This window comes from Corylus avellana, chromosome 2, assembly GCF_965113065.1.
Source record: "Corylus avellana chromosome 2, dhCorAvel1.hap1.2, whole genome shotgun sequence".
In the NCBI taxonomy this organism is placed as follows: Eukaryota; Viridiplantae; Streptophyta; class Magnoliopsida; order Fagales; family Betulaceae; genus Corylus; species Corylus avellana.
In genome coordinates this window covers 5514106-5619549 of record NC_142491.1, presented here as the reverse complement: position 1 = coordinate 5619549, position 105444 = coordinate 5514106, and the positions used below count along the sequence as shown (strand labels likewise).

At 36.6% G+C, this 105444-nt stretch overlaps 11 protein-coding genes, 1 long non-coding RNA gene and 1 pseudogene across 15 annotated transcripts; 5 read left to right on the top strand and 8 right to left on the bottom strand.

Moving 5' to 3' along the window:
- The first annotated feature begins 1087 nt into the window (after nucleotides 1–1087).
- LOC132180372 (protein RETICULATA-RELATED 4, chloroplastic) lies at nucleotides 1088–17774 on the top strand. Of its 2 annotated transcripts, none has more exons than XM_088513928.1 (8): nucleotides 1088–1785; nucleotides 2553–2621; nucleotides 3189–3320; nucleotides 3442–3495; nucleotides 3596–3640; nucleotides 16727–16866; nucleotides 17171–17296; nucleotides 17388–17774. In XM_088513928.1, the coding sequence occupies exons 1-8, from the start codon at nucleotides 1249–1251 to the stop codon at nucleotides 17434–17436; spliced, it is 1152 nt and encodes a 383-aa protein (XP_088370054.1). In that variant the 5' UTR covers nucleotides 1088–1248; the 3' UTR covers nucleotides 17437–17774. The 2 variants fall into 2 exon arrangements, with proteins under 2 accessions (XP_088370054.1, XP_088370055.1); XM_088513929.1 differs by lacking the exons at nucleotides 16727–16866; nucleotides 17171–17296; nucleotides 17388–17774 and adding exons at nucleotides 4250–4389; nucleotides 4506–4631; nucleotides 4723–4777.
- Nucleotides 7659–11996, bottom strand: LOC148587243 (putative disease resistance RPP13-like protein 1). The gene is made up of 2 exons (XM_088513715.1): nucleotides 8586–11996; nucleotides 7659–8510 (listed from the first exon to the last, which is right to left on the bottom strand). The coding sequence occupies exons 1-2, from the start codon at nucleotides 11994–11996 to the stop codon at nucleotides 7794–7796; spliced, it is 4128 nt and encodes a 1375-aa protein (XP_088369841.1). The 3' UTR covers nucleotides 7659–7793.
- An 866-nt stretch (nucleotides 17775–18640) lies between the features above and the next one.
- On the bottom strand, nucleotides 18641–21216 carry LOC132167776 (uncharacterized). The gene is made up of 3 exons (XR_015911582.1): nucleotides 20806–21216; nucleotides 20423–20651; nucleotides 18641–19207 (listed from the first exon to the last, which is right to left on the bottom strand). It is a non-coding gene; the product is annotated as an uncharacterized LOC132167776 (long non-coding RNA).
- A 154-nt stretch (nucleotides 21217–21370) lies between these two features.
- Nucleotides 21371–26828, bottom strand: LOC132185333 (putative disease resistance RPP13-like protein 1). Its single transcript, XM_088513927.1, has 5 exons — nucleotides 22570–26828; nucleotides 22373–22431; nucleotides 21982–22259; nucleotides 21604–21804; nucleotides 21371–21492 (listed from the first exon to the last, which is right to left on the bottom strand). The coding sequence occupies exon 1, from the start codon at nucleotides 26826–26828 to the stop codon at nucleotides 22698–22700; it is 4131 nt and encodes a 1376-aa protein (XP_088370053.1). The 3' UTR covers nucleotides 21371–21492; nucleotides 21604–21804; nucleotides 21982–22259; nucleotides 22373–22431; nucleotides 22570–22697.
- A 4530-nt stretch (nucleotides 26829–31358) lies between these two features.
- LOC132173486 (protein RETICULATA-RELATED 4, chloroplastic-like) lies at nucleotides 31359–34053 on the top strand (annotated as a pseudogene). The gene is made up of 7 exons (XR_015911581.1): nucleotides 31359–31520; nucleotides 32030–32161; nucleotides 32282–32335; nucleotides 32421–32465; nucleotides 33018–33157; nucleotides 33451–33576; nucleotides 33668–34053. The product of XR_015911581.1 is annotated as a protein RETICULATA-RELATED 4, chloroplastic-like (transcript).
- Nucleotides 34054–35181: 1128 nt separating this feature from the next.
- LOC132167106 (putative disease resistance RPP13-like protein 1) lies at nucleotides 35182–42277 on the bottom strand. The gene is made up of 5 exons (XM_059578003.2): nucleotides 37628–42277; nucleotides 37447–37505; nucleotides 37012–37274; nucleotides 36634–36860; nucleotides 35182–35580 (listed from the first exon to the last, which is right to left on the bottom strand). Exon 1 carries the CDS (start codon nucleotides 42154–42156, stop codon nucleotides 37858–37860), a length of 4299 nt encoding a protein of 1432 aa, XP_059433986.2. The 5' UTR covers nucleotides 42157–42277; the 3' UTR covers nucleotides 35182–35580; nucleotides 36634–36860; nucleotides 37012–37274; nucleotides 37447–37505; nucleotides 37628–37857.
- A 1333-nt stretch (nucleotides 42278–43610) lies between these two features.
- LOC132166860 (2,3-bisphosphoglycerate-dependent phosphoglycerate mutase) lies at nucleotides 43611–45432 on the top strand. Its single transcript, XM_059577695.2, has 3 exons — nucleotides 43611–43739; nucleotides 43857–43909; nucleotides 45040–45432. The coding sequence occupies exons 1-3, from the start codon at nucleotides 43649–43651 to the stop codon at nucleotides 45166–45168; spliced, it is 273 nt and encodes a 90-aa protein (XP_059433678.1). The 5' UTR covers nucleotides 43611–43648; the 3' UTR covers nucleotides 45169–45432.
- Nucleotides 45433–48800: 3368 nt separating this feature from the next.
- Nucleotides 48801–52642, top strand: LOC132166891 (Plasma-membrane choline transporter family protein). 2 transcript variants are annotated; one of them, XM_059577742.2, is made up of 5 exons: nucleotides 48801–48922; nucleotides 49033–49365; nucleotides 49779–50693; nucleotides 51695–51928; nucleotides 52059–52642. In XM_059577742.2, exons 1-5 carry the CDS (start codon nucleotides 48905–48907, stop codon nucleotides 52236–52238), a joined length of 1680 nt encoding a protein of 559 aa, XP_059433725.2. In that variant the 5' UTR covers nucleotides 48801–48904; the 3' UTR covers nucleotides 52239–52642. The 2 variants fall into 2 exon arrangements, with proteins under 2 accessions (XP_059433725.2, XP_059433726.2); XM_059577743.2 differs by having other exon boundaries at nucleotides 48802–48922; nucleotides 49782–50693.
- An 8265-nt stretch (nucleotides 52643–60907) lies between these two features.
- Nucleotides 60908–61910, bottom strand: LOC132191263 (Acyl-CoA N-acyltransferases (NAT) superfamily protein). The gene has a single exon (XM_059606208.2). The coding sequence runs from the start codon at nucleotides 61763–61765 to the stop codon at nucleotides 61136–61138; it is 630 nt and encodes a 209-aa protein (XP_059462191.2). The 5' UTR covers nucleotides 61766–61910; the 3' UTR covers nucleotides 60908–61135.
- Nucleotides 61911–63728: 1818 nt separating this feature from the next.
- LOC132167039 (F-box family protein with WD40/YVTN repeat doamin) lies at nucleotides 63729–72514 on the bottom strand. The gene is made up of 9 exons (XM_059577934.2): nucleotides 72215–72514; nucleotides 71503–71703; nucleotides 69417–69471; nucleotides 68148–68246; nucleotides 67518–67621; nucleotides 66209–66298; nucleotides 65015–65154; nucleotides 64770–64854; nucleotides 63729–64390 (listed from the first exon to the last, which is right to left on the bottom strand). Exons 1-9 carry the CDS (start codon nucleotides 72379–72381, stop codon nucleotides 64030–64032), a joined length of 1302 nt encoding a protein of 433 aa, XP_059433917.2. The 5' UTR covers nucleotides 72382–72514; the 3' UTR covers nucleotides 63729–64029.
- Nucleotides 72515–79066: 6552 nt separating this feature from the next.
- LOC132167202 (serine carboxypeptidase-like 40) lies at nucleotides 79067–85150 on the bottom strand. The gene is made up of 7 exons (XM_059578110.2): nucleotides 84681–85150; nucleotides 82635–82742; nucleotides 82276–82550; nucleotides 80612–80872; nucleotides 80251–80462; nucleotides 79560–79665; nucleotides 79067–79331 (listed from the first exon to the last, which is right to left on the bottom strand). The coding sequence occupies exons 1-7, from the start codon at nucleotides 85063–85065 to the stop codon at nucleotides 79173–79175; spliced, it is 1506 nt and encodes a 501-aa protein (XP_059434093.2). The 5' UTR covers nucleotides 85066–85150; the 3' UTR covers nucleotides 79067–79172.
- A 7895-nt stretch (nucleotides 85151–93045) lies between these two features.
- On the top strand, nucleotides 93046–94281 carry LOC132173513 (UPF0496 protein 4-like). Its single transcript, XM_059585030.2, has one exon. The coding sequence runs from the start codon at nucleotides 93090–93092 to the stop codon at nucleotides 94014–94016; it is 927 nt and encodes a 308-aa protein (XP_059441013.2). The 5' UTR covers nucleotides 93046–93089; the 3' UTR covers nucleotides 94017–94281.
- Nucleotides 94282–96952: 2671 nt separating this feature from the next.
- AGL15 (AGAMOUS-like 15) lies at nucleotides 96953–103566 on the bottom strand. The gene is made up of 8 exons (XM_059573090.2): nucleotides 103157–103566; nucleotides 101250–101325; nucleotides 99877–99941; nucleotides 99584–99683; nucleotides 99399–99440; nucleotides 98811–98852; nucleotides 98551–98723; nucleotides 96953–97552 (listed from the first exon to the last, which is right to left on the bottom strand). The coding sequence occupies exons 1-8, from the start codon at nucleotides 103336–103338 to the stop codon at nucleotides 97465–97467; spliced, it is 768 nt and encodes a 255-aa protein (XP_059429073.1). The 5' UTR covers nucleotides 103339–103566; the 3' UTR covers nucleotides 96953–97464.
- Between the last annotated feature and the right edge of the window lie 1878 nt (nucleotides 103567–105444).

The following is a 105444-nucleotide window of genomic DNA, read 5'->3' as shown; positions in this document are numbered from 1 at the left end:
GGTGGTTTCTCTATTTCACTTAAAGTAGAGCATCAACTATTTTATAATATAAACTAGATTTCACAGCATCTAACGACAAACATAATTTGCAATATCTCTCCGAACTATCATAGGAGTTGCAATATCCCTCTTTCCTTTATTTATTTTTTTATTTTTTTTAAAGATGCTGTTTCCTTCAGTTAAACTCCAAATAAAAAGGCAAACTTCTTCAGCTGGGAATGGACCCATGTTTTGTCATGCAGCGTATGACTTGACTATAAGATAAATGGCCCTTAATTTTCTGCCAATTTTTCTGGCTTCAATTGCATGAGGGAGTGCAAAGTCATTCACATATATGCAACTTGTATTCTGAGATTTTTCTTTGTATCTTTTTCACTGTCTCTAATCTTATCTGCAGTTTGGTACAGTTTTTGTTAATCAAATAATCTTTTTAATAATCTGCAATGACTACTATTGCAAATTAATTGAATAATAGGGAGGTAAAAATAGTGGGATTTCAGTTCCAACAAAGATTGAAAAATAATTTCCCCTACCAAAAATACCAGTGATTGGATTGGAGTTGCATGAGCCTATCAATTTAGATTGGATTGTAAGACTTTGTATGAATCTCTATTTAGTGTTCATTTAGTTTAGTAATTTTAAAATGTTCAATTTGATATAATAGATTTTTCAAATGCAATTAAGCGTTCAATAAAATTTATTAAAAAAGCGTTTAAAAACGTAATTCGACCATTAAAATCGTATTTTCTTCTTTCAAAAATACACTCTTTTATATGTCGTGCAAGAATATGTAAATTTTTTTTTAATGTTTTCAAATCATACTTTTGAAGAGTATATTAGATTGTGTGTAACGTCCTACACCGCTTGAGTATAGAGATGAAGATGTGCTTATATATATACTTACACCCTTCTTGATATCAACGTGTTTTAAAGCGGTGATGGTTATAATTCCATTAGAACTTGCCTGTTAAACGATAAACGGTAATTTTAAAATTATAATTAAAAAATTAATAAAATTACAATTTAAATTGATTAAAAATGCACCGACCTACTCTGAATATGATTGCATAAGGTAAGACCACGTAGATGGAGCTGGCAGTGAGTGTCTGGTAGTCATCACTCACCAGACGCCATCTACTTTCTCCACCACCAAACAAACTCCCCACCACCCTCCAACTCTATCACTCTCTCGGAGCTCCACCACCAAACTCCTCTACCAATCTCTCTGTTTCTCTTTCTCTTTCTCTAATGGCAATCACCTTCTCCAACTTCTCTCTTCCCTCACCAGCCCACCGCAACCACAACCACGCCTCACCCCAAACCTTCAACATCATCACCCGCCGCTTCTCCACCGCCGCCACTTCCAATTTCTTCACCCCCTCTCTTACCTGCACTACTACCACCTATTCCAAGCCGACCGTCATCTACTCCACCGGAAATGGAAACGGAGGAGGCAGAGGAGGTGGAGGAGGGGGAGGAGGAGGTGGTGGTGGTGGTGGTGGTGGTGGTGATGATGAGGCGGAGGACCGTGAAAAGAACAGAGAAGAGGCGCTGATGGCGTTGGGAGAGGCGGGGAGGTCGGTGGAGAGCGTGGACAAGGAGTTGGCGGCTGCTATACAGGCGGGAAGAGTGCCGGGGTCGATTGTGAAGAGGTACTTTGAGCTGGAGAAGTCGGCGGTCTTCAGGTGGCTGCTTCAGTTTGGAGGGTTCAAGGAGCGGTTGCTAGCCGATGATCTTTTCTTGACCAAGGTTGGCATTGAGTGTGGCGTTGGGATCTTCACCAAGGTCTGGTGTTACCATTCTTGCCTATATTTTCATAGTACTATTAGATTTTAAATTTAAGTATTGTGGGAGATTTTTTTTTTTTTTTTTTTTTTTTGAGAGGTGGGAGAGATTGTTAACACTCCCTAGGTGTGGATCAGAAAACGTGTGAAATATTTAATTAAAATGGAGATAAGGTTAAATTCAAGATCTTATTCAGAAATGTTAAGCTAATAGGAAAGAGTGCATTAAATGATTTAATTAATATTTTACCAAAGATAAAAAAATTTTCAGTGGCTGACATGTTTCCAATCACACACAAAAGTTGTAAAATAGTTATATGTTAGTAGTATTATTCAAAATATTTTTAGTGGCCGATATGACTCCAATCACATGACATGTGTTTAGCAAGTTGTAAAAGTTGTAGGCTGACTTGTCAATTTAATTAATTAGTGACTAATTTGTTAACTATACACTCTTAATTAGTTTACGAAGAGAAATACTAGACCTATAACTCTTCTACCATTACTTTACAACTTGTTGGCACGTGTGATCATGTGATTGGAGGGTGTTAAAAAAAATAGTAGTTGACATATCTTTAATCACATAGTAACATGTGTCAACAAGTTGTAAAATAGTTGTAGATGTAGCATTACCCTTTCCCAAATTACGGACTACCATATTAGTTTGTACGGAAATTAAACTACGAAAATTGTAGTACTAAACAAAAATGTTCAGACAATACTTCTGTGCACATACATGGAATACTACAACATTTATTTACTTTTCAGACTGCAGCTGAGTTGGAGCGGCGTAGAGAAAAGTTCTCGAAGGAACTGGATTTTGTCTTTGCTGATGTGGTACTTTCTTCTTGATTACCTGAATAGTTTGTTAATCTCACAATAATCTGTTTCTCTTAAGTTATATGTGATTTTCTTCAGGATCTTAGGTAGAAAGTTAATAGGACTGGTCACTCAACAGTGTGTATGCACGTTTGGGCTATAGCATAACCCTGTGACAGAGTTAAGTAGAGCTATCATGACCCCAGGTTCATCAGACATGTGGCCCTAGATAGCAGATAGCAGAAAATTGATACTTTTATTACTCTAGCAGATTTCAGGTGCTTTGACAGTAAGGTTTTGTTGAATGTAGTTGAGTTAGAATATGGGATCTAATTTGTTCTTGTCCAATTAAATTTTTTCCTATGCTACCCTTAACCCAATAAATAAATAGAAGATAAGAAAAAGAAAAGTTCTCACATGCTACATATGTATTTAGTCATTCCTCCCAGGATGTCGCAGGATTGCAAAGTTTCTGGTTAGGTTCTTCACTCTTTTTTGTTCTTAACTTGATATTACTTGGTTTCTTATTATTTCATTTCACCAATCAATAGATTTGGCATCTTTCTGATTTAGTTTTGATCTTAGGTGATGGCCATTATAGCAGATTTTATGCTTGTCTGGCTTCCTGCTCCTACTGTTTCTCTCCGTCCACCTCTTGCTGTCAGTGCCGGATCTGTTGCTAAGTTTTTCTACGGCTGTCCTGATAATGCATTTCAGGTTATTCTTTATATCAGTATTCAGTTATTTGTTGGGTGTTTCAGGTTGTAGTTTTGACACTCAACTGTAACATCACATGAACCTAATAGTCAATTATTTGCTTTTGATATCCTGTCTGCAGGTGGCTTTGGCTGGAACATCTTATTCATTATTACAGAGAATAGGTGCAATAGTGGTATGTTTAACATGATTTTTTTTTTTTTTTTTTTTAAAAAAAGAGCTTTACTTTACAATAAATCAGAAATTCTTATGGTACATATCAATCTCTTATGCAGCGTAATGGAGCCAAACTATTTGCAGTTGGGACCGGTGCATCTCTGGTTAGTCAAAAACTTACATGTTTTGAAATGCCTCATATTTAGTTTTCTACAACTTTTAGGTGTATTATCTTTTGAATTTGGCTGTGAGACTTTTTTGTGCTATTATTGGTGCTTTCCAGAGCATATTTATTTATTCTATCAAAACTATCTCTATTTTTGGAGTATGTTCCCATACTTGTTCACAATTAGATACACCAAAGTTTCTGGTTTGAAAACTGGAAACCTAGTGCGCCAAGGCTATCTCAGATTTTATTTACTGTCTTATAGGTTTTGAATTTGATGGCAGTTGACAAATAGAACTGCAGTTATCAAAAATTTCTATTATACAAATATTGAAACTTCTATGACTCAAATACTCAGAACTTCTGTTATAGAGGAAAAGAAAAAATGCATAAGAGAATCATCTATTCTATGAGGTATTGTCATAATCAAGATATTGGATCAACAATTAAGGACTTTAGAGATTTTTTTAATGCATAAAATGCAGTTGATAAATCGTTTGCTGGTGAAGCAGCAGATATTAAAGTTCCACTTGTCTGAAATTTTGGTATATGATTGATGATATCACTATCTATTTGGTGTCATATGACTGATTGAAGCATTTTTCAGATTGGTACAGGTATAACAAATGCATTGATTAATGCACGAAAAGCTCTTGATAAATCGTTTGCTGGCGAAGCAGAGGATGTGCCTATATTATCAACCAGTGTTGCCTATGGTGTCTATATGGCAGTTTCTAGCAACCTAAGGTATGTGGTTTAATACAAATAAGTATCTCTAATTTGCCTCAGCTTCTACTATCAGATCATCATCTCAATGTACAGCTATTTTGGAGGACAAATTATATGCTTTCTTTGTTCAACAGGTACCAAGTGCTTGCCGGGGTAATTGAACAACGAATCCTGGAACCCTTGTTGCACCAGCACAAGCTTATACTGAGTGCTATTTGCTTCGTTGTCCGAACTGGCAACACATTCCTGGGGTCATTGATGTAAGATTTGATCTCTCCTAGGATGACATTCTATTAGGTTATTGTACTTTCTCTTTACACTTCTCATTGCCTGTATATCTTTTGCAAACAGGTGGGTGGATTACGCGCGCTGGACTGGAATCCAAAAGATTCGGGACTAGAGCATAGTCTGGAAAAACTTAGGTGCATCATTATTATAAGTAAAATTTATATTTGAATGGATATCATTTTTTTTGTGGAATCGCAGAGGATGATGGCAGATCAATTTGGTTGCTTTGGTCTTATATATTCTGTGGCAAAATTCTGGCTGTAAGTTGTCATAGTTGATGTTATAGGCAGCTAGGATTTCCTTGTGTATTCCTGAATGTCAGAAAAATTGAACTATAGTAACAAGTAGATGTCACAATGTATATAGAGTTGTATTGTATGAACTATACAGATTGAAGATTTAATATTATTTGTTAGATTTGTGGTGTTCGAAGATTGCGATCCAATGTTTACTTTGGTGAAATGGAGGCATAGTAGGGTAACATCTTTGTCAATATTAAGTTTTCAATTATTAGGAAGTGTAAGCCTTTTTCATAGTTATGTCGTACATTTATGCAGAGAAACACAGAAAAATCACACACTAAGAACAAATCACCCATCCCAGTTCACCAGGAAAATAGAAAGTATTCTTTTGTACATAAATGCATCCTTTTTTTGGCCTAGGAACCAATACAAAAAGGAAGAGAATGAAAAAACAGTGGAAAAACAAAGCTAAATTGGCAACCAATATCGCAAAATAAAGTTGCACACCTCCAATAAGATTGCCCATTTCGTATGTTGTTTACAAGCACACACTCTTACAAGAAAAGGAAAAGAACATTTGCTAACTGCAGGGCTCTTATCTTCCATGAAAAACAACACAACAATTGCTAACTCCTTTGCCTCTTGCTGCAACCTTCAGTACATCATGCTTGCCACAAAATAAGGATGATCTTCTACTCCAAGATAATCCAGTAAACCAGTCTAATAGTTTCCAACGTCAGCATCTTGTCATCTCTTTACCCTCTGTACCCTATTTTCCAATCAATAGACTGGTGCAAATATAGAGGAAACAAAAACCACAAATGTCAGCTGACCAAAAAAAAAAAAAAAAAAAAGAGTATGATAAACACATGTGCCTTGCATGCAACCAAGACTAAAATCTATCCCTATATCTAGGCATACAGGCATCACAATCTACATTACCAGCTCTCTTGCTTGATCCATGCTACTTCTTTATTAACTAAGGTACCAACAATCTGGAGATAACAACAACATTCTGCAGTTCACAAGGGAACCTTGCCAAACCTGAATAATTTCATAACTTAGAACAATGCCATAACTTGTTGCCATTCACGTTTTAATAATAAATTGTAAAACATAGTTATAGAATCCCACAGAAGTCAATTAATTGAGGCTTTTGGTGAGCCAGTACAGTGTCTTTGTCACTGAATACATCAATGTGTACTCGATCTTTTTTTCTTTTTTTTTAAAATGTATTAAAAGAATATGTTTATTGATCAGTTTTTCATCTTTGTGACTTTATTTTTAATACATCTTTAATAGATTCTCATAATCAAATGCCCCTCTTTTGACATTTTTTTGGTATAATGAAATTAGAAAATCTGTTACTGGTTTTAAAAAAGTCTCATGTACAGCATAGTTTACAGAAATATTACGATCATCAATTTGTTGACAGGGAACTTCTGACTCTCCAAAAGATGGAAAAAAGGAAAAAGAAAAAAATCAAACCACAGAGAGACTAATCAACATGCTTATAATTAACTGTATTCTCAAACCACTAAAAAAGATGCTTCGTAAAAAGAGTATAATTATTTCATAGCACAATCCTAATGCTGCATTAGGATAATCGCTTCCCCTTCCTCATCCTTACCTATGTTGTTCCAAAGGTAATGATATAAATGTAACTACAAGAGTACAGATATTTCATAGCAATAAAATTAATTACCATTTTCTAAAATGAAAAGATCATAAAAAGGAGGAAATATTACCATCAATATCCTCTTCGGCTTCCACCTACAAGGGTGTGATGACAAATCATTGGACAAAATGTATCTGGTTTGGTGTTTAGGCCAGGAGTGTTGAACTTGGAGGTTTCAGGTTTCTTCTTCTTCCTTCTTTGTGAAGCCCCCAGAGGCACTCAATGTCTTCACAATTAGACACTGCAAAATTGTTTGAGGATAACTGCCAAAAAATAATTAATAATAAGGTACCGCAAAATTAATCTTGTCAATCCATTTATTGAATATGATAGCCATTATAAAATGTCCATAATATGGCAAAGATCACTATGCAGATGCCAACACTATCAGAGGATCAAAACTTAGTTACATACCTCGTTTAGGGGGTACCAATGATTTGTTGAATCGGTAATGGCTAGCAATAGGCCAATTGGTAACGATAAACTCAAATGTTCAAAGGCCTTCTCTCCCTGCTTGGTGACTGGGGCATTAGAACAAACACTCATGATGCCATTATGAAAGCCGTACAAGAATAGCAAACCCCAACAGCAAACCAACAAGTCTGGCAGCAAGAAATAGGAGCAACAGGATCTCTCCAATGCATGCCAACATTCAGATGACAACCAAGAAAGCCTCCCATATCTACGCAGCATTGATGACAAGTATAAAATTCCCAAACATGAGAATTAACAATACAACCGATGCAAGTCCAAGTTCCAAAACACCCAAATTGTTTCTTAGGCAAACATAAACTATATTTAATCATTAATTTAACTTCTAGAGATTGAAAGCAAATTTATGTAGGATGATGGATTACTAACCAAGCATGTTCTCCTGCTGCTGCTGATAGTTCAGAGGCTTCCTGAAAAATATGATTGAAGTTTGTTTAGCTAATTTCTTGAGAGTATCAAATACGCATATCAGTTTACTAACATTTCAAAAAATGTGAACAAAAAAAATCAGAAGCTCTAATTACTTACTTCAGAGAGGAGCCGCTTCTTGGGAAGCAGTTTCACCACTTCCAGGACGAAGCCCCGAGTCTCCCACGATGGAAATTGAAGAAGAGGTAGAAGCAAAAGAACTGGCGGGGCAATAAATTGACCTTTGGATATATCTCTTGAAACTTCTGTCGCATCTAAACAAAAGTGGGATCAAATGGGAGAAGGGGAGCCTTTCACTGATTCTCGTCTTCTGGGTCGTAGATGAACCTCCGGTCAATTTCAACGCGAGGGATGTGGGTTATCTTGGACCACTCTCGTCCTTGATCTTTCTTGCAGTGTTCTTTCAGCAGAGGACATTTTATTATATAAAGTCTCAAGAGTGAGGGAGGCAAGCCATCCTCTGGAAATGATGTGAGATTTTCACACTCTATGATATGCAGTTCTTCAAGAGAGGTGAGGCTTTGAAGGGAAGACATGTATTTCAGATTGTGGAAGTGTGAGATGAAGAGGGTAGTAAGAGACGCAGGCAGCTTCTTCTCTGGAAAGGACTCCACATTCGGACCTCCGATATAAAGATGTTTAAGAGAGGTAAGGCTGTGCAGCCCCCATTCAAGCAAGGCCTCAGTGAAGTTGCAATCCCATATTGTAAGTGATGTTAGGTTGGCGGGAAAACCCTCTTCCAGATTGCAAGGCCCCACGCTTGAACTTTGAAGTGAGGTGAGGTTGTGAATGCAGTTAGGTAGAGCCACATTACCAATCGATAACTCTCTAAGGTTGCCAGGGAGCAACCCTCCGTCTGGGAAGGAAGCAAGAGCTGGACAACCACGAATAGCAATCTTGTCTAGATGGCTAAGGGTGTGTATGCCCGTTGGTAAGTATTTAAGGTTTTTACATTCCCCAATAAAAATGTCTTTAAGAGACGAGTTGTGGTGGAAGCTCTTTGCTATTGACTCCAGATGTCCACATTTCCAAATATAAAGGTGTTGAAGTGTTGCAGGTAATCCTTCACTTTTCGCTATCGACACCAGCTTTCCACAATTTTCAATATGGAGGTGTTGAAGTGTTGCCGGTAATTCTATGCTAGATGTTAAGAATTTGAGGGATGGACACCTATAAATCTTCAAGAATTCAAGAAGAGATGTGCTAGTACTGCAACGGTTGACATCATCCTCATCAAGCAAAATTAGCATATTCTTGCAATTATGTATTTGTAGCCGCTTAAGTGTTGGAGGTAGCTGGCCTCTTGCAATGTGCGTCAGCGAATCACATCCATCGATGTTAATATGCTCAAGACACATGTTGTTGTACATGATTTCCTTGGGTAGACATTCCATGCCATTGGTTGGTTGCTCTTTTACTTCTTCTGCCAAAGAAACTCGTTTCTGATCATTCTGAATCTTCAGAACACGAAGACTTGGGAGGGATTGTAATAATCCCGCATCATTTGACCACAAAGGTGTCAGCTCCTCACAATTTTCAATATTTAGATATTCTACCTGCGTTAGTCCTTCGAGAATAATACCTTCTATTGGATATGTGAATTCTGAAATAGTTGAAAAAGACTTGGAATTTAGTGAGTTGAAGACAACCTTATTTTCACGCATCACCCATTCGGATCCTCCAATTTGTAGTCTGCAAAGCTCACGAAAGCTTGAAATTGAAACCACCAATCTTGGACAGTCTTGTACCAAAACTTTTTCTAGTAAAGGAAAATGGTTAGGTAACTTCCCCAACAACTTGGGACAATTTTTAATGGAAAGCTCACGCAAGTGTCTGAACTCTCGATTAGAGCTCCAGTTCTCCCATTCTTCCATATTCATGAAATTCAAAGTTTCTAAGGATTCAAAAGGTTGTGAGCAACTAACCCCGTAAAACTCATGACCGACATTCTTCACACTGGCCATGCCTTCAATGAAAAGGTGTTTGAGTGATGGTAGTTCGCCCACTGGTGGCAATGACGTGCACTTTTTACAATTTTCAATCCTTAAAAGCACCATATGAGAAAATGAATGACCTCTTAACCAAGTTGGAAATTCCACACCACCATAACACTTGATAGTGAGCTCTTTCAAAGCCTTGTGAGGCTTTAGCATGCTAAGTACCTCAAATTCACTTGTTCTTCCGTGTGACTCATCCAATTTGTTACTCCATTCCAAGCACAACACAGTAAGGTTGGGCTTTTCAATTAACTTAGCGTCTCTTGCATATGTGGGTTCAATGGCATTCTCCAATCGTGAGATGATGAGCATCCCTCGAAGATGCAACAAAGAACCTAGCTCTCTTAACGCGAAACAACTGCCTTTTCCCACAATTAGATTAGACAATGTTTGGAGATGAGTTAATTTACCTATTTGAGGAGGCATTCTTTCCAGCTTATATGCATGGAGAATGTTGAGGTGGCGCAAGTTGACCAAGTTGCCCAAATTTGAAGGCAATTTCTTTAGATAAGAACATCCCTCTAGAATCATTGTATGTAAGTTGCATAGAGTGGTTGTTGATTCAGGCAAACCTCTAATCCGAGTGTAAGAAAGGTCAAGGTACCGTAGATGCTTCAAATCACCAATTGAATCCGGTAACTCAACGATGCAGTACCCACTCAACGAGAGCGCTCTTAAACTTTTTAATTCCGACAACAATTGAAGAGGAAGACTATGGGTCAAATAACATCCCCTAAGGTGTGGAAGAGGGAGGAAGGTATGTAGACATTTGAGTTCAGAAAAAGGCTCAAACTTTTTAGCAATATCGTATCGGCCGCGCAAGTAAGAAGAGTGCCGAGCCTTTTTAGGAAGTCTCCTTCTATTACTACCCCCAATTTGGTCTTCTATTCTGAAGCATATATCTCCTGCGACCCTTTGGGCCAAATCCTTGATCAGATCATGCATCACAAATCGTAGTTTCTTCATGCTTGAATGGTCTAAAGAATTCCACCATGGCATCTGATATCGTAATTTCTTCGTGCTTGATTGTTGGAAAAAGGACCTTGACAACAAATCTTGAAAATACTCTCTACCCAGATCTTCCATTTGCTTATCCCCTTCTGGTGGTTGAATTAGACCTTCTGCCATCCACAACAGAACCAACTGCTGCTCTTCAAATTCATAGTCCTCTGGGAGTATTGAACAATACATAAAGCACCTTTTTAAATGTGAAGGGAGATGGTGGTAGCTCAACATAAGGGCTGGAACAATTCCACTTGTAGCCTCTGGTATATCCCATATCTTGCTCTTAAGTACATCTTCCCACTCATTACGTTCCTCCTTTTTAGTGCGCAAGAGGCCTCCGAGAGTCCTTGCCGCCAAAGGCAATCCTTTACACCTTTCAACGAATTTTTCGCCAATATCTTGAAGGTTTGAATGTGCACTGAAGTTGCTTGCCCCCAATGCATGTTGGGTAAATACAGACAAACAGTCATTATTTGACAACAGTGGCAAGCAATGGGCTTGAACAGTACCTGTCATTGATGAAACTTTCAAATTGCGAGTTGTGATGATAATCTTACTTCCCGGAGCCCCAACTAGAAATGGAGCACGTAGGATAATCCAATTATTGTAGTCACCGTTCCAAAGATCATCCAAAACGGCTAGAAACTTCTTGCCTTGCAGTATCTCCTTGAGTTTGACTTGCAACCAATTTCGATCCTTGCCATCACAATTATTAGAAATGAGGGACTGTAAAATTGTTTTTGTGACTCTGTCAACATCGAAATCTTGAGAAACACAAGCCCATGCTTTCAAAGCAAAAGAGTTTTGTACTGCTTCATCGTTGTACACCAACTGGGCAAGAGTTGTCTTTCCTATACCCCCCATACCTAGTATAGGAATCACAGAGACTTGAGCATCACTACAATATTTTTCACCCACCAACAATTCAACTAAATCCTCTTTATCTTTGTCCCTGCCATAAACATGAGGTTCAGTTTCAGTTAGTACAGAAGTTGATGCCGGAACTTGTGTTTTCCCATATGACCTCCCATCAGCAGTTTCCTTCAAATTCAGTTGATCTTTTCGGGTCACGATTTCATTGAAGCGATCCGTGACCTCCTTTATCTTTAACTGCAGCGTACTATCAATCTTATGAGTGGACGAAGCACATGGGATGTTGAGTTTGCGTACCTTAGTTGGGCGAGCCTGATTTTCAGCTAGGAATGCATCAGTTGCGAGCTCATCCACTATATCATCCACATCGTAAACCAAGTGTTTGAGATCATCCAGCCACTGCTTCACAGCCCTGTCAGTATATTGCTTCTGCTCCGCATCATCAAGCATGTTCTGAATATCTTGCAGCTTTTGTCTCCACTTGTCCAGGTTTGCTTGAAGTCCCTTTCCCTCTCCACCTATGAAGTCCCAAAACTTGGGAACCGCCAATAGATCATACAGCGACTCAAATAATTTAGAGAGAGCGAACTCTCCTACTTTGGAAAGAATGAACTCAGTCATGGTTTTCTTGCTAGGAAGGAAGGAAGGAAGGAATGAAAGAAGAAACGATGCAAATTAAGAGATTGGAATCTTGTGTGAAAGCTTGGGCACTCACAAAACTTGTTATTGCTTTGAGGATTCAAAACTGCATGATTTACAATAAAAAAGAAGAAGAGAGATAGTAGTAGTTGAGCGCGCACTACACAGTAAATCCTCAGTACACGAGAGTTTGTCACGTGGATATTATATTTTATGTAGTAGTTGAGCACTACACAGTAAATTAAGAGCAAGAGCAACTTGCCTATTACTATATATTACTATTACATTGCTGTTTACGTGTGGCATGTTCTCTGTTTCTTTTCAGAAGCAAAGTCCGAATTTACCATCTATTACTATAACATTTTATGTTGTCCTGGATAACGACTTGACAACCACCCAAAATGTTGACGTTGACGAAGACTTAAAGCGAAATTAAGAAATAGTGTAGAAATTAAGAGTTTTGTTTTTGTTTTTAGGTTAAACTAGTATATGATCCGCGCTATGCTATGCATGGGATTTTTAATTATATTTTAATTTTAAAATTTAAAAGCATCTTCATCCTACTTTTTATGTAGGATAAAAAAAGTTGGGGCTCTTTCAATAAAAATACATAATAAATGTCATATAATTATGAACATTTGAAAATAAACAAAATATTTTTTATGAATACAAAAATAAAAGATTAAGATTTAATGCAATCAAATAAATCATTTCACATCAAATTCTATACTTAATTATTGCTTTGGTGTGTTGAAAGTGTTTTTATATGAAAAATGCTTCCAAAAGCAAAAACAAAAACAGAAAGAAGGTTAATACATTGTCAAATGTATTGGGTGCTGAATTTATTATCGATTTGTCTTTTATTGCTTAAAAACAAAAAAAAAGGCTTCAAAAATGTTTCAAATGAATTAAAGCATAAGATCTTTAATTTTAGTTTAATTCATATAAATTTTAATATGTTAAAATCTTTGTGACCATAGGTATAGTTTAAAATGAAAAGTATATATATATAAAGTAAATTCTAATATAAAAATAGAGAGAAACCGTTTGACTTTTGTTGCATAGCCTAAAAAAGCTTTACATATTTATGTATTTTTTTTGTGTGTAATTGTGCAATAATTATCGGATATGGGGTTTTGATGGAATTATCGGCAAAATCGACTTTATATGCGATTTTGCCGAGAAAGAACATAGAAAATCTGGGGTGGATTGGCCTAAAGAGGCCTAAATTCACTAATGAGAGTTGCCCTTCATGACCACATTGTGCTCTCATTTTCTTGATAATTTATACAATACTAATGACCCCTAAATGCACATATTTTAATATGGAAAATAAATCAAACCTAATATGGAAAACACACACATATGGATATTGCTTTCTTTAACTTAAACAATTCTCAATGGAAAGTGTCACATTCTACAATTAGAAATTCAAAAACAAAAGTTATCAATACATAAGAACAATGGTTTGAGCAGATCAACTATATTCTGAATCAGGACACCAAACTATGATAGAAGCGGTGCATGTACTTCACTACAAAAATTTCCGTTGTTTAAAAAAATGAAAAGCACATAGCAACCATAAGATATCATTTTAATTCCCAATTCCCAGCTCTAACGTCTCAAAGAACATCCATCCTCAACCAATCTGAAGTTTAAAAATATCACTATTATTTTTACTTCTACTTACAACAAAAAAAAGAAGAATTTTTAGTTCTCTCATCAGAGTTCTATATTATGAGCCAAAGAATATACTATCAGAAACAATAACAGATTTCAATCATGCATGCAACTCTCCAATCAATAGCTGCCGTAAAAAAATATTGAAATAAAAGTTGAATGTGAAAACTATGTGTTTACTTAGGACGGCAGAGATAGCGACGGCAACGATTGGCGGTGAAGTAATTTTTTCCTTTAATACTCATCCGAATTCTCATTAATCATTAGAAAAACAGAGTAAGAGCATGTATTTAAGAATATGTGCTGTGAATTTAGACAATCAAATAACTATCACTTTTTTTTTTTTTTTTTTTTTTCTAATAAATAAGTATCTCTTTAGTTTGAGCTTTTAATGGCTTTTGACAGCCATTTCATTGAAGCTCTTTTCTTCTTCGGTGCACAAATTTAATATTATTTTTTACTATTATTTTTATTCTTTACTTCGATGTAAAATGGTTTCCGTTAGAAAATATTTTCAGGAAAGCATTTACTGCGCACACTTTAGGGCGTTTACTGCGCACACGAAAAATGTTTACTGCACACACTTTAGGGCGTTTACTGCGCACACGAAAAATAATATTTTTTTTCCAATAAGGTCCCTGCCGAGACCTGCACAGGACTTGTTCGGGATCCCGCAGGGACCTGCCCGAGACGTCCCCGGGACTTGGCCGGGACTTGCTTGGGACTTCGCCAGAACTTGATCGGGACCCGCCCAGGACTTGCCCGGGAGCTGCTCTAGACTTGACCGGGACCTGCTCTGGACTTGATTGGGACTTTGCCGGGACTTGACCGGGACCCGCCCGAGACCCTCTCGGGACTTGCCCGGGACCCTCCCGGGACTTGACCGGGACCCCACCAGGCCTTGACCGGGACTTGCTCGGGACCCCGCTGGGACCCGCCCTGGACTTGATCGGGACCCACTCGGGACTTGACCGAACCTGCCCAAGACCCGCCCGGGACTTGCCCGGTCGGGTCCTGGTCAAGTCCCGGGCTGGTCCCGACGGGGTCTCAAGCAAGTCTCGGTGGGTCCCGGTCAAGTCCCGGCGGGTCTCGGCCAAGTCCCGGGCAGGTCCCGGCAATGTCCTGGACAAGTCCCGGGCGGGTCCCGGGCAAGTTCCGGACATGTCTCGGTCAAGTCCAGGGCAAGTCCCAGGCGGGTCCCAGGCAAGTCCCGAGCGGGTCCCGATCAAGTCCTGGTGGCATTCTGGTCAAGTCTCAGGCAGGTCTCGGCGGTGTCCCGGGCAAGTCCCAGGCGGGTCCCCGACAGGTCCAAGTCAAGTCCTAGGTAGGTCCCAAGCAAGTCCCGGGCGAGTCCCAGTCAAGTCCCGGGCAGGTCCCGGTCAAGTCCTAGGCAAGTCTTGGTCAAGTCCTGAGCAAGTCTCGGTCAAGTCCTGGGCAGGTCCCGGTCAGGTCTTGGGCGGGTCCAGGACAAGTCTGGTCAAGTCCCATGGGGTCCCAGGCAAGTCCCGTGCGGGTCCCAGTCAAGTCCTAGTCAGGTCCTGGGCGAGTCCTAGTCAGGTCTTGGGCGGGTCCCGGGTGGGTCCCGAGCGGGTCTTGGGCAGGTCTGGGAGGGTTCTGTTCAAGTCCGGTCAGGCCCTAGGCAAGTCCTGGCGCGGTCCTGAGAGGGGCCTGGGCGAGTTCCAGTCAAGTCCCGGCGAGATTCTGGGCGAGTCTTGGTAAGGTCCATCAATTTAAGAATGAGATACTCGCAGTCGGAAAATGGTTTACGGTTTTCAAAACCGTAAACTATTTTTCGAAAATTAAAGAAGAATTTTCGGTCAAAAGGAAAATATTTTCCGTTGGCCACTATATTACGTCGAAGTAAACACTATAAAATGCGAAAATTATTTTCTGCAAACTATTTTACGTCGAAGTAAACGGAGCCTCAAAGTGAACACAAATTTAATAGAATTTCCATGCCAAAAGCACAAATTTAATATCCCTCACAAAGAAAAGAGTGGGTACATTAAAGTGAGAGGTGATTCAGCTTTTATATATATATATATATATATATATATATGATACTGCAGCAAACATTACAGTTTGTTAATGAACTCTGGTGTAGCCACTTGGAGGATGCTCATGCTCTGTTGCTACCAAAACTTTCTCATAAGAAAAACAAAAATGGACCGGAGCAAACAAATTGGCATTCGAAATCGCACTCTGTAAAACATGTTCTAAAAGTTGTATTCATGAGCATAGCAGTACTGTCGGGCTCTGATATTATTTGATGAATCAGGCCTTTGATCATTTTATATGAAAATTAATTGGTGTTCAATGAAAAAAGTCAAAGCTTTTATAGACATTCAAAATCACACGCCGCAAGGCATGTTTTAAGAGCCAACTTGAAATTAATCTCTTTCTTGAAATCAATCTCCTGCGCATGACCAAAACAGAGTAGTACTCTTAACTCTTGACAAATCAGAATCACGGCACTTCTGTTATAAACAGGTAGTTGGTAGTTAAGCTTCTGCATCATCTTCTATTTTCGGTTACGTGAGATATTATTATTAAGGCACAAGACACAAGGAGAGCATGCAAGACTAGAAGACAAAAAAACGGCTAGTGAACAGTATCACCACTTGTATAAATAAACCCTCATTTGTAATGAAATGCAATCAAGGGAAAAAAATATAGTCCCTAATATTTCTCAGTCTCTTCCTCTCTCCCTACTTACCTTCTTCAATATTTTCAATATTCTACAAACTTTCATATGGTATCAGAGCCTACTGACTCAAATACTCAGAACTTCTCTTATAGAGGAAAAGAAAAATGCATAAGAGAGTCACTATTCTATGAGCTATTTTCGTAATCAAGATATTGGATCAACAATTAAGGACTTTAGAGATTCTTTTAATGCATAAAATGCTGTTGATAAATCATTTGCCGGTGAAGCAGTAGATATCAAAGTTCCACTTGTCCGAAATTTTGGTATATGATTGATGATATCACTATCTATTTGGTGTCATAGGACTGATTGAAGCATTTTTCAGATTGGTACAGGCATAACAAATGCATTGATTAATGCACGAAAAGCTCTTGATAAAGAGTTTGCTGGCGAAGCAGAGGATGTGCCTATATTATCCACCAGTGTTGCATATGGTGTGTATATGGCAGTTTCTAGCAACCTAAGGTAAGTGGTTTAATACAAATAAGTATCTATACTTTGCCTCAGATTCTAGGAATTTTCTATTTTCATCACAAATCTAATACTATGGATTATAAATCAACCCAACCCTCCCGAACGAAAAAAAAAATAAAAAAAATCGATGTCTAATATTTACCATGTACATGAGAGAGTAGGATGTATTTGGCAACCATACCAAGATATATTATGTCCTTATGAGTAATGAATAGGTGAGGCTAGTTCTATCAGATCATCATCTCAATGTACAGCTATTTTGGAGGACAAATCATATGCTTTCTTTGTTCAATAGGTACCAAGTACTTGCCGGTGTAATTGAACAACGAATCCTGGAACCCTTGCTGCACCAGCAAAAGCTTATACTGAGTGCTATTTGCTTCGTTGTCCGAACTGGCAACACATTCCTAGGGTCATTGATGTAAGATTTGATCTCTCCTAGGATGACATTCTATTAGGTTATTGTACTTCCTCTTTACACTTCTCATTGTCTGTATATGTTCTGCAAACAGGTGGGTGGATTACGCGCGCTGGATTGGAATCCAAAAGATTCGGGACTAGAGCATAGTCTGGAAAAACTTAGTTGCATCATTATTAGAAGTGAAATTTATATTTGAATGGATATCATTTTTTGTGGAATCGCCGAGGACAATGGCAGATCAATTTGGGTGCTTTGGTTTTGTATATTCTGTGGCAAAATTCTGGCTGTAAGTTGTCTTAGCTGATGTTATTGGCAGCTAGGATTTCCTTGTATTCCTGAATGTCACAGTTGCTGGGGACAACTTCAGAAAAAATTCAACTATAGTAATAAGTAGATGTCACATTGTATATAGAGTTGTATTGTATGAACTATGCAGATAGAAGGTTTAATATTATTTGTTAGATTTGTGGTGTTCGAAGATTGCAATCTAATGTTTGCTTTGGTGAATTGGAGGCAAAGTAGGGTAACATCTTTGTCAATATTAAATTCACCAGGAAAATATAAAGCATTCTTTTTGTACATAAATGCATCCTTTTTTGGCTGAGGAACCAATTCAACAAAAAGGAAGAGAACGAAAAAAACAGTGGAAAAACAAAGAAAAAGGCTACCAATATGGTAAAATAAAGTTGCATACCATATTTTACCAATATGGTAAAATAAATCCTATCTTGAACTTTTTTATTTCTTGGGCTTGTAACCAACTTAATTGTTTAAGAAATTAGATTGAACTTGTATCAGTTTAATCATGAGCAAGAGATTAGAGTTTTGCAGGCAGTTTGCTTGACTTTTTAACCCCTCGCCGTTATCAGTTTCAACCTTGGATTTGAGGAAGATCATTGATTTCAATACCTTTTGCTTGCAAATATGTTTCATGAACAAGTGCTTGTTAAAGAAGTTTGATCAATCCATACTAGGAAAAGAGCAATGCCTTGACAATACGATTGAATTCCAATGGGATACAGTTAGTACCAAGGATAAACAAATAATTCATCAATCCCCACTTAGATTATCTCCCAAAATGAATGTAATTTGAAGTAATAGAATATAGCTGACAACAACAATCTTTGGTTAAAAGTGAGGAAATTCTTAAATAAATGCGGGAATAAGATAAAAACAGAAATAAAATAAAATAGACAAAGGGATTTTACGTGGTTCGGTCTATGACCTACGTCCACATGATAAAGCCCGAAAGGGCTACATTTGCTCTTATTCACTTTATGATTTTACAATACAAAAGATCGATCCCTATTTATAGGGATGTGGAGAAAATACAAAAAGATATGATTGATAAAATCAAATCAGTATTGAATGTCTCTGATTTGATTTTATCAATTACAATCAATACAAATATATTATCATAATATCGAATCTCACACAATATATTCTAACAAAAAGGAAATTTTACAGATAGAAATTGCACACTCACTTACAAGAAAAGGAAAAGAACATTGGCTAATTGCAGGGCTCCGTCTTACATGAAAAACAACAGAGCATTTGCTAACTCCTCTGCCTCTTGTTGTAGAGTAATTCTAAAAGGCCTATTTGTGTCATACGTGTGTCATACTAAGAATGATATGATTATTAAAATTATCCTTTGATCAAAATTCAATAATTATCAATCACAAGGCAAATGGTGATTTTAATAGTCACATCATTTTTAGTAGGACACAAGTAAGATACAAGTAGGCCTTCTAGAATTACTCCTTGTTGTAACCTCCAGTACGTCATGCTTGCCACAAAATAAGGATGATCTTCTAGTTCAAGATAATCCAGTAAACTGATTTAATAGTTTCCAACTTCAGCATCCTGTCATCTCTTTACCCTCTGTACCCTAATTTCCAATCAAATAGGCTGGGGCAAATATAGAGGAAACAAAAACCATAAAATGTCAGCTGACCACTCGCACACTATTCGGATACTATACACACACACATGTTTGTATCTATATGTTCTTGGGTTGTACCCCTTGTGCTTTTCAATGAAATTGTTATTCCTCATAGTCACATATATTACTTCTGCAAAGGATTTGCTAGATGCCAATACTGTCTAACCAGAAAGAAAAAAAAAAAAGAGCATGATAAACATATGTGCCTTGCATGCAACCAAAACTAAAATCTATCCCTATATCTAGGCACACAGGCATCACAATCTACAATACCAACTCTCTTGCTTGATCCATGCTACTTCTTTATTAACTTGAATCGTTATAAAATGAAGGTACCAAACAATACGGACATGACAAAAACATACTGCACTTCACAAGGGAAACTTGCCAAACCTGAATAATTTCATAACTTAGAACAATGCCATAACTTGTTGCCATTCACATAATAAATTGTATAACATAATTATAGAATCCCACAGAAGTCAACTAATTGAGGCTTTTGGTGAGCCAGTACAGTGTCTTTTTCACTGATTCTACATCCGTGTGTACTCAAATCCTTTTTTTTTTTTTTTAAGTATTAAAAGATATGTTTATTGATCAGTTTTTTCATCTTTGTGCCTTTATTTTCGATACTTCTTAAATAGATTCTCATAATCAAATGCCCCTCTATTGACGAAGCATTGTTTAGTGTAATTTATTATAGAATTTTTAAAAATTTCCGGTGCTTTGTTAGCTTGATATTGACATTTAACGGCGAGACAAGCCCGCATTTTGTATAATGAAATTAGAAAATTTGTCACTAGTTTTAGAAAAGTCTCATGTACAGTATTGTTTACAGAAATATTACGATCATCAATTTGTTGACAAGAGAACTTCTGACTCTCCGAAAGATGGAAAAAAGGACAAAGAAAAAAATCGAACCACAGATAGACTAATCAACATGCTTATAATTAACTGTATTCTCAAACCACTAAAAAAGATGCTTCGTCAAAAGAGTATAAATATTTCATAGCACAATCCTAATGCTGCATTAGGATAATCGCTTCACCTTCTTCATCCGTACCTATGTTGTTTCAAAGGTAATGATATAAATGTAACTACAAGAGTATAGATATTTCATAACAATAAAATTAATTACCATTTTCTAAAACGAAAAGATCATAAAAAGGAGGAACTATTACCATCAATATCCTCTTCAGGATCAACATTTTCATCATTGAAAACTTCGGTTTCCACCTACAAGGGTGTGATGACAAATCAATGGACAAAATGTATCTGGTTTGGTGTCTAGCCCAGGAATGTTGAACTTGGAGGTTTCAGGTTTCTTCTTCTTCCTTCTTTGTGAAGCCCCCAAAGGCACTGTCTTCACAATTAGATACTGCAAAATTGTTTGAGGATAACCATTGTAAACTGCCAAAAAAAAAAAATTAATAATAAGATACTGCAAAATTAATCTTGTCAATCCATTTATTAAATATGATAGCCATTATAAAATGTCCATAATATGGCTAAGATCACTATGCAGATGCCAACACCATCAGAGGATCAAAATTCAGTTACATACCTCTTTTAGGGGGTACCAATGATTTGTTGAATCGGTAATGGGTAGCAATTGGCCAATTGGTAACGATAAACTCAAATGTTCAATGGTATTCTCTCCCTGCTTGGTGACTGGGGCATTAGAACAAACACTCATGATGCCATCATGAAAGCCGAACAAGAACAGCAAACCAACAAGAATGGCAGCAAGAAATAGGAGCAACAGGATCTCTCCAATGCCAACATTCAGATGACAACCAAAAAAACCTCCCATATCTACGCAGCATTGATGACAAGAATAAAATTCCCAAAAATGAGAATTAACAATACAACCGATGCAAACCCAAGTTCCAAACCACCCAAATTGTTTCTCAGGCAAACATAAACTATATTTAATCATTCATTTAACTTCAGCTGGGCATGGTTATCCTGATGCTGCTGATAGTTCAGAGGCCTCCTGAAAAATATGATTGAAATTTGTTCAGCTAATTTCTTGAGAGTATTAAATGCGCACATCAGTTTACTAACATTTCAAAAAACGTGAACAAAAATAACAGAACCTCTAATTACTTACATCAGAGAGGAGCCGCTTCTTGGGAAGCAGTTTCGCCCTGAGTCTCCCACGATGGATATTGAAGAAGAGGCAGAAGCAAAAGAACTGGCAGGTCAATAAATTGAGCTTTGGATATATCTCTTGAAACTTCTGTCGCATCTAAATAAAAGTGGGGTCAAATGGGAGAAGGGGAGCCATTAAAATTTCATAGGATTAAAATTAATTGCCATTTAAAAAAAAAAAAAAAACACACAGAGAAGGATATATTACCATCAATATCCTCTCCAGGATCTACATTTTCATAATTGACAACTTCGACTTTCACCTACATGGTTGTGATGACATGCAAATCATTGTACAAAATATATCTGGTTTTGTGTTTAGGCCAGGAGTGTTGAACTTGCAGGTTTCAGGTTTCTTCTTCTTCCTTCTTTGTCAAGCCCCCAAAGGCACTGTGTTCACAATTAGATGCTGCAAAATTGTTTGATGATAGCCATTATAAACTGCCCCCCAACAAAAAAAGATACTGAAAAATGAATATTATCAATTCATTTTTGAATACGATAGCCATTATAAACAGTCCATAATATGGCTAAGATCACTGTGCAGATGCCAACGTTATCAAAGGATCAAAATTCAGTTACATACCTCTTTTGGGGGGTTCCAAAGATTTGTTTAATCGGTATGGCCAGCAACAGGCCAATTGGTAATGAAAAAACTCAAATGTTCAGAGGCCTTCTCTCCCTGCTTGGTGACTTGGGCATTAGAACAAATATCCATGGTGCTGTTATGCAAGCCGAACAAGAATAGCAAACCCCAACAGCAAACCAACAAGAATGGCAACAAGAAATAGGAGCAACAGGATCTCTCCATTAATGCCAACATTCAGAAGACAACCAAAACAGCCGATGACAAGTATAAAATACCTAAACATGAGAATTAACAAATGGTCTCTTAGGCAAACATAAACTCTATGTAATCATTCATTTAACTTCTAGAGATTAAAAGAAAAATTTCTGTAGGACAATGGATTACTAACCAAGCATGTCCTGCTGATTCTGGTTCTCCTGTTGCTGCTGTAGTTTAGAGGGTGGCCTCCTGAAAAATATGATTGCAGTTTGTTCAGTTAATTTCTTGAGAGCATCAAGACACAAAGAATAGAAAATCAAATACACATATCAGTTTTACTAACATTTCAAAGAATGTGAAAAAATATCAGAACCTCTAATTACTTACTTCAGAGAGGAGTCTCTTCTTGGGAAGCAAAAGAACTGAGGGGGCAATAAATTGACCTTTGGATATATTTCTTGAAACTTCTCTTGCATCTAAATAAAGCTGGGATCAAATGGGAGAACGGAAGCCTTTCACTGATTCTCCTCGGCCGGGTCATAGATGAATATATCATCAATTTCAACACGAGGGATGTGGGCTATCTTGAACCACTCTCTTCCTTGATCTTTCTTGCAGTGTTCTTTCAGCAGAGAACAGTTTCGAATATAAAGTTGCTGGAGTGAGGGAGGCAAGCCATCCTTTGGAAAGGACGTAAGCTTTTCGCACCAATGGATTCTCAGCGTTTCAAGAGAATCTAGGGATTGAAAGCCTTCGGAAGACAAGTATTTTAGATTCGGGAAGTGTTGGATGGAAAGGAATTGCAGAGACGCAGGAAGCATCATTTCTGGAAAGGACACCAGATGCGGACATCCACCTCCAATTTCAAGAATTCGAAGAGAGGTAAGCTTGTGCAACCCCCAGTCAAGCAAGGCCTCAGTGATGTTGTAATCCATGATTTCAAGTGTTCTTAGGTTGGCAGGAAAACCTTCTTCCGGAAAGGAAACATTGAATGGACATTTTTCTATCTTCAATTCTTGAAGAAAGGTGATGTTGTGTATGCAATTGGGTAGGGCCTCTATTCGCTCATAATTCCAATAGGAGAAAAAGGAAACGAGAGTGGGGCAACTCTTAATATAAAACTGGCGTAGATGGCTGAGGGTGTGTATGCCCATGGGTAAGGATTTAAGGTTTTCACACGCCTCGATATGAATTGTTTCTAAAGACGAGTTGTGATGAAAGCTCTTCGCCACTGACTCTAGCTTTTCACATTTGAGAATATTGAGGCTTTTAAGTGTTGCAGGTAATTCTCCGCTTGCTGTTATGGATTTGAAAGAAGGACAACCGCTAATTTCCAAGGACTCAAGAAGACATGTGCTGCTACTGCAATTGTTGGTATCATCCTCGTCCACCAAAATCACCATATTCTTGCAACACTCTATCCTAAGCCGCTTTACAGTTGGAGGTAGCGTGCCTATTGCAAAGTGCTTCAGCGAATCACATACCCTAATAATAATAGACTCAAGACACGTGTTGTTGTACATCACTGCATTGGGTAAAGATTCTAGGGCATTGCAATAAGAGAAACAAATTTGTCTCAATGAGAAAGGAAAACCCAATTGCTGCTTTCTTACTTCTTCTGCCATTAAAGAAACTAGATTCTCACAATGAGAAAACGATAGACAAAGAAGACATTGGAGGGTTTGTAGGAACCTCACATAGTTTGACCCCAAATGCGTTAGCTCCTCACAATTTCTAAAAACTAAATTCCTTGCATGTGCTATTTTTTCGATATTATACCCTTGTATTCGACATGTGAATTCTGAATTTCTTGAAAGAGGTGGTCTGAATTCAACCTTGTAAATTTGCGCCAGGTCTTCCGATCCATCAGTTTTTAGTTCGCAGAGCTTGAGAAAGCTTGCGTCTGAAACCACCAATCTCTGACAGTTGTCTACCAATAATTTTTTCAGTAAAGGAAGGTGCTTAGGTAACGCTCCCAATAGCTTGGGACAATTTTCAATAGAAAGCTCACGCAGTTGTGGAAACTCTCCATTAGGGCTCCAATCCTCCCATTCTTCCATATTCTTAAAACACAAAGTTTCCAAGGATTCAAAAGGTTGTGAACAACTATCCCCATAAATCTCAACACCAATATTCTTCACACTAGCCATGCCTTCAATGAAAAGGTGTTTGAGCGACGATAGTTGGCCGACTGGTGGCAATGATGCGCACTTTCTACAGTTTTCAATTCTTAGCAGCACTATATGAGGAAATGAATGACCTATTAACCAAGTTGGAAATTTTGTACCACCATAGTGCATGATAGTAAGCTCTTTCAAAGCCTTGTTTGGTTGTAGCATGTTAAGTACCTCTGATTCGCTTGTTCTGTCTTGTGACCCATCCACATCAACACTCCATTCTAAGCACAATGCAATAAGATCAGTCTTTTCAATTAACTTAGCGTCCCTTGCTTCCCTGGGTTCAATGACATTCTCCAATCGTGAGATGATAAGTGTCCCTTGAAGATGCAACAAATAGCCTAGCTCTTTTAATGCGAAGCAATTGCCTTTTCCAACAATTAGATTAGACAATGTTTGGAGACTAGTTAATTTACCAATTTGAGGAGGCATTCCTTTCAGCTTATTTGCATGTAGAATGTTGAGGTGGCGCAAGTTGACTAGGTTCCCCAACTTCGAAGGCAATTCCTTTAGATAAGGACATTTCTTCAATATTAATGTTTGTAAGTTGTAAAGAGTGGTTGTTGATTCAGGTAGACCTCTAATTCGAGTATAAGAAAGGTCAAGGTACCGTAGATGTTTTAAATCACCAATTGAATCCGGTAGCTCAACTATGCAGTACCCATTGAAAGAGAGCACCCTCAAGCATCGTAATTTTGGCAACAACTGAAGAGGAACATTATGAGTCAAATAACATTGACTAGGACTTGGAAGCATAAGAGGTAGGAAGGTACGTAAACACATGAGTTCATAAAAAACCTCAAACTTTCTAGTACTATCGTATTGGTCACCCAAGTAAGATGAATGCCGAGTCTTTTTAGGAAGTCTCTTTCCATTACTACCCCCAATTTTATCCTCCATTCTAAAGCATGTATCTGCTGCAACCCATTGAGCCAAATCGTTGATGAGATCATGCATCACAAATCGTGATTTCTCCGTGCTTGATTGTTGGAAAAAGGACCTCGACAACAAATTGCGAAAATGCTTTCTACCTAAATCTTCCATTTTCTTATCCCCTTCTAGTGGATGAATTAGACCTTCTGCCATCCATAGCAGAACCAATTGCTCCTCCTCAAATTCATAGTCCTTGGGAAATATTGAACAATACGCAAAACACCTCTTTAAATGTGAAGGCAAATGACTGTAGCTCAACAAAAGAGCTGGAACAATTCTACTTCTCCCTTCTGGTATATCCCATATCTTGCTCTTCAATACATCTTCCCACTCATCATGGTCTTCCGTAGTGCGCAAGAGGCCTCCGAGAGTTTTTGCCGCCAAAGGCAAGCCTTTACATCGTTTGACGATTTTTTCACCAATATCTTGAAGGTTTGGATGTGCACTGAAGTTGCTTTCCCCCAAAGCATTTTGAGTAAAAATAGACAAACAAGTATCATTTGACAACAATTGCAAACGGTAGGCTGGAATGGTACCTGTCATTGAAGAAACTCTCTGGTTGCGAGTTGTGATGACAATTGTACTTCCTGAAGCCCCTCCTAGGAAAGGAGCACGTAGGATAGTCCAATCATGGTATTTCTCATTCCAAAGATCATCCAGAACGACTAGAAACTTCTTGCCTTGCAGTTTCTCCTTGAGTTTGACTTGCAACCAATTTTGATCCTTGCCATCACAATTATTAGAAGTGAGGGACTGTAAAATTGTTCTTGTGACTCTGTCAGCATCGAAATCTTGAGAGACACATGCCCATGCTTTCAGTTCAAATGAGCTTTGCACTGTTTTATCATTGTATACAAGTTGAGCAAGAGTTGTCTTTCCTATACCTCCCATGCCAAGTATAGGAATCACAGATACTCCAGCATCACTACATTTTTCACCCAGCAACAATTGAAGTATAGCCTCTTTTTCTTTTTCCCTACCATAAACATGAGCATCAGTCATTACAGAAGTTGGCTCCAGTGTGCCTCTTATTCTGTATGACCTCCCATTTGGTGCAGTTTCATTCAAATTCAGTTGACCTTTCCGAGTCACGATATCATTGAATCGATCCGTGACCTCTTTTATCTTTAACGCCAGCCTACTATTGATCTTAAAATGACTTGAAGTCGAAGGAGTAAACCAAGCAGATGGGGAGAGTTTCTGTACCTTACTTGGGCGAGCCTGATTTTCAGCAGCCGTGGATGCATCAGTGGCGAGCTCATCCACAATGTCGTCCACATCGTAAGCCAAGTCTTTGAGATCATCCAGCCACTCTTTCACAACCCTCTCAGTATATTGCTTCTCCTCCACATCATCAAGCATTGCCTGAATTGTTGACAGCGTTTTCCTCCACTTTTCCAGATTTTCTTGAAGTCCCGCTCCGCCTAAGAAGTCCAGAAACTCGGGAACCACCAATCGATCACACAGAGACTGAATGAAGGAAGAGACAAGGAGCTCTCCCACTTTCTTGACTGAAGAAACAATCAACTCTTTCATGGTTTTCTTGCTAGGAAGGAATGAAACAGGAAACGATGCAAATTAAGAGATAGCCAAAGCACTCAAATGCACAAGTGATAATTGGAATCTTGTGTGAAAGCTTGGGCAAGGATTCAAAACTGCATGCTTTGAGCAAGTACAGGAGAGTTTGTCGCGTGCTTGCTCAATTTGCATATTCTATTCTGTTTTTTTTTTTTTTTTTTTTTACTATAATGATTATCCTCCCACTCACCCACTTGCACTCATTACTATAATTAGCGGGAAAATAAAGGTGTCGTTCGATAAAAAAAATTTTGTTGAGGTATTTTTTGTGTTTTGGTAAACGCACCTTACTCTCAGAATTCATTATAAAAAAACACTGGAGATGTTAAAATTGATTTCTGCAGTTTAGATGGTTAAGATTGTTTGATCATGTATTAGGTGGTTGGTTTTATCTGGTTAAGGTTGATTGAGGCATCCAAATTAAGGTACTCATTCTCATACTCAAGATTATCTATGCAGTAGTTGTGCACTACACAATAAATTAAGAGCAACTTGCCTATCACTATTATAATGCTGTTTATGTCTGGCTTTTTCTCTGTTTTCTTCTTTGAGAAGCAAAGTCCGAATTTACCATCTATTACTACAATAATATTTTATGTTTGTCCTTGATAACGACTTGACAACTTACCAAAATGTTGACGTTGACGAAGATTTAAAGCGAAATTAAGAAATAGTGTAGAAATTAAGAGTTTTGTTTTTGTTTTTGGGCTAAATACTGCCGCAAACATTACAGTTTGTTGTTAATGAACTCTGGTGTAGCCATTTGGAGGATGCTCATGCTCTGTTGCTTCCAAAACTTTTTCACGAGAAAAACAAAAATGACTTGAGCGAACCAATTGGCGTTCGAAATCGCACTCCGCAAAGCATATTTTGAAAGTTGTATTCGTGAGCAGAGCAGCACTGTCGGGCTCTCTGATATCATTTGATGAATCGGGCCTTTGATCACCTCATTTGAAAATTAATTGGTGTCGAGAAAAGTCAAAGCCTTTTATGACATTCAGAATCAGACCTTGCAAGGCGTGTTTTAAGAGCCGATCTGAACTTAATCTCTTTCTTGAAATCAATCCCATGTGCATGACCAAAACAGAGTAGAACTCCGACTCTTGACAAATCAGCAATCACGGCAGTTCTGTGATAAACAGGTAGTTGGTAGTTAAACTTCTGCACTGGTCCTGTATCATCTTCTATTTTCGGTTCCATGAGATATTATTTGGAGCTAACAGTGTCATTCGACTTGTCTTCCCACTCTGCTAAGTATTCTTTGGAGGAGAGGATGTGATTTGTCAATTAGAGAAATCCCCTGATTAATGCTGACATACATAAGGTGCCCTACAACATAAGGTACCTTCGTTTATCTAAAGTGCCTTACAACACAAGGCATGATTGTAAGAGTTGACTATACAATAAACAAACAATACAGCTCATAAGAGTTAACTATACAATAAACAATACAGCTCATAAGAGTTGACTATACAATAAACAATACAGCTCATAACAACCTATTAACAGGTAGTTATGAGCTGTATTGTTTATTGTATAGTAAACTCTTATAATAGCAAGTTACTATTAATTTATTTACATAGCTAGGTAGTCTTGAGTACGAGGGTAAGTACTTAACTTACATACTTCTATGTATCTAACAACCTTAATCAGCTAAAACTAACCACCAAAAACATGATCAAACCATCTCAACCATCCAAAATCCAAACATCAGTTTCAATGCCCATAGTATTTCGTACGTAGTGGAGGAAGATCCCTGCAAGCACACCAGAAACAGACCCTACTTACTCAAAAGCAGTTTGAATTCTTGCAATAACAACTTTTGAGATTGCAATCGATCACGTATTTACTCTGACTCTGCACACTTGTATCTCCCTCTTGGTTTTCTTTAAAAAAAGAAAAAAAAGAAAAGAAAAAGAAAGTTGAAGCCAAAGTGAGCAGAATAAAGGAAAAATTACAAAATAAGGCTTTTTGTTTGCTTGCCACAGTCCTTGAGCAGAAATAACTGAAGCAAAGTTGAAGATAATAAAAACTAATGGTGAAAAGAAATATAATTAAATAAACTGAACAAACAATTAGTTAGAGCTGCTACAACCAATCACATGAGGACCATTTTCTTTCAACCAATTAGTGGAGTATAATTTATGTTAGAGTATATTATGAGATTTGATTTCAGAAATTTGATTGTAGTCTCCTATAATCAAACTGTCAAATTTGATTAATTTGATTACCATACTTATCTATCTCAATTCTCCTAAGTTTAAAAGTCTTTTGTATTGCAAATCAAGTGAATAAGAGCAAAACGTAGCACTTATGGTTTTATCATGTGGAGATAGGTTATTGACTGAACCATATAAAATATTTGTGTTTTCTCTTTCTTTACTCCCTTATTAATTTCCTTTTACATTATGTTTTTCTTCAATTTCACCATCAGAGAGTCGGGTGTGCAGTCAAACACACAAAAGCATTGGATGAGCACCTCTCCTTCACAAACATATGGCCTTCCCCACATGTTTCAGACAGACACCAAGGAGATAAATTTGTCAAAGTTATACTTGCAAAGACATTCATACAGACATTTAAAAGACAGGGATTCTAAATTGTTTTCATCACAGCATTAACATTTGTCTCCCAAGCACCTATGAAAACAACAATCAAGATAAAACCAGTGGCTTCCATGAGCCCATTGCCCATTTCCTCACGGTGTTTACAAGCACATGATAGAATGAGCACACTCTCTTACAAGAAAGGGAAATAAAAAAAAAAAAAAAAAAAATTGTTAACTGCAGGGGCTCTCTCTTACATGAAAAACAACAGAGCATTTCCTAACTCCTCTGCCTCTTGCCGCAACCTCCAGTAAATCATGCTTGCCACAATATAAGGATGATATTCTAGTTCAACATAATCCAGTAAACCAGATTAATAGTTTACCACGTCAGCATCTTGTCATCTCTTTACCCTTTTTACCTTGAGAGAGTGAAAACAAGTTTTGTAGGAGTTGGAGCATACTGAACCTCATAAGTTGCCATAAATATGCTGCAGGTGGGACAGGAGGCAAGGAGTTTAGTGTTTCTCAACAGTGGAGCAATTTCTACAAATTAAATTCTCTTAAATAGAAAATCTTATTAAAGAGGAAAAGAACCATAAAAGTTTATATAAACTATTTCTGAAACTATTTAGAAGGAAGACGATTAATTGAAAGATTAGGCAATTAGAGAAATCCCCTGATTAATGCTGAAATACAGAGCTTCGTTTATCTAAAGTTCCTTACAACATAAGGCATGATTGTTTATTAGAGCCATTCCAATCCAATTGCCAATCAAATACACTGGTGCAAATATAGAGGAAGCAAAAACCACAAAATGTTAGCTCACCACTCACACACTCCTCCCATACTACACACACACATGTTTGAATATATATGTATATGTATATATGTAGATATTTACAATAAACATCCAAAACTTTTGCATGGAAAATGATCATTCCCCGTAACTGAATTGAAAAACCCCATTTAAGACTTCTAGATGATTTAGCTTTGTACTCTACTATTTTTTGTATCTATATATTTATTTATTTACGTAAGTTTGGACCGCCACACAAAAAATCATGGTTTTGTCCCTGCTTGCATGCTACCAAAACTAAAATCTAATCCCTTTATCTAGGCACACAGATATCACAATCTACAATATCAACTCTCTTGCTTGATCCATGCTACTTCTTTATTGACTTGACTGGTTATAAAACTAAGGTACTAACAATCTGGACATGACAACTACATTGTGCGCTTCACAAGTGAACCTTTCAAAAAACCAGCATAATTTCACAACTTAGAACAATGCCATAACTTATTTCCATTCACATTTTGCACGCATCCCAATAATATTGCCATATGAAATCCATCATATGGCACCTATTAACTTATTGAGCTAGCAAGAAACAACATAAATAGAAAACATTTCGATCAGCTTACATACTTCAATTTGCAAAGAACAAAAAGAACTAAATCACTGGTATCATGACTGTGTGTGATATAATAATGGGAAGAAAAAGGATGCTAAATTTTCATAGTGCCTATATTTTCATAGTGCTATTAGATTCTAAATTTAAGTATTGTGGGTGGAATGTTTTTTTTTTTTTTGAGGTAGGTGAGAGAGATTGTTAACACTCCCTAAGGTGTGGACCAGAAAATGTGTGAAATATTTAATTAAAATGGAGATAAGGTTAAATTCAAGATCTTTACTCTAATACTAAGCTTATTTCCAAAGGTTAAGCTCATAGGAAAGAGTGCATTAAATGATTTAATTAATGCTTTACCAACGTTAAAAAAAAAAAAACATGTCTTTAATCACATACTAACATGTGTTAACAAGTTGTAAAATAGTTGTAGATGTAGTATTACTGGTTATTTCTGTGTACGAAAATTGAAGTCCTACTGCTAACAAAAATTTCCTAAATTACGGATTGCCACATTAGTTTGTACGAAAATTGTAGTAAAAGGCAAAGTCCTACTGCTAACAAAAATGTTCAGAGAATATTTCTGTGCACATGGAATACTACAACATTTATTTACTTTCCAGACTGCAGCTGAGTTGGAACGGCGTAGAGAAAAGGTTCACCAAGGAACTGGATTTTGTCTTTGCTGATGTGGTACGTTCTTCTTGATTACCTGAATAGTTTGTTAATCTCACAAGAATCTGTTTCTCTTAAGTTATATATGATTTTCTTCAGGATCTTAGGTAGAAAGTTAACAGGACTGGTCACTCAACAGTGTGTATGCACGATTGGGCTATAGCAGAACCCTGTTACAGCGTTAAGTAGAGTTATCACTTATCATGACCCCAGGTTCATCAGACATTTGGCCCTAGATAGCAGAAAATTGATACTTTTATTACTCTAGCAGATTTCAGGTGCTTTGACAGTAAGGCTTTCTTGAATTTAGTTGAGTTAGAATATGGGATCTAATTTGTTCTTGTCCAATTAAAAATTTTCCTATGCTACCCTTAACCCAATAAATAAATAAAAGAAAAAAGAAAAGTTCTCACATGGTACATAAGTATTTAGTCATTCCTCCTAGTATGTTGCAGGATTGCAAAGTTTCTGGTTATATTCGTCACTCTTATAGATTTGGTATCTTTCTGATTTAGTTTTTATCTTAGGTGATGGCCATTATAGCAGATTTTGTGCTCGTCTGGCTTCCTGCTCCTACTGTTTCTCTCCGTCCACCTCTTGCAGTCAGTGCCGGATCTGTTGCTAAGTTTTTCTAGGGCTGTCCTGATAAAGCATTTCAGGTTATTCTTTGTATCAGTATTCAGTTATTTGTTGGGTGTTCAGGTTGTAGTTTTGACATTCAACTGTAACATCAGATGAACCTAATAGCCAATTATTTGCTATTGATATCCTGTCTGCAGGTGGCTTTAGCTGGAACATCTTATTAATTGTTACAGAGAATAGGTGGAATAGTGGTATGTTTAGCATGATTACAAAAAAAAAAAGCTGTACTTCCAATAAATCAGAAATTCTTATTGTATATATCAATCTCTTATGCAGCGTAATGGAGCCAAACTATTTGCAGTTGGGACCGGTGCATCTCTGGTTAGTGAAAAACTTACATGTTTTGAAATGCCCCATATGTAGTTTTCTACAACTTTTAGGTGTATTATCTTTTGAATTTGGCTGTGAGACTTTTTTGTGCTATTATTGGTGCTTTTCCAGAGCATATTTATTTGTTCAGTCAAAACTATCTCTACTTTTGGAGTATTTTCCCATGCTTATCACAATTAGATACACCAAAGTTTCTGGTTTGAAAACTGGAAACATATGGCAGTTGACAATTTGAAGTGTAGTTATAAAAAATTTCTATTATACGAGTATTCAAACTTGTATGACTCAAATACTCATAACTTCTGTGATAGAGGAAAAGAAAAATGCATAAGAGAATCATGTATTCTATGAGGTATTTTCGTACTCAAGATATTGGATCACCAATTAAGGACTTTAGAGATTCTTTAATGCATAAAATGCTGTTGATAAATCGTTTGCTGGCGAAGCAGCAGATATAAAAGTTCCATTGTCCGAAATTTTGGTATATGATTGATGATATCACTATCTATTTGGTGTCATAGGACTGACTGAAGCATTTTTCAGATTGGTACAGGGATAACAAATGCATTGATTAATGCACGAAAAGCTCTTGATAAATCATTTGCTGGCGAAGCAGAGGATGTGCCTATATTATTGACCAGTGTTGCATATGGTGTCTATATGGCAGTTTCTAGCAACATAAGGTATGTGGTTTAATACAAATAAGTATCTATAATTAGCCTCAGCTTCTAAGAATTTTTTATGTTCATCACAAATCTAATATCATGGATTATAAATCAACCCCCCATTCCCAAAGGAAAAAAAATCGATGTCTATTATTTACCATGTACATGAGAGAGTAGGAAGTATTTGGCAACCATATCATTATATATTATGTCCTTGCGAGTAATGAATAGGTGAGGCTAGTTCTTTCAGATCATCATCTCAATGTACAGCTATTTTGGAGGACAAATGATATGCTTTCTTTGTTCAACAGGTACCAAGTACTTGCCGGTGTAATTGAACAACGAATCCTGGAACCCTTGCTGCACCAGCACAAGCTTATACTGAGTGCTATATGCTTCGTTGTCCGAGCTGGCAACACATTCCTGGGGTCATTGATGTAAGATTTGATCTCTCCTAGGATAACATTCTATTAGGTTATTGTACTTCCTCTTTACACTTCTCATTGTCTGTACGTGTTCTGCAAACAGGTGGGTGGATTACGCGCGCTGGACTGGAATCCAAAAGATTCGGGACTAGAGTATAGTCTGGAAAAACTTAGTTGCATCATTATTATAAGTGAAATTTATATTTGAATGGATAACATATTTTGTGGAATCGCAGAGGATGATGGCAGATCAATTTGGGTGCTTTGGTTTTGTATATTCTGTGGCTAAATTCTGGATGTAAGTTGTCATGGTTGATGTTATAGGCAGCTAGGATTTCCTTGTATTCCTGAAAGTCACAGTCGCCGGGGACAATTGCAGAAAAATTCAACTATAGTAACAAGTAGATGTCACATTGTATATAGAGTTGTATTGTATGAACTATGCAGATTGAAGGTTTAATATTATTTGTTAGATTTGTGGTGTTGGAAGATTGCAATCTAATGTTTGCTTTGGTGAATTGGAGGCCAAGTAGGGTAACATCTTTGTCAATATTAAATTCACCAGGAAAATATAAAGCATTCTTTTTGTACATAAATGCATCCTTTTTTGGCTGAGGAACCAATTCAACAAAAAGGAAGAGAATGAAAAAACAGTGGAAAAACAAAGCAAAAGGCAACCAATATGGTAAAATAAAGTTGCATGCCTCTAAATATTTAGAACACAGATTGCCCATTTAATGATTACCGAGTTCTTTCTGAACAAGCCATCTCCAATATCTTATTAGAAACCACAACAACACACTTTTAACATGCATAAATATGTCTTTCCTTTTTGTTCAATTTTATCAATAATCAGCAAAGTAGAAAAAAGTCATGACCACTCTAGGCAAAGACAGTAAAGAAAATAGCCGCAAGAGAAAAATAACAGTACTCCAACACACATTATTCAGACAACACTTGAAAGTTCTAACTTGCAATTTTTGTACTATCTGCAAGCTCTAAAGAAATATTTATCAGAGATGTATCTGTAATACTCCTCTGCAACAAAAAAAAAAAAAAAAAAAAAAAAAAAATTGGTTTCAAAAAACAGAAAGTAAATTTCCAATTTTTTTTCTGACAAATTTTTTCGAGAATTTAAAAGAATAACAAGAAATTTGTGTAGATTTATAGTTGGAAACAGGCTATTTTCATTATCAAAACTAAGAAATCTTGTATTAGATGTTATTTTCATTCTTCATGCTTTTTCACCATTTCGACAAACTTTCTACATAACAACTAAATCCTATCTCCTTGTATTAAATCCTATCTGAAGCTTTTTGTATTTCTTGGGATTGTAACCAACTTAATTGTTTCAGAAATTAGATTAAACTTGTATCAGTTTAATCATGACCAACAGTTTAGAGTTTTGCAGGCAGTTTACTTGACTTTTTAACCCCTCGCCGTTATCAGTTTCAACCTTGGATTTTAGGAATATCATTGATTTCAATACAGAACAAGTGCTTGTTAAAGAAGTTTGCTCAATCCAGACTTCGAAAAGAGCAATGCCATGCCAATTAATACCAGAAAGGATAAATGCAATACGATTGAATTCCAATGGGATACAGTTAATACCAAGGATAAACAAATAATTCATCAATCCCCACTTAGATTATCTCCCAAAATGAATGAAATTTGAAGTAATAGAATATACCTGACAACAACAATCTTTGGTTAAAAGGAAATTTTAAAGGAAACCCCTTCTTTTTCGTATGTTGTTTACAAGCACGTGATAGAAAGAGCACACTCTCTTACAAGAAAAGGAAAAGAACATTTGCTAACTGCAGGGCTGTATCTTACATGAAAAACAACAGAGCATTTGCTAACTCCTCTGCCTATTGCTGCAACCTCCAGTAAATCATGCTTGCCACAAAATAAGGATGATCTTCTACTTCAAGATAATCCAGTAAACCGGTTTAATAGTTTTAAACGTCAGCATCTTGTCATCACTTTACCCTCTGTACCCTAATAATCAATAGACTGGTGCAAATATAGAGGAAACAAAAACCAAAAAATGTCAGGTAACCAGAAAAAGAAAAAAATAAAATAAAATAAGAGAGCATTATAAACACATGTGCCTTGCATGCAAGCAAAACTAAAATCTATCCCTATATCTAGGCACATAGGCATCACAATCTACAATACCAACTCTCTTGCTTGATCCATGCTACTTCTTTATTAACTTGACTCGTTATAAAACTAAGGTACCAACAATCCAGACATAACAACAACATTCTGCACTTCACAAGAGAACCTTGCCAAACCTGAATAATTTCATAACTTAGAACAATGCCATAACTTATTGCCATTCACATGTTTTAATATTAAATTGTATAACATACTTATAGAATCCCACAGAAGTCAATTAATTGAGGCTTTTGGTGAGCCAGTACAGTGCCTTTGTCACTGAATCCACATCTGTGTGTACTCAATCATTTTTTTTAAGAGTATTAAGAGGATATGTTTATTGATCAGTTTTTCACCTTTGTGACTTTATTTTTGATACTTCTTAAATAGATTCTCATAATCAAGTGCCCCTCTTTTGACGAAGCATTGTTTTAGTGTAATTTATTATAGAATTTTTTTAAATTTCAGGTGCTTTGTTAGCTTGATATTAACATTTAACAGCGAGACAAGCCCGCATTTGGTACAATTAAATTAGAAAATCTGTCACTGGTTTGGGAAAAGTCTCCTGTACAGCATTGTTCAATTTGTTGACGAGAACTTCTGACTCTCCAAAAGATGGAAAAAAAAAAAAAAAAAAAAATCAAACCACAGAACGATTAATCAACATGCTTATAATTAAGTGTATTCTCAAACCACTAAAACAGATGCTTCGTCAAAAGAGAATAAATATTTCATAGCACAATCCTAATGCTGCATTAGAATAATTGCTTCCCCTTCTTCATCCTTACCTATGTTGTTCCAAAGGTAATGATATAAATGTAACTACAAGAGTATAGATATATCATAGCAATCAAATTAATTACCATTTTCTAAAATGAAAAGATCATAAAAAGGAGGAAATATTACCATCAATATCCTCTTCAGGATCAACATTTTCATCATTGAAAACGCCGGCTTCCACCTACAAGGGTGTGATGACAAATCATAGGAAAAAATGCATCTGGTTTGGTGTTTAGGCCAGGAGTGTTGAACTTGGAGGTTTCAGGTTTCTTCTTCTTTTCCTTCTTTGTGAAGCCCCCAAAGGCACTGTCTTCACAATTAGATACAAATTGTTTGAGGATAACCATTGTAAACTGCCAAAAAAAAATTAATAATAAGATACCGCAAAATTAATCTTGTCAATCCATTTATTGAATATGATAGCCATTATAAAATGTCCATAATATGGCTAAGATCACTATGCAGATGCCAACACCATCAGAGGATCAAAATTCAGTTACATACCTCTTTTAGGGGGTACCAATGATCTGTTGAATCGGTAATGGCTAGCAATAGGCCAATTGGTAACGATAAACTCAAATGTTCAAAGCCCTTCTCTCCCTGCTTGGGACTGGGGCATTAGAACAAACACTCATGATGCCATTATGAGAGCCGAACAAGACTAGCAAACCCCAACAGTAAACCAACAAGAATGGCAGCAGGAAATAGGAGCAACAGGATCTCTCCAATGCCAACATTCAGATGACAACCAAAAAAGCCTCCCATATCTGCAGCATTGATGACAAGAATAAAATTCCCAAACATGAGAATTAAGAATACAACCGATGCAAACCCAAGTTCCAAAACAGCCAAATTGTTTCTTAGGCAAACATAAACTATATTTAATCATTCACTTCTAGAAATTAAAAGCAAATTTATGTAGGATGATGGATTACTAACCAAGCATGTTCAGCTGGGCCTGGTTCTCTTGCTGCTGCTGCTGATAGTTCAGAGGCCTCCTGAAAAATATGATTGAAGTTTGTTCAGCTAATTTCTTGAGAGTATCAAATACGCATATCAGTTTACTAACATTTCAAAAAATGTGAAAAACAAAAAAAAAACAGAAGCTCTAATTACTTACTTCAGAGAGGAGCCGCTTCTTGGGAAGCAGTGTCGCCACTTCCAGGAGGAATCCCCGAGTCTCCCATGATGGAAATTGAAGAAGAGGCAGAAGCAAAAGAACTGATGGGGCAATAAATTGACCTTTGGATATATCTCTTGAAACTTCTGTCGCATCTAAATAAAACTTGGATCAAATGGTAGAAGGGAAGCCTTTCACTGATTCTTGTCTTCTGGGTTGAAGATGAACCTCTAGTCAATCTCAACGCAAGGGATGTGGGCTATCTTGGACCACTCTCGTCCTTGATCTTTCTTGCAGTGTTCTTTCAGCAGAGGACAGTTGTTGATACAAAGTCGCTGGAGTGAGGGAGGAAAGCCATCCTCTGGAAAGGATGTGAGATTTTCACAACAACTGACCGAAAGTTCTTGAAGAGAGGCGAGGTCTCGAAGGGAAGACAGGTATTTCAGATTGGGGAAGCTTTGGAGGAAGAGGGTAGTAAGGGACGCGGGCAGCATCTTCTCTGGAAATGACTCCACATTCGGACATCCACCTTTAATGTTAAGATGTTGAAGAGAGGTAAGCCTGTGCAGCCCCCATTCAAGCAAGGCCTCAGTGAAGTTGCAATCCCATATTGTAAGTGATGTTAGGTTGGCGGGAAAACCCTCTTTCGGAATGGATGATACCACACTTGGACTCCTCCTCGAAATCTTTAAAATTTGAAGTGAGGTGATGTTGTGAATGCAGTTAGGTAGGGCCATATCATTATCAAAAATCGTTAACTCTCTAAGGTTGCTAGGGAGCAACCCTCCGTCTGGGAAGGAAACAAGAGTTGGACAATTATAAATATCAATCGTGTCTAGATGGCTGAGGGTGTGTATGCCCGTGGGTAAGGATTTAAGTTTTTCACACCTCCAAATTTTAATCTTTTCAAGAGACGAGTTGTGATGGAAGCTCTTCGCTATTGACTCCAGCTGTCTACAATATTTAATATTGAGCTGTTGAAGTGTTGCAGGCAATTCTTCACTTTTCGCTATTGACTCCAGCTGTCCACAATTCCAAATTGTAAGGTGTTGAAGTGTTGCAGGTAATTCTTCACTTTTCGCTATTGACACCAGCTTTCCACAATCTTTAACATCGAGGTGTTTAAGTGTTGCCAATAATTCTACGCTAGATGTTAAGAATTTGAGGGATGGACACTTCCAAATCTCCAAGAACTCAAGAAGAGATGTGCTAGTATTGCAACTATTGGCATCATCCTCATCAAGTAAAATTATCATACTCTTGCAATTCTGTATGCATAGCCGCTTAAGTGTTGGAGGTAGCTGGCCTATTGCAAAGTGCTTCAGTGAATCACATCCACTAATCTCAATGCGCTCAATACACGTGTTGTTGTACATGATTTCCTTGGGTAAAAATTCCATGCCATTGTGGGTGGATGGCATACCCTGTTTTGGTTGCTCTTTTGCTTCATCTACCAAATGATATAGTTTCTGATAATTGCCAATCTTCAAGTAACGAAGACGTGGAAGGGATTGTAATAATCCCACATCATTTGACCACAAATGTGTCAACTCCTCACAATTTTCAATATTTAGATATTCTACATGTGCTAGTCCTTTGAGAATAAGCCCTTCTATTGGAGATTTGAATTCTGAAATTGTTGAAAAAGACTTGGAATTTAGTGAGTTGAAGACAACCTTATTTTCACGCATCACCCCTTCAGATCCTCCAATTTGTAGACTGCAACGCTTAGGAAAGTTTGAAATGGAAACCACCAACCTCGGACAGTCTTGTACCAAAACTTTTTTAAGTAAAGGAAAATGGTTAGGTAACTTCCCCAACAACTTGGGACAATTTGTAATGGAAAGCTCACGCAGGTTTCTAAACTCTTCATTAGGGATCCAGTTCTCCCATTCTTCCATATTCGTGAATTTCAAAGTTTCCAAGGATTCAAAAGGTTGTGAGCAACTAACCCCATAAAACTCATGACCGACATTCTTCACACTCACCATGCCTTCAATGAAAAGGTGTTTGAGTGATGGTAGTTGGCCCACTAGTGGCAATGACGTGCACATTTTACAATTTTCAATCCTTAAAAGCACCATATGAGAAAATGAATGACCTCTTAGCCAAGTCGGAAATTCCATACCACCATAACACCTGATAGTGAGCTCTTTCAAAGCCCTGTGAGGCTGTAGCATGTTAAGTACCTCAAATTCACTTGTTCTGTCGAGTGACTCATCCAATTTGTTACTCCATTCCAAGCACAACACAGTAAGATTGGGCTTTCCAATTAACTTAGCGTCCCTTGCATATGTGGGTTCAATGGCATTCTCCAATTGTGAGATGATGAGTGTCCCTCGAAGATGCAATAAAGAACCTAGCTCTCTTAATGCGAAGCAACTGCCTTTTCCCACAATTAGATTAGACAATGTTTGGAGATGAGTTAATTTACCTATTTGAGGAGGCATTCCTTCCAGCTTATTTGCATGGAGAATGTTGAGGTGGCGCAAGTTGACCAAGTTGCCCAAATTTGAAGGCAATTTCTTTAGATAAGAACATCTCTCTAGAATCATTGTCTGTAAGTTGCATAGACTGGTTGTTGATTCAGGCAAACATCTAATCTCAGTGCGAGAAAGGTCAAGGTACCGTAGATGCTTCAAATCACCAATCGAATCTGGTAACTCAGCTATGTAATACCCTTGCAAAGAGAGCACTCTTAAACTTTTTAATTCTGGCAACAATTGAAGAGGAACATTACGAGTCAAATAACAGTAACTATGACGTGGAAGGGGGAGGAAGGTACGTAGACATTTGAGTTCAAAGAAAGGCTCAAACTTGTTATCAATATCGTATTGGCCACCCAAGTAAGAAGAGTGCCGAGCCTTTTTAGAAAGTCTCCTTCCATTACCAACCCAAATTCCATCCTCTATTCTGAAGCATATATCTCCTGCAACCCTTTGTGCCAAATCCTTGATGAGGTCATGCATTACAAATTGTTGTTTCACTTTGCTTGAATGGTTGAAAGAGAACCGCCATGGCATCTCATACCGAAATTTCTTCGTGCTTGATTGTTGGAAAAAGGACCTTGACAACAAATCTTGAAAATACTCGCTACCTAGATCTTCCATTTGCTTATCCCCTTTCTGTGGTTGAATTAGACCTCCTGCCATCCACAACAAAACCAACTCCTCCTCTTCAAATTCATAGTCCTCTGGGAGTATTGAACAATACATAAAGCACCTTTTTAAATGTGAAGGAAGATGGTGGTAGCTCAACATAAGGGCTGGAACAATTCCACTTCTCTCCAGGTCTGATATATCCCATATCTTGCTCTTAAGTACATCTTCCCACTCATCACGTTCCTCCTTTTTAGTGCGCAAGAGGCCTCCGAGAGTCCTTGCTGCCAAAGGCAAGCCTTTACACCTTTCAACGAATTTTGCGCCAATATCTTGAAGGTCTGGATGTTCACTGAAGTTGCTTGCCCCCAATGCATGTTGGGTAAATACAGACAAACAATCATTATCTGACAACAGTGGCAAGCTGTGGGCTTGAACGGTACCAGTCATTGATGAAACTTTTGAATTGCGAGTTGTGATGATAATCTTACTTCCCGGAGCCCCAACTAGAAAAGGAGCACGTAGGATAATCCAATTATCGTAGTCATCATTCCAAAGATCATCCAGAACGACTAGAAACTTCTTGCCTTTCAGTTCCTCCTTGAGTTTGACTTGCAACCAATTTCGATCCTTGCCATCACAATTATCAGAAATATTGAGGGACTGTAAAATTGTTTTTGTGACTCTGTCAACATCGAAGTCTTGAGAAACACAAGCCCATGTTTTCAAATCAAAAGATTTTTGTACTGCTTCATCATTGTACACCAACTGGGCAAGAGTTGTCTTCCCTATGCCCCCCATACCAAGAATAGGAATCACAGAGAGTTGAGCATCACTACAATATTTTTCACCCACCAACAATTCAACTACAGCCTCTTTATCTTTGCCCCTGCCATAAACATGAGGTTCCGGTTCAGTCAGTACCGAAGTTGGCGCCGGAACTCCTGTTTTCCTATGAGACCTCCCATCAGCGGTTTCCTTCAAATTCAGTTGATCTTTCCGGGTCACGATTTCATTAAAACGATCTGTGATCTCCTTTATCTTTAACTGCAGCGTACTATCAATCTTATGAGCAGACGAAGCACCTGCGATGTTGAGTTTGCGTACCTTACTTGGGCGAGCCTGATTTTCAGCTAGGAATGCATCAGTGGCAAGCTCATCCACTATGTCATCCACATCGTAAACCAAGTGTTTGAGATCATCCAGCCAGAGCTTCACAGCCGTGTCAGAATATTGCTTCTCCTCCGCATCATCAAGCATGTTCTGAATTTCTTGTAGCTTTTGTCTCCACTTGTCCAGGTTTGCTTGAAGTCCCTTTCCCTCTCCACCTATGAAGTCCCGAAACTTGGGAACTGCCAATAGATCATACAGCGACTCAAATAATTTAGAGAGAACGAACTCTCCCACTTTTGTAATAATGAACTCTGTCATGATGTTCTTGGTAGGAAGGAAGGAATGAAAGAGGAAACGATGCAAATTAAGATAGCCAAAGCACTCAAATGCACAAGTGATAATTGGAATCTTGGGCAAGGATTCACAACTGCATGTTGCGAGGAAGTACACGAGAGTTTGCTGGGATATTCTTTCTCAATTTGCATATTCTATTTTCCGTTTTTGTTTTCCTATCATGATTATCCTCCCACCGACCCCACCCGCCCACTTGCACCCATAATTATTATTACGTCTGGATTTGTCTCTGTTTTTTCCCCGAAGCAACGTCCGAAATTACCATCGATTACGACTTGACAACTACCCAAAATGTTGACGTTGACGAAGACTTAAAAGCGAAATTAAATACTGCACCAAACATTACAGTTAGTTAGCTCAGCCACTTGGAGGATGCTCATGCTCTGTTGCTACCATAACTTTTCCACGAGAAAAACAAAAATGGACCGGAGCAAACCAATTGGCCGATTGAAATCGCAATTCGCAACGCATATTCTAAAAATCAAATTCGGGCATTCGAAATCACACTGCATGTTCTCAAAATCAAATTCGTGAAAATAGCAACATTGTCGGACTCTGATATCATTTGATGAATCAGGCCTATTATCATTTCATATGAAAGTTTAAAAGACCAAGAAGATAAATTTGCCAAAGTTTTACTTGAAAAGACCTTCATGCAGGCTTTTAAAAGGAGAACATTTGTCTTCCAAGCACCTATGAAAACAACAATACAAGATAAAACCAGCGGCTTCCATGAGCCCATTGCCCATTTCCTTCGGTGTTTACAAGCACATGATACAATGAAAAACAACAGGGCATTTGTTAGTGAAGAGCATTATCTACAAATTAAATTTTCTTATATAGAAAGTCTTATTAAAGAGGAAATCAACCAAAAGTAAATATCAACTATTGCTGAAACTATGTAGAAGGAAAGAAGATTAATTGAAGAACCGAGTTTTTTTTTTTTTTTTTTTTTTTTAATTGGGTTAAAAAAAAAGTCATTTAACTTATTTTATAAAAATAACATGTTTCATGTGAAAAATACAAAATTTTTTTAAATAACATGTGAGAACCACATATTTTTTGAATAATTCTTTTTTTCAACTTTGTCTTTGTAACTAAAAAAAATATGTGTTTTTCACAAATAAATTATACATAACATTTGGTTTGGAGAAAAACTCTGTCTATAATTTATTCGAGCATATGAGTCCCCGTTGGTCGGGCAGTAAAATTTCCCAATCCCATTTTTCACATTCTCTATTAAAATGAACTTGATACATTAAAGCCTGGAAACAAACAAATGGGACCAATAAGAGCAAGTTCGGCCTTTGAAGAGCGTTGGGGCCAATACACGGCCTGGGGTCTAGCAAAACGTTGAATGGGCCGCATTCTAGCCCATTTGGTCCATCAAAATAAACCCTAACCCTAGCAAAAACCCCCAACACAGAATCAGAGAGAGAGAGAGAGAGAGAGAGAGATGACACAGAAAGCAAAGCTATTCAAAGGCCAGCAGAAGAAGAAATCAATCCCGCCAAGCCGTCATGGCAAACTCCCTCAAACCCGCAAAGGTACCCACCTCTCTCTCTCTCTCTCTCTCTCTCTCTCTCTCTCTACGTGTGTATGTGTGTGTTTTTCACTTTGGAATTCTTGTAATTGGCGGGTTTTTTTTTTTTTTTTTTTGGCAGGGAAGAGAATTGTGAAGCCGTCAAAGATGACCAAGGAGATGGATGCTGATCGGGTATGTCCCATTTCGGCCTCTCACTTCCCAAAGAATTTTCCTTTACATTCTTTTTTTTTCCCTCTGCTTTTTTCTTTGGTACGTTAGGTTTGTTGTGGTATAGGTTAATGGGTTCTGTGATGTGAAAGTACTAATGGGACAAGCTTAATTTTCTTACTGTTGATGATTCTGAAGTGGGTTTAAGCAAATAGCTGTTAATCTCTGGTTTTTATGATATATATATATATATATATATATATATATATATATATATATATATATATATATATATATATATGCTCAATTTGAGTTGCTTAGTAAGCTCTTCAGATGAATTTTATGAACAAGATGAGCAAATTATGTTTGATACTTTTCTTATTTCAGCTGTGATGAGGATCCTGGGCTGGTTTTGTTTCGTTTTCAGCATTTTAGTGAAGGTCTGAAATGTAAATAGCTAACATCTCGTGGTAGTAATGGCAGAGTTGTATTTTGAGACAGGATTTGAAAGGAATGCCAATTTTTTCATTATCTTTAGGTCCTTCTGCAGACAGTGGTCTTAATGGGTAGTTTTTGTGGGGTATCTAGGGTGGTCTGGGTTGTAGGCTGAAAGTGGTCCTTTTGCTGTTGGTCTCAGATAGCCAATGTGCTCTCGTGGCTTGTTGGCAGATTCCTAATTATGCTTTGAATATCAATAAATATATAGGGTCACTGGTGAATTGTGGGATAACGTATTGAATTCAGTTTGAAACTTGGGTTTTGGGTGCTATTTGCATGGTGACTATGGAGAAGCCTTGACACAAATTGGAATCTTTAGGTATGCTTTTTGGGTATAAGATGTTGTGGAGATGCATTGTTTCTCTTGTTCATTTCTGCAAGCACGGTACAAGGGTGTCACCTTCAACTTAGAGAGGATTTGAGGGGAACCTTATATGTTTTTTTTAAAAAAAGGATATTCTTTTTATCTGGAAGCATTAACATTTATTTTTCATGCTTTAAAAATCAAAATCCATTTCAGTTTCTGAGTTGCAAGATGATTATTTGTGGAACTTTGATCGATCTCTCTATGTTTTTCTGTTTATTTCATAAACCCCAAAAGAATTTATTTATTTAAATCAGTGATGAAGGTTTCCTTTTTGATTTGATTAAACCAGGAGCTTAGCAAGTTCATTAATCACTGCAATGAGGTGAAAGCAGCCACTGCTGCTAACAAGGACGGTGGCCAACTGAGTATTGTCAAACCACCGCCACCGCCAGAGTCGACTTCTGGTGAGAAGAAATAGTAAATTATGGATGTAAAGAGTGATAGATTGTTTTGAAAGGTGATGTTAATCAGCCTTCATGTTGCAATATCATTTTTCATGTTGCGGTTCATGTTGCTTGTATCATAAGAGGAATGTCTAGAATGAAAATGTTAATTTGCTTATGTTGCAGAATCTTTGTTTTTTGTTTTTTGGTTTTCTGCTTTTATTTCATTTTGCAGATCCATGGACAGAGGTGGTGAAAAATATTATTAGAAATTCAGAGGGTTTACAGTTTTTGAGATTGATCCATATCTTGTGATTGAAATCATTAAGGAAATCTAAGCACAGTTTACATGCTCGACTTGTGACATCTGAGTGTGCATTTTCTGCTATAATGACCAGTAGCCAATGCACAATGGACTTGCCAATTGGAACCTCAAACCTCCAATTTGTTGATAAAAAGGAAAAGTGGAAGTACTTTCTAGTTCCCATTCAGACACCAGCCTCTCTCTCTCTCTCTCTCTCTCTCTCAAGAATATTCAGCCAACACCTCTCGGCTCTCACCTAATCTATGTCGTTCCAGTGACTATTTAAAATTTTTTTTTTATTCCAGTAGGCTTGGATTAGAAACCCCCTTTGTCAACCACAGTAATTTGAGATTGTTAGTATTGATACTAAAGTGATTTATATTGAACTAAGCTCTTTAACCAAAAAAAAAAAAAAATGAAATGCTATGGATACCAAATATTTTACCAAGAAAGATTTACCAAACTAATATGTAGCTCATTCATTGGAGATGATCAAAATAATTCATCAAGAGAAATGTAACAGGTTCTAATGAATGAGCTTCACATAATTTTGAAGTTCTTCTCGTGGTAAAAGATTTAGTACCTCTAGCATTTCTCTATATGTAATAAAACAAAATCATATAGTAAAATAGATCATATTAATCTACTGGTGTAAGTTTTTAGATTATATTGAATATCCAACTTATCGTATCAATTTTCATGACATGACTTCATTTCACGACATGACTTCACAAACAATGAAACAAGTATTTGATGTGAATGTATGTGCTCTAATATACTTTGATTGTTTAGGAAAGAGATGTGTTTGGTATCATTTTCTTATATATTTTTTGTCCATTTTTTTTAAAAAAAAATTATCACTGAATCTGTAGAACTTATATATGAGTTTCACATATTTAATAGTGTATTTGCACATCTCTTGTATTGAGATAGACAAGAGATGTGTAGGAGAATGAAACTAATTTCTCTTTAGAAAATAAATAATGCCAAAAGTTAAATTTTTATCGTACAATTATTTCGCAATGTTGATGCATCAGTCCTAATTAATATGGATCAGTTTTTGTTAATATATATATATATATATATATATATATATATATATAAGAGCTAGTTGGCAGAGTTATATGGGTTATAATAATAACATTTATTCGTTTAATATGGTGGAGTGAAAGCACTCTAAAAATGAGCATTTGACTTGGTTGCCAAAGGAAGATCTGAGATGAAGGGCGAAGAGGGGGATAACCCACACGTCCCACCATGAGGATGTCCACTTCATAACCTTTTGCCCAATACGATAAACAGAAAGAGATGAGACTGACAGGTACCATCAGACAAGATGAGGTGGATTCCAGTCATCCCATCTGACGGTTCAGGCCCACCCTCCCTCTTGTCACTCTCTTCTCACGTCACACGAGGACAGTAACATTAACATTTGCTCCCATTTATCTGGACTTTACCACGTCACAAAATTTAATGCCCAAATGTAGATCTCTCTAATTCCATGTTTGGGTCCTTGCAACTTGCTTGTGTAGAGGGGACCAACATTCCTTTTTTCAATGATAAATCATATTGAGTCATTCCATTTTAATTTTTCTCTTATTTTAAATATGCTTTCCTATCAATTTACCATTCAATTGGTTAACGATATGTCACATTATTAGATTAATCAATTAATACCATACGGTTCTAGTTTGATGCATTATGTGTCAACTGTATGATATTCCCGAATAATAGTAGTCTCTATGTGAATTTTTACCCGACCAAGCCAGACTGAAGAATTTACTTCAACCAATTTAGGGTACATTTTTAATTTAAAGTAATTGTATCGTATGATATTTTAAATGAAAACCACGTGATATTAATTGATTGGTCTGACATGACATGTAGATCGAGGACTCGACTACTATGTAATATTTCTCTTTGTTGCAATATTTAACAGATTCATTTCACAAAAATTGCATGAACTTATGGGTTTAATTATACAATTTTATTCAGTATTATTGACATCCTACATAAACATTTATATTTTATTATCATGAACTTAATATATTAATTGTTCCTTTGAAAAAATGGAGCTGCGATCTGTTATTTTATTTTATTATTTTTTTTTTCTTTCGTCAAGACTCCAATGGTTTCTATTGTTCTATACCCAAGAAAAACAATAAGAAAGTATTCTAACATAGTTGTTAGGAAGCCAGCTAATTAACTTTATTGAGTTTTCTTCTAAATTAAAAGCATATAGAACATGTTTATATAGAATAAAATTCCATAATTGACGTATCAAGAAAAAAAATATCACATTTTAGAATAAGAAGTCATTTTCATTTGTTTCCATTTTTATACTTTTTTGATAAATAAGATTGCATTAATAAAAAAAAAAAATTACAAAAGAAGGAAGTGAGGCACCATAGAAAAAGACCCCAATACAAACATCACAACAACATAAGAACAAAATTTAAAGAAACTAAGAATGAGTTAAATAAATAGTTACGATACACCTAGATTTCACCCGCCGTTCCAAGCGTTGATCAGCCAGACCCAAACAAGCCCATCAATCTTATTTTGACAGTTGGAGGAGGATTTTAATAGGTTACGTAACGCCCAATCTTTCTTTTTACCTAAGAAGGAGGCAACTCACAACGTGTCAAAAACTACTACATTTTACCACGTCAGTATAATAAAATAAAATTGAAGTAAAAATATTGTGTATAACATTTCTCATAACACCAACAGCAACAACAATAATCGGAGGCAAAAACGACATTAAAAAATGCTTTTATTTTGGTAAAGTAAAAACCGTCGATTTAGCAAAATTATACACAAACTAATTAGCACTAGGATGAACTTTTTGGAAACGATTGGAGTAAAATAAGATTAAAAAACGGCTAGCTTTAAAGATAATAACTTGTAACATCCACATTAACGGCATTATAAATTGCTTTGCTTTAAGTTTCTCTTTTTCTTTTTCTTTTTTTCTTTTTTCCTGTTAAGTTTGTAGTGATAAGGTGGAGACATGGTTTACCTCTGTCCGTTTTTCACACGAGTCAAAGTCATCAGCCATCATAGTCATCATCTACAATCTCAGCCGTCCAATTCCTACCATACCACCCACCTCATACACAATATACAACATAAAGTTTTGACGTGCTCAGTCCCATATCTGTGCGTGTATATATACATGTATATACATATACATATATACACATTATTTATTTAATGACGCCCTCCAATTGGTGCGTGTGGGAGACTTGCTGTGGTTTCGGCACGTTTATGTTTCATCCATCAATGGCGTCCCACGTGTTCTGATACTCCGAGCCTGAGGTAAGGTGTTAAAGTTGGGTGAAAAATACAGGATATCAAATACGAAAGAATATCTCCGACCAAAAAAAAAAACAGCAACATCATCTAGACATTCACCACAGAACATAACATTTCAGACACCAACAGCTCAGCCGCAGCCGCCATTGATGGGTGCTACAGAGCTTGTAAGATGCATACATCAGTTTCTTTTTTTGTTTATTTATGATTTTGTTTTTGTGGGTGTTGTGTTTATGTGCTAAGAGTTTGAAATGTTGGTGTGTGGCGGCGGTGTTAGGTGGAGGAGAGAGAGAGTGATGGGGGTGAAGAGAGAGATGAGAATGAGAAGAAAGAAGAACAGGAAGTGAAGGATGTGGAGAAAGGTGAGGTGGGTTTTCAAGAGGAGGTGGTTGGGAGCCATGGCCATGGAGATTTTCATGTTTCGAGGATGCAGAGGCTGAATCCCTCAAACCCTTTGAGGATTGTCATTAACAGCGCCACTAGAGTTGGAACTCCCTCTCCTCCTCAACCTCCTCGTCCTGCTCGTCCTGCTCATCCTGCTCATCCTGCTCATCGTGCTCAGCCTCGCTCTGCACCAACTCCAACACCAACACAAACACCAACCCCACAAGTAAGTTACCATAAGTTTGCACAAAAATATTTTGAATCTGATGCCTTTACAAGTTTTCATTTCTGAAATTTGCCAGTTTGCTCCTAAAAAATGCACGATTTTGTTCTAAATTTTCCGTTTGTATTCTTCAAGCCATAGCTGAATCTGAAATTTGCAATTATTGTTTTAAGGACTACAAAAGGTCAGATTTTTTAACGTTTTTTCTAGTCAGTTATCTTAGAATTACTATTCTATTTTTGATGGGTAAAATCAGAAGTCAGTTTTTTCATAAGATTTTGAAATTTTATTGTTCACAAATTAAAATTTTGAATTTTTATTGTTCTCTCTCTCAAGTAATTTGAATGTTAAATTTCTGATAATTTTTCAAGTAAAGTATATGAGATTTTCTGGGTTTTGTCTTTCTCTTTGCAAAGCAGCCGTCACTGACGACTCTGAATTCAAGAGCTTACACCAATAGAATATCTCTGTTTGTGTTCCTTCTGCACACGGTTGTGGCTGTTGGGGTAGTTGGTTTTCTTGTATTCAAGGGAATTCAAGGGTTAATTGGAGGAGCTGAATCTATCAAAAGAAAAGAGAAAAAGGTGTTAATGCATTATCTGCCGCAAGTTGAAGCGGCATCTCTTTTAAGCATTACTCTTGCATTTACATGGCAAAAGGCTGTCAGGGAATGGCCAACAATCATGCTTCATTTTATACTATGGAGCTCTTTTCTTGTGACGCTATCTGCCGGAATTCTCCTTATTTGCTTCCAAAAGCCTCCCACCGATGGTGTCGGAGTCTGTTTTATTGCCTTCGCAATAGGCATTGGATTATACGCTTGTTGGGTCACGCAGCGAATCGGGTTTTGCTGTAAGGTCTTGATTAAATCGCTTGAACCTGTTTCAAAATTCCCTGATTTGAATCAACCTATTTATTGGATGCTTGGGGCTGGATTCTTGTGGATGTCCCTGTGGATTTTAGCTGTGATTGGAGCCTTGAATTTTTACTTTCCCCCATTGGTCATAATTGCATTGGGTTTGAGCTTGGCTTGGACTGCTGAAGTAATGAGAAACATTGCTAATTTAACTGTAAGTAGGGTCATTGCTCTGTATTATCTCAGGGGAATGCAATCTAATACTCAGTTCTGCTTCCAAAGAGCGTTGACTCGGAATCTTGGAAGTGCTTGTCTAGCCTCTCTCTTTGTGCCTGCAATTGAGGCCCTGAGAATTGTTGCTCGGGGTTTAAATTTGCTCGAGGGAGAAGATGAGTTCATGTTTTCTTGTGCACATTGCTGTCTCAGAGTCATGGAGTCCATCTTCAGATATGGAAATGGCTGGGCCTTTGTGCAGGTTTGTTACTCAAAAGCATTGTGCTTGTGAATTTTCTTCATTTTAGTGCCCTTCATGTAGTAAAGTAGAGGAAAAATCAAAGACTACTTTTAATTTGTGGTAGATAGTTCACCAGTAAAAATAAAAAAGCTCTATTTGAAGGAAAAATAAAAATTATGCACTGCAATTAAAAGTAGTTTCACTAATTGATCACTAATTTAGAGGTATTTGATGATTTACTGCTACTTGAAAATTGACTATGATAATAATTGAATTTTGGGTGGTGATTGGGATGGTCCTTATTCTAACAAAAAGCTTGAGAATTTCATTTTGAGTTGAACTTTATTTAGTTAGGAAATAATATTTCATGGGTCATTCTCGAGATTGCGTAGTGTAGAATGGTTCTCAAGTTTTTCACTTCTTCTGGATTAATTCTAGAAGAACAATGATATGGCTTTTGTTTTTGCAAGTCATCGTTCTCAACTCACAATATTTTATTGAATGCTGAATCATTATAGTCAATGCAGTCCATCTAAATTATTCACAAACTGCATTTTTTGGTCTATTGTTTAGGACTTAGAGATGTTATTTTGATATAAACCTTGAGTATAACTCATCCTTGAAAACCAGCTTACAAGAGAAAGGTATCCAAGAGCGTATATACACGGTTGAGTTTGCACTTAAGCCATGTTGGACACTTAGGATCGTAATAAATCATCACACTCTGCAGCCATCGTCTTCAGCAGTCATCTCTATCGACGCTAACCCAATGGTAGTCTTTTCTCTTTTGACTGCTCCACTCATCTGTCATTATTCAATGACTTAATACTATGCCCATATATAGTCGACGTGGTGATTTGCTTTAATACAAAATGATGCAAATTTTGAGTAAAACTCGTCTCTGAAAACTGGCTTATAATGGGAGGGTGCCCAAAAGCTTATCTATACATGGTTAAAATTGCACTTAAGTCATGTGGGACACTTGTGATCGCAACATATTTACCTATCTTTTCAACCTGCAGATAGCATCATATGGAAAAGGTTTCGTGAAGGCTTCACAAGACACTTGGGAGCTCTTTGAGAAGGAAGAAATGGAACCAATTGTTGACTCTGACATAACCAGCTCAATTTGCTTCTTAACGGGGGTCTGCAGTGGCTCTATCTGTGTCATAGTTGTGGCTGCTTGGACAGCCAGAGTACACCAAAGTTTCACAGCCACCATTTCACTCCTTGCTTTCTTCATTGGATACCTCATGGTAGGCAGCCTTCATTGACCAATCCTACTTTATTTGATTCGTCCTCTGTACATTCAAATCATGTGATCAACTTGGCCATTATTTAATTGTTATTAGCTTAACTTAATCAATTATTGTTATGATATACCAGACGAGGATTGCCATGGCAGTACCGCACGCCTGCGTGAGTTGTTATTATGTTTGCTATGCGGAGAATCCCGAGAACAGGCTGTTCGATAAAATGATAAAAGATCGTCTCAACATGATGAAGTCTGGCCGCGATGTGGTTGTGCCTACACCCCGAGTGCCCCGCCAGTTTGCAGCAACATAGCCCGGGCTCAGCTCCTCCCATGAAGGTATATGCAAATTATGTGGGCATCATTGTGGTCATAATATCAAGATGTACCATACTTTGATTGCACCCAACTGGGGTTTGAGACTTGAACCAACCCAACTGAACTCAAGCTAAATGATACACAATGGTTGAGGTGGTGGTGGCCATGACAATGATTTGAATGTGAAAGTTCAAACATTATTGGATGTTTTGGTATTGGAAGGAAAAGTGGAGAGCCCACTGAGATTCCAATTAACAAGAAGGCTACAAAACAAAGTGCCTTTTGGTCATGTCTTTGTATATTGCATATACTTTTGGGATATTCCTTTGTAAAAAAGACCCTCCATTATTTTATCTCTCTTTTATCTTTACTAGTAAAACCCATCATCCATTTTTTTATTCGTTCAACTTTCTCTGATCTTGTAATGATCTTCATGAGTTGTTCATGAAACTTAGGTTTATATAGAAGCCTTAAAAAATTACGAATGAGTTTATTTTAAACTTGAGCTTTCTATTTTTATTTACTAGATGACTTTATCAAAGAATTAAACAGCACCTTCTGGTTTTTCTTCAAGTGCCCTTAAAGAATTAAGTCCATTTAAAAAATAAATAATAATAAATAAATAAATAAAAATTATTTCAAAAGAAGAGATGGCCTTTTGAGAATCTAATTACTCTTTTATATCATTTATCTGATTATAAAATTTACATATTTAAATATTAATTAAATTATTAAATTAATTATTTTTGGTTAAATCCATAACAGTCACGTCTCTTTCAAACTTTCAATCATGGTCTATTTTTATTTGCCTTGCATCCTTGAACATCCAACTCCAAGAATATTTTTCTCTTGCATATCTATCCAATTTGATATTTCATACAATAAGACAAGAGTTTTCACTTTAATTGTTTTGTAATATGCGAAGATGATGATGTCGAAGAGGTAACGTTATTAATAATAAAAAAGTAATACTATTTAGTAGATTATTGTATAACTGTCATACAACTGGAATGATATAATAATCATTTGTTTTTTTTTTATAAGAGCTAATTTTTACTGCTACATGATCAAGTTGTATGACAGTCGTATAACATAATAACAATTTACAAAATAACATTGCTCATAATAAAATGTAAAAAATTAAATCAAGTAAATTGTGTAATTTGTTTTAAACTTTTTAAATTAAGATTCATGAGTCTTAAAACTTATTTAGCGTTTTGTTGATGGTCAATATGTTTCATTAGATTGACTTAATACAAAATTGTAACTTGATTTTAGATTTGGGATTATATATTTGTTGTGTTATTTAGGGATTTAGGGTGTGAGAGCACAAAGGTTAACACCAAAATATTAGGATTTTTTGTTGACATCATTTTTTGAAACGACTCACAAAAAACGCTAGCTGTATATGCGCTATCATTCTAAAAATGACTACTTACATTGCAATTGAAATTCTATAAAATCACTTATAAATCTTAATTTCACTGAATATTATACATTTCTTCGTATGAAAGTTTTCCCTTGTTCACTATACATATAAATTGCGTATCGTAAGGAACAAAAAAAACTTTAGGTGCATGTCAATCAAGTCAAAAGGTATTATATGATTCATAAGACTATTCCCTTATTGCTCTCTTTTGCTTTATAGGCCTTTGAAAAGGATCTCAAAAAGACCCTTTGATTAAATAGTAACACCACTTTTATGAGATTTATACATGGTACAAAGGCAATGTGGCACTTTATGTGAAAAACATGCTTAATGGACGCACTTACCATCCCTTCAATATAGTTTATATTAGCTTCTTAAGGGAATCATCTCTATGACTCATCATGCAAATCCCCATTAATTATATCCATACATGCAATGAACTCCTCCTTTAAAAACACAATCTCAGGCTCTCTTTGTAAATAGATCTTTGCTTGTAGGGTCCAAATCTTATATTTTCTCAAATACTTTACCCATCCATAACACATAAAAAGCCTTTTCTCTCACTAATTATTTTCACGTGTGGCATAAGTACTTAATTGATAAGGTTAATTATTAAATCTTCACTAGCAATGCTCAAGCTGGAGTTTTTCTTTTTTGGTATAAACCATTCTTAATTTGTCTACTTTTGCTGGAATCCTTACAATAAAATCACTTTTCATTGGAATAAAGACTTTAGGAAAATTTGCTAAATTGATCCAAGGAGTTTAACTTGTGATAAATAAATTCATGTGGTTTCAAAATGAACATATAAATTTTTGTTGTATGCCTTGTAACAAAATGTCCATTCGTACAATTTTCGATTATTTTTTCAATATATTCCTTATGAAATTACAAATTTATCTCAGATAATTTTCAAAACTAACCGATTGAGAATGACCAACCACTCTTAAGCTATAGGGTGGTCTTGGATGTGGTCAGCCAGCTTTATAATCGACAGTTGAAAGTGGCCGAACCATCCTCAGCTACCCCCAAAACTGACTGTTGGGAGTAGTTCAATCAGCTTTAAGACTATGGAGATGGTTCGGCTACCCACAAAATCAGCCAAAAGAGGCAGCCAAACATCTCATAAGGATGATGGGGACTATGGGGTAGTTGGCCGCCCCAAAGCTGGTTAGAGGAAGTGGCCGGCCACCTCCAAACCATTTTTTTTTTCTTTTTAAATAATTTTGAAATTGAAGATGAAAGTGTAATTTTATAAGGCCATTATTAAAAAAAAAAGAAAAAGAAAAAGAAACTATACGTGTAACGAACGTCAAAAGGGTGTATGTTTGAAATGTGACAGCCACCAACTATGGCATTATACTTTCAAATTATTGATTATTCCACCCAACATTTAAAGGAACAAAAGACTTTATTGACTTCTAACATGCCCATGCATTATCCCTACATAATTCCATATCTCCATAACTTCCTGCCAACCCTACAATATGCCTATGCAAATAATAGTGGACCAAACAGAAAACAGGGGCTTCAAAAATTTAATGGCTAAAAATAAAATCCTACCTATAATAATTGACAATTCTTCTATTATGTGTCAACATCGTGAGATGGATAGGATGTGTATAATATGTTTTCTAATCATTTAATTAAGGGTCCATTTAGTTTAGTGGTTTTAATTACATTTGGCTCATAAAATTGAGCGTTTTTAAAAATGCACTCTTTATCTGCAATTTGAAAATATTAATATTTTTGTGTTTTCAAACTACTAATTTTTTTAAACATACTTCGAAACAGGATACTTTTAGCGATTTTGTTGAAGAACGTACTTTTGGCTAGCAAAACCGTAGGGCCAACGAACTCTAAACCATGTTATATGCTTTTCTAGCAAGAAAATAAAACAAATCAAACTCAAAAACTGTCTCAGTTGGAAGTATACTTGTGTTTAGTAAGCAACAAAACTATATGTTGAAGAAGAAATAATAAGAAACTACAATGGCCCATTGATGTAGATCGTTTGGACGGATGCAATGCAAGTAATTATCGAGATGTAATTTGTTAACCATTAATTGGTGGAAGTCAACCTGGATTTTTGATGATAACAAGAGAATTCTAACTGCGTGCAGTGGGATCTAGTCTAGTTCATTTCCTAATTTTTGTAAATTTTCTTTTCTGATTATGAATGGTGTTGAGCTTAATGGCCCGATACCCGGTATATTAACCAGTCAATCCTAAATACAATTATAAAATGCCACATCAAATCCCTTCCTTTAACATGTCAGTAATGGTTCTCGTAATCCTAATATGAAGTAATCGTTTGCAGGGTTTCAATTAGGGCGTCCCGCGTTGACTTAAGCGTCATATCTATTCCTCTTCGGCCTGTTCCGACAAGTTCTTATACCTTCTTTTTTTTTCTTCTATTTTTTTTATCCCTCTTCGGCCCGTTCCGACAAGTTCTTGTACCTTCTTTTCTTTCTTTTCTTTTCTTTTTTTTTTTTTTTTTTTTTCAGGTAATTAACAGATGGTGGTTGAAGTCGTCTACCATTAAGGTCCAACCTGCCATTCAGCTTGAACCAGACATTCAATTCAATTTAAAATGATTTGTTAAGAATTTTCTCTACTTTTCTGAAAGATTCTAGAAATCCCATATGAAATCAATGCCACTTGAAAATTCAACGACAACGTACATGAATTTTACCTCACGTGTGAGGTAAAATTCATTTCTCTAGTGGAAATATGAGCTCATTTGGCTGCCCCACTCCTTAAGGTTTCAGTCCACCTTGTGCCATCGACTTTGAAGCCAGGCAGCGTTTTGAAGAGCTGCATGTGTGAAAGCCTACCTTAGTCCAACCCGCTCGTACCGGTAACCTGAAAAAGTAAAGCGGGTATTTATACAGCCCGAACAGATCCAACTTGCATGCGGTAGCCCAAAACGCGGTTGTTTTGGAGAGTAATGGGGGCATCAAACAAAAAACTAATGTATTATATGCTTTCCTCTATCCTCATTTTAAAAAATAATATATAATACATTAAATATTAAATATTAAAATAATTAATAATTTAAAAATAAAAATATTAAAAAATTAAAACTATTAAAAAAATCAAATAAAAAAAAAAAAAATCAAAATAGAAAATCAAACGGGTGGCTCCAGCCACCCCCATGGCCAGTATGGGGGGTGGACAAACCACCCCATGGCCTTTGGGGTTGGTCTGACCACTCTCAAAGCATTCCCAGCAGCTTCCCTGTCATATTCCCTCAGTTTAGGGAACCAAACTACTTTTTGCTTCCCTATGTTAATATGCACCCCAATAGCTTCCTTAAATGCTTCCCTATATTAATAAAATATTATTTTTTTTATTTTACCTTTTTTATATTTTATTTCTTTAATTTATACTTTCTCTCTCTCTCCCTCATATTTTCTTCTTCTCCGATGGTTCAAGTTTGAGTTCCAACCACAGATTTGAGTGTGAGAGAAGACCGCACAGATTTGAGTTCCAACAACAGATTCTTTCCTTTGTGCGGTCTTCTCCGGTCTATCCGTCTGTGATTTCATCCTTTTCTTCTCCGATTTGCGTCTTCTCCATTGCAGGTTAGCGTTTCGTCATTTTGGCTTATTGTGGTTGGTTGTATTTGATGTTTTCGTTCCAGTCTCTAAAATTTTTGTTTCTTTCTCAGCTCAATGTTCTTGCATTTGATTACTAGAAAATCAGAGCTCAAGCCCAAAAGAACCGAACCCAAATCCCAACTCCAATCCTACACTCAACTTCTCTTAGACAATCGTTTTCGAAGCAATCAGATGGCGCCACGGCGAGCTCCATCGTCGAGGCGCCGTCGACGAGTAGGATTTGGATGGGGGAGAACGAAGAGTGGGTGTCGTCCGGCAGAGCTCAGGGCGGCAATTTCGTAAATTACTTGCCAAATCTCCGGCCGTTTGGTGAGGTGCGAGAGACAGAGAGAAAGAGAGGTGAGAGAGAAACGTGAGATGAGAGATGAGAGAGGAGAGTGAGTTTTTTTTTTTTTCAATTTAATAATCATATGGATTGCTAGAGTGGAACCCAATACATTGGGTTCCACTGTAGCATCTGATGGTTTAAGAAACCATGTCTGCTGTAGGTGACTTTTTACGATTTTTTTGACATTTTCCCTAAACTTATGAAACAGATCCCCTTATAGGGAGTCTGCTGGGAATGCTCTCAAAAGACCAAAAAAAAAAAAAAAAACAAAAACAAAAACCAGATGAAGCCACCCCATGGCCGGTATGGGGGTGGACGAACCACCCCATGGCCTTTGGGGGTGGTCCGGCCACCCCCAAAAGGCCAAAAAAAAAAAAAAAAAAAAAAATTGAGAAAAACCCAGATGCATATATGACCAGGAAAATTCAATTAGCTTCACAAAAACTATAAAATGGGAAACAAGAGAGAAAATCCAAATTACCATATTTTTCTTCAGCTTTTCTTTATTTCATGAAGATAATGATGGGAGTACATCTATTATCACAGACAAAGAGAGAGAAGTGCAGGAAAAGAAAGAGAGACACTGTTTTTTTTTTCTTTTTTTTTTTTTTTGGCCTTTTGGGGTGGCCAGACCACCCCAAAAAGCCATGGGGTGGTTCATCCACCCCCATACCGGCCATGAGTGTGGCCTTTGGCCAAAAATGGGGTGGCTCCTTTGATTTACTATTTTGATTTTGATTTTTTTTTTTTTTTTTTGAGTTTTTTAATATTTTGAGTTTTTAAATTATTAATTATTTTAATATTTAATGTTTTATATATTATTTTTAAAACGCGGATTGAGGGAAGCATATAATACATTAGTTTTTTGTTTGATGCCCTATTATTGCCCAAAACGACCGCATTTTGTGGTACCGCATGCAAGCCGGATCCAGCCCGAACAAGTTGAACAAGTGTACAAACAACCTAAATCTCATTTGTTTGGCTATCCGAACAAATGAGTCTGGACAAACTCTCACATGAAATTACCCTATTACACAAAATACTGTTCAATTTCTTCAACGGCCACATATCATTAGCGTCACTAACTTTCAAAATTATTGGGGGGCAATCTTTCCAAGTTCTAGCTTGGACTCAGCACAAAAAACCTACCACGTCTCAGGTGAAGTATATGAAGATTGAAAAGGGTAATGCTATACATGACACTTTTATCTTATTTTTTATCCCACTATGTTGACATGATAGAGTTTAGTAACCAATGAATAATTTTTTGATTAAGAGCTAATTCAAGGGCTAGTACACCTTGCCCCGTCAGCATAATAAAACATTTGTGGGATATTGATATGGTAAATAGCATTTTTCAATTTGAAATAGTTATACACAATGACACGGTCAATGTTGATTCCACAGAAGTGGGCCTTTCAAATACAACACCATAGCCTTGTCGAGAAGGCATTCAAGACATAGATTGCTCATAATGGCTGATCTTAAGACATACGGAGAAAAAGAGATAATTAAAAATGGCTGCATATTGTTAATCTCATTGATAGTCCCTAACAAGAGAAAATCTACTGCTTCGTTTGTTAAAATTATCCTCTTCTGTCTTTTGTTTTCTATTCTCAAAATAAAAATATTAACAAACATAAAACACAAAAACACCCACCAAATACTCAAAACTGTTTCACCTTTATCTTATCTCACATTAGAACACTAGTTCAAACAAAAAATAAAAAACACCTCCTAAAACAAGTTAACAAACATACCCGTAGGGAGTGACCAACAAGTAAAACAAGAATTAGTCCAAAACGGGCAAAAACTTCAAATAGACTTAAAACTTTAGCATCAGCAATCCTACTGAGGCAGTGGCCAACAAGGAAAACATGGACCATAATCACTTACAACCTCATTGTAGTAAAGCCTACAAGAGACCTACCAATGAGGAAATGTCTCCAAAACATAACTCTTATTCCCTTTCTCATGCTCCATCACTGCTTAAAATTTCACTTGTTCCAGGCAAACCTACATAGTCATCACCCTCAGTCACTCTCCGGAAAAAAGGGAGTATGGAAACAATCCTCATCAAGTGAAAGTCAATATTGTGTGCAATCATGGCGATTATGTTCCTTGTTGCTGTCGTTCTTACTTCCTACTTATTTAAGTTTTGTTCCTCATCATAATTTAATGATGTTTGCTAATAGGTTTTTATGTTTTTGAACGATAGATTGTAACTTAATATGAAGTTGCCAAGTAGGACTGATTGGAAAGATTGGGAGATGAACACTAAGAAAAGAGAAAATGGAGTGTAGGTTGAACCTTACAAGGTTAAGATATGAACCACCATTATTAGTGCTTTAATGGCCTGGTAGTTCATTCAGTTTTTGGGGAGAGTCGGGGGAAATTGTTTGCAAGTGCATTTTCCTTGTGGCGAGAAATATGTGTTTTGGGGAATTATTTGTTTTTGGTTTGAAAATTTGTTCTAACGTGACAAATTTTTGTGTTTTGAGTTGTTTGATAATATCTTTGATTTGAACACAGAAACAAAAGGCCAAATACAAAGTCGAATAACAAGCATGGCGATTATGTTTAGTTGGTCTAATGTTGTCAAATTGTAAATGTAATAAGAGGCAAAATACAAAGTCGAATAACAAGCATGGCGATTATATTTACTTGGTCTAATGCTGTCAAATTGTAACGGTAATAACTGAGAAGCTATTGTCACGGAGAACAGATTTGCCTGGGAACTCATGTCTCAAAATTTGCTGGTTTTACAGAAACATGTCTTGTAATTGGAGGATTGTCCCTTGCTTTGTTAGGAATCAGTTTATCTGCTGGATGTGGCAGGCTAAGAAACGGTGTCTTTAAGAAGGGGCTTAAGTCAACCCAAATATGTACCCCTTCTTAGAGACACTATTTCTTAGCCTGCCACATACAGCAGATAAACTGATTCCTAACAAAGCAAGGGACAGTCGTCCAAGTACAAGACATGTTTCTGTAAAACCAGCAAATTTTGAGACGTTTCACATGGTAAAAAACGCAAAGATAGTGTTGTTCCTGTACATTTTTAGTATTATTTGGGAGCATCATACTACAATTTTCTACTTCAAAAATCCTCAATGTACGAACCAGAAGAGATTCAAATTGAAATAAATGCAACTCTCAGCAATGCACAACCATGATTCTAGATAGTAAGACACAACCATCCAACGTCAAATGACCAATTATCAGAAAGCTTTACCTCTCTCTACCATCACCATAACCCTCTCGGGTACAATAAATTTCAAGTAGAAATACCAAAAATTCTAAAATGATGTAACTTGGCAATAGAAACCAGTACAACCTACACAATAGAAGTGAAAATAACATTACACATCCATCAATCCATGCCCATCATAGTAAATTTAGTCATATCATCCATTATTCCTCATAAAAGCAACCAAACAAACAAAAAAGATACCAACTTCCACAAATCCCCAATTCATCAAAAAGCTTTACCTTTACCTCTCTATCTCACCACCATCACATAGCCTTCGCCTCTTTCTTCCCAATAACCTTCCCCTCCACCCCAGAACAGCACCCACCACCGTGCTCATGATGATGCCCATGCCCATGTCCATGCCCGTGCCCATGCCCATGCCCGTGCCCGTGCCCATGGTCATGATGACCATGACCATGACCATGGCCATGCTTCCCCTTCAGCTGCTTCCTCATGTCATACGCATCCTCCCCATCCGCATAGTACTTCGCCTCCACATCATGAATCTTGTACCCCAAAGTCTCCGTGTACAAATTAAACGCCGCCCTATTGCTCTTCCTCACGTGCAGCGAAACATACTCCGCCCCAAACACCTGCTCCATCGCGTTCTGAGCAGCGCTCATGAGCTTCGTGGCCAAGCCGAGTTTGCGGTGCGTCCTCAGCACAGCCAAGGACGTGATGTGGCCGTGACACTCGTTGCTCTCTTCCTCCATCTTGGCCAAAACGTATCCGACGATGCGGCCATTGTAGTCCTCAGCCACGTAGAGTAGCTGAGGCCATGAGAGGATGTGGTAGAGGTAGTACTTCATCTGGTAGTTCTCAGGCAGGCAGAAGAGGTTGCAGGTCTGCATGGCCAAAAGGTCATCTATGGTGGCCTTGCGAATGCACACCATTTCTGGTTCGGTCTTGGTTTTGGCTAATTTGGCGGGTTTTTGGAGGATTTTTGAGGGTTTGAGGGTCAAGGTTAGGGTTTGTGTCTGCTTGTTGATTTGGGGATTTTGTGGGTGAAGAAGAGGAACGAGTGGTACAACAAGGGAGGGATCCGGCTTCTATAGCACATAGCCGCGGTTATCCAAAACTACACCGTTTGGATAAAAATGGTGCAGTTTTGGGAAGGAAAAAATTAGGTTTTTAATTTTAATTTTTTTAAATAATAATAATAATAAACTATTTAGAAATTAAAAAAAATAATAATAAAAAAAAAACGAATAATTAAAAAACTAAAAATATCAAAACAATTAAAAAAAAAAAAAAAAAAGAGGTGGCCCCTAGGCAAAAATGGGTGGTCGGCCACCCTATTTTGGCCAAGGAAATGGCCGGTATGGGGTGGCCAAACGACCCCATGGCCCTTGGGAGTGATTCGGCCATCCCTTGGCCGAAACCATCCCCAGGCCAAATAGGGGTCTGGGGTGGGCAAGCCACCCCCAAGGCTTATGAGGGTGATTTCGGCTACCCTCATACCAGTCATGAGAGGTGGCTCCAGCAACCCCTTTTTTTTTCTTCTTTTTTTTTTTTTTTTTTTTTTTTAAAAAAATATTTTTAGTTTTTAAATTTTTTTTTATATATTTTTAATTTCTAAGTAGTTTTTTATTTTTTTATTTTATTTTTAAAAAAAATTTACTTTTTTCCTTCTCAAAACTGTACTGTTTTTATCCAAACGGTGCAGTTTTGAATAACCACAGCTATGTGAGAAGCTGGATCTGGACGGGAGACTAGTGGGTAATTCTAGATATTGGGCTTCGGCTTAGAATCTTGGGTATATATTGGGCCGACCTCTTTCTTAGGATTTTTTTGTTAAAAAAAAATTTGTGGTTCCAAACTAATGTATTACGTTCTCATCGAATTTTGCGTTTATTTACTAAAACAATAATTCACATGAGGCAGTGGCAAATCATTTTGGAACCAAATTTTTGAGAAAAATCTTGAGAAACCTAGCATTTCTCCAATATTAATAACACACTGACTAGCTAGATGCTTGTATAAACTATAAAGGAAACCATTTAGCTTATTTCATGTTGCTAGAGCACTATCATTATCGGCACTCTCTAAACTCCCTTCCCTTTCCTAAAAGTAGGAAATTTTTTTTCAGTAATTTACTTGCAGCATATTCTTTTTTTTTCCCTTTCCTAAACCAAGGGAAAGCTACATCAAAATTTCTCTCTCTAGATCTCTGTATTTGGTCTTTTCTGAGCACGTGTGAGACATAATTAGATTGAAAAATGTGTGATTTGCTCTAATTTTAAACACCACGAGTAGAAATGGTTTTCAATGTGAAGGCATGGTGACAATATTGGAAACCAACGTGAAAAGGTCCCGGAAGTATGTTTCTATGTTTTCTAACAACATTTGATAAGAGGAATGGAGAGAGGTCCTTTGTGTTGGTATTTTTCTTTGTGTGTATTGTGAATTCTAACATTTTATAATTGACAAAGTATATATGGTGACATGTCTAATGGATTCCATTAATAGAAACTTGCTATATATAACACTTTTATAAATAAAGCTAATTGATTTTTTTTTTTGGCAGCAGGTATTCGGAACTTCACTCTGACTAAATCCAGGTGTGCACAAGCCATCGGTAAAGAGTTTCCAGCAAGTGCATCTCGGTTAATTCAAGGGGCGAACCCTAAATCCAATGGCCTCAAAAAACAGTTTGCACTCAGTAAGTTTCGAACTTAAAACCTTGAAGAGAAGGAAATTGAAAATAATTAAACAAAAAATAAATTGGCACTGGATGACAGAAGAACCAACTTAGCTGAACCCTGAGCAGGCTAGCTAAGCTGCTAATGAAATGCTGAACAAATATATTAATAAAATTAGCTATATGATCTTTTGAAGTCACGAACAGGTGTGCCATCAAGGAACAAATAGATTCATTCCCTTCCCCTCTCACTGTCATCAATGTTATATGATCTTTTGACTTAGTTCAATGAAGAACAAATATATGGAAATACAGTAACTTATGACAAGAAAGAAAGGAATAAGGCTTTGAAATTGGCAAGTAGAAGCCATCATTGTAGACAACACAATTGGTACACTTTTAAGCCCCAGAAAGAAAAAAAAAAAAAGAAAAAAAAAAAAGAAAAAGAAAAAGAAAAAGAAAGAAAGAATGGTACATTTATGATCATAAGCCTAGGATAGAACCAGCAATGGTGTTTCAGTTATTGAATTTCCACAATCTGATGTACCTACTATTATGTGTGGTGACAACCTTCTTCATCCCAACAGCCAAGCATGTGATGGGAGGTCGAGCACTTCTAGGAATGCTGTCAATGCGGATATCTTCTGAAACCCTTCTTCCTTTTCTTCTTTCTGGGCATCCATGAGTGTTCTGGGAGCTTGATACCATGTTACCTTCCATAATGCAGCTTGAAAGAACTTGACCTGTATTTTGATCTAAAATGCGTAGCACACCATCTATTCCACCAACAACTAAAGTTGATGAGTCATTTCGCAGGTGTTGTACAGAATATACAACATTGGGACTCACACGTGTCTCCCATACAGATCTCATTGTCCTGAAAGGTATGACACTTCAGAAATTTTTTTGGGAAAATGCTATCAAGCAAAAGAATTGTGAATTAGGCTTGTATTTAGTTTAAATGTCCATATTTTTAGGGAAAATTACTTAACAAATACACCTATCACTTCATGATATCTTCTCCCAGAGAATTGGAAGGCATTTTGGTTGTATAATCAGGAAACTGTACGGCCAGGAGAAAGTTATTGTTGTTTTTACATGCCAATCAAACTTGCATATTTGAAATGATAGTGAGCAGCAATTGGTCAAAGATGATGTAGTTTTATCTCAAAAAATTAAAAAGCTCACACTATGAAATAGAGTTAGCTCTGGCAGTTGAATTCATAAAAGAGTATTTGAAGCTATTATTTGCATACCTCAGGTCCCAACAAGATGCATATCCAGCTGTTGATCCAGCAAAAACTAGATGTGAGGAAGCGTGGTGACACAAACTCCTTATTCCTGAAGGGGAAAGTTGGAAAATTAAGTACTCTTTTTTGTTAGTTGGAAAATCAAGTACCTTTTTTTTTCCTACGCAATACCAAGGGAATTGAGAAGGGGAGAAATGGCACTATGGAGCTGAATAGAAGAGAATGGAAAATTAAGTACATAAATGCCCAACCTGTCATGTCTGTTGATCTTAGTGTTGCTACCCGTTGATCAGATAAAATTCCAGAGACTGTGATGCTTCCGAGAGAGGAACCACTAAGTATCAACTGATCATCACTCACACTTAAACATTTTACTGGCCCAGCATGCATCCTACAAAGAGAAGTTCAAAATAATCACATATGATAGTCCATAAACCACCAAGTAATATGCAAATGCATAATTTAGTAATGTCAGGACCTTTGTCTAAAACAATTATGCTAATTTTACCTATCAAGAAAAGTTCTTATGATTAGACAGCTTGCGGTTTTTATGGTGTTTTCACATGTTTACTTAATTCAAGTTTGCATGGAGAGCAAATTCAGATTATGCCCTTTTATGTGCAGTTTGTGCAAATAAAGATCATGATTATGGAAATTTTGGCACTAGCGGTTAAAGGAAGAACTTAATAAAATTAAGGAAGCCAGGAAAATTAGCACTGGTGACTTCTGAAAAGATCCATTACTTGGGTCATTGGAAGCAAGCATGTACAGCGATGCATTAAAACGACATATGATCACAAAAATCCCTGCCTTAACCCCGGCTTCCAACATCAAGACCATAAGGCCGTCACTTTGCAGTCATTGCATAAAGATAGGCTTAAGTCAACCCATTACAATCTTTGACCCTATGCGTGGTATGTGGCTTGGGTTTTTATCTCAACAACACTAGTAAAAAAACAAAAGAAAACTATTTTTCTAGTTAAAGAGGTGATGATTTGACTTCATAAAAAATAAAAATAACATTCCTAAGGAGTCATATTTTTATACAATCCCTCTTCAAAGGCTGAGAACTATTATTTGGGTCAAATTTATTTTCACGAGAGCCTCCACTAAATATGCCTTGCAAAAATTGTCTGTATATATATATCATAATTGGGGAGGGGCAGGATAACTGAAATACTTCCTTGTCTCAATCCTTTAAGTGGGGTGAGGGTCATGATACAAAACTCAAAGAGAAAGACATTCATTTGGGGATGAACTTGGGCATGTAGTAGCAAACTAAAACACAGGCAAAAAGACTATTCAACTGCAAAGCTAACCAAAATCAAGCCCAGATTATCATGTTTCTTCAATAATATTCTAGACTTAACAATTAATATTTGGTTGTTTATCTGGAAAAGGAAAGATAAATATATTCACAAATTTATTATTTCTCACTATCATACCTAATTATTCGAGAACACTTCCTACTGTACATGTCAAATACACGAGCCGTCCCATCCTCACATCCAACCACTGCCTCTGGATCGTAGTAGCTGCAAGCAGAGAAGGAAACAGATTATTTTTGCACATAACAAAGCAAACCTCCAAATAAATATAACATTCTAGTTTAACTGTTTAATGTCTGATAAATAACATCCTAACATTAAGTCAGAGAACGGTTCAACTTAATATGGGTTGTCACCATACAGTTGACTTTAATTATTCACTGGCAAGTGGGATAGCTAAAGCTAGAGCTCTTGTTAAGTGCTGAAGGGGAAAATTATATGTACAGTTTTTTTAAAAAAAACTCACACTTGTTACAGCTAAACATTAGGCTTGGTTCTAACCAACTTCACGTCTATTTTTACCTCAAGATGTATTCAATGTTCACTTCTACCACAACAGCATTGTCCCCTCCCTCTTAAAGAATGAAAAAAAAAAAAAAAAAGCCACCTTGCTAATGCACATGCACCCTTTCCCACCATCACCTCCTATGGCAAATGTCACTTCCACTAGCAATTTTTATAACGATGAAATCACTAATTATATTAGTCTCACTTAGTCACTTACAAACTAGTTTTAATGACGGTGGACTAATAATGCACCCATACCACTATCTAAAGGAGCACTTAACAAGTATAAATTGAGAAGACAAATGATGCAGATAGAGTGACAAGATCATATATTTTAGCATCACATACAAAAACTATTTTGTATGGTCAATAATCTTGTTTTCACAAATAGGGAATCATAATTTTTTTTGATAAATTAGGGAATCATAATTAAAAACTAATGCGTATGATTAGCACATTGCATCCATTTCTTTACAAGATTTAAAAGACAAAAATGATTTTTTTGAAAAACTACTCATACCAATTATATTTTCCTTATTCAGAATTTTGGAATAACTCCAGCAAACAACATAACCTTGCAAGGATTGAAGTCTGAAAGCAATCCTAGTGGTAAGGTTTATAAACTTATAAGACATCACATCAAAAATCCATTCAAGTAGGAACTCCAAGAGCCCCTTTTGGCACAAGCCAAGAAGTAGGTATTCAGGGGGACATTACTGTATGGTGAAATAAATTACAAATACTAGGTTCTGCAAAACATCTTGAACTTGCGAATGGCATGGAAATTGAATCTCTGATTCATTCAGTCATAAAATTCCTCTGCTAGTGTAAATGTTCATACCGAGTACGTAGGACACTAACTGCACAGTAATACTTCCAGACATTTTTACAATTAAGATAACAAGAACATTTCACATACCGCATGCATAAACCCTTTGCAAAGGTGCCTTCACTGGTGGGAAATATACTTCTTTTCCCATTCCGCCTCCATATGCATATACGGGTACCAACCAAACCAACAATCTGCAAAGATAAATGATAGACCAAGAAATTCAGAAGTTAGCTAACATAAAGAAATTATTAAAACAATCCACATACAGCCTTTCAATAAACCAAAATGATTTAATCCCTTAACACATTTATTAGCTACAGAGACCAAAGATGAAATATCAAAATAAATTGGCTTATCCCTCATCATAAAACTGAATTTACTGGAAGCAGAAAAAGAAAAAGAACGTGAACTTGATCCCTGCTAAGTAAACTTCCAGTAAAATGCTGGAGAGAACCTTTAAATGCTACGTCAAGAAATTACTCCTAAAAAAATCCCCTAGCAAATATATATGAATCTTTTGAATGAAGGTGCATTCATGACCCTAATCGTCCTTTAAAAATAAGCACATGAGTTCAAATTCATACTTTGCAGTAGATGCTAAATTAATTATGCATCAACATTAAACCTCCAATTAATTTCTTGGAGTATGGTGGCATTCTAGTCAAGTCTCACATACACAAGACACAAACTAACAGCATATTGATTTTTTCATGTTACCTTGCTCTCATCAAAATCGAAGTCCACTACTGGGATCATGTCCGGAACAGAATGTTCTTCCACACATTTGTAGCTTTCTAATGACCAGAGACGCATTATCTAGCATCATTCATGTGCAATTAGTTAATAGTATTTGAGTACAATGAATTACAAAAAAAAAATAATGAAATTCAAGTAAGTTCTAAAATTTTATGTAATAAACTACCAAGCAGGGGAAATAAGGGAAAGCCAGCAAAAAATGTTCAGTCATGAAACAAATACCAAATTCGGTCTTCTCAAAGTGATATAATTTAGTTTGAAGGCTTTATAAGGATGAGGGGAAAGAGTAATGAGGCCCCTTGGGCTTTAACTCGGGTAGTGGAGGTAAAAGGGTGGGGTAGGCCTTTGGCTCAAATCTTGCCTAGTAAAAAGGAAGAAAGGCCATGAGGTGCAAGTTGAGCTTGAGAGGATAGAAAATTATGCCACATTTTAGTTTACGTGTAAAAAAAAAAAAAAAAAAAAAAAAGCCTTGCCTTAGAAAAATATTTGCAAACTCAACCTCAAATAGTTTGTATATGAGTATGACTTATGTTAGCCTGAACCCTGAACCCTGCACCAAAGGCACTGGCCAAGTAGAATAAATTGTTCAATAAAAAAACATACACACAACAGAAACCAATATCTCTTAAACAAGTCTGACAATTCGCCTAAGTATCCAAAATCCAATAAAAAACTTCTTAACTTGTAGAAAGCACCTATTGGATAATTCCATAACATAATGGACAATAGCATACAATAGCTTATAAGTGTGGCAACAAACACCAGAATCATTTACCAGAACAGTGACAAATTCAGATTGCAACTTAAGAAGAAGGTAAAGCATAATAATCTACCCAAAAAAAAAAAAAAAAAAAACCCTCAAACAGTAAAGTGGCTAACAACTACATGCCGATAAAGTCAACAAGTCATCAGTCATTGTTTGAATATTACAAAAGGGAATCTTCTTTCAACAGACCATTCAGATATAGAGGTCAATGCTAACCATTTGTGGTTACCACATAAATTTATCAGAATAAGTTGAACAGACTGACAGATAATTCTCTATCAAATAATAGTAACCGATCCTATCCGTTTCCTTTCCCAAAATTTGTTCACTCTAGATTGCTGGCAAAACTAAAAAAGCCTGCCCAGTAGCTGTTCAGGTAAAATCTACTTGAGAAACATAAAAGTTGTCTTGTAATTGTTACAATCCTTACGGACGATATAGTATTTAGTGTGGGGGAACTATACCTTATCACCAACACCAGTAAGAACCAAGCCCATCTTCATTCGGCACTGATCAACCCTAACAGAAAGCAAGGTTAGAAAAATAACATTCACGCAAGATTTGCCAGCTCACACACACATACAATCCAGACATGTAATTTTTTATTTTGTATAAAATTTTAGGCTTCAGAAATCTGTGGTAATAAAGTTAATGATTTTACTGTAATTATAATGTACAGTTACACAAAGCGAACAACAAGCATAAAATGACATCCCGTGATATACCAACCTATTTAAATTTTGATGGAGATTTTACTTTTCTCCAGAATAAAATCTGTTAAGAGTGGATAAAGTTCATGTTTTCACAACAATATGGATACCCTGCAAAAGCATCAACACAACTGTCCTTTGGGTGGAAAAGAATGGCACACCCTCACACTTTTAGAAAAATTGTCTCTGCTTATAAAACATACAAAGAACATGCACAAAGTGGTAGTGGTGGACGTGGCAAGGCATTGATCATGGTTGTGGAAGGTGGTGGTGCTAGTGGCTGCAAGCTAGCGGTAGTGGTGGTGATGGTTAGGATGCCAAAAGTGGTGACAATGATGGTGTGACTTTGGTAATAGTCATTGTAGTGCTGGTAGCAATGCAACATTTGCATATGGGATGGGTCAAGCCTTAAGCAAAAAAATTATAATCCCCAGCAGCTGAGCACGGTCTACTTTCAACATTAAGTAGGCTGTTAGTAAGACATTTGTACAGAGGAAAAAAGAAAGTAGGCCATTAGTAAGTGAAGCTAGTCCTTTCAATTTAAGGGCTGATTTACATGTTATCAAACGATCTTATGGAAAGTTACCATCAAACAGCCCATTATTCTTAGATTATCTCTATGAATCAATCCACATAAGTTACTACAGAGCCAAGTATCTTCTTTAGACATATTCCATTTATTGCATAGTTTTAACTTCATTTAATCTATGTCGACTTTCAATTACTCATAATGTACCATATCACAACCTAGGAAAGTGATATGGTACATTATGAGTAATTGAAGCTCTTTGAAATCACTTATCACATTTGCAATATCACTTTAAGAGGACTAGTAGAGCTACAATTGGAGCTCTTTGAAATCACTTATAAAGCTTATTCTTGCCTAGTACGAAACCAATATGGAAATATCCATGCAACACCCTCGGCACTCACCCAATGTAGGACTAACTTTATAGAGTATCACACTAGTTTCCACTCAAATTACTAACTTCCTCATCAAGGCCCACATCAAATTGCAGTGCCCTAGCATCACATGGTGTTACTATGTTGACTCATATACCATTTGTTACAACTATGTTGCCTCACTTATAAAGCTTATTCTTGCCTAGTACGAAACCAATATGGAAATATCCATGCAACACCCTCGGCACTCACCCAATGTAGGACTAACTTTATAGGGTATCACACTAGTTTCCACTCAAATTACTAACTTCCTCATCAAGGCCCACATCAAATTGCAGTGCCCTAGCATCACATGGTGTTACTATGTTGACTCATATACCATTTGTTACAACTTAGGAAAGTGCTAGTCACATCTGTGCTACCATCCAAAAGAACTAATCAATGTTACAATTAAAGCTCCTTAAAATCATTTATAAAGTCCAGTCTCATCTAGTAAATAACTAATGTGGAACTCCATATAATACCTTCACAATCTACCCACCTAATGTGGAATAGACTTCCTGAGGCATCACTTTTTTCTTTTTCTTTTTTCTTTTTTTTTGAGCTTCTTGAGGTATCACATACAGTCCATTTTATTTGATCTTCACATTGATTAAGGTGTCTGAATAACTCCTTAGTTTAAAACCATATGATTTGAATAGTTTTACTTTCCATCTCAAAGCGAATTTCACTGCTTTCGACGAGATATTAGGATTTATACTTGCAGCTGTATCATATATAAATACTCCAAGAACCACAAGTAGAATCCAAACATGGATTTTTACTCTCCGGGAAATAATATAAAAAACTGTACAACAAGTCATCACGCCTAAAGCACTTGCACAAAAATCACTAGTAAACAAGGGACTGCACAGAAAGAAGAGGATTAATGACTCACCCAACTGAATGACCCTTCCATTGATTAATATCAATTAGACCTTCTTGTAAGCATAATCTGTTATGCTTCATGGCTTGCTCCTCTAAATATCTCTTCAATGATCTCTCTGAGCATGTAGAATTATTCGAAATCCCCATAGAATCCCTCTGCTGCTTGGAGTAGAATACTTGCAGTAATTTAGATTTACTGACAATTGTGTTCCTTCACAAAAGGCATCAGTCAAGTAATTTAGTCAGATGCATAAAATACTTTTTTCTTTGGGTAAGTAGACATGAAATGACATGCAAAAAAATGGGATGAAGTTATTACAAACAATTCATAGACGAAATTTTTTAAACATTTCCTCCCTAAAGCTGTTAGAATCATTATGAACACATCCTAGAATACCATATTAAACTTCAAGACTAACCCGAGCCAACCCATGTTCCACTTAAGTTCAGCTAGACAAGAATATGAGTATTTTCCTTTGAAAAAAAAAAAAAACTACAGCCCGTTGCATTAACAATATGCACCATATGACAGAGTATATATGTGGGTTATTGAAAACCCATAAGAATTTTCTAGCTAATACTCAAAGGAAATAGATAACAAACCAAAAAAAAAAATCATTTTTTTTTTCTTGACAGTGCTCAAAAGATATTAAGAATTATCGATCTTCTCAATCCTGCTAGAAAGAAAGAAAGAAACAGAGAAACAAAGCTTGAAAAAGTACCAGAATTTGCAAACGGCGGAGCAACGAACGAGGTCGAAGAAGTCGAGGAAGGCGAAGATCATGCAGAGGATGTCCTGGTCGAGGGACTGGATTGTGGCGGTGGTCACCACCCCTTCTGATTTCCTCCTCTTGCTCTGCCGCCTGTCACCAGCGAGAGTGCGACCCATCGTTCGCTTTTCGCTTCCTGCCAGCTCTCCGCTGGTGACACGCGAGCCCTGCTCGGAACCGATAACACGGGGATGTAGATGAAGGAAGGTCCTTTGAGTTAACGAATGTGACCGTTTTAGGTGAATTTTATTTTTGGGGAAAGTCCACTTTCTCATGAACAATCACTCAATCGAGACGACTACTAAAAATGGACAATGTTGATTAAAATACTTTTAATAAAATAAAAAATAAAAATCAGGGTGCGGGGATTTAAAATTTTTTCTTTTTTCTTTTCTTAAAGAAAAAGAAATTTTTTTTTTTTTTTTTTAATTTAATGGAGTATTTTTGTTTTTTTTTGCCGGCATTGGGGATATATTGACCATTTTTTGGTAGTTTAGATGAGATATTGTTGCAATTGAAAATTTGAGATGATACATTATCAATTTGGTGGTAATTTGAGGAAGGTATGTAGACTTTTTCCTTTTTTTTTTTAAAGAAAAAAAAAATGTAAAATAAGGCATTAGGGTTATATACTAAGTTGCAATAAACTCTCAATGATATAAAAGTATTAGGGGTAATTACCTTTTGCCCCCATGAACTAGAGTGCCTTGGCACTTTTCTCCTATGAACTATCAATTATGACACGTGACTTATCAAACTACCATCTTATAACACTTTTCCCCCTTCCATCGGTCAAAAGAGTTAAAATTAATGATCAACGGTCATGTGACTTGCATGTGCCATTTTTTAAAAAAAATTTCTTCCACTTTTGCCCTCATTTTAGATCAGTAAATTGACGTTTATGCCCTCCTAAACCCTAATCCAACACATGAGAAGTGAGGGCAAAAGTGGAAGGAAAAAAATTTAAAATGGCACATGCAAGTCATATGACAGTTGACCGTTAATTTTAACTTATTTGATTAACGAAAGGGGGAAAAGTGTCATAAGATGGTAGTTTGATGGGGTCAAGTGTCATAGTTAGTAGTTCATGGGAGAAAAGTATCAAGATACTGTAATTCATGGGGACAAAAGGTAATTACCCCAAAATGTTATGAGAGCTTCATCTAGTATTGCAAAAATAACAAATAGGTTCTTGCACTCAACTTATGTCAATTTTTTTTTTTTTTTTTAACATAAACCATCAAATACCAAAAACATTTTATGATTTATAAGTATTATAATTTGATTGGTGTTTACGTGACATTTTACTAATATCACTGGAGAAAGAAGAAGTGCTACTTTCCTTTGCAAAAGAAAATCGTGCAATGAACAACTCCCGATCTTCTGCTTCAATTGTGGGCGAATTATCCACGGAGGAAAGGGGTGCCCAGTACCGCAATCGAGACGCATGAATCATGCTGAGGAGCTGAAGCCATGGGGCGTGCGGCTCCGGGCTGAGGAGCCACGGAAAGGTAATGGGGGTGATCATATCAAACCCAATGAAGCTGCCCGGAAGGGGGATATTCCGAAAGCCGACGAACGGCAAGCCGCCGGAGATGCAGAGGAAACGTGGAGAGGGGCTAACGGAAACCCCAAAAGCAGAAGATCTCCAGAAAAGGAAAAAAACAGTGGGGAATCTTTTTCTTTCCTTAAAAGGACTTCGGAAAATAAGGCAACAAGGATGCAGATTACGCGGAATCAGAAGGATCCAACAGTTGGCAGATTTTCAAATGAAGGAGTAACGTACAAGGAAACTAAAAATCAGGGATCTGGAAACAGGTCTTTGGAGGATCAGGCACTGACTGCGAAGACACACTTTAAGGGGGATTTGCATGCAATTAATGGCAGGGAGGGGCCTAGGAATTCTGGGGGGGCCCAAACACAAAAGGGCCAAGACCAAAAGGGGCCCAGGGAGAGCAAGAAGGGGCAAGCCCAGCTAATTGTGCCAGAACAGAATACCTCCAAAACAGTTTCTAAAACATCCCCACGTACTGTCTCCTCACCAGAAATGAATGAGTTGGAAGTAAGTCTCACCCCCATGACAGAGTCTCCGCAGGGCTCAAGTATCCGAATGTGGAAACGAAAAGCCCGAGACAGTCTGGGAAGTGGGAAGAGTCTGGAGTTGGTGAGAACTGAGGGGGAGGAGCAACGGAAGAAGGGACGTCACAGTGTTGGGGAGCATGACCCAGCATCCATGGAGTTGGCGGGAGCTGTTGAACAGCCCCGCCAACAGCCATGATTTTTATCAGCTGGAACTGCCGGGGGCTTGGGAACCCCCGGGCAGTTCGAGACCTTCGCCGTATCGTGAAGGAAAAGAGACCCAGCCTTTTGTTTCTCATAGAAACAAAACAGCAGAATAAAAGTATGGAAAGACTACGAATTTCTCTTGGTTATCATGGCCTATTCACTGTGGAACCTGTCGGGCGGAGCGGGGGACTAGCACTTCTCTGGAAAGATGACGTTGACATAGCAGTGCAGAATTTTTCGCGTCGTCATATCCACAGCAATGTCTCCATTCAGGCGGATGGCTTTATTTGGAAGCTTACGTGTTTCTATGGGCATCCAGAAGTTGCAAAGCGAGACAGTGCATGGGCTATTCTGAATCACTTAAAAAACTCTGGCCCGAGACAGTGGTTAAGTGTGGGTGACTTTAACGAGGTAGTGTCTGGATCAGAAAAATGGGGTGGGGCTGACCGGAATGAGGGACAAATGGAGAAGTTTAGAACCACCCTTGAATCTTGTCAGCTGAGCGACCTGGGCTATATCGGATCAAAATTCACCTGGTCGAACGCAAGGGGGGATGGAGGTTTTACGAAGGAAAGACTCGACCGAGCCGTAGCAACCAACGAATGGTGCGAGCTGTATCATAACGTTGTTGTGCATGTCCTCCCAGCCTGCTCTTCTGACCACAAGCCCATTCTGATAGATTTTGCAGTTAACAGGGGAGAAAGAGGTGGGCCCAGGAGGGGCTTCAAACTTGAGGCGGGATGGATGGTGGATGACGAATACCAGAGGGTGGTTGCAGAGGCCTGGAGGGCGGCTCTTTTTCACGGGAACGGGATTACGGATGTGAGGTGCAAACTTGAACGGTGCGGAGCAACCTTGTCCCGATGGAGCAGACATAAGTTTGGTAACATGGCACTTAAGTTGAAACAGAAAACCCACCAGTTGGACCTTCTTCAGAAGGATGAAAGTCCGGAAAACCTGGAAGAGATCCAAAGCACAAAAAAGGAGATTGAAATGCTTCTGGAACAGGAGGAACTCAGGTGGAGACAACGGGCCAAACAAACATGGTATGAAAAGGGAGATCGCAATACCTCGTTTTTCCATGCGTGGGCTACCCAGAGGAGACGTACAAACCGGATTGATAGCATTACTGATGAAGGAAATGTGGTATGGAGGGACTCGCAGGATGTTAGCAGAATCTTCACGAATTACTACCAGACTCTTTTCACTACAGAGGGAACAGATGGGCTCAATATGAGCCTTACAGGGGTGGATGCACGGGTGACAGAAGAGATGAACAATTCACTGGTAGCAGTTTTTGAAGAGAGGGAGGTAGAGGAAGCTTTGTCTCAGATGGCGCCTTTGAAGTCACCTGGGCCCGACGGATTCCCAGCCTGTTTCTTCCAGAAATCATGGCCCACAGTTCGTAAAGAGGTTTGTCAAGCTGTTCTGGGTTTTTTAAATAATGGTTGTTTTGATTCTGAAATAAATAATACTTTTATTACGTTAATTCCAAAGAAGAAACAGCCCAACAGGGTCACTGACTATCGCCCCATAAGCCTATGTAACGTGTTGTATAAGCTGATTGCTAAGGTTCTAGCAAATAGACTCAAGAGAGTGCTACCGGTGATCATTTCCCCTACCCAGAGTGCTTTCATTCCTGGACGTTCGATCACAGACAATGTTTTGATCGCTTTTGAGGCTTTACACACCATGGATAGGAGGATGAGGAAGAAAACCGGGTACATGGCTCTCAAGCTTGACATGAGTAAAGCATACGACAGGGTGGAATGGGGCTTTTTAGAGGGGATTATGCTGAAAATGGGATTTGCACCTAAATGGATTCAGATGGTCATGACATGTGTAAGCACGGTCTCTTATTCGGTATTGATAAATGGTCAACCTCATGGCAAGATTCGTCCTTCTAGGGGTCTTCGTCAGGGTGACCCACTATCACCCTATCTATTCATCCTTTGTGCTGAAAGTCTTAGTACCTTGATTCAGAGAGCAGTCTCACGAAAAGAGATTAGTAGCTTACCTATTGCTCGTGGGGGAGTAAGGATAAGCCACTTATTCTTTGCGGATGACAGCTTACTGTTTTGCAGGGCAACCCTTGGAGAGTGGTCCAAGTTGCAGGAGATTCTTGGGGTATATGAGCGAGCTTCGGGGCAACTTTTAAATAGAGGCAAAACTGCTCTGTTCTTTAGTAGAGGTACCAATAGGGTGACCCAAGAGCGCATAAAGGAGGCAGTAGGAGTAAACTCCACGCACAATTATGAAAAATATCTCGGGCTCCCAGCCCTTATTGGTCATTCCCGATTGCGGTCCTTTAAGGAGATAGAGGGGAGAATATGGGACCGAATTTGTGGTTGGAAGGAAAAGTTTTTGTCCCAAGCCGGAAAGGAAGTGCTTCTAAAGGCGGTTCTCCAAGCCATCCCGACCTATACCATGAGCGTTTTCCAAATCCCCAAAACTTTATGTAAACGGATTAATTCTATGTTACAAAGGTTTTGGTGGGGACATAAGGAAAATCTCTCAAAGGTAGCATGGATGAAATGGGAGAGGTTGGGGAGGGCAAAGGGAATCGGCGGATTGGGTTTTCGTGATATTGAGTGCTTCAACAAAGCCCTTCTCGCTAAGCAGGGGTGGCGTTTAGTTCAATCTCCGGACTCCTTTGTTGCCCAGGTCATGAAAGCCAAGTACTATCAGGGGGCCTCTTTTCTTGAATCTGACTTGGGCTCTCACGCTTCTTTCGCCTGGAGAAGCATCTGGAAAGCAAAGGAGCTACTCCAAGAAGGAATGGTATGGAGGGTGGGTGATGGGACTTCCATAAACATATGGGGTGACCGTTGGATTCCATCTCCAACTACTTATTCAATTCAATCCCCTGCGTGTGTACTCCCTCCCGATGCCAAGGTCAGCTGCCTAATGGAGAGGGAGAGAAGGAGCTGGAATGTTCCACTTCTCAAAACTCTATTCAGTAAGGAGGAAACGGAAGCCATCTGTAGCATTCTTCTATGTCCTGGTCAGCAACCGGATGTGAAGGTTTGGGCTGGTACAAAATCAGGGGAGTTTACCGTTAAAAGCGCTTACCACCTGGCCCGAGAAATTCAGGCTAGGGGGGAGGGGGGTTGCTCAAGGGGTCCCCAAACTGAAGAGGTCTGGAAACAGATTTGGAATTTAAAAAGTCCAAGAGTCACTCAGTTCTTTCTTTGGAAAGCTTGCCAGGAAATATTGCCTACAAAACTCAATTTATACAAACGCCATCTCAGCCCGGACCCTCTCTGCCCCATTTGTGAAAGATCAGAGGAAACTGCGGGACACGCTCTATGGTATTGCCCCTCTGCTCGTGATGTTTGGTCCGAGTGTAGCCCAACAATCCAGAAGCTGCCCAGCTATGATGAGGCTTTTGATTCCATTGTTGGAACTATCTTTGAACGGCTAGATGAGGCGGAAATCCAGTTGTCGGCTATAGTGGCTCGGCTTATTTGGCTAAGGAGAAATGACTTTGTGTTCAGGGGTGTTATGTCACATCCTCGGGATGTTATCTGGCACGCAAAGGAACAGATGGAGTCTTTTGCAATCTCTCAAGATAATCGGGCTTTCACTTTCTGGACTGCACCACCAGTAAACTATTCCAGCACATGGGCAAAACCGGCTGAGGGAGTCGTGAAGGTTAACTGGGATGCTGCACTGGACAGTAGAAATCGCAGACTGGGCATTGGGGTGCTGATCAGGGACCACGCGGGGCGAGTTTTAGCATCTATGTGTGATTTCCTGCCATCTAATAATAACCCAACAGGTGCGGAGGCGGTAACGGCGTGGTATGCCGTACTATTAAGTCGCCAGTTGGGAATGCGGCGGGTGGTTTTTGAAGGGGATGCCCTCGCGGTAGTCCAAGCAATACAGAAAAGTGGTATGGCCCGTGGTCCGTATGGACATGTTATCCAGGATATTTTGCAGCAGCTTACTTGGTTCCACGATTGGAGATTTGAGTATATCCCACGTACAGCAAATGGAGCGGCACACTTGTTAGCAAAATTTGCCTTATGTATTCTGCAGAAACAGATCTGGGTGGACGGTTATCCTCCGTGTATCCGGGACTGTGTTCTTGCTGAGCAAGCTTCAGCTTAAGTAATAAACATTTTTTCACTCAAAAAAAAAAGAATGGGCACCAACCCCTATATATATTTTAAATTTTGTACACCCTTTTTACAACTTTTTCTACCTTTATTCACATTAATAAACAACTTTTTTTCATTATTTAATTACATAAAATTCAAAACTTCATTTAACTTTTATGTCGCATCTATTCATTTCTCCGTTCTCATCTCAATTCAATTTGTCTTTTCTTTTTAAATTTTTTCTAAACTATTTATTGGGGGCATTCTTGTTAATTTTGTGCAAAATGAAACATTGTAACCCCAATGGTAGTTTGAGGGGAGTGAGCTTTGCGAAAATTGAAAGTTCAAGAAACATTACAAAACGTTTGGTAATTAGAGAGAAGCAAAAATGAAGAAGCAAATTAGGGTTCTTCACTAAGTAGCAAGTTGTTACTTTCTTTATAAATCATGGAAGATGAAAGCGATCAAATTGTACTATAAATTAGCACTGAAAATGCAAAGAAGCGTATGATCTAATGAAATCAGTTGGATCTTTTAGTGTTTGGAAGAGGTGTGCCTCCAAGGAAGTGGTTGATCAAAGAAAGTCCTCTGGCGGGCTGGAAGCTGGGCACTTGATGTCCTGCATCTCTCACTGTTGCGAATGTTATGTCTCCCTTATACACTTCTGTGTAGCCACCAACCTGTGACACAGCAAAGGGAACCATTGAAGAAACACAACATGTTAATTTCTGTTTGTAAGCTAAGAAAATTATGAAAAAAGTGTTAGCCACATTACACTATCACTTCAAAATGACTAGTTGATTTGAAGTTTTTTAGGATGATAATGCAAATGTGACTAGAGTTTTTTTTGGATCATTAACTCAACAGATAAGGTAAAAAATATAATAGACGATAGAAAAGTTAATTACCTCTCCTTTGAGGAACCAAGGATGCCAAGTAGTCTTCACAGGAAGGTGTATTTTGTTTAGAGAGTACTTTGTTGAAGTAACAGGAACCCTTCCATCAGTGTCACCACTGCATTTCATCCAAAAGACAATTTCAGATTTCCATAAATATAACTATCGTATATATTGATCATAAGGACGATGATGAATTATGAACCACATAATTACGCAAGAGAAATGCTATTTACGATGTATGACGTATTATCTCAGTTGTATGACAGTCGTATTAAAATCTACTAAAAAAATTATTCAATTATGCACCCACATGAGGCGTTTTTCACTGTAACAACGCCACCCCAACTGAGTGGGGACATTGCTATAGTAAAATGACCATTCTTTTTGAGAGGGGTTGTTTTATTAATAAAATGACTCCTGGTGGCAGAGACGGATTTGGGGGGACCGGCAGTGGCCCTAGTCCCCCCCAAATTACAAGAAAAAAAAAATTAAGGCAAAAAAAAAAAATTAAGGTATTTTTTGCTAATTGGTCCCCCAAATCCAAAGCTGGTTCTGTCCCTGCCTGGTGGTGTCATTTTGTTAAAATAACCCCATTACAGAACGTCCCTAAACCCTGATTTTTTTGTAGTCCACAAACCGACTCTCAATAACAACAACTACAAAATAGAAATGATGATGAGAATGGAGTACTTTTCTTTACCTAAAAACCCAAACTCTAAGTCCATTGGCCAAGAACTCCTGCAGAAGGGGAATGATGGTTGATGGGCTATCTAACCACGTCGTTAGGACATCACTGCATGGCTCCCAGTCATGTGTAAGTTTTGTAACATTGGCATGAAGGGCTTCTTGAACATCAGGTCGGTTCAAATAAGCATACACATAATAGTCGCTACAAGGATCAAAATTCAGTATCTGCACAACAACAAAAATAATCCAACTTTCATTTTGATCTTTCCAAATTAAACATATATTTCATTTGATGATATAAATGAGGTAAATTTACTTCATTTTACCAAAAAAAAACAGACAACCTACGAAACTTTTGAGGCCTAATAACTTACAGAAGCTTTCTTGGGGAGGGCTGTGATATTGGTAGAAAAACAGAGGGGAGCATAGATGTTATAGATATTAATGCTGCCAATATTGGGGCCGACTGCCTCAAGGGCTGCACTGCACACACGGGACTGATTGCCGGCATTGGGCGAGAAATCGCAGTATTTTTGTATTTGAGACACGACTCGGTCCGGAACGAGAGCGTGTGTCGCAAAGTAATCGTACATGCCGCGTTCATCAGTTTCATCGTTGATTACTGCATTTCCGATCTACATAACGTTCAAGAAATCGTATCATTTCAATTATACGATAGTTATACAACAGTTTACTAAATTGCATATGAAATTAATTGCTGTAAAGACAAATATTAATTTTATATACTCCATGGAAGAATTTCATTATATTCAATTTAAAAATAATAATAATAATAATACCCATGATCACTATCAACAATTTGATCACATAGTCACGACAAACTACAACTATAGCACACTAAGTGGGTGATGGGAGATGGGCCAGAGCTTAGCCCAATTTGCACATGCATCTATTTCTGTTGCCAAATAAATAAATAATGATGGCTGAAAATCCAAAATCATGACAACCTAGAAGGCATAAAAGAAAAGAATCTTGACAAACTATCAACAATTTTGCACCACAGTAAGTGATCAGTGGACCAGCAGAAGCCCAAAGGGTTGCCCGGATCTATTTGAAACGGAGAATATCCATTTATATAAAAGAGTGATAGAATTAGGACAAAATTGTCGGGTTGGACAATTTGATTCCACCATTTTGCCTAAAGGGGGATCCTATTCTCAGTCCCACACCCTTCACAACTTTTGCACTAGCCAAAAGTGGCACATGCACCTTACTTTACTTTGTACGACAAATTCTATGGGTTAATAATGTACAAGAAGAAGAAACATTTTGAGTTGACTGCCCATCCTTTATCTTGTCTTAGCATGTGAAAATATAGGCTTCACATCAAGTCAATATCATTTCAGACATCATGAGGCCAAAAGTAATTATGTGAAACTCTATAAAGTGAGTTTCGAGAAAGCGGATTTTTCACTTGGAGTGTAGCGTGTGGTTTGTAAAGGAATACATAGGCGCTAAGTGCAGATGCGAGTACTGTTGTTTTTCGGGTCGTTACAAATGGTATATGAGTAACCTAGTTAGTAACTTGACGAGGATATTAGAAATCTGAGTGGGAGAGTTATGACGACAACTCATAAAGTTAATCTCATATTGAGAAGATAAATTTCTCACATGGAATGGATTGATTAAAAAGCAGCAACTTAACTAGTATTTCTGGAATTATAGCACAAATGTGGCTGACACTTTTAAAGTGTGTTTACTGCCATGGGTTCAAGTCAACTTTGTGGTTGGACCCAATGTAAAGATCGTATTTTCTTTTTTAATGTTAAATAAAAATTTAATTATTTAATTAATATTTTACCAACCGTAATGAAAATCTAGAAGAAAAAAGAAGGGAAGGGGAAGCAAAATGAGTGTAATTAACTTCCAAGTTTCCATGATTTCTTAGTGTTGAAAAGCTAAGCCAACCACTTTGATTATGATTTCTAATTATTTGCTATATAGAACCTAACTCTCCAATTATTGGTCTATTTGGTGTATGAGAGAGAGAGAGAGAGAGAGAGAGAGAGAGACATACAATGATCCCTTTGAGGTTGATAATGGTCCTATTAGCCTTCTTGTTGTGATAAAGAATGGTATGAGCAAGCTGGGGAACATAATGGCCAGCATAGCTTTCTCCAGAAATATAAAAAGGCCTGTTTTTGTACTCAGGAAATCTCTCTAGCCAATTCACCAAAAACACATAATTATCTGCTGCTGTTATTTTATCTCCCATTTTACTATAATCCGATGTCGTATTGGAGTATGAAAATCCTACCCCAGCAGGTGACTCAAGGAACAGTACATTCGCAGCTGAAAACAAACAAAAAATAAATAAACTCTTCATGCTTTTCATAAAAAAATATAATGAAAATGTCATTAATTAAATAAACTTACCATAATTCCAAGAATATTTGTTTTTAAAAAGTGTTTTGCCATCACTTTTCACACGAAATGGTCCTAGTTCTTGCATTGCTCCATAAGCAAGAGATGAACAACCTGGGCCTGTACACACAATATATATTAAGCAAGGTTAATCATTCAATTAATTATATAACATTTAATCTTATCTTATTCTTTATTGTCAAATATCATAACTTCATAACAGGATCTCTCCATTTCATTTGAACGGGATAATATACAGTTAGTCATATTGGAAGGGTATTTTTGTCTTTTCATTTTTTGATGGGACAAAAATACTTCTCCAATATAACTAACCAGATAGTGTCCAGTTCAAATGAAATGGAGAGGATCCAAATATAAGAAGATAAATAAATCATTAGAAAAATGCTAGACTGGCCGGCCTATATATAATTATTTATTGTTTTTGTTATAACTTTTTACACATGTCATCACGTGATTGAAGGGAACTAGAGGGTATTAAAGAGAAATGCTAGATATCCAAAAACTTTCTTCTCAAAAGCTGTTCCCAAATGACGTGTCATCATCCCATGAGTTGGTAACACTAACACACTTTCTAAAATAATAAATCTCATAAGAGGGTGACACATCATTTGAGAACTAATTTTTTAGAGAAAAATTTGGAACGTGTAGCACTCTTCGATATTAAATGCTTACCTACAACTTGTAGCTCTAATTATATATTCACACGTGTCAAAAATTGTAAAATAAGTAATTATTTGTTAAGCCCAATGGCAAGTTTAGCAGTAGTAATAGTTTAATATTAGTTAGAGGTTGCACTTGTAACACCTAAAAGTAGTTTAGAAAAAGTTTCTACTTTCTAATATATATTTTTGAATATTTTGTATTATTACATTTATTTCTTATATATATATATATATAACAAAAGAGCCATCATATAATAAGGAATTTGGCTTAATTCTTTCTAAAACTAAGTTAACTTTAAGATTTAATATTGACCGTTGATTAAACTACAACATATATGTTATTATTAAAATAGCAACATGTAAGCTTGATCTCGTATAAGAGGCCGCAATGTAAGAGCAAAAACTAATAATTATTGAATAAAATCTAAAATCAATATATATTTTTTTAATATTTTAAAATTTTAAAATTGCATGATTGTCACAAGACTCACAACACGCAAGCGAGAATTCCCATGCAAGCCGAGAAATCCTCCATAAAGAGTGGAGTGTGGGATTAGATCTCCACAGCTCCACAAAAAGTGGCAGACGCCACCCCATGAAGAGGGTCAAACTGTCTTTAAAAAAATATATTTTTTTAAATAATTTTACACAAGTTGCAAAATATTAGAGTAAAATAATACCCTAAAATATGCATGTGATTTTCTTTTAAATCCCTTTTAATTCAATTTATTATATTTTTTTATGTATGTTTTTTAAAACGGTTTCTAGCTAGATTGGACGAATTTTCTCCGGTCGATTTGGAAAATGGTTAAAGAAGTATATAGAAAAATGATTTTATCATTTTAAATTGTGGCTAAATATTCTAATAATTAGGAGCATATACTTTATATATGATGAAGCATTATTATCACTTCATTATAATTATCTCATAATTAATGTTCTCATAATAATCACAATGCTAGCACAAGAGGATAAAAAGAAAAAAAGGGACTATCATGCAAAGGTGTAGCATCATTTCTAGAGGGTAGAGAGAGAGAAAAAAAGTAGGTAAGACTTTCACATCAATGGTGAACATACCAAGAATTCTAGGTCAGGTTCTAATGCTATGATTTTTAATTTTTATGGGCTATTTTCATATATTCCCATCCCAATTATCATTCTTTGTATCCCTTAAAAAAGGAAACACCCTCCAAAAAACCCAATTAAAAAAAAAAAAAAAAAAAAAAAAAAACTCAACATATAGAAGAAACAAAAACAGCAAACTATAGTGTTTCAACTATTTGTGCAAGTCACATGACATTGGAAATGTATTAATTTAATAAATTACTGTACAATTGGGATGACGTGAGCAGTTGTACGACAGTAATATATATACCTCCATTAAGCCAGAGAAGAAGAGGCAATGTTTCCTTAGATGGTTGATCGGCTTCGACAAAGTAATAGTAAAGCGCGCGACCGGCCGCTTTATTCACGGTGACATAACCGCCGTATTGAGAGAATTTCACCGGAGGTTGTCCGGGCAATGCCTTAATCAAATCTCTCTCTTTCAAGCCCTCCTGAGGGAGAATATTGGTTTGATTAACAAGGTCATCAGTTGCCTGGAAAAGGCTTGAGTCGATGCCGGAATCCGGCTTCAAAGTGGACTTGTAGAAATGGTGTAAGCCTTGTTCTTTCATCCTCCCATGAGTTTGAGCCAAAAGGCATGAGAGAATGAAAAAGGCTAAAAGAACCCAACAAAAAGGCTGCTTACTTTTTTCCATTGTGCTTTGTGTCTCCCTTTCTCCACAGAAACGTAAAAGAAAGGAGAGACAGAAAGAGAGGGAAGCGAAAGAAGGAGAAAGGCAATGGGGGGGGGATTTTGAGATCCAACCTAGCTAGTTTATTGTTTATATATATAGTAGAAGAAAGTTACCGAATTAGAATTATAATGCTTTTTTTATTTATTTTATTGTTAATTTTTAATTTGATAAACTAATAATGGCATGGACCAAATTGGGAGTCAAAGGTTTGTACCTTGGCCACCCAATCATGTTCTGCCATGTGAGTGTGTTAAGGACGTGTTTGGTTCATTTAATAACACGTGCAATTATGAGATTCCAATCTTTCTGGCACCTTCCTCTTGGGTCAAAGGTTGCCCGTAAAATCTGGATTTTATTGATAATATCGTAGGAATTAGAATTATCTAATTCTATTATTATTGTTATTAGGAGGAGGATAAAACTATGCATCTTTGGTTGAATCATTTGGTGAGCAATATTAATAAGACAATGCAATATGAAAACTTTCTTTCTTGTTTTTTTTTCCCAAGCTGATGATAAATAAGCAACAGTTTGAAAGCCTGCATGTTGAAATCCTGTGATTTGTTGTTCTTTTGTTTTGTTTGATGATTCTTGGCTGTTACTTCGTACGTACAATATTTTAAAATAATGATTTTGTTTTAATTACTAAATTGTGCTGCAGATTAACAGCAAGCACAAGAGGTTGATTCAATCTGTCTATATAAGACCTTCCCGACGGCCCCTTTGTTTGGCTGTTGGTGGATTTTTCTGTTCATTGTTATGCAATAATTGCATAGTTTTCATCAATCACGAGAGAGAAGAAGAGATGCTTATTCTTCTGAAAATTAAAAGACAGTTTTTGGCTCAAAGCTTTTGTACAACATAGTTAGAGAGTAAGAACTTGATGAAAATATACTCAATTCTTAATTATAACATGCCACATTTTTAATACGTAGCCTTTTCAAGCGTTTCGATACTTTAAATTTCATAATTTGAAAATCTACATTTTTTTTTTTTTTGAACTTGTAGTTGATCCTAATCCGATTTTTTATATGCATACAACTGTTAAAAATAACAAATCTAGATTTTCCTTAGTAGATTGCCTTATAAATACTATAATACAATACAATCTAATGCATTAAAGATGCATGTAGAGCCCTAAAGACGCTTCTCAATGATGGAACTTAAGCCTATATATATATATATATATATATATATTGTGATCATGGTGAAAAATACATGTATTTTCAAGTTTCAACACATTTCACTTTTAGAGATAAGAAGAAAAATGCATAGCATGAAAAGTAAGCCCTAGAATTAATAGTATGCCCTTGTGAGCCCAACCCACTTGCACTAGCGTCCATGTTATGCGTTACTCTTCACATTTATTTTATAACGATTGATGTGACCTACACTTAAATGTTAATCACTTAAAAAATAAAGAAGTTATACCAAACACGTCGCTTGATAACATGACCACATACCTTACTCTATTTAGAGGTCTACCACCATGAGATAGACCTCTAAAAGATAAGGCCAAACATAACATTAATAAGGGTCCTTTTCTTTTTAGGAAATGGAATAAAAATAAATAAATAAGTAAATTACGTTATCAAGGGGGACCAAAACAGAGGAATGGGAGAGTTTTGACTCTGATGCAATGATTGAGATGTTGAGGCCCATCTCCAAAGGAAAACAGTAGGGAATCTTGGATTGATTAGATTTTTACAATGACTAGTGGGTTGCGATTCCTTTGGATGGTTTTGTTTTACTTATATTCTATTTGAAATTTTCTTATATTTTTTTCTAACAGAATCCAGAAGATACCAAAAGAGTTTCTATGATTAATGCTTGAGAATAACTAAATCGGATATTTTCACCTTTTAATAGGAAGTATATATTTTAACTTGAAACACCGAAAAAAAATTAAGACCCTTCATACCAAACAAATTTTCTTCTCTTAACAAAATATTCATTGATAAAACTATTGGAGCTACCATCTTTGTTGGTTTTCGAAACTCCGATGTTTAGGGCTCGGATGTAGGTGGGGGGTGGTGGGCGTTCGGTTATAACGAATGGAAAAGTCTGTGGGATTGATTTGAAATAAAAATACGATGTTTTTATTTCCATTGTATTTAGTGTTTTAACTTAATGTGTCAAATTTATATTGAATGCTATAAAATGGCCTGGATTTTACACTACATCAAGCTCTCTTAAAGCTTTGTTAGTTATTGTTTCAATGCAACAAAACTTTAACATCAGGGTTCTCTCTAATTTACTTGAAAATGGTATATATGTTGCTATCCAACGAATATATATTATAATGGGGTGTCAACCCGGTTCGATTTTCCGGTTTTTGGCCAAAACCGGAACCGGAACCGGGGTACCCCGGTTCTCAATTTTGAGAAACCGGAACTGGAACCGGGACCCCGGTTAACCGGAGTCCCGGTTACCGGCCGGTTCCGGTATTACCCGGTCCGGTAACTGGTTTTTTAAAAAAATTGATTTTTGGGCTTATTTTAGGTATTGGGCCTAAAATAAGCCAATTTTTTTTTTTTCATAAGTTGGCCTATTTTTTAAAAAATTTATTAGTTTCTTTGTCTAAATTAAAGGGGCTTTGTTGTGATTGTTCCAAATAATTAAAAAATAAACCTTAAAAAGTCCAAAAATCCAAAAAAATCATTGTTTTTGCCTATTTGGGCCTTAGAAATAAAAATTTAATTTTTTAAAATACCCTAAACCTAAACCTAAGTGTAAAAAATATTAATATATATAATATATATATTAATATATAAATATAATAATATATAAATATTATTAAATAAAATGCAAACCCAGTTCCGGTATTCCCAGTAAAAACCAGGTACCAAAAACCGGTACCGGAACCGGGGTACCCGGTTTTTAGATTTTTCAAACCGGAACCGGAACCGGGACCCCGGTTTCCCGGTTTTCCGGTTCCGGTTCCAGTTCCCCGGTAATTTTTGACACCCCTAATATTATTACGATATTAAAGATTTTTAAATAACGTGGCACTATGAACGCATTAGATGCAACAAAATCTAACCTGGACCATAAAATGCATTGTATTCATAGCGGCCACGAGCATGTCAAGATTCAAACTGAAGATATAATTTTGATGCTGATCAAATTATGCTGATAATTAATAGGGCAACCCTAATTCCACTACAATTGCTTAGTCCACAATCTCACAAAAGAAGGATCTAATTTTTTCTTTTCTTTTATAATCAATGCCGGAGGGTTTAGGGCTGACATCAAGAACAAATAAGACTTAACAAGATTTTTAAATGATATGACACCATATATGTCATTAGATACAATAAAATCGAACCTAGACGATAAAATGCCTTGTATTCATAGTGGCCACGAAGATATAATTTGCTGCTGATCAAATTATGCTAATGATTGGGTAAACCCTATTTCCACAATTGTGTTGTCCACAATCTCATAAATAAAGGTTCTACTTTTTTGTATTTTCTGATCAAAGCCCGACAGTTGAGGGGCCAGCAACAATTACAGGTAAGACATAGTGGGGTTACATATAAAGAGGGATGGAATATTTGGGATGGAACCCAAGAACACCACAAAATATTTTAATTAAATATTTTATGTGTTATGCTTAAGCCACGTGAGAGGAAATGTTAGATTAAACTTTTGAGATAAATTGTGATTTAATGCCTTAAAACATTTGTTTGAGACAACATCTTTGATCGATCAGTGACATTGCAATAATTGAACATTTGCGTACAGCAACGTGTAAAATTCTGCATATAGACTCTAACTAGGCATGCCAAGAAGAAATATAAGAGAATGAAAACAGTTTTAGAATTGAGTTAGAGAAAATTTCTTCAATTTAGTTTATTAAACTGATACATGTCTTTAGAGTTAGCAAGTGATTATGATATCAAAAAGTGAAATGGAGATGCTAGGTTCATGGTCCATATTAGATTTAATAGTATGTGTAATTCTAAATATCCATCTCTCATCTCACTCTCATACTACTGGGCTACTGTTGTAGTGCCTATCAGCCATTGGATTTTTTTTTTTCTTTTTTAATAAATGTTGATCCAAGGATTGATGAGAACTGTCATATCAGTCTAGCGGTATGCGAGTGAAATAGGAGATGAACATGTAGTAGTACTCCGAATAGTATATATGTTGCCACATCATTTGAAATAAAAATGATCTTATTTCCTGATTTTCATGTGAATTTTTTAAAATAGATGTGAGGTCTGAAGTCATGTGTCAATTTAGTAGACTGAATTGAAGTGTTTTTTTAAAAATCCAATTTGAAAGAAATCATTGCCCTAAGATGATTGGCCATACATGTTATATAATTTGATCTGTGTGGGTTGGACTTGGCCCCATTCATGAATGTTTATAGGAATGAAAATAATGAATGCAACTTAAACGATATGAACAACCTACAAGAAGAAGTGATTGCCTAGCTAGCTTTGATTCTCTAGGTTGAGAGAGAGAGAGAGAGAGAGAGAGAGAGAGGACAAAACAAAAGTCTTCTCATTACATTTGTTTCCCTCCAAAAAGGCACCAAGCCTATTTCATGGGCAAAAAGTTCCAAGGTCCTCCTAAGAGATTAGAATCTTCTCCATTCACATAGAAGGGATAATATTCATTTCACGATTCAGATTTTAAGTTGGTATATTTAACTGTATACATGAAACTACATTATTTAATTTTTTTTAAAACACGTTTTAAGATTGACATTATTTACATCGTTATATGCACAAACTTTAAATTTGAATAATGAAATTACTCCAACAAGAGGGCTACAATGAGCTTCTATCTTAACAATCTAATGCAAGGTCTTAAACTTATGTCGTGTCACGTGGCACTCAGGTAGACCATCACTTGAGTTGGAGAGGGATCCAAGCAAAAGCTCCAATTTCCCAGACATTTTCCACAAAATAATTAGGTCCTCGTTTTCATTTTAGGAAATAGATCAAATAATTGGTTAGCAGTGCGGATAACCGGTGGTCATTACATAACCGGTAACTAGGTGATTACCAGAATTGGTTATATACTTTAGCCAACCGGTGACTCCAGTTGCGGTTAGCGGTTATAATCAATAACCACTAACCGCAACAAGGTTTTCACCCCTATCAAAAAAAGTTCTAAATATATTCTAACAGAAAGAAATGGGAGAGTTTTGACTTTGATTTTGGACTATGATGCAATATTGCAATGATTGAGATGTAGGGGCAGGCATGACGCCCTTTTCTTGGGATGGTTTGTTCTAACAGAATCTGGAAGACGCCAAGAGTTTGATTCTGCAGCATGGGATTGAATAAAGGAACAAAAAAGAAGAATGGAGAAGATGAGAGTGAGACAATGGAAAAACTACTTGAGGCATGGGCCAACAATGATAACCCAACTCTAAGATGGGCGGTGACCGAGAAGAGCATGCAAGGAATGTATCTTCCTTTTAGGAAAAATATTATTATATTTTAATAATCTATTAATCTTATTATATTGCTGTTATGGATAATTGAAGGCAAATGTTGAATGGAGATACCATATATATATATATATATATGTGTGTAAAGGGAATCAAGATTCTCTACCATTGGAAAATAATGGAAAAAAGTACATTTACCATAAGATTTTTATTTATTTATTTTTTATCATGGGTATTTTTTTTGTGAAAACTGAGGATATTGCAACTTTAATAGTAATTTTGGGGGATAATTTCACAAATTGAAAAGGAGATAAATGGGTTGGGATAATGTAAATGATTGGGGTGGCAATGGGCTGTCCAGTGGCTGGACTCAAGCCCACACCCAATTACTTGGACAAGATATTAGGTAAGTTTGTATATAAGACCTTTGCAAATCCATTTCTATGAGGGTCCAAGAAGCTTAATGAAGTTGGGCCATTCTGTCCAATAACATTATGATAAGCAATACAGCGGTGGCTTGTCAGCGTCTTGATGCAATTTTTAGCCCAGCCCATTTAATTGCAGTGTTCTAATACTAATATAATGCAACATGTATATTCTCTATTTAGTTTCTAATAGAAGTCGATGCATGTCATGGTTGCAAATAGCGGACGGAGATTGGGTGTAAAAAGTTGCTCGTATTGCATGCAATATAAATAGTTCATTGTAATTAATCTAAATTTAGGCACGTACCATAAAATATAAGCAGCTCATTGCAAGCGATCCAAATCCAAGCCTGTAGTTTTATGCCTCCTTATTCAATGAATTATACAAAGTTCTCCCCGTTAAAAGGTAGAAAAAAAAAACCCGTAAAAAGTATGCTATTTCTTTGGTTCGCAATATGATTCAGTTCAGCATTACTAGTCTATTTTTTTTTCTTCCAATTGAATCGAAGAAATTTCCTTCAATCTAATATAAAGAACTGTCATGTATATTTTGAGCATGTAAAAAAGTACACGCTTTTCTTAATAGTTATATTAAAAAATTATGTACTCCTCTCATATGCTAAAAGACACGTAACAATTTTATAGACGAAATCGAAGAAAATATCTCCAACCATTTATACAACTTTGATTAAAACTGTCAAAAGCAATTGATATCACTTTCATATGCCTTTAAAGCAATTGAAAAGGAGAGATACCAGCCCAAACTCAAAGTGGCCATCTTAATTAATTTAACAAAAGCCAGTGACCAAACACAAGCAAAGTATGTAGAAAAAGAGGCATTGGACCGACCAAAAAAGAGGCCCTTTTACACGCTTGATTATGGCGTGGAACCAACCCACAAGCTCATCAATGTAAGAAATCATCAAGTTGTAGACGACGTGTCATAGGCTCCAAACCCTTTATCTACTTGGTCTTAATTACGTGTCCAATTGCATCATAATCACAGATTGACAAAAATTTTCTTGGAGAAATTTTTTCGGTTTAGTCTATTAGACTGACATATATTTTTAAAATATGTAACTTTCACATGCATTTAATCTATTAAAAATGCAATCAAGATTACATGTTTTAAGAACAGATGTCAATTTCTCTGATTCAATTTAGGAAAAAAAAAAAAACTTTGTATATTGAAAATCGACTTGAACAAGAATTGGGTTTCATATATATATATATATATATATATATATATATATATACACACCAAACATATCTTAACTAACAAGTTATTGTACCTAGCTTATAGCTTAAATATTCAAATTTGGGATTATAAAGTAATTAACCAATTGGAATCTGAGTTAATGATAAATAAATGTCACCCTAATGGTGGGTTTGGTTTGAGTCGAGTTCAACTAAAATTAGATCAATTAAAATTAAGACACATCACCTTGCAAGTATTGTACAGCACACATCCTAGACCTTAAATCCTTCATACTGATGCAGGCCATTGACCAAATCTGTGGGTGCATCCTTTAGATTGATGCACGCTGCAACATATATAGACAAAAAGTCATATATTTAGAACCAACAATTTTTAACCTGATCTACGAATTCGACACAATCTCAAATATAAAATTAGCGGGTTAAGATTGAAATATTTGATCCGTTTAATTAAATGAGTCATATTAGAGTTGATCTATTTAATCTTATACTCATGTTTCGATACAACCTAAATCCAACACACAAACACGAATTGCTACTACTAATATTCTATATTTTACCTGAGAATGTTCCAATAAGATCCTTCCTCAGTCAATTCAACACAGGTTAGCCGGCAAGGCAACGCGGTCCAAGTGGAACATGTTCTCCCAAAACGTGTTTGAGGATAACTGAGAATCAAACACATAGTGATAAGCACATTTGACCAGCCCCCAATGTCCACAGATTCGATTTTTCAAAGGGCTAGAATGTGTCAAACAAGCAACTGTTTTGCCACTATTTACTGCTGCCTGTTACGTGAAAGCAACACAACCTTTTCAACTTTTGGGCTCTTACAAAGCAGCCAAACTTCTATATAAACAACCATTCAAAAAGACTGCCCAACAAACCATACTTTCAAAGCTATAATTTCTGCACTACTCTGTCTGTCAATGGTTCTTTTGGTAGAAAGAATTAGCAAGCTCTACTCCAAGCTGGAGAATCACCACCACCACGCGGATCACCGCCAACCAGAAGCCTTATCGGCTTCTCTGCAGGCTTTTCGATCCAATGTCTCCAGTTGCATAAACCAGCTGCAGTCGAATCCGAAACCCGGATCAGAAATCCTGTCTTTGACATGGATTCGACTGTGTTTCGGCCTCATACCTGTCATCAACAAAGCTTTTGCAAAGCTGGTTGTGGATATAGACTACCCCATTAGTAAATGGGAAGAAGCTTCTGTGGAAGAGTATCTTAACTACAGCTTCACTTTGCTGGAGTTTTTCAACTCTATTAGCTCCTCTCTTGCATACCATGGACAAGCCAGGCTTTCTCTTGCTCATGCTTTGAGCCTTGTGGAGGATTCGCCTTCTTCGGCTATAGAGCGTCTAAAATCAGTGGAGCCAAGAAGTGTCAGCAAGGAATTAAAGGAAGGTGAAGGTAATAAAGAAAGGATTTGCTCTGGAGAGGAAGGGGTTATGCATGAAGCTTTAACAGTCATGAGGAGTATTGGATTCTGGGTGTGTGGGATTGTGTTGTCTTGTTTATGCAGTGACAGTAAGCCATACTTGGAGATGAGAAAATCTGTTGGTGGGTTGGAAAATTCTTCTTTTGTTGAATTGGATTCCAGCATATGTGAAATTGTTATGCAGAAAGGAGGTGTTCTGAAGGAGGTAGAAGAGCTGAATGATGCAGTTTCTTGCTTGGTTGCTGCCTTGGTCAGCGGGAAATATAGCGAAGCAGCTCATGAAATGCAAGGAAAATTGGAGGTCTATGAGAAACTAGTGGACGGTTTGCAGAAGGAGGTTGATCATCTCTTCTCTGAGGTTTTGGCTGCCAGAAATAAATTGGTTGATTGCCTTCGACACCAGAAGGAATAGCAACATATGTATTTTATTTCATTTTATTTTTCTTTTCTTTCTTCTTTTTAATTTATGATGTGGGATCCCTTCAAGGTAGGACTATTTTTGACCATCCTTGTCAGTAAAACCCCATATACATGACCCTGCTCACAAGAACCATGTTTCGGTTGAGGTAAGACTCCAACAGCCGATCTCATAGTACTAACCAAACAAGGCGAGCCTCGTGGGCAACATATGTACAATTTTTTTTTTGTATAGAGTTTGTATTTTTGATTGTGTAATTTTCATTGAAGTTATATGTATATATTAATGATTTGTTTTTTGAACAACAAATGCTCTGTATCTACCAAAATAAACGAACAGTTGATCAATGAAAATTGATCAACTTGGATCAACTATTGTTATATTTTCTTTAAGCAGGAAAAAAAAAAATTGTTTTGTTTATAATTTCGAAGAGAATGAGTGCAGGGGACTCTACATTAGAGCATCCAAACATTAGACAAATCTTAGTCATTCAATAATAATAATTAACTTGATTTGCATAACTAGTAAAATATAATTGCATATCACAAACATTAAGTTAAACATAATTAAGTTAATTTCCGTAGCCATACATGTGCAGTTTGCAAACCTACAAACCCACAACCAACTGATGCCAAGCTAGCATTTTCCACGATGTGAGTCTCTTGCCACTGTATTTCGACGTGTACAAGTCCACATATGATCCTAAAAAAAAAAAAAAAAAACTCTAGTAAAAGTATAACACAATCTATGATTGAAGCTCTTTTGGGCTGATTTTTGTGTCGGCAAAATACGGTTTAATCCGGGATTATGGGGATAATAATAGACTAATGGTAATAGCTAGGATCTTGGAGAATATTATTCAAATTAATTACACATTCCAAGCAAGGCTCCCAAATTGCTTTCACTTTGTTATATGTTAGTTGTGGCTTTCTGTTGTTTTTTGTTTCATGTACTTAATTGGCATTATATACATAAAAGCCCATCCGATCGATTCTTCGTCTCTCTTCCTATCTCTTCCTACCTCTTCATAGGTCTCTTTCCTTCTCTCGATCGATAATAATGAAAAGTTTCTTACCACGACAACCTTTCCCAAAACCGCTAATTCCCTTAAGAGTAAAAAAATAAATTTTTGGTGAAAGCATATTGTGAACGGTAAGAATGTTCCCAATATTGCTTTTCTCGGTATGGTTTGACTTTCGATTTTTTTTCTGTTACATGATTAAAGAAAAAAAAAATTGATATTACCTTCATAAATCAAAGCAACGTAGAATAAAAAGAACCAAAACACCTAAGAACCACTCAAGAAATCAATTCCTATTCTTTCCTACGTATTCTTTTCTCTCGCTCTCTCTCTCCACTCTCCTCCCCCTCACTCGGTCTCAGCTCTCTCGAGCTGGGTCTCTCTCCCTCACTCTTGATCTCGTCTTTCTCCCAATCTCTTTATGTTTCTCCCTCTCTTCTCTTCTCTCTCTCTCTCTGTCTCTCAACTCTCATCTTTTACCTTTTATAAATTATAAATTACTACATCACGCCCTTCTCGTGAAGGCAAGGTATAAATTATAAATTACTACCTCACGCCTTTCTCGTGAAGGCAAGGCAGCAGGCACGCTGGTTGCCGCCTGAGGTTGCAGACAGGGAGACACGTGTCAAGCAGAGACTGGCCTGACACGTTTTATAACTATTGCAAGCTGCAGAGTCTGTCACTGTACTATATATAAATGGACACAAATTACTTCCAAGGGTTCGAAAAAAATTTCTTTAAACCTATTCTAATAAGTAATAAGTGTCATTTAACATTTTTGAATTTCTAAAAAATTAATGTTTGTGTTATTAGATTAATGAAATGACAATAAATGACGCTTAAAATATTAAAAAAATATGTAAGAGATAACACTTAACACTTATTAAAGTAGGTCAAAGAAAATTTAATCCAAACAAATATATAAACTTATATTTGGAGGGAAAGAGAGGGCTATATACATGGTGCGGGTCGAGTCTGGTAAACCGGCCTTTAATAACCCTAACCGAATTCGGGTCCAGTCCAATTGAAATTAAACAACTGTCCTTGTCCATTAAGTTTATACCCTTTGCGTGGCCCTATTAGCCCTGCCCATCTATAGAACATTTGGGGCCCGCCCTTCATCTTGACTATTAGAAGTTAAACCGGCTTTGACCTGGCCCATCATTGAAGTTTGCTTTTTCAGATCTAGTACAAGTTAAATAACAATTTTAAAATCAACAAATATAACCGAAGTAATAATCCTTGGTCCAATCAATACTCTGTAAAAAGATGCATAATTCTGTATAATGTAAGAGGACAAAGATTTGGTCGACACTGGTTTGGAAGAAATTCATTCAACCCAATTTATTGAATTGACATATATTCTTAGAGCATGTGATTCTCGAATGCATTTGAATTTAATAAATTGAATTGAAGAAATTTCTTCAACCCAATTTAAATAAAAACTTTATATGATGTAAATTAACATTACATGACAATTAGTCCCTAACAAACATAATATAATCTTTCAGCTTAAGTCCATGTGAGCTCGGTCACTTTGAGCCAGGCCAAGTCCAAATATATTTAATACTGCAAGATACTAATTTTTTATCTCATAACTATCACACACACACCGATGAAAACATGTAATTCCTTACATATCAAGTCATTTTCCAAATGATTTAGATGATGATTTCATTCTCGAATCCATCTGATGCCGTGAGGAGAACTTAGATCTAGAGTAGATCTAATATGAATCCAACAAAGAGAAGGTTATATAAGATTGAAATTGTAACAACAAAAGATCCTTTTTTTTTTTTTTATTAATCGTGGATCAAGAGCTTGTATATATGCCTTCCGGCCCTTGATATATATATATATATATAGACACACAACATAAATGTGGGATGTGAGCTCATAATCGTCGGTGCCTTCTCTTGGTTGTTGTCAGGTTATTATAATTCAAAGAATGCTTCATGCATCTTACATGGGATGTTAATATGTCTTTGGAACAGAGGAAAAAAAAAGGTTGGAATCTAAAGCAATCATTCAAGCCTAGCCTCCAAGTGCACATGGGGGAAATGTAGCCAGAATATTGAGAAGAGAGAAAAGATAAATTTGCAACAGAAAATACAAGACTACAAACCCCTTCTAAGGTACACTAAAACAGAAAGCTACTACTATAATTTGCAATGTACATGTCCATTGCTTCAAAGGCTGGTAAAAACTACCTATAACATTTTGCATCTCCATTAGCCAAACCTCCTAAAAGGAAACATCTATATATCCACTTTGATGATTTTGGGTCACCTAAGGATCCTTCTATTCTTTATATTGCTTAAAATGAGGCATTAACAACTAAACTACACTCAACTGTATCAAGTTCATTTCAGTGCTGTCGTTTCTAATGCAAGCAGAACAAGATGGCCAGGAATAAAGAGATCAGAAGAGGCCCATTTGACTCCCTGAATCATTGGAAGGGGTTTCTCTCTCAGGTTTCTTTTTCTTGCGATAAACATCAGTTGGCAACCTGGTAGCATGAAGAGTAAATGTGAGCCTATGAAGTAGCATAATGAGAATTTAATAGAAGCAACAAATATCAAATCATATCTTCCAAGAATATCCGAGCATAAGTTAACCGAAACTGAGAAAAAGACTTATCAGGAAAATAATATGAGAAATGAAGGTAAATATCATCTATGTCATGCCTTCCTTGTCTTCCATGTCATACTTAGAACCCTACCTTTTACATGAATACATAATTGCAGGCCTAGGAGGAAGGAGGTAGCATTAGGTAGACAACACGGGCAAAACCATTAGCCAATCCTTAGCAAACAGCCTATTCTGTGATCTTAAGCTAGCACTTTCCTTTCCCAGTGGTATTACATTTAAGATAGAACTAGATAGGGGCTGCCTGGCAAAAAGGAATTATGTAGCCAAATTAGGCTTTTTTTTTAACTTAAGCATGATTGGGAACAAAGCTAACAAAATATGCCAACCAAGACCCTGTATGGAATCATTGCATCATTCTATGATTTCCAAGTTCCATCTATGTCAATATTCAAGTTTTATATGTGAGGAAATGCAACTAGAGTTGTGTAACTTAAACTTGATTTTGAAGCCCAGTAAGTAGTTCAAATAACCAAAATTAGATAACACAATTCCAAAGTTTGTTAGAATATTAATTAAATGATTAAATCAATTATTTTTTATCAATTTAAACTTTTGGAATAAGTGGTGATTTAACGTGGTATCAAAGCAGAGGTCGTGAGTTCAAATCTTGTCTCCATCAATTCTGTTAGGCCTAATTTATTAAGTTACATGTGAGGAGGAATGCTAGAATATTAATTAAAAATGATTAAATCAATCATTTTATATCAACTTAAGTTTTTGGGATAAGGGGTCATTTAACAAAGTCATTATCTAGATGTACTCTTAAACAACGCACTTTAGTCCAGAGGTGTAGAGAGGCTGCAGCATATTGCAATTTAGTTAAGGGCTAAGTTTGAAGTAAGAAAAGACCAGTACCCCAAATGCAAGGTAGTGTCTGAATCCTCTCTCTCAATTTGGTAGTTGCTTGGCACATCAGGACTCAAAACACTATGATTGGCAAGGGTATTCTTCCTTTCTACAGGGTAATATTCGCGATAAGATGGGACTGGCTGGTCAGTTGGTGGAAAAAAACCTCGAAGCTCCTCAACCTACAATACATAGCAGACAAAAATAATCATTGAAAGACAAGTGAACATCAGAAACTCAGATGTTCATGAACAAGAATATTGAATTGCCTGTCTGCGCAAAGTTTCATTCTCCAGCGTAGCCCGTTGCTCCTGAAAACAGAATTAAACAAAGTAATTATTCAAAAAAGAGTTATAGATTTCCCTTTTTCATGAGCAGAAATAAAAGATTTTATTATTATTATTATTATTATTATTATTATTATTATTATTATTGGCTTAGTAAGGTATGAACCTAAGACCTACGCCAGGAAAGAGCATGGCATGCTTCCAACTTTTACCACGAATGCAACTTGCCAAGCCACTTTGAAGTATTGACTTGAGGAAAAACTGAATGTTTTACATAATTGTAAAGGGGAGAAGAGATTTCCTAATGCTATAAGCCTTAACCTTAGTTCAGGAATAAGTAAGCTTTAATCATTTTAAACAAATATAAAGAAACCCTAAGATGACACCTCTCCTCTCATGTGCTAGCAGAATCTAGAATAGGCTCAAGACTGCTGTACAACAAAGGTATAGTTGTTTCTTTTATTCACAAAAGGTTGTTACTTGAGATTATGACTTTCAGACTCCGTCGTAAAAGATTATGGCTTTCAGATCAAATGAAGACTTGCAAATTATATAAGGGATCCAAAATACCTGCATTCTTGATTCCTCCAGCTGCTCCATCAGTAATTGCTCCTGAAATGAAAGAAAAATATTAAAGGCCTTTCAGACCCTCAAATAATTAAGTATTGGTTACAACCACATAATCTGATATTTGGACAAAACTCATAAAATAAAATCTTTGAGAAAAACCAAAGACAAATATAAATTCACAGAACCTTTCTCTCCTTCACAGACAATAACCCTTCGCTTAACTGCTGTTCAAGGTGCTGCAATTCTTTTAAGCTCAAGCCAGTCATGTCCTTACCCGTCAACCGTCTACATAATCAAAACAACAAAAAAATATCATACATAATAGGACTTGCATTACTCAATAAATCTAAATAATTAGAAGCCCAAATAATTTAAAGATTGCTGATTACATTTTTTTTTATAAGTAATGTTACATATCAAAAGCGCCAAAGGGCGCAATCCTAGTGCACATAAAGTATAAAGATTACTGATTACATACAATTGTTTCCTCTGTAGCTTTGCAATTTCATCTTTTAGAACATCCAACTCCTTTGAATCTTGCTTCTGAAGACAAAAGTATAGTCCAATGCATCAATCCACACATGACTTTAGAGGATACTATCCAAGAGAGCAGACAAAACTACTCAAGGAAGCATATGATAAAAGGGTACACGAAAATTAATATTTTAATATATAAACCAGATAAAAGTACAATCAAAAGCAGATATCCGTGCCGGGACCCTATATGAAGAGTTAGAACCAAAGCATGAGACAAGACATAACTATGTGTGGTTCAATGCGAAGAGCATAAAATCATTTCAACAGCTCACTTTTCAATAAGTTATATGTAACTATTATCTATCTCAAAATTTTATTACATTGTTAAAAATAATATGCCACTTCAAGAATATAGCAAATTATCACGCTATATTATATTGTCAACTAAACTAGCTTGCTTGGGTAGAAGCTCCAAATCTGCCAGGGTTCTCAAGAAGTGTCTTGTCAGTATTGGTGTCCAACAAAACTGGAAGCAAATATGTAATGGCATGAAACAGTCTTCAAATGGCTCATCCATCGGCTTAGGATCCTTCCATCTGAGTTATAGTGATCATACGGATTATGATTTGGAAGCAAACCACTCTGATTTCCTCTCCAATCTTCAATATAATAGAGTTTAATTGAAAGAGAGAGAACATGCATAATCCCATAAATAAATTGGTTTGGTACTACCATCATTGCCATCATCATCATTCACCCATGAAGAATGGAGCTGAAAATTGAAGATCTAAACCATGTCCTTTTCTTTTAATTTGAAGTGTTGATAAGAATATTGAGATAAATGCATATGATATTTTTCCCCTTTTTAATTATAATTAGTTTTGAATCCTTTTATTTGGTGCAATAATTGGAAAAAATTTACAAGAAACTGAAACTTAAAATTTAGAATTTACATGTACACACTTTACCTTTCAACCCTGATTAATAAACAAACTGGTATACATTCAATAGAAGAAGACATACCTATTTATCAAACACAAGATATCCCCTAGAATGTGACATACCTATATATGATAACAATTTTTTCCACTGAATACATCCACTTGGTTCTGTCAAAAGCACACTTTTAGAGTTTCTCATGAAAGAAATAATTTGGACCAATGACATAGATGTTTTAAATTTTATTCTGTTTTGTTGAAGTCTATAATAAACAAGAGCCTCACTAACACAGGGAAGGGCAAGCAAGAGTTATCACGACAAAAGCTAAAAGACAACAAATTAACAAACTTGTCCATCAACAACTAAATTCCACAAGACTTAAAAATAAAAAATAAAAAACAGATGAAAAAACTCTAAACATGTACGACAGAGTACCTCTGCTCTGAATTCTACTACAGCAGCCTCAGGAGACTCCAGACACTTGTTGTATCTTGAAAGTGTTCCCTTCATACTGCAAAACATAAGAGTAAATGAACATAACTAATAATTAGACTACATTATAAGAAACAAGGCATCTCTTCTTCCTACTCCATGTGCCGAATTCATTCGTATAATGTACATAGTCATCATGGCAAAGAAAAATGGCTAAAATGCTTTGTTTTGCCTTCTTATTCAGTGTTTTCCTGTTCTCCCCTCCAAGGGCGAACAAGGCAACTTTAATTTCTTCCAAAGAATAGACTGGTTTGCTCTCTCTCTCTCTCTCTCTCTCTCTCTCAAGAGGGAATAGTGCAACTTGTAAGGAAGGACAAGGGCATACAGAACGAGGGTTCAAGAGCACAATATTGGGAAAGGGGGTCAACAACATATGAAGGAGGCCCATTAGGCCTTCTGTAGGCAATTGATTGGCAGGAAGCTTGCAACTGGAATACTAGAATGCAGGCCTAAAGCAACCATATGCAGCAATCACTGTCAAATACAGATTGGAGGCTTGCCTCTGCAAGGTCAATAAGTCAATGGGGATCATAGCATAATTCACAATGAGCTACACCTATTTAAGTTCTCTAGTCTCTTGCACAGGCTAGTTTCTGGTACATAGCCAGGGCTCTCAGAACATTTCAACATCTACTACTGCCAACATCCAGCTATCTGAGAAGTTTAGAGGCACAACCACCCAACATCAAGCCAACTAGAATCTCTTATTGGAAAAAAGGCACATCGAACAAATTATGGTAAAAATCCAAGTCAAATAAAATATGGGAACACAACAAATAAAGAGGCATGGTTCAAACTAAATTTAGAGTTTCTACGAAGTCGATAAGTTAAGTAGGCAATGAGGAGGAAAAGGAGCAGAGGAAAGTAAGAGTCCAGTTATGGGATTCTGATTACAACTCAATATCTCTGTTGAGCATGTTGGAACAAGCCTATTTCAACTTGAGCGTTTGTGCCTTAATCAATAAATACATTACACATGGAGGCATGCAATTATATCTGGGTTCCTTAAAGTCGGGTAGAGAAGAACAGTTCAAGCAACTGACATTACTAAAAAATAATAGAGTCCAAAGAACAACTTATTTTCTAGTAAATTCTAAAAAAAAAATTCTTGAGGGCTAAAAGTTAGCATTATTTGAAAAGTAAAATAATCCAAAATCCCAATGCAATTTTTTTTTTTTTTTTTTTTTGAGACAAGTAATAGAACAATTCAATATCTCAACATCGATAAAAAGCAGTCAGAATATCCCAATAAAACCAAGTAAATTTCCAATATTTGGTTTTCACAACAATAGAATAAAAAAGGTACAGATCAACAAATAGGAGAATATAAAAATATAGATAAAACATTCCCTTCATAAGTCAAGTAGAGTTCACTAGAATCTGACTGGTCATTGGTGGGGGGGAGATGAGATGTAGATCACTTCAAACATCATAGAAAAGAGACAGCAGATATAATCAACAAACACATGCAAGCAAGTGCAAAATTCAAAATTTCTACATAAATCTAATAAACTTCAGCAAAATCTACTGAAAGACCAAATAAAAAAAAATAGAAAATGAAATGCAACAGAGTGGGGGGACAAATTCAAGAGACCTACAATTTTATATTAAAGCTCATAAAAACGTGACCTTGAAGACCATTTAAGCTATAAAAAATTTTGTTCAAAATTTAGGAAAAAAGAAAAACAAAAATAATCAAACAGAATATACCAATCCAACCATAAAAAAATATTCTGAAAAAAAACAGAGCACATCCAAACAAACATAACAAACGATAAACACATGCAAACATCTAAAAATAAAATTTTTAAAGTAGATCAAAAAAATTAAGAACAAAAACTGATACTTACCCAGAACTAGAAAACTCAAAGAGTTTGCCAGTATTGGAGAAGATAATAACAGCAACCTCGGCATCACAGAGAATAGCGAGCTCCTGAGCCTTCTTGAGAAGGCCAGCACGTCTCTTTGAGAATGTGACTTGCCTGCTATTGGCATTCTCGATTCTCTTAATCTCAATCTTCCCTCGACCCATTTCTTGCTTCAAGCCCCACAAACCCAATTGATCAAAACCTCTAAAAACCCAGAAAACCCAAACTAATTGCTGTCAATTATAGAGCCTCTGCTCATTTCTCTGAAAAAGGAGCTTCCTTTGGCTTTTGGCTTTTTGGGGTTCCCTGCTAAACTTGGGAAAGGTGGAGAGGGTTGCTAAATTTAGAGGGAGGAGAAGATAGAGAGGCGTGAGAGAAAGAAAGAGAGAGAAAGAGAGAGAAAGAGAGCGTTTTTATCCCAAATGGCGAGAGACTGGAAACGGCAACCTTGCATGGCTCTGTATTCTATTTAGAGTTTTTTGCATGACTCTGTTTGCCACATTTGGAGTAGTCTTCTGGAGTCATTGGGTCTCTTTTGGGCCCCACTCGATATTTTATTTGTTTTTATAGAATACAATATCTCTTTGGGTCCCACTATTTCTTTTTTGTTTTCAATTTTTCTTTTTTTCTTTTTTTAAAAAAATATTTCTTAATTTTTTGATTTGATACATTTATGGTAGTTTAATACTGCTACCACATATAGCAAATCCACTGCCATTTTTAGAGACTTGGGGTAGTGGGTTTTCTGTGTACTTTGCTGTTTTAGGAGGAGTCCATGCTTCTCTTGCCACTTTTAGAGTGTTTTGGTGTAATGTTGGTCTTTGGGGCCCCACTATGGTTTGAACTTTTGGTTCTCCATTTGCCTCATTTATTGGTATTTCTTTTTTCTATTTTTGCTACATTTAGTAAAGCCCCTGCCAAATTTAGAGGGCAAGTGGGCATTTGGCTTTCAGATTTGTTTTTCCATATCTAGTGTTTTGGCTACATATAGCATCACTCCACCAAAATTAGAGAATAATTTTTTTGTTAAAGTAAATTAGAGAAGAAAAGTTGGGGAAACTTCCCTTATACTCCCGAAATATAAGCAGTTTTGCACTTATGATCTAAAAGTTTAAAATTTGCAATGTCGTTATTTTATACTTCAGGCCCTTTTAATTTCGCCAATTTTTTGTTAAAATGTCCAAAATGACCTTTTAAAAAAAATAGTAAAAATTCAAAAATGCCTTGGACTTACCCAAGACTTGGCCGCGGGTCACCAAAATTTTCACTGTGTTTTTATTTTTCATTGAAAAAAAGTGGTAAAATTAAAGGATGCTTAAATATGAGATACCGGCATTGTAAATTCTTAAAGTTTAGGGTTACGATTGCAAAATTGCTTATACTTCTAACATAGGGGGTGTAAGTGAAGTTTTCCTATTAAAGTTACCAACAGTAAATTTATACAGATAGTGCATTACACAAGGTATTATGAAATAAATAGTTTGAAACACAAGGTATTATGAAATGATAGTTTTCTTTCAAACTGTTTATTTCAAGCATTTTTAATAGGATTAAAATAACATGAACATTCTTATCTGCATAAAAATTAAAATTGCACATAAGAATCACACGCTTAAATAACAAATGCCAGTTTAATAAATTGTTTTGAAAGAAATTGTTGAATATAAAGTGTAGAATTAGAAGAAAACTATGCATAAACCTTTATTAATGTAGAATTATCCCATTTAGGATTGGAAGAAGTAATGAATCTTATGGTGTTTTTATTTGGGTTTTAATGATTTTAGGCAGATTAGGTAGAGCTCTTGCAGAATATTACAGTCGGGTGGCCAAATTTAGATGGGTAGTTAATGGCCAATTTGTATTTTCTCAAGAGCATTATTCTTGTAAACCTCTTTTTTTAGCGTGGACTCTTTTGTTCTGCTCTGCATATAAATTCCCTTTTAGTGCTATACTACTTTTAGAAAAACTCATTTATTGCTATACCAGCCTCTTATCAATTGTGTTAATTAGGTCAATGGTTAACCAAACCCTAGATCAATTCTTTTTTTTTTTTCTTTCTTTTTTTTAAGAGTAATGATATTGATATCAATCACACAAACATCCTACAAATATTCCACAAAATTCATGTAATAAATACTAAAATCTCATCCCACTCTTAGACAACTAGGCTGATGTGGCAGTGCTATTCGGCCTTTAAATTTTTATTTTTTTTGATAAAGGCTGTTCAAAAGACTTATAGGCATTGTCATATTAATCCAGTTATTATCATA

Coding starts and splice junctions, on each gene's coding strand:
- LOC132180372 (XM_088513928.1), top strand. CDS start 1,249: ATGGCAATCACCTTCTCCAACTTCTCTCTTCCCTCACCAGCCCACCGC. Junction 3,496..3,595: donor AGAGAATAGGTGCAATAGTG/GTATGTTTAACA, acceptor TCTCTTATGCAG/CGTAATGGAGCCAAACTATT. Junction 17,297..17,387: donor ACATTCCTAGGGTCATTGAT/GTAAGATTTGAT, acceptor TTCTGCAAACAG/GTGGGTGGATTACGCGCGCT.
- LOC148587243 (XM_088513715.1), bottom strand. CDS start 11,996: ATGACTGAGTTCATTCTTTCCAAAGTAGGAGAGTTCGCTCTCTCTAAA. Junction 8,511..8,585: donor TTGAAAATTGTGGAAAGCTG/GTGTCGATAGCG, acceptor GGACATCTGGAG/TCAATAGCAAAGAGCTTCCA.
- LOC132185333 (XM_088513927.1), bottom strand. CDS start 26,828: ATGAAAGAGTTGATTGTTTCTTCAGTCAAGAAAGTGGGAGAGCTCCTT.
- LOC132167106 (XM_059578003.2), bottom strand. CDS start 42,156: ATGACAGAGTTCATTATTACAAAAGTGGGAGAGTTCGTTCTCTCTAAA.
- LOC132166860 (XM_059577695.2), top strand. CDS start 43,649: ATGACACAGAAAGCAAAGCTATTCAAAGGCCAGCAGAAGAAGAAATCA. Junction 43,740..43,856: donor ACTCCCTCAAACCCGCAAAG/GTACCCACCTCT, acceptor TTTTTTTGGCAG/GGAAGAGAATTGTGAAGCCG. Junction 43,910..45,039: donor AGGAGATGGATGCTGATCGG/GTATGTCCCATT, acceptor TGATTAAACCAG/GAGCTTAGCAAGTTCATTAA.
- LOC132166891 (XM_059577742.2), top strand. Junction 49,366..49,778: donor CACAAACACCAACCCCACAA/GTAAGTTACCAT, acceptor CTCTTTGCAAAG/CAGCCGTCACTGACGACTCT. Junction 51,929..52,058: donor TCTTCATTGGATACCTCATG/GTAGGCAGCCTT, acceptor ATGATATACCAG/ACGAGGATTGCCATGGCAGT.
- LOC132191263 (XM_059606208.2), bottom strand. CDS start 61,765: ATGGTGTGCATTCGCAAGGCCACCATAGATGACCTTTTGGCCATGCAG.
- LOC132167039 (XM_059577934.2), bottom strand. CDS start 72,381: ATGGGTCGCACTCTCGCTGGTGACAGGCGGCAGAGCAAGAGGAGGAAA. Junction 68,247..69,416: donor TTACTGGTGTTGGTGATAAG/GTATAGTTCCCC, acceptor GAATGATGCTAG/ATAATGCGTCTCTGGTCATT. Junction 64,855..65,014: donor AAGATCAACAGACATGACAG/GTTGGGCATTTA, acceptor TTTCCCCTTCAG/GAATAAGGAGTTTGTGTCAC.
- LOC132167202 (XM_059578110.2), bottom strand. CDS start 85,065: ATGGAAAAAAGTAAGCAGCCTTTTTGTTGGGTTCTTTTAGCCTTTTTC. Junction 80,873..82,275: donor TCAACCTCAAAGGGATCATT/GTATGTCTCTCT, acceptor AACGTTATGTAG/ATCGGAAATGCAGTAATCAA. Junction 79,666..80,250: donor CTTAGAGTTTGGGTTTTTAG/GTAAAGAAAAGT, acceptor GATGAAATGCAG/TGGTGACACTGATGGAAGGG.
- LOC132173513 (XM_059585030.2), top strand. CDS start 93,090: ATGGTTCTTTTGGTAGAAAGAATTAGCAAGCTCTACTCCAAGCTGGAG.
- AGL15 (XM_059573090.2), bottom strand. CDS start 103,338: ATGGGTCGAGGGAAGATTGAGATTAAGAGAATCGAGAATGCCAATAGC. Junction 101,326..103,156: donor TTTGAGTTTTCTAGTTCTGG/GTAAGTATCAGT, acceptor TATGTTTTGCAG/TATGAAGGGAACACTTTCAA. Junction 99,684..99,876: donor AAGCTACAGAGGAAACAATT/GTATGTAATCAG, acceptor TTGATTATGTAG/ACGGTTGACGGGTAAGGACA.